Below are 144,179 nucleotides of genomic sequence, written 5' to 3'. Positions count from 1 at the left end.
AAAGAAATCACGAAAAGGGGCCACAGAATCCGAGTTTGTAACTGAGTCGGAATCCTCGGAATTCTGTAGCAATTCTGGTGAAGAGATTATTCAGGAAGAGGAAATGCCCAAAACCAAAAAAACAAAGTCCCGAAGGACGCCAGGCGTACGGTTAGCCTTTCAAAGTCAAAACAGTATAAGACCGGGTCACTAAGAACAAGCTCGGTGGACGGGAACCAACGAATTACTCGAGTCAAGCATGCCCAACAGTTGGTCCACGAACCAGCTAATCTGGAAAAGTTTGATAGATGGTCTAAAGAATTACCTCATCCAAAAATGAGAGGGATAGGGACATGGAAAGGGGTTGAGCGATTATGACATATTTACCATCGCCACCCGTAGGATGGAGTCCAAGTTTTGTCAGTAATGATTCCTAGGCGGGACAGCGGACAGCTTTCTGGAGATGTTAAAGAAGGGGATGAAGAACAACAGCTAGAAGAGGGGTGGACTGTAGTGGAGCAATGGCTGTTAAAATATAACCCATTAAAAACTGACTGGACAAAAATTGTTACCGTTTGTATTCAGAAGATAGAGGAAGTATAAGAACATGAAGAAAGGTTTAGGAAATTATGAACGGAGCACTTAGGAATGGAATTGTAGGAGGGGCAGGAGTCTTGTGAGGTTGAAAGTTACCTTTATTGCTGGTTTGAGAACGGATTTGTCAGATGCATTAAAATTATTGTTTCCTGAGTGGGACCGAATATCAACAACAAACGTGAATGTCAATGGATTCTCCGTTGGCATCAGCACTTCGACTCAGAAACGGAGATTCCGGCCCCTGATGTGTATTGTAAATATAATTGCTTCAAAATAAACAAAGTTTTCTTTCATTACTCGATTCGGACTCGTCTGTGGCCTACTAAAGAAGGAAAGAGGGGAGGGAAGAGCAATGGCAAGGTCCATAATTGGTCAAACAACAGAAGTGATTCAATGACAAAATGATGGTGTCACAAGACAAAATGTAAAGTAACAAATGTCCTCCAGTAGCTGGGGAAATTCATAGATTTGGTAAAAGGGTGTTAGATATCGCACCCCTGCATTAGAGTAAACTCACATGCTAGTCAAATGCATATCCCAGTGAACTTTACACACCCTCACGGGCCCAGCAAGATTATTTACTGGTTAGATGAACAGACAGCCTCCAGCTAGGAGGTAACAGTTGTTTTTGGGTGAAGATTTAATAATTAATCGATGCAGATAAGTTTGGAATTTTAAAACAATGTTCTGAATACGAAGTAACTGTGCAAGCTGGGTTGAGAGAGCTGTCTTTGAATGCTCTCCCTTTGTGAGCTGTATTAAAGCTGAAAGCTGATTCAGTGGAAAGTGCTGCTTCAGAGCTATTTCTGAGGTAGTGCTCTCTATGCTTCACTCATGAATAATCAATTATCACCTGCCCCTGGGTGTCCTGTGGTTAGTTGGAAGAAGGCCACAATAAATCTAATTGTATTTTTGAATGAAATAACAAAGAAGGTTGATAAGGACAATGAAATAGTTGAACCTTTTTTGAAGTTCTAATTAGGTTACAACTGGAGAATTGCATCAATGATGGCAGAATGGCACAGTGGTTAGCAAGGACCCAGGTTCAATTCCAGCCTTGGGTCAATGTCTTTGTGGAGTTTGTACATTTTCCCCGTGTATGCATGGGTTTCCTCTGGGTGCTCCAGTTTCCTCCCACAGTTAAAAGGTGTGCAGGTTGGGTGGGTTGGACATGCTAAAATTCCGCCTTAGCGTCCCAAGGTTAAATGGGATTACATGGATAGGGCAGGGGAGTTGGCCTAGGTAGGCTGATCTTTCAGACGGTCGGTGTGGACTCGATGGGCCGAAAGGCCTCCTTCTGCACTGTGGGGAATCTATGGACTTTTTCTATGGATCAAAGAGTGATGTGGGAAAAAGGGGTTTTGAGTAATGGGGTGCCAATGCCAAGGTTGGAGAAGTGGACTGTTCCATTCGGGGGAGGGGGGGGGGGGGGGTTGATTTGAAGTGGGTTGGGTGAATTGTGTAATGAAGTCTGTGGATAGAGCTTTAAACTGAAAGAGCTGGGGAACAGGCTTAAGAGAAGCTTAGTGGACAGGAAGTTGCAGAAAGTTTGATGTTGATTGTGCAACAGAGATAGTGGCCGGGATTCTCTCCTACCCGGCAGGGCGGGGGGTCCCAGCGTGATGGAGTGGCGTGAACCACTCCGGCGTCAGGCCGCCCCAAAGGTGCCGGCTTGCAAGGATCGCCTTTGACGCCACGCCAGTCGGGGCCGAAGGGACTTCGCCGGCCGGCGTAAGTCCGCGCATGCGTCAGCGGCTGCTGACGTCATCCCCGCACGTGCGCAGGGGAGGGGGTCACTTCCACCTCTGCCATGGCGAAGGCGGAAGGAAAAGAGGGCCCAATCGCAGGCCAGGCCACCGTGGGGGCACCCCCCGGGGCCAGATCGCCCCACGTCCCTCCAGGACCCCGGAGCCCACCCACGCCGCCTGCTCCCGCCGGTAAGGTAGGTGGTTTGATCCATGCCGGCGGGAGAGGGTTGACAGCGGCGGGACTTCGACCCATCGCGGGCCAGAGAATCGCCGGGGGGAGGCCCGCCAACCGGCGCGGCGTGATTCCTGCCTCCGCCGAATCTCCGGTGGCGGAGAATTCGGGACACGGCGGCGGCGGGATTGACGCCGGCCCCCAACAATCCTCCGACCCAGCGGGGGGTTGGAGAATCCCGTCCAAGGTTCACGCAAAACATGAAGGCTCTTTATCTGATTGTGAAGCATCAGCAATAAGCTAGATAAACTAATGGCAAAAATAGAGATTTAGATCTAATTGCTATTACAGAGAAATTGTTACAATGTGTCCAGGTTTGAGAAATAAATATTCCAGGGTACACAAATTTCAAAAAGGCAAATAGAGTGTAAATGAAGGAGGAATAGCCCTCATAATAAAGAATGAATAAGAACAGGGCTGAGAAAGGATCTTGGTTAAGAAGATCAAGAAGTAGAACCAAATGAATGAAGATTAGGAATATAAAGATCAGAAAATGCTCAAAGGAGTAATTTACAGGCTCCCTAACAGTAATGATACCATTGTACAAAACATTAAGCAAGAAATAATTGAAGCTTATAATAAAGGGGATGTGATAATTGTGGGAGACTTTAATCTTCATATACACAGAGTAAATCAAATTGGCAAAGGTAGTCTGGCAGATGAATTTGTAGAATGCTTTCACGGCAGTTTCTTGGAACGATATGTTGTGGAATCAACTTTGGGACAAAGTTATTTTACATCTAATACTGTAAATTGGATCGGTTTAGTTAGTAATTTCATAGGAAAAGGTCCTGTGGGGGGGGGGGGGGGGGAATGATTATAATACAAGTGAATCCCAGGTTAAATCTGAAAGGGATTTGATGCAGCTGCATCTGGAGTAATGGGTGCAGTTTAGGTCTCCACATTTAAGAAAGGATATACTTGCATTGGTGGCAGTATGCAAGGAATCACTAAAATTGGCCCCTGGGATGAGGGGGTTGTCCTATGATGAGAGGCTGAATAAATTAGTCCTAAATTCTCTGGGGTTTAGAAGAATGAAACCCATAAAATTGTGAAAGGTGGAAGCTGAGATATTGGGCACGATTTACCAGAAATGTTTCTAAGTGTCATTTGTGGGGGGTTTTGCTGGGAGTTTCCTGCCTGCTCAGCCAGCGAGGCCCCCACCACTATCTAACAACACTTGGTCACTTTTTTGGGCCCTGGAGAGTTCCTCACCGGTTTAGTCTACACTAAGAATTATTTTCATCACTGGGGAGCTGAACTCAGAGATCGGGCTGCCATTTGGAAAGGTTGCCTGATCACTAAGTGAGCTTGTGGGTCCCCCCCACCCATGGGAAATGTCACTCCCCACACACATGCCATTACCTCACACCCCCCCCCCCCCATCCTGCTCCGCCAAGTGAGGATATCCCACGATGGGGTCTCTGGGGCCACCCTCTTCAGGCCCCCCCCACACCATTTTACAGGCCATCCCCTTCAAGGACCCCCCACCTGACAACCCCCAACCTCCCATACTTTTATGAGCTGCAACCTTCAACCCTTCATGCCCCCCTCCACCCTCCTTTCATGGGCATGGCCTCCTCAGGATCTGCCCATTGGCAGTGACACCCTGGCACTCCAGCACCCTTGCACAGTCACCCTGGAACGCTGGTAGTGGCAGGGTGGCAATGCCAAGGTACCAGCTGGGCAGTGCCAAGGTACCCACGTTCCAGCGGGAGGGTCAGGGGGGCACCCTTCACTATCTCTGGCCACCCAGGAGCCTCCGATGGCCTGGGAGACCCCCTGAGTGCTGTTCCACCTGGTCCACGTTTGTGTGGACCAGTACTGAATGTCCCCCGGCTGCGGCCTCCCTCGGGCGACTGGTAGATCCCAGGAGGCCGTTAGATACCCTGAGTAAAGTTGTTTAAAACCTACATAGGTGACCAGCTAATCTGGGTTTAAGACCTACTGAGGTGCAAGCCCTTTGGTCACGCCTATCTTAGGTGGGGTTCTTATTCTGACGCCTCATGAGATCTGGGTAGATCTCTCAGATCATCGGAGACTCCTGGGTGGCCGGTGATAGTGAAGGGTGACCCCCCTGGCCCTCCCGCTGGAATGTGGGCACCTTGGCACTGTCACCCTGCCACCGATGAGGCGGCACTGCCAATGGGCAAGACCAGAGGGGGGGGCAGGATACGAGATCTGGGTGGATCTCGTAAGCTGTAAAGGCTGCTGGTGAGCTTGTGGGAGGCCTCTCCCGGAATCTACTGGCCATGCTGCGCTCAAGCGCAATACGGCCAGTAGATCACACCCATTGGGTGGGTTTTCCCAGCTCCATCATGGCAGGATAACCAGGGGGTGATGGGACGGCCCAGCCGAAAGTCCATTCACTTTCAGCGAGACTGGATGATCCTGGCGATGGGATGAAATTCCCACCCATTGTTTCTCCTGGTTGAGGAATCCAGAACGCAGGGGCACAGTGTCAGAATAAGGTGATGATCATATAGGACTGCGATGAAGAGAAATTTCTTCACTCAAAGGGTTGTGAATCTTTGGAATTCTCTACCCCCAAGGGTTGTGAATGCCCCATTGTTGAATACATTTAAGACTGGGATAGCCAGATTTTTGATATCTCAGGGAACTAAGGGATGGGGTGCGGGTGGGAAAATGAAGTTGAATCCAGGATCGTATTGAATAATGGAACAAGCTTGATGGGCCATCTGGTCTATTCTTGCGTATATTTCTTAAGTTGTTAAAGTGACAGACTGAGACTTCCGGTGGCGCTTGAGAGCAGGACGGCCGCATCGGGAAGAGCTCCCGCCGGTGGCCACGAGTTGCGGCACTTTTCGGGGGTTTCCCCAAATTTTCGATCCCCCCCCAACTATTGACGGCCTTTGGGACCGTCACGGGCAGCCAGCGGGGCCGGTTTGAAAACCAGCGAAGAACCCCGCGCGGGTGTCGGGCGGCAGGTGCTGAGGCGTCGGGCCCAGCATGCGCTCGAAGGGCAGAGCAGCGGGGGCGGAGCCACCCGGGGGCCGAGGCGGCTGGCCCAAAGCCAGGGCAGGATGTAGAAGAGATGTCCCATGTCGGATGGCTCCCACCTAGAGCGTGCTAAGAAGGTTGAAGTCCAGTCCCAGGGAAAGTCTGGAGGGATGCAAAAAATAAGAGAACAAAGAAGTTTTAAAAAAGTTTGGTGAAAGTTTTGTTCCCCCCCCCCCATCCCCCCCCCCCCCCCCCCCCCCCCCGCCACTTTGAAGAATTGACTGTTTGTTTTTCAAAGAAAAAAACGGATTGAAGAAGGACAGGAGGGTGAAGGGGGAAAGGGGAAAGAAAAAGAAAAGAAAGGAAAAACAAAACGCCGTTAAATGGTGCAAAAAGTAGCGTTGAAGAAGGGAGGAAACGTGGGCTCGCCGCTGAATGAGAAGACGAGCAAAAGTGCTGACAAGATGGCGGATGCCAAACCGCATGGTGGAGCCGCACTACTTAAGGTGGAGAAGGTGACCAAGGTGATGGCGGTAGAGCTGGAAAAACAGTTTGCGAGGCACCTGGAGGCCTTGAGGAAGGAGACGGCGGCCGCATTGAAGTCATTGGTGGAGGAGGCAATCGCCCCAGTGAGGGTAGCTGTGGCAAAGACTTTGGCCGAGGTGAGAGAGCAGGGTGAGAAGATAAAGGAAGTGGAGGAGGCCGTGACACAGCACAGCGACCAGCTCACCTCGATGAGGGACGAGCTGCGGAGGGTAATGGAGGTCAACAGAGGATTCCGAGCCAAACCTGAGGACTTGGAGAACCGCTCGAGACGGCACAATTTAAGAATTGTGGGCTTGCCCGAAGGGACAGAGGGCCCAAGGCCAACAGAATACTTCGCTAAGAAGTTGGAGGAGCTGATGGGGGAGGGTGAGAACACCTCCCAGTACGAGCTAGACCGAGCTCATCGGTCATTGAGGCCGAAGCTCAAAGTGGACGAGCCACCAAGAGCAGTAATTATCTGCTTCCATAATACTGCATGAAGGAGAAGGTGTTAAGCTGGGAAAAGCAGAAGCGCAAGGTGCAGTGGGATGGTGCTGGAGTTCGGATCTACCAGGGCTTGACGGGGTTCTACAATTCATGGACATTATTCATTATGCACATTCAAGGACTGGATAACATCGAACATTAGTTGGGGGAGGTGGGTGGGAGGGTTGGGGGGAGGGGGACGGTGTGTATTAAAGGTGACGATGGGTGATTCTTGATTCTTCTTTGTCATTTGTTTATGTGAACATGCGGGCTAATGTTTGGGGGTTGGTGAGAGGATGGGATTGTTGTTATGAATATGGGGATTGACATACTTGTTAATGATTATTGTTTATCGTTGGTGCGTGTAAATTTGGGAGAAAATGTGAAAAAAGAGGAGAATAAAAAATATTTTTTTTTTAAAAGTGACATACTTCAACTCTTGCCATTCACAAAGCCAGTTACATAGGTATGAGGGAAGAGTTGGCTAGGGTTGATGAGTTAAATGGGCAAAACGATGTGGTGGTAAATAAACAGTGGGAGACATTTAAATAAACAATTCAAAATGATCAACAAAAATACATTCCATAGAAAAATATCTCAACAAGAACGATCCATCAGTTGCTTTCTAGATAAAATAAAAATATTATCAGATTAAAAGAGGAGATAATAATGTTGGGAGAAATAGTGGTAAGCCTGAGGAATGGAAGTGTTTCAGAAACCACCAAAGTCTGACCAAACAGTTGATGAAACAAAGAGAAGGGGAATAGAATATGAAAGTAAACTAACCAGTAATATAAAAACTGAGCTAAGTAGTGATCCCTTAGGTGTAGAGAGACAAGAAATTATCATGGGATAAAGAAATGATAGAGGCACTGAAGAAATATTTTGGGCGGGATTCTCTGTTTCTGCCACCTGCCAATGGCATTTCCCATTGTGACCACCCCACACCGCCGGTAAACCAGTGGGCATGGGAGCACTGCCGGTGTAACGGAGAATTCCGCCAGCGGAAAATCCCACAGTTCATGCCTGTATTCACGGTGGAGGACACACATTACCTATCAGAAATAGATAGTAACTGAGGTGCTAATACAGTAACTTCACTGCAGTAAGCCTACTTGTGACACTAATAAAGATTATTATTACTATAGCAGATAAAATGTATTGAAGAAACTAAAGGGGCTTAAAGCCAACAAATCCCCAGAACCTGATAGTCTGCACCCTAGGTTTTAAAAGAAATAGCTAGAGATAATAGTTGCATTGGTAATGGTTTTTCAAACTTCCCCTAACTTCGAGCACTGTGTACCATCTACAAGATGCTCATCAACAACTCTCCAAGGCTCTTTCAACAGTACCTTCAAAGCCCATGACGCCCATGGCGTGAATCCCGCCCCCGCCGGCTGCTGAATTCTCTGGCGCCGGGGTTTTGGCGGGGTCGGGAATTGCGCCGCACTGGTCGGCGGCCGCTCACAGCGGCCCCCCGACGATTCTCCAGCCTGCGTTGGTCCGAGTGGCCGCCCGTGTATATTACACCAGGTATTTGCCGGCAGGACCTGGCTGCGCGGGCCTCCTCTGGGGTCCTCAGGGGGCGCTGGGGGATATGGCCCCGGGAGGTGCCCCCACAGTGGCCTGGCCCACGATCGGGGCCCACCGATCCGTGGGCCGGCCCGTGCCGTGAGGGCACTCTATTCCTCCGCGTTGGTGCTGTGGTCCTCCGCGATGGCCAACGCGGATTTGAACCCACCCTGCGCATGCGCTGGGATGACGCCAGCACACGCTGGCGCTCCCGCGCATGTGCCAACACATGCCGGCCGGCGGAGGCCCTTCGCAGCCAGTTGGTGTAGCGTCAAGCCCCTTCCCCGCCGGCCGGCGCGACGCAAACCACTCCGGCGCCGGCCTGGTCCCTGAAGGTGCGGAGGATTCTGCACCTTCGGGGCGGCCCGACGCCGGAGTGGTTCACGCCACTCCTTCGCGCCAGAGTTGCCCGCCCCGCCGATTCCCACAGAATCCCGCCCAAGGGCAGTAGATGTGTGGGAATGCCACAACCTGCAAGTTCCCGCCCATACCACACAGCATCCTAGTTTACAACTATATCTCCATTCCATCACTGTCACTGGGTCAAAAACATGGAACTCACTTTCCAAATAGCACAGTGGGTGTTCTTACACCAGATGGACTGCAGTGGTTCAAGAACGTAGTTTAACACCATCTTCTCAAGGGTAATTAACAAGTGTCAACAAACTCTGGCCTTGTCAGCACCACCCACATAACAGGATCAAAAGAAAATCATTTACTTGTCCCATTACCATGTCCTTTGGCCTTGCAATATGAGCCTTTTGTCATTTAACCTGTCCTGCCCTGCACCCTATCATATACCTTCACTTTTGTTCTTCTCCCCATCCACCCCTTATTCACTTACTCAAAACCTTTTAAATTTCTAGGTTTTGCCAGTTCTGATGAAATTTCATTGGCGTGACATATGCGGCGCCAAACCCCCCCCGCTGGCAGCGGGACTCTCCGCTCCGGAAGCCGGACAATGGGGTTTGCCATGGTGGGCACCTCCACGCCATTGTGAAATCCGTGGGCGTGAGTGCGTTGCCGCCAAAAAGGAGGATCCCGCCGATGGAGAATCCAGCCCGTGAACTCTGTCTTTCCACAGATGCTGCCTGACCTGCTGAGTATTTCCAGTATTTTTTGCTTTTAGTTCAGATTTCCAGCATCCACACTACTTTGCTTTTGTAAAAATCAAGGGGGTGCATTTTCAGGTCCTGCTGGGAATAGTGGACGGATATTCTGGCATCTTCCATTTCCCATCACCATTTCTGGCATTGGCGACTTTCACCAGAGAGGAGTTGGGGCAACCCCAAGAACCTGTCCGATCCAAGAATAATGTGAACTGAGGTATCTAAAGATCTCGTTCAGACCTCATTCAGAGTTATGTTCAGGTTTGGTGGAGACACTGAGGTTGAATGTGATGTTGACACAGACTGGGCAGGGGGCCACTCAGGACCACCCCAACAAATTAGTTGGGCCCCATGACTGGGAGAATGGCACCACAGAGAACTCGGCCCCAATGTGCACAGGTGTCCTTGAGTTTACGGAGAGCAGAGTTCATTGGGAGAGTGGTCAATAAGCACATGGACAGCACAGGGATTGCCACCCTCCTGGTGTCACGGGGTCATAAGGGGAAAACGAAACACATCCAGACATAATTTGGAGATCGGCTGATCATAAGGAATCCAGCAGCGAGAATGGGAGCACGACTCTGAGATTTTGGATCCAGTGATAAGGAGAAGCAACATCCTCCACAGGAAAGTCAGAGCCCTATCCATGAGGAAGGTAGCAGAGTGGGATGAATGGCTGGAAGGCAGCAGAGGCCATACTCTCAACATCGGATCTACCACTGAAGATGGAGCTACCTTGAGATGTCAGGGAACCTGGGCCAGAGGAGTCTATGACTCTCCAGGCAAATGGTTGGAGATTTATTGCCTTGTTTCTCACACAGTGTAGCACTGGTGCCATGCCCTGCTGGTAGCCATAAAAATCATCTAACATTGAACATCTTACTCTCTGGCTCCTTCCAAGGACCAGCTGTAGACTTTGGTGACAACTCGCAAGTAGCTGCTTACAACTGCACCTCACATTTTACTAAGGCCCTCTTTGCAAAAGCTGGGCAGTACATACAATTCCTGACAGATGGCACCTTGCTGGCACAGAAGACAGTGGGTTTCACCTCCAACACTGAATTTACACAATTGTCCTTACTGATTATACCCATTTGGCCATCAGGGCACTGACTGACTGACCACTGAACGCCTGCAACAGGAAAGGCTTCCACTCACTCAACATTCAACTGCCTGTGGCCACTTTGAGAATGCGACCATTGAAGATTAAGCCTAGAACAGTTCAACTCTTACTGCCAATAAAGGATGCAAATTTGTTCAGAGGTTTTACTTTCACCAATCATGGACCTATGCTCTCTTTCATCACTTACCCTTCTTTTCCTGCACTACCATTAATAAAGGGAGACTCGGGCAGCACGGTGGCCTAGTGGTTAGCACAACCGCCTCACGGCGCTGAGGTCCCAGGTTCGATCCCGGCTCTGGGTCACTGTCCGTGTGGAGTTTGCACATTCTCCCCGTGTCTGCGTGGGTTTCGCCCCCACAACCCAAAAATGTGCAGAGTAGGTGGATTGGCCATGCTAAAATTGCCCCTTAATTAGAAAAAATAATTGGCTAATCTAAATTTATAAAAAAAAAAGGAAGACTCGCATGTCTGGCTTCATTTGTCAATATTCCGACAAGGACATCAAAAGACATTAAGTGCACAGTCCCAAATGATAGATACTTCAGTGACCCACTCAGATTCCTGTCCTTCGCTCTCAGTCACTTCCACACGGTGTTTCCCTTGTGATATCTGATGAGCTGGAGACAAACTTCGCACTTGCTCAGCTTGTGACCAGATTATATGTGGCAGTGGTCCTCATTATGGAGGTGCCATATGGAGCACCTCCCAGAAGCTGCAGAATCAGCATCAATGTAGGGGCAGCCTCTGTCACTGGGCTCTGTGAGAGGTAGCACTGTCATGTTCTTTACTGACTGCCTCAGGCCGTGGCTGGTGCTCCATATGGCTGCAAGAGTCCACCAGCTCGGACACAGCTGGCATTCCCTCCAGACAGCCCTGCATCACTAGCGCTACTAAAAGATCAAGGCTACATAGGGAGGGATGTATCCTGTGGACCTCAATGCAACGTTCTGGCATGCACGCCAAGTGCCTCCACATATGACTGTCAATGATGCTCGTTACTCTCTTAATGAAGGAGATAACACTCAAACCCCTGAGCCACTGTGGTACCTTTAAATAAAATGGATTCTTCTATTCTTAGCTCATGGCACTATAATGCCTAAGGGAACTCTGACATGTGGGAACACATTTGTTGCTGCTGCCCATGTCTAGCACCCTTCAAGAGATCCGGCGGGGGCGGGAATCGCGCCGCGCCGGTCGGCGCCCCCCCCCCCCCCCCCCCCCCGGCGATTCTCCAGCCTACGATGGGCCGAAGTCCCGCCACTGTCACGCCAGTCCTGCCGGCGTGGATCAAACCACCTACCTTACCGGTGGGACCAGGCAGTGCGGGCGGGGTCCGAGAGGGGGTTCCGGGGCGATCCCATGGTGGCCTGGCGCACGATCGGGACCTACTGATCGGCGGGCGGGCGTGTGTCGTGGGGGCACTCTTTTCCTTCCGCCTTCGCCATAGTGTTCACCATGGCGGAGGCGGACGTGACCCCCTCCCCTGCGCGTGCACGAGGATGGCATCCCTTCGGCCCCGGCTAGCGTGGCGCCAAAGGCCGTTCCCGCCAGCCGGCGGGGCGCCAGCCGGCGGGGCGCCAACCACTCCGGCGCGGGCCTAGCCCCTCAATGTTAGGGCTTGGCCCCTAAAGGTGCGGAGACTTCTGTACCTTTGGGGCGGCCCAACGCCGGAGTGGTTCACGCCACTCCATCCCGCCCCCGCCTCACCGGGTAGGGGAGAATCCCGCCCAAGGTACTGCTGGCCTCTACTGCAAGTACCAGTTGCTCATATTCATGAACGGTTGCAAGTCTTAATGCTGGCAGATCCACAGCGGGTCTGTGGCTCTAGCTCTTGCTGAGGGATCAACAGGTATCATGGGCGCACACTCCTCCCATGTCCATTAGACCACTTGTTTTGGAAATTTCCAACATCACTTTATTTCTCCAGAGACCTATCAACAACCTTCCTGAAATGCATAATTTCCTCCACTTCCATGTTATCAGCACATAGAATCACGGCCTGAATATTTCATCAATCGGCATGATTCGGCGGGCCCAGGTGCAGATGCGAAACGCACTTCTGGCTCTGATCGGTCCTGGGGCACGATTTCATGTTAACTGGCCAATTAATGGTCAGCCAGCGTGAAATACGCACTCTGAAAATCTGAAGCCTGCCGGGGAGGGCGGTGCCAAGAGAAGGCATGCAGGTATTTTCAATAGGCTGCCTAAAGGCTGACAGCTGTCTCAGGGAGCTGCAGTATTGTTCCAATGACATCTTCACCAACAAAATGCTGCAAACTCTCTTTATCGTGTGGAATCAAATAACTGCCAGTATAACACAAAACATTTCATCTCAAACATATTCTGGTCTCTTCTTTCACCTCATAAATTTTAGAATGGCCTGGATCGAGCGGGAATGCTGAAAAAACATGAAAGCTGCCTGGCTGATTGGTTCATGCACCATGCCTAAAAGTGCACGCGGTACATACATTAAGACTCATTTCACAGTGAAGGGGCTTAATTGCCATTTCAATTGTTGGGGGGCATGCTTCTGACTCTCTTGTGTGCTCGCCAATGAAAATATTGCGGGAGGGCATCATGATATCGAGACATGATGGCACAATGTTCAGCTTCAATTCCGACCTTGGGTGACTGTCTATGTGGAGTTTGCACATTCTCCCTGTGCCTGCAGGGATTTCCTCCAGGTGCTCCGATTTCCTCCCACAGTCCAAAGATGTTCTGGTTTGGTGGGGTAATGGGGCTGTGGTGAGAAACTGGGCCCGGGGGGGTGCTCTTTTGGAGGGTCAGTGCAGACTCGATGGGCCGAATGGCCTCCTTCTGTACTGTAGTGATTCTGTGACACACGCCAAACATCTTCTTGAGCAATTTCAAGCTTGGATCAGACGCAGGCCCACTCAAGCTCCCTAAAATTCTGGCCATAGAATCATCCCAGTGCAGAGAAAAACCATTCTGTCCATCTTATCTGTGCCAGCCCTGCCAAGGAGCAATTCATGTATTGTAACTACTCACGCTCTCCCCACATCCCTGCACATTCATTCCTTTGTGCTATTTAGAAAATGTAGAAAAATTTAGAGCACAAAAGGAGGCCATTCTGCCTTTCTTGTCTATGCTTACCACAAAATAAGCCCCCTAACCTAGTCTCATTTTCCAGCTCTTGGTCTGTAGCCCTGGAGATTACTGACCAAGCCGCATCGACTATTTCACATGTTCACCATTATCTTTGTGAAACAATTACATATGTAGCCACCTTTTCATGTCTAAATTTGACTCCGTAGTGAGATGAGAGTGATTGAAATTGAAATCAAGTTACAATTTAATCATGTGTGGCACCAAGAAGCTCTAGTAAAGCAGATGCCAGTGAGGATCAGAGAGTAAACACTGAAATGACTGGACTTGTACCTTGGAAGATGGCTGTGTGGTTAACCATTCAGCTCAAGGATATCTACCCACGAGTTCCTCAGTAACAATTGTGTGGGCCTATCTATCTTTAGCTACTCCCTGGAATCTTTAGCTACTTCACCAATTACTCCATCTTAAGATCAACAGTGGACCGAGGCATTGTTAACTCCACAACATTAATCTCCAATCACAATTCCCCAGTAAGGTAACTCTAACCAGCTTTGTAATAAGTGTAATAATAATCATCATTATTATTGTTACAAGTAGGCTTACATTAACACTGCAATGAAGTTACTGTGAAAATTCTAAGAGACTTTCTGTTGCTCTACATGTCTCCACTATGTTTGATGTTTGAAATAGGTCTCCTGTCTGTGTGCAAACTGGTAATATGATATTCATCAGGTGGACAAGACCTTTATGGAATGCAAAAATTGACGCCAACTGCACTGATTCTGTACAGGATTGGCTCCATAGCTGTAGATTACTGTACATTTGAACATACCAACCAAACCTCATTCAAATCCACAGCTACTAATGCCTGAAATTGTATAAATGCTCAAATTCCTCCGTCTCATCCAATCCAGATCAATATTTTAGTTACACTTTGGACAGGAGTATATCTTACCAGCCCACCTCTGCATGGTTGTGCCCTTCACATTCGTAGTGTTCTTCACTAGATGTAATTGTACCAATGTCTGACTGCACCATGTGACATGCAAGACTTCTGTTTGACATTTCCTTTGTCAAAACTGTGCCAGATTCCCTGCATCCAGAATTCCTGTACCTCATGGTAGCTCGGGGTCATCCTGTCTGCAATCTACGCCTCTTTCAGATCATCAGTATCCCATCTTATTACATTCAAAAACCTAATATTCCATGTATCTTCTTTCTGCGATCTGATTGTCGGGTTGCCAGTGTAAGTGCTTATCTTGCAACATGGTAAGTTGCTGTCTGCTCAGCATTTGTGAGAGTTGTGGACTCATTACGAAACCGAAAGAGGCAATTAGCCCATCAATCCAGCTCTGTATGGAGAAATTCAGTCAATTCCAATCACATCACCCTATCCCCATAGCCCCACAAGTTTATTTCTCATGCCCTTCCGATTTTCTTTTTGAAGTCATTAAACATCTCTGCTTTCCTCACTCTTCTAGGCAGTGAGTTCCAGGTCATTACCATTGGCTGCATAAATACATTCGTCCGCACATTCCCCTATGTCTTGCCCAAATCTTGGGTGCCCTATTCCTCGTAAGATCACTTAATGGGAAAAATTTTTCAATGAAGTTCATGAAACTCCACAATGACCGTCATTCTCAGCCATCACCCTTACAGAGTTTTACAATTGTTATTCAGCAATCACATTCCTGCAGTAGTCTCAAGCAGTTCTTTCTTTTAAGCACAGTTTCCATGTATTCTGCATTTTTGGAACTAATTCATTATTTACACTATTAGACACATCACTTGCCATGCTACGTTTATATCTATAATCTACTGGGGTGTGATTATAATCTTCAAAGGTTGCATATTTCATTGCAATCTAGTTTGTACATGTTTTAGCATTCATATGCAAGGACTGGTTTTCAGGCAGCTGAAGTTTAGTCTCAAAACCATACACATGGGCAGTGCTGTCAGGTCTGTGAAATGCACTATTAATGCAAAGTTCATCAGTCATGCCTCATTGCAGAGTTCCAGATTTGGTCCATGAAGAGGTATATTTCATGATATATAACAGAGAATGATCTGCATTTTCATAGTAATGCGGAAAAATGACTAGCCTGACACCATCTGTTCTGGTAAAACAAACTATTTTTATTAGATGTTCGAGCCTTTCAGCAGATTTTGAAACTGATTTCAGAATAATGCTAGGAGTTAATTATATTGTAAGAAACCGATTGCCATGGTACCCAGGTTACCAAACTTTCATAATTGATTGTTTCAGTTACGGACCTTTAATCGGCAACCTGAATGATTTATTTTCTGATAAGTAATTTGAGGATTTGTAGAATATAACTTTTTTTTGATTAACAGTGATGCATATTGATATGATTTAATTTGCCAAAACAAATGGTACGTGACATTATTAACGGGCAAATTGCCCAGCAATTTGTGACAAGGAAGAGATAACTCCTAAATTGGCATTTCACTATAAACCAACCCTAAGTTTCATAAAGTTCCTAACAGCTAACAGTGATCAATTCCCTGAAATGCAATATATACAATTGCAATCTCTGACAGAACCCTTCAATTGATCTCCCTCATGGTGCATTTGACCTTTTTAAGATGCAGAAACACCAGTAATTCACCTAGCCATGCTGCAGCACTAGATGGCATCACCAGCTTCCAACTCATCAGGATTCGCCTCTGAGCCACCAGCAAGGTGAAGGCCGAGACCCCTGCACCCATCTGCAGCTCCGGCAGGTCCGATATTCTAAATATAGCCACTGATGTGCAGGACTCCAGCTCAAGGGGCTGGTTTAGTACAGGGCTAATTAACTGGCTTTTAAAGCAGACCAAGGCAGGCCAGCAGCACAGTTCAATTCCCAGACCAGCCTCCCCGAACAGGTGCCGGAATGTGGTGACTAGGGGCTTTTCACAGTGACTTCATTTGAAGCCTACTTGTGATAATAAGCAATTTTCATTTCATTTCATTTCATTTCAATGTCCAGAATGGCCGATATGGTTCTGAAAAAAGAGGCCCAATAACCCACAAGCGTGGGACAGGACCAGAACATATGCGTGTGATTCACAGACCCTCTCAAACACCACTCGTACCTAGCCTCAAACCCTGCAAACAAGTGACTCATTCTGGTTTTAATGAGGTGCACTCTAGACAGTACCTTGAGCTGGATCAAGTTCAGCCTCGCACAGGATGACATGGCATTCACCTTGCGAAGGATCTCACTCCACACCTCCACCTCCAATATAGACTCCAGCTCCTCCTCCCATATGACCTTAACCCCTTCCACTGAGACCAGATCCTCCCCCAAAATCCACACATAAATGCCCGTCATACTACCTGCTTCTGACCCCGCACAGGATAAAATCCTCTCCAGTAAGTTTGATGGCAGCAACACCAGGAATGACAGGAATGTCCAACAAACAAAATTTTGCACCAGGAGGTACCTAAACACATCCAAGCCCAAGAGCCCGACTTGCTCTTTCAACTCCTCCAAGTTGGCAAGCCGCCCCTCCAGGGATAAAGCATTCAGTCACTCCCTCCAGCCCTCCAAATGTGCCATTCAACTTTGGCGGCTCAAACAAGTGGTTCATACAAATGGGGGGGGGGCAGCCTTGACACTGGCCCCAACTTAAAATGCTGACGGAGCTGCCTCGTAATAAAACATCAAATTTGACAGCGTAGATCCTCCCAACTGTCTATCCCTTTGCAGGAACCCCCCCCCCCCCCCTCCGAATCCGGGGGGGGTTTCCTGCCCATATTAAACTCAATGTAAGCCACTCAATCCCTCGAAAAAATGGTTTGGATAAAAATACCGCAAGACACTGAAATAAGAACAAGAATCTCGATAAGATGTTCATCTTTATGGATTGAACTCGGCCTGCCAAGGACAGTGGAAGACTGTCCAGACTTGGGTTGACAAATAGTAAGTTACATTTGCGCTGCACAAATGTCAGGCAATGACCACCTACTACAAGAGATTATCTAATCACTGTCCCTTAACATTGAATGGCATTACCATCGCTGAATCCCCCACAATCAACATCCTGGGGGTTACCACTGATCAGAAACTGAACTGGACTAGCCACATTAATCCTGTGGCTACCAGGGCAGGTCAAAGGCTAGGAATCCTATGGCGAGTAAGCCTGTCCACCATCTACAAGGCACAATTCAGGAGTGTAATGGAATAAATACTCTCCACTTGCCTGGATGAGTGCAATTCCAACAACACTCAAGAAGCTCGACACCATCCAGGACAAAGCAGTCCGCTTGATTTCTCCCCTTTCTACAAACATTCAAAGCCTCTACCACCGACGAACAATGGCAGCTGGGTGTACCATCTACAAGATGTACTGCAGTAACTCACCAAGGTTCCTTAGACAACACTTTCCAAATCCACGACCACCACCATCTAGAAGGACAACAGCAGCAGATACGTGGGAACCCCACCATCTGGAGGTTCCCCTCCAAGTCACTCACTACCACCCTGACTTGCAAATATATCGCCGTTCCTTCACTGTCGCTGAAGCAACATGTTGCAACCCCTCCCTAACAGCACTGTGGCTGTACCTGCACCTCAAGGACTGCAGTAGTTCAAGAAAGCAACTCACCACCACCCTCTGAAGGGCAAATAGAGATGGGCAATAAATGCTGGCCTAACAAGTGAAGCCCACATCCCGTAAATGAATTTTTTAAAAACTTCCAGCAACTACCAGAACAAGAAATTATAATGCCATAAAACTGCACAAACAGATCTAACCTGGAGTCTGCACATGCAACTTGGGCCATTATTACATTTACAAGTTTGCACTTGTGATTGTGTAAGGAAAGGATCAAAAAAGACAGGTTCGATAAGCCTAACTGAAGGCAACAAAGAAAAATTGTGGCTGGATTTGCAGAAATTCTGAACCAACGGTTCAATTTGAGTTATTTTTTAAACTATCTATTACATAAATGGCCTCCTTCCTTACATTTGCAGATGTTCTGAACATTTGAAAAAGGATTCCAGCACTGTATTGACCGTATTATGACAATTCAATGACTCTGTTTCCAATGCCTTCTGAGACAGAGGGCGTGATTCTCCGTTTTTGTGACTACGTGCTGGCTCGAACAGAATCTGCGGGAGGTTTATGTGAAAACAATCAGCGCAAATCCCTCACCGATTCCGGTACCGGTGAGGGGCTTGCACCGGTGCCAATTGAAACTCCCGCTTCCTGCACCGAAAACATCCAGAGAATGGCCTGGTCCCTGGCCACGTATGCGCACGGCTGACAACCTGCAGCGGTCGGGCCGTACAACATGGTGCCGGCCATGTGCGGACCCAACCCGCTATCTGCGACCCCGCAGCCCACCCCCTGGCCAGCCCCTGGCCACCCCCCATCATTCTCCCCACCCCTCGCAGAAGCCTCCCCCCCCCCCCCCCCCCCGTGCCAGCGGCACGGACACCGCCGAGTGTGGTGGCGCTGAACACTCCGGCCGCCACGCCGGGTTCACGATTTATGTGTCCCATGCCATTGGGTACTTGGCCCACTGGGAGCGGAGCATCGCGGGTGGGCCAGTCGATGAGGCACCAACGGCATTGCGATTCCACAGGGCGCGGGTCATGATGACACCATTTCGGAGGGGGGCGCAGAATCACAAACTGGCGACAAACCGGCACCAGCCCCGATTCCAGCGTCGGAATCGATTCTCCACCCGATCACCAATTACAATTTCGGCATCAGGTAATGGAGAGCCCCGCCCAGAGTTCCAAAGTCACACAACTCTCTGGCAAAAAAATCTTCTCATCTCTATCCTAAAAGGGCACTGTAACCTGCTTGAATTGACTGAAGTGGAATTTGAGTAGTAAGAGGAAATGTTTAAGTGACATTGTTTATTTTTGCTCCTGGATCCAGCTTCTTCCTTTCTCCTATTGATTAAACCGCAAACAATATGAACACAAAGGTTTAAGCTAATGAAGAGAGTGTGTCTGAATTGTTGATCGTTCTGGGTGAGTGTGCTTAACACTCAATTTGGCTCTGTTTCTTCACTTAGCTCTGGAGTCGCCAGGTGTCGTTAAGATACCGCCACAAGTTCAAGGTGAAGTTCAAAGCAATAAAACCATACACCAATTAGTAAGTTCAAACAACTGAATTTATTATAATATAATTATAATAACTACCCATGCACACGCTAAAAGGATTAAGCTATTCCTACCGCTAAATAAACTAATACTTATCTCGAAGGAACTGCCGGGTCAGGGAACAAGGCCTCTTGCTCTGCTCTGGTCTGCAGACTTCAGGTTGGTATAAGTTAAAAGGGGTCAGGAGTGTCTATCTCTGGTAGCGATAGTTGTGAGACACTTACTTGCTGGCGGCTGCTGTCCGAACCCTCTCCTCTCTCTCGTTCAAGGTCTTCTTGGCAAAAGCTGGTCGAGATGCTGGTCCACGGAGGAGTGCTGGTTAAGGAGAGAGGAGGGCTGGATGAGAAGACTGAACCATGTGTGGGACCTATCTTTTATAAGTCCCAGGGATCCGCGCCCCTTTGGGCGGACTCCCTTACCTGCTTGGAATCGATTGGGTCTCTTCCCAATCGATATGTTTGAATCCCCCCAATGCTGAGGCTGTTCCTTAGCTACTGGGCGGGCTCTCAGGCTCTTTGTTTTCGAACCCTGTTGGTGCCTGAGTGTCTGGTATCCTTTACAATATTGCAGTTGCTTCCCCATTTGTGTTCATTGTATCTGGAATCGTTCCATTAACATGCTAATTATCCCGGTGATTGTCTCATTAGTATGCAGAATGTTCGTTTCGGTGCTGTCTGTTCCTCCATTTTGTATTCAGGGAAATGGCCAACTTCGGTGGCTACACTCCCTCCTTGTGATCCTCATGAGAAATCATGAAGGATCACCTAACTATGGTTTCCTTGGGTCCCCTGACCTCAACGAGTTCCATGACTTTTATTCTTTCCTCAACTATGGCAAAACAAATTTTAACTAACAGTTTCTGATTGGCGCTATGTCAAAGGGGACATGCATTACCAATTCGAATCGGGAACCTCTAACTATCTCAATAAACTATTCTCATCTCACATTTAAAACATCCTATAACATTCTAAACCAGGGCAGCACGGTGGCCTAGTGGTTAGCACAACCGCCTCACGGCGCTGAGGTCCCAGGTTCGATCCCGGCTCTGGGTCACTGTCCGTGTGGAGTTTGCACATTCTCCCCGTGTCTGCGTGGGTTTCTCCCCCACAACCCAAAAATGTGCAGAGTAGGTGGATTGGCCACGCTAAATTGCCCCTTAATAGAAAAAATAATTGGGTAATCTAAATTTAAAAAAAAAAACAAAAAAAACATTCTAAACCGTTACTCATTCACACAACAGCATCTTTACATTTCGGTTTCTGACTCGGCAGTCGAGCGCAGAACATTATAATACATCCGCAATAATCTTTATTTACAGATCGTATCAAAATTAAATCTTTTATTATACATCAAGGGGTTGGGGGGATTGGTGGAATCTGAAAATGGGGGATTGTACTCTGTACACTGTTGAGGCCCGCGAGCGGTGGGCTCTCCTTCTCCATTTCCTCATCCTGAGGGTCTAGACTATGATACATAAGACTGCAATCACCAAAAGTGATTCCATTACATATGACAAGTTGTGCCATGTCATAAATTTGGGACACCAGGTCGGGGTACTGTTACCATTGACTGGGCTGGGGGTGGTCTGGGTTTGGGAGAAGTTAGCAAACGTTGTATTGTGGGAAAGGGGGTCCGCATCCACGCGCAACCACACAGATGCCACAATAGCTAAAACCATAGCAATTCGAGTGCTCTTCATCTTCTCTTCTCTTCTTTTCTCTTCTCTTCTCTTCTCGGATCTTGCTGTGTTGTTGCCTCGGTTCCTTTCCTGAACGTCCGAAAGCTAAGGGAATCAAGCATATTATCTGTTAGTGTTCAGCTTAATATCTTGACTTTAAGTATATCTGTCCTCTTGTTCCAATTTTCCCTTTTTGATGGTCACCTCCATGTGACTCCCTCATTTTATTTTTTCAAAAAACGGATTTAGGACCAGACATATACTTATCTGTGAAACCAGTGCGAGCCGTCTCGCAGAGTGTCGCAATTTACCATCCCAAATGTTCTTGGGTGTAAATAGCATATGGAGTGGCGGCCGAAGGGCTACCTTAAAAAAAAGTGAAACCAAGTTTCAGAAAAAAAGGTTGAATGAGTTGCGTATGGGCCGCGACGGGTAAGAGTTGTATGGGATCCCCGGGTAGGGCGTGCTGTGCTGTACCCGAGCTTAGCTGACCAAAGGCGGGTCCTCAGACAGGGTTGCCTGAGCAACCTGAAATGAACGGGCAAGAATGTAGTCGTAGTGGAATTGCAGCCTCTATTCCCAGAATAGAGGGGCACCTTAAAAAAAAGGGGAGGAGCCTATATGCTCCAACATCTGTAAACAGAAGACAAGTTGTGAACATTGTCGTTTCTGCAGAGGACATTTCAATTGAGTGAAGTGCTCAGAAATATCGGCGGACAAACTAACGTGCATGTGAGGTGGTCACAAGCTTTTCAGCTGAAAAGTAAGTGGCCAATCTCCAAATCAAACATTTAACAGACAAACAAACATACGTGCAGGTTCCATCAGAAAGGACAGCGCTTCTCTCAAGCGGTTCCTCTTTTTACATCATCTGGACACCTCACTTCTCTTCATTCTCTGCGAACAGGGTCGCAAAGGGGTTGCCGTGTCGGGGGTCAGACATCAAGTCATCCTCTTCTCCTGGATCCCATACCCTTGTATGGATCAAGCATGCAATCTTTGCATTGTGTGACCGGGGGTCACTCTCATCGTTTCGGACAAGTCTCCATGAATTGTCCCTGTGCCAAAGCGTGGGGTCTAAAATTGAAGGGCGTTGTCGGGGTCGTCAGTGTTGGGTGGTGGGTTTGGGTGTGGGTCTGGATTTTTAATGTAGGTGATCTCCATGGGGTCACTGGAGTCGGGGTCGAAGTCGGTGAAGTGGGGGCTGTAGGGTGGAGTGCTGTGGCTGTCTTCAGTCTCACAGTCACTGTCACTGTCTCTGGCGTGGCAGCTTGTGGACATTCCGGGACGTGGTCTGGAGTCAGTGGGCGGAGTCGAGGTCGAGTCCGATGAGGAACTAGTCTGTGAGGGGGAGGGTGGAAATGTGTCTCTTGTGGGGGGAGCGAGGTGTTCTGCTGCATCCAGCAGGACATGGTGCGAGTGGTTTGACCGTGATCCATAAGCCTTTAGCTGGTTAATATGAAACCACGCAGTCTTACTTTATGGGTTTGGGTACTTTATCCTATAAACCGAGGGGCTGATTTTGTCCGAAATTGAGTATGGGCCGGAAAATTTTGGAGCCAAAAACGTGCTGGGGTTATATACAGATAACATAACCTGTTGCCTAACCTGAAATTCTGTGGGGTGGACATTTTTGTTGAAACAGGCCCTGCTCTGTTTCCATCTTTTACCCAATTTTACTGCGGCTGCTAACTGTGCAGACCTCACAGTCTCAACTAATTATTTGACTGCTTTCTCGTGTGTGAGGGCCGTCACTTCTGGGCTGGTCATGTCGAGTCCTAAAAGGAATTCTGATCCTTTCATAGGGCGTCCGGTCATGAGTGTGTGTGGGGTGAAACCTGTAGATGATGAAACCGTATTCCTTATGAACATTAGTGCGAATGGGAGCACTGAATCCCAAGTCGAATTGTTCTCCTGCACCATCTTCCTAAGGGTCGATTTTAGGGTCCGATTCATGCGTTCTACTATCCCGCTTGACTGGGGGTGATACGCAATGTGAAAATTCTGTTTTATTCCGAATATGGTCAGGACGTTCTTCATGACCCGTCCTGTAAAGTGAGAGCCCTGATCTGACTCTATACTTCTGGGGAGACCCCATCTCGTAACGATGTGGTGGGTCAGGATCTTTGCAGCTGTCTTTGCTGTGTTGGTGCGTGAAGGGAATGCCTCTACCCATTTGGTAAAGGTATCTATGACCACCAGAACATGTTTATAGCCATTCCTGCAAGGGGGCAATGGTCCTATAAAATCGATCTGGAGGTTTGTCCAGGGGCCATTAACGGGGCGAGTGTAGCTGAGTTGTGCCTTCTTTGAATACCTCTCCGGGTTATTCTGTGCACAAATCAAACAATTCTCTATGTAGTGGGTGACATCTTGTCTTAAGTTGGGCCACCAACAGAGTTGTCTAAGGTGTGTTGTGGTAGAGTTGATCCCTTGGTGTCCATGACTATCATGGAATAAGGCAATCATTTGATTCCTGTCCTGTTCAGGAACCACATTGTATGATCACACCCTCATGTGTGGTCAAAGCGTGTTTGAATCTATCGTACTGGGCCACAAAGTTTCCTTTAAAAATCTCCCAGAGATTTTCGTCCTGCTTCTGTGCCTGTACTAAATCTTTGATTTCTGTCTGCGAGATCTGAACTGCACTCACAGGGGCGCTAGCTGGTGCGCTAGCTGGGGGTGTCCAAAAGTGACCTCGCCTGGAACCTGCTTTGGCCAGTGCGTCAGCTTTTACATTTCCGGGCGATGACCTATGGTGGCTTCTAACTTTGATGATGCCATACATCCTATCCTTTGCCTTCTCTAGGATATGGCGGAGTAATGGGTCTGATGGAAGGGGCTTCCCATCTGCGGAGACAAAACCTCTTGTCCTCCACAGGGGTAGAAAATCTGTCAGGCTGTTACAGACATATAAACTGTCCAAATATATGTCTGCTGGGCTGGGGAACGAATCTGGGTGGTCCACTATATATGCAATGGCCGCGAGCTCTGCTGCCTGCGCGCCTAAGTGACCTGGTAATTTTAATGCAATCTATTCTAGTGCGCAACCCTGCGCATCCTCAACATCGATCCCGCATCCAGTGATGCGTTCTCCATCTAAAACTGTGGATGAACCGTCCACATATATTTTCAATGGGGCACACGTGTCTGTGTGCTTGGGGGCTCTGGCTTGAATTCCCTATCTTCCTGGGGGGCGTCTTTGCAATGAATGGTCCTGTGTTGTGTAGGGGAGCTACTATTTCACATTCATGGGGTTGTCCTGGATATTGTAGATTGTCCGCTAAAAATGTGTGTGTTTTGGTCCGTTTAACTGTTATGTCCCGTCCTTGTAACAGTAGTGTCCACCTAGCTGCTCTTATCTGGCTCACTGAACCGTCCTTCAGTCGACCATCTAAAAGTAACTGTGTGGGGGTGTGCTCAGTCAAAATGGTGATGGGATTGAGTCTGGTAATGTACGAGAAGTACTGAACTGCCCAAAATACTGCTAGTAGGTGCCTCTCACAGGCTGCAAATCCCTGTTCTACGGGGTCTAAAAGTCGTGAGGCATAAGCCACTGGTCGTAGCTGCTCGTGCCGTTCCTGAAGGAGCACGGCTGAGAGGGTCAGATCGGTGCTAGCTACCTCTATTGCATAGGGGGAGAGTTGGTCTGGAACTTGTAGCGCGGGTGCTGCGCTAAGGGCCTTCTTTAACTCTTCCACAGCCTCTGTATGCTGCGGAAGCCATTCCCAAGGGGCTCCTTTCTTAAGGAGGTCTGAAAGTGGGGCTGCCTTGGTCGCAAAACCATCGATATGGTTCCGACAGTACCCAACCAGTCCTAAAAACGACCGGAGGGCTGAAACATTCTGGGGAAGGGGCAATTTGACAATCGATTCAATTCTTTTGAACTCGATCTCGCGTTTGCCGTGCGCGATGACTGTCCCCAAATACATCACTTGATTCTCTAATATTTGGGCCTTTCTGGGGTTAACTTTACATCCAATGTCTTGTAAAATTTCCAGGAGCTCAGCCAGAAGCATGATGTGCTCTGCCTTGGTGTCTGTCTGCAGTAATAGGTCGTCCACATACTGTACCAGACATTCGGGTTGGGAAAATTTGGCTAATCCATTTGCCAGCTGTCGGTGAAAAATGGAGGGGGAATTGTGGAATCCTTGTGGGAGGCATGTCCACGTATACTGCTGTCCTTTAAATGTGAAGGCAAATTTGTACTGACACGCTTTTGCCAATGGGATTGACCAGAAGCCATTGCTAATGTCCAATACCGTGAAATATTTGGAGTGGAGTCCCTGCTTGAGCATGGTCTCAGGACTTGTTGCTACCGTGGGGGCTACTGCTGGGGTTACTTTGTTGAGTTCCCAATAATCAATGGTCAGACGCCATAATCCGTCGGGCTTCCTCACTGGCCAAATAGGTGCATTATTAGTTGAGGCTACTGTCCTAAGTACACCCTGCTCTAATAAGCCCTCTATAACTTTTCCAATTTCTCCCTCTGCTTCTAGGGGAAATCGGTACTGTCTCTGTGGTCTGGGGTCAGGTCCAGTAACTTGAACTTGTCCAGTCATTCTGCCGCAGTCGTGCCGGTGACTGGCAAATGCTGTCCTGTGTCGGTTCAAAACTGCCCTAACCTGTTTGTCCGTGCTAAGCGTGGTCGGGTCAAAACAATAGTTGCCTACTGCGCTAATCCTGTTTGCATACTCTCCTACTGTGAGAGTTGCGGGTGCTCTGTCAGATTTTGCCATTCTCCAGACACACTGATTGACTGGATCGAACGACAGGCTGTGGGCATTCATAAAATCAATACCCAGTATGTGTTCTGCTGTGCGGGGCAGATTAACTAATGCCACGGGGTGTCTAGTGGAGATGTTCCCTAGCTGAATTGATACAGGGGCTGTAGTGTGTCCCTGCTGTGAGTGACCTGTAAATCCGCTGAGTGTAATTGTGGATGTGGTGGGCCACGTGTCTGCCTGTGCTGTGGTGGTGGAATTAATGGTTGTGCGGGACCCTCCTGTGTCCCAAAGTAATTCTATGGGCTTCCCTCTAATCTTTGCTGTGACCACCGGCCTTCCGGATCGGTCCCAGAGGGTGTCACAGATCCAGGTGGGGGAGCCCGAACACCGTCAGTCCGTTCTGTCCACATTGGTCTGTCCTGACTGCGTCTCTATACTGTGGATAGGCTTAGCTTTGTTCCTGTTCAGAGTGCCTGTCTGCTGGCCTCTCTAAGATCTCTGTGGGCCGTTGCATTCCCTTGCAAAATGCCCTAACTGTCCGCAGTTGTAACATTCCTGCGACTTCTGTGGGGGGCTGTTCTTTCCTTCATTTACCCATGTGGGGTTTTGGTGCGCTCTTACTGCCTGTATATCTGCTGCAGCCTGAGCTTCTTCTGGTGTCTTTACTTTAACCTTGCCTTGGACGGATTGTTCCCAAGCGCGGGACAATCTTTTCAAAACCCATTTTTCATTATGGGCCTCTTCTGAGGGGTCATAACTACTGCAGACATTCTGTCCTGCACCTGTGGCATGGGAGATTATGGTGCGGGTCCATTTAACCATATTGTCGCGGGTCAAATGTGCGTGGTCTAAATCGCCAAAAATGGCAGTGAAATGAATCCACAGCCTTCCTGCGAATGCTGTGGGATGCTCTGTCCTCTTCTGCCTACACTTATTTAGGCCTTCGACTGGGTCTCCTCTATTGTACCCTATCGCGTCTAAAACAGATGTATGCATTTCCTCTAATGTGCCTCCTCCAACGTTCTGTGGGTCGGGGAGGGCTGCAACTACTGATGAGTCTAAACTCAACACTGTGAGCTTTACTTGCTCTCGCTCATCCAGGCCGTACATGGTAGCCTGCTGTTTCACTTTTGCGAAAAATTGGTGGGGGTCTGCAGTGGGGAGGAACGGGGTGATTTACTCACACGCGTCCCTTAGTTGTGTTACAGTTAAGGGGGTGGTATAGGTGATGTCGGGTGCGCCTTCTGTGGTTGTCTTTCTTTGGGTGGTGACTGGGTTCATAGGTGCGGATGCTATCTGATCTGTGGGGGGTTGGGGTGCTTTCCTTTTCTGTTGCGCTGCTGGCGCACATGTTCCCTGAACATAGCGCTGCGCGGTTTCACTCAATTCCTGCCAATCTGGGGCATTTTCCTCATCTAACTGTGTTCCAAATGTCTCCTGGAACCCATTCTGCACAGAAAGCAGAGATTGCAGCTGCGCAATCTGCTTCCTACACTTCGCGTGATCCACTGTGCTTTGCCTTTGCTCAGTGGTGGCAGCATGGCGTGCTCTTAAAACTGCCTTTAGGTCAGAGCATTGCCTTTGCAATGCCTCTACCTGCTTCTCTGAATTTTCCCTGATCAGAACTGCTCGCTGCACATCCTGATAGGCTTTCTCATACTGGGTTTGGGAACTGCTCAGATGGGCTAGACAAGACTGATGTGCCCTCTTGGCATCATCCACGTCTCTATCCTTCTCTGCCAGCTTCCTTCTTAACTCTAGGTTTTCCTTTTCGATGTCCCTGACATCCACTTTGCTCATCCTATTCCTTTCCTCTGATTCTTTGCGGAGTGTCCGAACGACCTCCTCTGTGCCTCACAATTGTGCCAAGCAGGACACAATTGCTATCGGCTTGCGTGCTTTTCCTAAACTCTTCTTGTGAATTTGAGAAAGGTTCTCCCACCAAGTATGTAGTATACTTCCGGGACCTGTCTCCTCATTCACACAAAACTCACTCCAAAGGGGCCATCCTTCCCCTTTGAGGTATTTCCTGAGTTCCAGCTCCCATACGGGACACTGGCCTACTCTGCTACTGCTGGTCGCTGCGACCACGAACTGCTCTGGGTTCATGAGGCGTTCCATTGCCTGCATGGCCATTTTCTCTTTCTCTCTTTAATTTGGAACAAGGATGATAAGGTAATGCTTTTAAATACGGGTACGGCTTTTGCTATGTTCCGATTATAAAACTCCCGACAGTTTGACGCAACAACAATCTCTCGGTTTAACCTTACAACCCTGTTAGTTACGCATGCAAAAACACACTTCCGAATTATGATTATTGATTTGAACTCCTTGAATACTTGTGGTTTTTCCTTTTCCCAATTGGATTTCCAATTCAAATTTCTGGGTTCTCTCGGAGTGGGGTGGCCACTTCTAATCGAGTCCCGGCAGAGTCTGCCACTAAATGTTGGTCGTTCTGGGTGAGTGTGCTTAACACTCAATTTGGCTATATTTCTTCACTTAGCTCTGGAGTCGCCAGGTATCATTAAGATACCGCCACAAGTTCAAAGTGAAGTTCAAAGCAATAAAACCATACACCAATTAGTAAGTTCAAACAACTGAGTTTATTATAATACAATTATAATAACTACCCATGCACACGCTAAAAGGATTAAGCTATTCCTACCGCTAAATAAACTAATACTTATCTCGAAGGAACTGTCGGGTCAGGGAACAAGGCCTCTTGCTCTGCTCTGGTCTGCAGACTTCAGGTTGGTATAAGTTAAAAGGGGTCAGGAGTGTCTATCTCTGGTAGCGATAGTTGTGAGACACTTACTTGCTGGCGGCTGCTGTCCGAACCCTCTCCTCTCTCTCGTTCAAGGTCTTCTTGGCAAAAGCTGGTCGAGGTGCTGGTCCAATGAGGAGTGCTGGTCAAGGAGAGAGGAGGGCTGGACAAGAAGACTGAACCATGTGTGGGACCTGTCTTTTATAGGTCCCAGGGATCCGCGCCCCTTTGGGCGGACTCCCTTACCTGCTTGGAATCGATTGGGTCTCTTCCCAATCGATATGTTTGAATCCCCCCAATACTGAGGCTGTTCCTTAGCTACTGGGCGGGCTCTCAGGCTCTTTGTTTTCGAACCCTGTTGGTGCCTGAGTGTCTGGTATCCTTTACAATGTTGCAATTGCTTCCCCATTTGTGTCCATTGTATCTGGAATCGTTCCATTAACATGCTAATTATCCCGGTGATTGCCTCATTAGTATGCGGCATGTTCGTTTCGGTGCAGTCTGCTTTCTTAGCAGGCAGAATCCACACCTGCTAGGTGCAGCCTGCTGGTGCTGCAAACATGGTCCATTTTATCCTGTATGCTTTGCGTTCCTCCATTTTGTATTCAGGGAAATGGCCAACTTCGGTGGCTACAGAATGTTCCAGTGTGGATCTGTTGAAAGAATGTAAATAAGGTGTTGCGTACTCACAAAAGTCAGATATCTTATTCTACCATCTTTCGCAGTCTCTAGAAGGAGGTTATGGGGTTGATGAGACAATGGCAAAGCAGCCAAACAACTGCTAAGTACAAATAGCCTGTTTCTGTGATGCAGAATTCTATGATTGGACTGTTATTTCAAACTATTCCTCTTGGCCCCACTTGATCACACATCCTCCTCTAATGGCTCCACATATCATCTAACTGGATAATACTGCACTTGCCTGGTTCCTTTCTTATCTATCTAATCATAGCCAGAGTATCATTTGCAATGGCTTCCCTTCCAATGGCTCATCGTCACCTTTGGCTTTTCCTCAAGTGTCTATCAATGGCCCTCTCCTATTTCTCATCTACAAGGCACCCCTAATCTCCATCATTCAAAAGCATGTGTTAGTTTTCATATTTTAGCTGAAGGCAACCAGCTTTGCCACACCACCAATGTTCTCAACTCATTCACTGTTGCTCAGTTATCAGACTACTGGATGAGCATAAATTTGCTCCAATTTAATATTGGGGAGGCACAAGCCATTGACTTCAGTCCCTGTTTCAAATTCCATTCTCTACTGACTCCATCTCTCTCGCTGGAAACTATCTGAGGCTAAAACAGACTGTTCATAACCGTGATGTATTTAACCCCAAGATGAACTTCCAACCGTATATACATACCATCACCTCCATAGCGTCAGTTGACTTCATCCCTGCCTCAGCTCATTTGATGCGATAATCCTTATTCATAGGTCCTGGCGATTAGAATTGAGGACTGCATACCGGAGGTGATTGGGGATGACCAAACTGGGTTCGTGAAAGGCAGGCAGCTGTCGGCCAACTTGAGAAGATTACTCAATGTGATAATGATGCCCCCGATGGGCAAGGAGGTGGAGGTAGTGGTGGCGATGGATGCCGAGAAGGCCTTCGACCGGGTGGAATGGGGCTATCTATGGGAGGTGCTCGGATGGTTTGGGTTCGGGGAGGGACTGGTGAATTGGATCAAGCTATTGTATCAGGCCCCAAAGGCCAGCGTCAGGCCAAACAGAGAAGTGTCAGAGTATTTTAGACTATACCGGGGGACCAGACAGGGCTGTCCGCTCTCCCCGTTGCTGTTTGCGCTGGCCATAGAGCCGCTAGTGATTGCGCTGAGAGCCGCAAAGGGATGGAAGGGGATGGTTAGGGGCGGGGTGGAACATGGGGTCTCTCTCTATGCAGACGACCTGCTCCTGTACGTGTCGGACCCATTGGCCGGGATGGAAAGTATACTGGAAACATTGAGGAAGTTCGGTCAGTTCTCAGGGTACAAATTAAATATGGCCAAGAGTGAAATGTTTATAGTACAGGCAAGGGGCTAGGAGAACATATTGAGAGGGCTACCGTTTAGGCTGGTTGAGGAAAATTTCCGGTACTTGGGGATTCAGGTGGCGCGAGACTGGTGCAGGTTGCACAAGTTAAATTTGGCCAGGGTGGTGGAAGAAATGAAGGGAGAGCTTCGGAGATGGGATGCGCTCCTGCTGTCGCTGGCAGGGAGGGTGCAGACTGTAAAGATGACAATCCTCCCTAGATTCCTGTTCATTTTTCAGTGCCTCCCGATCTTTATCCCACAGTCCGTCTTCAAAAGGGTTAACAAGATGATCATGAGCTTTGTCTGGGCAGGAAAATCCCCGCGGGTGAAGAAGGCGATGCTTGAGAGGAGCCGCAGTGAGGGAGGGCTGGTGTTGCCGAGTCTGATTAACTATTACTGGGCGGCTAACATCACCATGATAAGGAAGTGGATGGTGGGTACAGGGTCTATCTGGGAGCGGGTGGAGGCGGCTTCGTGCAGGGGAACCAGCTTGGCAGCCTTGGTCACGGCTCCTCTACCGCTGCCGCCAGCCTGGTACTCCACCAATCTGGTAGTGGTGGTGACCCTGCGGATATGGGGCCTGTGGAGGAGGCATGTAGGGGAGGTGGGGGCGTCTGTCTGGGCGCCAATCTGCGACAACCATCGATTTGCCCCCGGGAGTATGGATTGAGGGTTTCGAGCATGGCGGCGGGCGGGGGTGGGGAGGGTGGGCGATATGTTCCTGGAAGGAAGGGAGCTTTGCGAGTCTGAGGAGCTTGGAGGAGAAATTTGGTCTGGTAAGGGGAAATGATTTCAGGTACCTACATTTGCGGGACTTTGACCGTAGACAGGTCCCATCCTTCCCACGCCTTCTGCCAACGGGGATCCAAGACATAATAGTCTCTAGGGGGGGGGAAGGAGGGGAGGGTAGAGTATCTGAATTTATAAGGTGCTCATGAAGGGGGAAGGGTCCCAGATGGAGGAATTGAAACTCAAATGGGAGGAGGAGCTAGGCGGGGAAATGGAGGACGGGCTGTGGGCAGAAGCCCTGAGTAGGGTAAATTCGACTGTAACATGTGCCAGGCTTGGCCTGATTCAATTTAAGGTCGTTCACCAGGCCCACATGACGGTGGCTCGGATGAGCAAATTCTTTGGGGTAGAGGACAAATGCGCTAGGTGCGCAGTAGGACCAGCGAACCACGTACACATGTTTTGGACATGTCCGATGCTTAGGGGGTACTGGGAGGGATTTGCGGGGATCATGTCCCGGGTGCTAAAAACAAGGGTGGCGATGGGTCCAGGGGTGGGAATTTTTGGGGTTTCGGAGGACCCGGGAGTCCAGGGTGAGAAAGAGGCCGATGTTTTGGCCTTTGCTTCCCTGATAGCCCGGCGACAAATATTATTGGCATGGAGGGACTCAAAGCCCCCGAAGACTGAGTTGTGGCTTTCGGACATGTCGAGTTTTCTGGGTATGGAAAAAATTAAGATCGCCTTGAGGGGATCTGTACAGGGGTTCACCCACAGGTGGCAACCATTCATTGACTTCTTTGCGGGAGAGTGAGCATCAGCTGGGGGCGGGGTGGGGGTTTGGTGGGGAGGTTAAAGTAGAGTAGAGAAGGAGGGATAAATTGGCGGGTAGTGCCGATGGGAGAGGAGCGGGCTTGTGCAGTATGGTTCGATTGAAGTATTGAATGTACGTGGATGTTTGCAAAGTTTTGCCTTTTTTGCTTTCTTTTTGTTGATGTCTGTAACTGTTTTCTTTTTTCCAGAACAATCCTGAAAGTCTACCTCATTGAGCAAACCTGTGTGCTTATTTGGCATTATTTTGCTAGTATCTAAATTAGCCTTGTCATGTTCTATCATGTTAACGCAGTGGGCGGAAACCTATAAAGATTATTATTATGATGATGATCTGGGGGCCACATGAAACCCACTTGGGTTCTGAGTGCTGTCCATGAGACACTTTGTTGACAGTTGCCCATAATCAGCATAATCAAAGACCCCTCCCAGATGGCTTATTCACTCTTCCAACTTCTTCCATCGCGTAGTAGATACAAAAGTCTGAGAACACGCACTTACAGGTTCAAAAACAGCTTCTTCTCCACTGTTACCAGCACCTAAACCACCCTCGTATGGACTGATCAAATGTCTTTCCACGTCTTCTCGACTGAGTATAATACTGCATTCCTGTATGTGTCACCCGATGCCTGTGTCTCTGTATTTACGAACTGTATGCAGAACAATACTTTTCACTCGGTATCTCGGTACACCTGACAATAAACAAATTCAATCCAATCCAATTCCACTGATTACTGTCCATGTAGTTATGTATGTTTTTTCCCACCGGTTTTACTTAAGTGATACACACATAAAGCAAGACCAAAAATATTGAATCCTAGAGCCCTGCGTACAAAGCGTACAAAGTGTAAATATTCATTTTGTTTTTACCACTTGAAGTTGATGATAATTCTGTTACTATAAGTGATCAATTATTATCTATAACGCATTATGAAATATGCGCTGTGTATTAAGTGTATTTAATCTTATTCATGGGCCATGATCAGTGAAGAAGACAGATTTCAATATTGCGTCTTGTTCACGAGCCGATTGCCCATCGCTGTGTTAAAGGCTCCGAACAAATACAAATGTTCTTCTATCCTTTTAAAAAATATTCATTGTTTACATGCACTGCAGCAGTTTAGAATAAGGGGCAAATTAACCTGCCATCCACAAGTTGCTGATTTTTCTGCAACAAGATTTACATTAGCTGAATTCTGTAATTGCTTAAAATCGAAGGGGTGTGGTTTTGTCAACAAACTCCTAACCCGACCAGTCATTCTGCCTTGTGTTCCTTGACGATTGCTTAGTGGATCCCATTGTTCCTAGAGTCCTGCCTTTCGGTTCACGTGACAATTACTTTCAAGCTTCCACACTGCGGGGATTTCCAGGTGCAGAAGGACAGTCAGTGCCTGCTGGACAGTCAGAATGTGGGAAGTAACAACGGATTTTAAAGGGATTAACCAAACGGCAGCATGTGAAGTCAACAAGGCGTTTAAGCGTTCGTTCCTCCCGCTGGTGTACATGTTTGCGTTTGTGGTGGGCTTCTCCTCGAATTGCTCGGTGTTGCTCTCTCTGTGTTTGAAACGCAGGAAATGGGCCAGCTTGGACATGTTCTTCTTTAACCTGGCCTTGGCTGACCTCCTGTATGTCAGCACTTTGCCCTTCCTGGTGGTGTACTACGGCAGTCAGCGCCAGTGGGTTTTTGGCAAAGTGTTTTGCAGAATAACCAGGCTGGTCTTCCACCTCAACCTATCCGGCAGCATCGGATTCCTCACTTGCATCAGCGTGCAGCGGTACCTGGGCATCGTGCACCCCATGAGGATGATGGGCAAATGGAATCGCCGCGACTCGGTGCTGGTCAGTGCCCTGGTCTGGGGGCTGGTTCTAACCCAAACCTCACTGGAGTTGCATTTCACCAAGACGAACGCCAATGCCACAACGTGCCACGACACTGCAGTGGACGAGGAATTAGAAGATTACCTGCTGTACACCCAGGTTACTTCCGTGACTGCCTTTCTAATCCCTCTGCTCGCCATTTTGACATGTTACTGTCAAATCGCTGTCGTCCTCACCAGAAATAAAAACCTGGACATTAGTCTGAAGGAACGATCCAGGAACCTTGCAATCGTTGTGATGGTTTTGTTTTCCGTTTGCTTCACGCCTTACCATGTTTTGCGATATCTTAACATAAAAGCGAGATATTTGCTCATCTCGAAAGGGATCTGTACACGAAGCAATACCCTTTACCTGTCCTACCAGGTTTCGAGGGGGCTGGCTACTTTCAACAGCTGCATTGACCCACTTGTTTATCTTGTAGCCAGGGATAACATGATAACTAAAATTAAAGCACTCAAAGAAAAGCTCCATCTATGTGTCACTCTGACCCAAGCCAGTCATCCTAAAATTCCTCAAAGGATTTTGATCACAGACACAATGACAAATCACAACGAGACAACTGTGTAAAACTTCAAAAAAGTAGGTTCAGAAATGGACAATAAATTGAATTTTAAATATGCTGTGCTAATAATACAAAGTCATTTATCTTTATGTTTGGAACTAAGCAAGGGGCCAGATTTTTTATGGAGCTGTGAACATGGCCACCAACTTTATTTGAGATTCTGCAGTCACTTCCCAGCTCCTAGTGTAGGATTTAGGAGGTTACCCCAAAGATGCTTTGTGGTGTCCCACAAATGTTCCCAGGTGAGGGTTTTCCCAGCATTTGTTCAGAAGCACTAGTTACCCCTGGACAATTGTGCTGGGCTACGAACCATCAGCCAAGTCGCTGTGAATCGCCAACGTCGGATGGCTCTGCCAATTTTACCCTGACAGTTATTCTGAAATAGTTAGAAGAGATAAAACCACTTCTAACTTCAGCGCACCTAGTTTAAATCCCCAGACCAATCCCGGACAGGAACTCTGGACACCCCATCCCTCCTGGATAATCACTATCCAAGGGTATTGCCCCAGACCCAACCTGACATGACCTGACCCCACCACCCAATGGCCCAACCCATACCCTCAACCCAACCACACCTTGACCTGACCATCCACCTCCCTGCCCACCACCACCAGTCAGATTCCAGCCACTTATGGGCCTCACGGTAGCATGGTGGTTAGCATCAATGCTTCACAGCTCCAGTGTCCCAGGTTCGATTCCCGGCTGGGTCACTGTCTGTGTGGAGTCTGCACGTCCTCCCCGTGTGTGCGTGGGTTTCCTCCGGGTGCTCCGGTTTCCTCCCACAGTCCAAAGATGTGCGGGTTAGGTGGATTGGCCATGCTAAATTGCCCGTAGTGTAAGGTTAATGGGGGGGATTGTTGGGTTACGGGTATACGGGTTACGTGGGTTTAAGTGGGGTGATCATTGCTCGGCACAACATCGAGGGCCGAAGGGCCTGTTCTGTGCTGTACTGTTCTATGTTCTATGTTATCTGGACATTTCCCTGGTTGCTGGCCTGTCAATTTCACCGGGCCCTATAAACTGACCTGCTTTCTGGCAACCAGTGCAGTAGAAATAGGGGCATGCCCCCCCCCCCCCCCCCCCCCCCCAGCTCACTGGAGTTGCACTGTGCTGTGGCCTGTGGGGATTCTTTTGCTGCAGGTCCCAAGCTGCTCCAGCTGGTGGAGGTTTCAATGAAGGCTTTCAGCACAGGTCAGCACACTTCAAACACCAGCACTTCCACTTGAATGAATAAGCCTTAACATTTTCTGATGAGTTTCAAGAACATATATTGGGCTCTTTATATTGTACAACGTATTTAAATGCTGAGACTCTCAGCCAGATGTTGTCACAGGACAACTTCTGGAGGAGAAGGGACCATTGGATGTAAACTGTTGAATTTCCATTAACAGCACAGATGCAGCCTCAGAAGTTGCTGTTTAATTTTCATGTTAATAACAGTTGGCGCTGTTAGGCTCACTGTTATTTCTACAGCAAACTCCATCCTCGTGTTTCTTATTTTGGCAACTGTTCTCATGTCTACATATGATAATTAGTGAAAACCAAACTCAAAGTACAGTTCAGATTATTGATTCAATGTTCAATTTGCAGTTCTTACACTTACAGAGCTATTCCCACAGGGCCTGTGAACAAGCTAAGTGCATTGGGTCTGATTGGAAGTAAATTTGTGCTATGATTTTATATTGAGGAAGGTCCAGATTGAGGTTGCTTGGCCTTGGTACAGGGAAGAATGAGTCATCAGAGATAAAAAAAGCATTACATCATATTTCTGGTAACTGTGTTCCACTTAAAGTCTCCAACTACCATTAATCAGCCCCCACTCCACTGGGTCCCTTTGCTCCTACAAATTAATTTCAAGATCCTTTTATTTAATTCTTCCATGGTTCACACATTTGTCTTCAGCTCTGTATCCCTCTTGAAACCTGTGGCTCTTCAGGCATTGAGTACACAGAGTACATTTCCCTCCCCCGCCCCTCTGCCCTCTGTGGTCATTCTTTCAGCCACCATAACACTGTCTTTGAAAGTCCCCCCTAAAGATTCTTCTCCTCATCTCTTTCCTGTTTTGAAATGCCAACCAAAGGCATTTGTGCTCAGCTGTTCTTTCAGACCTTCCCCCAACTCAACTCAACGTGCTTTCTCTTCCACTTAACATCTCCTTTATTCTCAGATCTGTAAGACAATGTGGAAATCTATGACCTTAGGAGCATTATATAGATGCAGGTTGTTGTGGTACAGTGGTACATCAAATTCTTACTTCTCTAAGGTACTGTACAAAGCTCTCTACTGACACACCATTGATATACATTTACACTGGGGGTGCAATGCTGTATTGAAAATTCTATATTCTTGGAGCACTCAGGTCAGATAAAATGAGTTTTCGAATATCTCAGCACTGTGTAGTTTATCCTCACTTACTATCTATCAGGCCTGGAGTTGAACACACAGATCTATCCACTTTGATTGAAACTTTGAAACCAATGTTTTGATCAATGCCTGCCAAAATTAGCAGCTTGCATTAATATACTGACAGATGAGAATTCCAGATCATAAGATTTGGAAGGTAAATCCACTCACATGTTCTTTACAGGTATAGAAAAAAACAAATTCTAGACAGGATTTCTTTGTGACCGATCTTGCTCTGCTGCCAAACATGTTAAAATTAACTATTCTCTCTGTTTCCTTATCGCCCATTGTTTCTGTACCAAGTGAGCAGGCACACAACATATTTTTCTTCCGTGGTATGATTACCAAACAGAAAATTCAGGAGAATGGCACAAGTTGATACAGTACACCTTTCCTTTCAATGGAAGTGCCTGGCTGTCTTTTTGGATAGGTCAACTGAAGATACAAACTGCCATTATTTACCTCAGTATTTAAGTACTACTCTAACATGTTTCTTTATGTATTTCTTCATCAATATTTCACATATTTGTAATACCACAAAACAGAATTAATACTCAACCACATGGTCATAACATGTGTGTGCATTAAGAATAAGTAGTTCCAATACATGATAAAGGTTGCATTTAGGATACACTTTTAAGTGTAACCTCAGAAACTCAAAACTTATAATTATTTTTGTCACAAAATTATACACTGAACCATTAAGGAAAATTTAATGGTTAATAATGATCATAATCTTATAATTATTTGATAAACCGTAAAAAAAATGAATGGCTTAGGTTTAATGGTGGGTAGGTTTCACAATGTGTTTATCATTGTTATTATGGAGTAGACTGGACAGAAACTTCTACAAAAGTTTGATTACACCTGTATCCTGTTGAGAGATTTAACATTAAGGTACATGAAAGCATGAAGCTGGGGTATGCATCCATTGGAAATACAGTAAACATACAAAAAACATTAGACCTTGCCCATTTAAGTGTAACTGATAATGATGTGATCATTCATAATTACCAAACTACTTCTCTGCCACTGGAAATTAACTTTTACAAATATGGAGTCACATTCCTTTAGATTTTAATTAGTGTTTGAGTTTTTAATTTTCTTTTAACTTTTTCTTTCTGCTTCTTCTACGCCCCTCCCTAACTTCCATCTATCTTTCCCTCACTTCTGCTTCCTGAGCATGATTTTACTGTAAATCAATTATTTTAACTTCCAGTTTCCAGTTTTACCTCAGCATGCCACAGTTAGGCTTCTTCAATCTGATTGGTTGAAGAGTAACACCATTGCTTGCCGATACACAGAGATCTCAAATCTTCTATAGAGGGTTCTGAAGAAGTCACGTTGGACTCGAAACATTAACTCTGCTTCTCTCTCCACAGATGCTGCCAGACCTGCTGAGGTTTTACAGCACCCTCTGGTTTTATTACTCCTATGGAGGTGCTGTCCTGTCTCTAACCCCCAGTGACCCAAGAAGCCACAAAAGATTCCTGTGTGACTGTAAGTGCCGTGAACAGTGAGCCATTCTTCGCCGCTGGCTGCAAATTCAAGGTCAATTTTGCAGCAAAGACTTTTGGGTTGCTTCCCAGAATGCCCCTTAATCATGATGCATTGTTTATTTAAAGGAAACTTATTATAATGCTATTGTATCTTGTAAATAACTTTATCATTTTGCATGTACCCAAACAAGCGCCGGAGTGTGGCGACTAGGGATTTTCACAGTAACTTTATTGCAGTGTTAATGTAAGCCTACTTGTGACAATAATAAAGATTATTATTATATACTTCTCAGTTTTGCCATGTCCTTGTCATCATTTACTGGAAACGCTCTTCAGTCTACTGCCCGATGTTCTTCCATTTATATTTTTCTGCATTCATGTTATTTTTATTGTTATCCTATAAATGTTGAAACAATGAATAAAAGTACAAAAATTATAAATCAATCGCTTCTTGGCCTTTTGGCTAAGATGAGCGTGAGGTCAGGTGTAATGCCTGGATCTGGTATGTCTCTCTTGTGGGGACCATGAATTGGATTCAATTTGAATTCTGTTTTGGAGCAGGCAAAGAGCTGGATTAGGGGTTTGCCGCTGTCCACACTCTGAGCTCTGGCTTTGTAACTCTGACAAAGTAATTTTTTTTTTAATTATACATTTGTGGGCAGCACAGTAGCACAAGTGGATAGCACTGTGGCTTTGCAGCGTCAGGGTCCCAGGTTCAACTCCCCGCTGGGACACTGTGTGGAGTCTGCACGTTTTGCCCGTGTCTGCGTGGGTTTCCTCCGGGTGCTCTGGTTTCCTCCCACAGTCCAAAGACGTGCATGGTAGGTGGATTGGCCATGATAAATCGCCCTTAGTGACCAAAGAATAAGGTTAGGAGGGGTTATTGGGTTACGGGGGATAGGGTGGAAGTGAGGGCTTAAGTGGGTTAGTGCAGACTTGATGGGCCAAATGGCCTCCTTCTGCACTGTATGTTCTATGTTCATGTTCTGTGTTCTAAATCTAACAATCCATTGGCAGGTACTTTTGATGCTTGAATCTACAGTCAAACAATTTTATTCCTTAATTTCTTTGCTTTGTGGAACAGTGTTAAAATGCAGCTTTAATATCTGCACAGCAGACGAATTAGGGACCTTGGCTGGCAATTTTTAACAATGAAATGTCTGAACATTGTTAACAGACTACAGGATTGAAACTCTTCCAAAAATAGATTGATGGATCTCAACAACAATGATGGGAAAAACGACCTTGAAGACTGATCTTTGGGAGCTCATGTACAAATAAGTGGCTCTTTGAAAAGCACCATGCCACACCTGAAATTACTTGATTTTTTTCATGAGATGTAAGCGTCGCTGGCTGGGTCAATTGTGTTTTGGAGCAGGCAAAGAGCTGGATTAGGGGTTTGCCCCTGTCCACACTCCGAGCTCTGGCTTTGTAACTCTGACAAAGTTTGTTTCCCATTCCGTTTTTAAAAATGTTTTTAAATAAATTTAGAGTACCCAATTATATATATTTTTTCAATTAAGGGGCAATTTAGCATGGCCAATCCACCTAACCTGCACATCTTTTGGATTGTGGGGGTGAAACCCACGTAGACATTTGGAGAATGTACAAACCCCCCATGGACAATGACCCAGGGCCGGGATTTGAACCCGGGTCCTCAGTGCCGCAGTCCCAGTGCTATCCACTGAGCCACATGCCGCTCCTTGTTTCCCATCCCTAACTGCCCTTGAGAAGGTGGTGGCAAGCTGTCTCCTTGAGCCACTGCAGTTCATCTGCTAGAAGTACATCCACAGTGCTGTTAGGGAAGGATTTTAACCCCAGGGCAGTCAACAAATGGCAATGTAGTTCCAAGTCAGGCTTGGAGGGGAACTTGAGGGTTGTGGTCTTCCCATGGATCTGCTGCCCTGTCCTTCTCAATGGTGGAGGTCGTTGGTTTGTCAAGTGTTGTCATAGGAGAGTTGCTGTGGTGCAAGTTGATGCATTGCTGCCGCTATGCAACAGTGGTGGAGGGAGTGAATGTTTGAGTTGCCGTTTGGGGTGCCAATCATACAGGCTCCTTTGACCTGAATTGTGTCAAGTTTCTTGAGGGTTGTTGGACCTGCATTACTCCAGGCAAGTGGAGAGTTTTTCATCAAATTCCTGGCTTGTGCCTTGTGCATGGTGGACAAGATTGGAGACTGAAGAAATTGAGTTATCTACCACAGGATTCCCAGCTTCTGTTCTCTTGTAGCCATTGTATTTACATGGTTGGTCCAATTCTGTTTCAGCTCAATAATGACATCCTGGATGTTGATTATGTGGGATTCAGTGATGGTAATGCCACCAAGCATCAGGGCCGGGTTCTCTCTTGTTAGAGATATTCATTTACTGGCATTTGAGTAATGTGAATGTTACTTCCTGCTTAACAGCCGAGCCTGAATTATGTTTGTGTCTTGCAATATGCAAGCGTGAGTTGCTTCAGTATCTGAGGGGTGCAGATGGGTATTATCAAACATCCTCACTTCCGTCCTTATGATATAGCAGCTGAGAATGGTTAGGCACAGGTCACCAACCTGATGAACAACTGCTGCGATATCTGGGACTGAGATGATTGGCCTTCAGCAATCACAACAATGTTCATGTACCATCAATCAATCCAAATTAACTTCAATTTTGTTAGGGCTCCTTGATGCCATACTGATTGATGTCAAAGATCTCTCCTCACCTCACAGCCAATGGCAATGACTTGGAAATTGCTGCCGACAGGGTGATGGAAGTGCAAACAATAAATGATTTCAAAAGGAAATTGGATGAGCACCTGAGGGAAATAAAGTTTCAGGTCTACAGGGATAGAGCAAGGGAATTGGACTGACAGGGTTCCTCTACAGAGGCTATCGTGGACCTGATGGGCCAAATGGCTTGCTTCTATGCCATAATGATTCCATGACCTTGGAAATTCTGTTTTTTGCTCCATGTTTGGCATCATGAATGAGGAGAGCCAGCTGGACACTTTGATTTAGGAGGAAGTCAGTCCCCTTAGATTAGGAATTGTGCAGGACTAGCTAATAACCATGGGACAATAACATATGGCTGCGGGTCAGATAATGAGACCTGAGGTGCAGTGCTAGGTGGTATGAAATCCTATGTGGATGAGGGCAAAATCTGCAGGGTGGATGAGCGAACTGACTCTGGAACAGTGATACAGTAGCTCATTTAAGTGGGGTAAGTGAAAAGGAGTAGGGTAGTGGTAGGAGACATTATAGTCAGGGGACTAGATATTGTTCTTTGCAGGCAAAACCATGATTTTCAGAGAATGTGTTGCCTGTCAATGCCAGGGTTAAGAACATCTCTGACTGGCTAGAGAAGAATTTGGAAATGGAGGTGGAGAATCCAGTTATCGTGGTCCACATGGGAATTAAGGAGTTAAGTAGAACTGGGGATGAGGTTCTGCTGAGAGAATCTGAAGAGCTACCATCAAAACGAATTGCGGAATCTCGGAGTTAATAATCTCTGGATTTTTTTTCCCATGCCACGTCCGAACCAGCAGAGAGCTATACAGATTAGGAGGTGACAGAAGGAATGCTGTGGGACTCAGAGGTTTCACTTCATGGGGTGCTGGCACCTGTACTGAGGAAAAACCATTCTATTGAGAAAGACTCTACTTAAACCAGGGACTAATGTCCTGGCGAAGGGAGTAATGGGCAGAAGGTAGTGTTTTGAGCTCATGAGAGAGGGATGGGAAAATTCAGCAAAGGGTGGTAAAATTCAGCAAAAGGTAAGTTCAGAAGCAGGAAGAGAAATCTCAAAGCAACAGGACAGTCAAAAGATGAGCAGGTTAGGTGGATTGGCCATGCTAACTTGCCTTTAGTGTCCAAAACGGTTTGGTTGGGTTGGGTGGGATTACTGCGTTACAGGTCTGGGTGGGGGTGTGGGCTTGGGTAGGGTGCTCTTTCCAAGAGCTCGATGGGCCGAATAGCCTCCTTCTGCACTGTAAATTCTATGATTCTATGACAGAGATTTGGGTGAATATGAACACAGTGGGAATAGTGAATATAGGCTTAGTTTATGCAAATCATATAAAGTTAACATGCAAGTACAAAAATAAATTAGGAAAACAAATTATATGTTAGCCTTAATCACATAGGAGCTGGAATATAAGTGTGAAGAAGTCTTGCTGCAACTCTATAGGGTTTTGGTGAGACCACAGCTGTAGTACTGTGTACAGCTATGATCTCTTTACCGAAAGAAGGATATACTTATATTGGAGGGTTCACTTTTTAAAAAATATTTTTCATTAAAGTTTGCATTTTTACACTGTACACACAAAGGAAAGAAGAACCTGCTCATCCAGGTACTTGTCAGGTGTGCTCCGTGCACCACTTTAAGCTGCATGAGGCTTAGCCTTGCACAGGAGGAGGTGGAGTTGGCCCTGTTCGGTGCTTCGCATCAGAGTCCCCACCCTGCTTCCGTCCCTAACTCTTCGTCCCATTTCTTTCTTGTTCTGTTCAGTAGGGACCGTGTCCTTTCTAAATGTCGGCCGTATATGTACCTGAAGTTCCCCTTTTCCAGACTACACAGGTCCAGTAATTCCTCCAACATTGTGTCTCTCGGGGCCCTACTGTACCTCATTGTCTCCTTGCGGAGAAAGTTTTTGATTTGCAAATGTTGGGGTTCTTGTCCATTTGCTAGTTCCAGTCCTTCCGTCAGCTCTTCTAAGGTCGCGAGTCTATCCCCTGTGCAAAAGTCCCTAACTGTCAGTATACTCCCATCCTGTCTCCACCTCTTAAAAGTGGCATCTAGCATGGCTGGTGCAAACCTGTGGTTGCCGTAGATAGGGGCCATGGTGGTCACTTCAGTTAAACCGAAGTGCTGTCTCATCTGGTTCCAGGTTCTTAGTGTTGCTACAACCAATGGGCTGGTTGTGTGTTTTGCAGGCAGGGATGGAAGCGCTGTGGTGGTGAGGGCTCGGAGGGTCGTTCCCGTGCTGGAGGAGTCCTCCAACCTCACCCATTCCGTGTATGGTTCCTTCACCCATCCCTTCACTCTCTCGGCCGTGGCTGCCCAGTGGTAGTATTGTAAGTTCAGGAGGGCCAGGCCTCCCATGCTTCTTCTATTGGAGGGTTCACTGAGCTGACATCTGAGTGTAGATCCTATGAGGATTGATTGAATAGACTAGGTCCATATTTCCTAGAGTTTAGAATAACGAGTGATGATTTCGCTGAAACATACAAAATTCTTCAGGGATTTGACAAGATAAATGCCGGGAGATGATTTTTCTGGCACGGGATTAGGATGTTTATTTTTTTTATTTTATGGGATATGGGGTATTGGAAGCAAAGCCAACATTTTTTGCCATCTTTAATTGCCCATGAACTGGGTGTTGCTAGGCCATTTACACTGCTGTGGGTCTGGGGTCACACATGGGCCAAACCAGGTAACGATCACAGATTTTCTTCCCAAAAGAACTTCCTTCCCCAAAATACATTAGTGAACCAGATGGCCTTTTACAACAATCAACGGTAGTTGGCATGGTCACTGTTATTCAGACTTGCTTTATATTCCAGATTTATTAATTGAATTTAAATTCCACGAGCTGCTGTGGTGGGGTTGTAACACAACTTGGGTCTCTGGATCACTAGTCCAATGACATTACCCTGGTATCACCAAATCTCCCTATACTGTCAGGATAAGAGGACCACCATTTGGGACTGAGATGAGCAGAAACGTCTTCATTCAAAAGGTTGCAAATCTTTGGAGTTGTCTTGCCCCAGAAAGCTGTGAATGCTTCCTCATTGAGTATATATTGATAGCGAACAAGGCCAGAAGTGTGGGTTCAATTCTCGTACCGGCTGAGCTCATTCATGAAGGCCCCACCATCTCAACCTTGCGTCTTGTCCGAGGGGTGGTGACCCTCAGGTTAAATCACCACGAGTCAGCTCTCCCCCTCAAAAGGGAAAGCAACCTTTGGTCATCTGACGCTATGGCAACTTTACCTTTACCTTTTATTGATAGCAGAGATTGATAGATTTTTGTGTACTGAGAGAATCAAGAGATACAGGAATTGTGCAAATTGGAGGGATTGAGGAAGAAGGTCAGCCATGATCTGATTGAAGATTGGAGCAGACTAGAAGGGCCAAATGGCCTACTCCAACTCCTATTTCTTACGTTCTTAAAAGGGTTGGAAAGCCAGATCACTGTATCTCTACTCCATTTTTTTCTTAATGTTGGCATATCTAGGGGGAAAGGTTAGGAAAATCAACCCTTTTTTTAATAATAGGAAGATGTTTATGTTACAATCAGGTCTTTGATGTTACAACCAACCGTATGAGATTTGGAGAGGTGGCACGGTGGTGAAGTGGTTAGCATTGCTACTGCACAATGCTGAGGACAAGGGTTCAATACCGGCCTCGGGTCATTGTCCATGTGGAGTTTGCATATTTTCCCCGTGTCTACCTGGATCTCACCCCCACAACCCAAAGACGTGCAGGCTAGGTGGATCGGTCATGCTAAATTGCCCCTTAATTGGAAAAAAATGAATTGGGTATTTTAATTTTTATTTTATAAAGAATATGTGAGATTTGGCAATCTTGTTTATATATTACTGTTTTCTTGACACGTTTTACTGCTTCAGTAGTCAGAAAATTCCAATCAATTTGTGCCACAGTCTATCAGGCCTTGTAGATAATATGCCACATAAACTGTCCCAGCGCCCAGATAACTTGGTTTAGCACCAGCTTTAGCATTGGGAACAAGTAGAATTATGAACATTTTAAACCACAATTCAAGTGATGGAAATAACATATTGAGTTAATCGAGTCAATCCTGTGGGTCTTTTCTTTCATTTTTGCTAATTATCTTAAACTGTTTCTCTTTAAAAACATTTTGAAGCCATGTTTTCTAGTCGGAAACTATTCAAATGATCTTCTTGTGTCAGTCTAATGCAGGTTAGAAATATAGTTAAAATTACAACTGCTGTGATTAAACCTGTGAGGAAAAGGTTGTCTTCCGACTTGGCCATGTATAAACAAGTACATACCCCACTGATAGATGAAGCATTGAGTTATTTTCAGTTACAGAAAGAAGATTCCAGACATTAAATAGACTGGAAAATATTAAGCCAACAAACCATGTGAGTTACACTTCCTGGGCGGAATTTTCAGTTTCTGACTCCGAATCTGGATCGATTCAGAAACTGTGGAACACAATCGATGCCAATGAAAAATAGTGTGGGATTCGGCAGGTCCGTGATTGACACTTGGGAGGCTGACAAGTTGCAGCTCTATATATACATTACAATCCCCAGACACACCATCCCAGCCAACAAGACGGTACTGGTTGTGCTGGAGCATGCCCATACAGCTGACCGGTCAGCTGGGGCCAGAGAGCACCAGGGGGTTTGCCTGGGGGTGGGACCTAAACGACCCATGGCCCTACGTTCACAGTGGGCTGTTAGCGGTGCATGGTGTATGCATGGCTGCCTTGCTAGCTATGGCAATTATTTTTTTTTTAAATGTAGAGTGCCCAATTCATTTTTTCCAATTAAGGGGCAATTTTAGCGTGGCCAATCTACCTAACCTGCACATCTTTGGGTTTGGGGGTGAAACCACACAAACACGAGGAGAATGTGCAAAATCCACACGGACAGTGACACAGAGTCGGGATCGAACCTGGGACCTCGGCGCCGCGAGGCAGCAGTGCTACTCACTGCGCCACCATGCTGCCTGATTACGGCAATGATGATCTGTTCCCGTCCACACGACTCCACAACCCACTTCCTGACCACCCCGCACTACGAGCCCCATACCCCGCAGAAGCCCCCCGGCCAGCGGCACACTGTCACCAAACTATGACGATGCTGGACACTTTCCGTACTTCCATTCTCCCCTTTACAAGCCACGGCGTCGGTTTCACAATTTTTAAAAGCACAAGTGAACCGCGCAATTGATAACTCGCCAATCAGAAGCGGAGCATCACGGAGGTCCAGGGGAATACTGGGCCAGGCCCGCTAATGATATGCAATGTGTCTATTGTACGAGCATTCTGGACCGCACTGACGCTGCCGTCGAGGTGATGGAGATTTGCGATTTGGTGTCAAATCGAGGCCCACCATGATTTTAGCGTTGTTTCGCGATTTCAGCATCAGGCAATGGAGAATTCCACCCTCTTTCGTGTGTGATAAAATTGTAAACCAATATTTATAATATGGACTTATTTCACAACATTTCAGCCTAACCAAGATGTCCTCCATGACCCCCATCTGAGACAATCACAAATTCCCACTGGCCATGCTCACCGCCACCTTTAAAAAGTGGAGACAGGACGGGGTTAGGGACCTCTACATAGTGGGCAAACGCGCGACTTTAGACAACTGACAGAGGACCTGGACCTACCCACGGGACAGAAGCTCAGGATTCTCAAAATTAAACATTTTCTCTGAAAGAAGACGGCAAGGTACCAAGGACCCTGAGAGGCACTCTCCTAGAGGAGCTAATCAACACAGACAATAAGGAGGGTGGTGGGTGGGAACATCTATAGATGGTCACTAGACAGAGCAAGACTATCACTGGACTAGACCAGATGGAAATGGGAGGACAAATTGGGGACAGAAGTGGGATGGGGACTCTGGAGCGAAGCACTGAGCATCTATGGGCGGTCACTAGACAGAGCAAGACTACCACTAGACGAGACCAGATGAAAATGGGAGGATGAACTGGGGGCAGAAATGGGGTGGGGACTCAGGAGCGAAGCACTGAGCAGGGTCAACTCCAGCTCCTCCTGTGCAAGGCTTAGCCTCATGCAGCTCAAAGTGGCGCACAGAGCACACCTGACAAGAACCCGAATGAGCAGGTTCTTCCTGGAGGTGGAGGACAAATGCGAACGGTACCAGAGGGATCCGGCCAACTACACCCACATGGTCTGGGCTTGTCCCAAACTTGCTGAGTTGTGGACAGCCTTCTCTGGGGCAATGTCCAAGGTTGTGGGGGTGAGGGTGAAGCCATGCCCAATTGTGGCACTCTTTGGGGTATCGGAGCAGCCAGTGCTACATATGTGGAAGTGGGCCGACGCCCTAGCTTTCACTTCCCTAATCACATGGGTTGGAGTGTGCAGGGGGGCGGGAGGGAATCACAGGCCGAGCCAAAGGACGACAGAATGTAAATAGAGTAAATTAAGTGAAGGACAAGAACAGCCTTTCTGTAAAATACAGTAAATATACACAGCCAACAATGTACTTAACTGTTTATAAATTTTGAAAATGCCAATAAAAAGATTTAAAGTAAAGGTATCACCCTGGTCTTCTCTGTTCTGAGGGGAATGCTCACCTTCTCTTAAGTGCCAACATTACAGCAGTGACTACATATCAAAAGTAATTTATTTGCTGTAAAGCATTTTGGTCCTTTGGAGATCCTGAAAGGTACTATGTAAATGCAAGCCCCTTCCTTTCCTTCCCCTTTAAAAAAAAAATTCCCCTTCTACCAGCCTTCTAGAATATTCCCAATGGTTGTTGTTGTTTCAATAATGGTGTGCCCAAGATTGCAACCTGGTTCAATCACCATTTGTCCACAACTTCCTAATTACCTATGTACTCTTGGATTCTAGATCCCATTTTAGAAAACTTATTGAGTGCGAGCGAGAGCGAGTGAAAGACAGCGATGGAGAGAGTGCAAGTGAGAGAGTGCGAATGAGTGTGAGGGAGAGTGAAAGTGAGAGAGAGTGAGAGTGTGAGTAAAAGTGAGAGAATGTGAGTGAAAGTGAGAGAATGCAAGTAAAAGTGAGAGTGTGAAAGTGAGAGTGTGAAAGTGAGAGAGAGCCAGTGAGGGAGCGTGATTGAGGGTGCTATGTCTTTTCGTCCGACGTCATTTCGTCCAACAACACTTCATCCACGTCTTTTGGTCCAACGTCTTTTTGTCCGCACGTCTTTTGGTCCTACGTCTTTTTGTCCTCGTTAAAGGATAGATATTATCGTTCTCTTTCTTAATTCGCCCATCCCGAAATGGCAAAGTTCATTGTGTCAACGAAGAGCAAAAGGAAGGTAGCTGATGAAAGTAACTACATCTACGATTTTCATTCAAGCAGTCCAAACCTAAGAAAAGAATACTGGAGATGTGAGAAAAGAAGGCTGTGTTCATTCCGGATTCACACGGTAACGGAAAACAATGAGCCGAAAATTCTTTATTTTTCTAATGAGCACCTTCATCCAGCTGATGTTGATTCGTTAAATGCTAGAAAAGCAGTTGCAGAAATAAAGCATGAAGCAGTGGAAAACATAGCAGCAAGTTCGTGTAGCATTCTAGCGGCCAAGTTTACGCAGCTATCAGAAAATACCTGTTCTCAACTACCTAGGTTGCCCATCGTCTCAAGGACTATTCAAAGGTGCCGACAAAAAAATTCTGGATTTCCCGCTAATCCAGCGGCTAGACACGGTTTCGAAATACCTGACAAATATTGTAAACTTGACAATGGCGAACAGTTTCTGAGATACGATTCGGGCGCCGAGGATTAACAGCGCTTACTAGTATTCGCATCAGAAAGTGCTCTTCAGGATTTAGCATCATATCGTCATTGGGCATGTGATGGAACATTCAAGATTGTGCCACAACAGTGGTTTCAACTGTTCTGCATTCATGTACAAGTTTTCCACGGGTCTTTGCATTACTGCTGAATAAAAGAAAGCAGACATACGAATTATTTTTTGACCAATTGAAAATTATGCAACCTAATGCAGATCCGATTGATATCATGGCAGATTTCGAAGTTGCAGTTCACAAGGCAATTAATTCATCATTCCTTAATTCATCTGTCGTAGCATGTTTGTTTCATTTGAGCCAATCTGTATTTCGAAAAATTACAGATTTAGGCCTCAAAGAAAAATACAATACAGACTCTGAATTCTGTCTTAAAATTCGATGTTTTTCAGCATTAGCTTTCTTCCCCGTTGAAGACGTCGAAGAGGCTTATGAAGATTTGATAGACGATGAAGAAATACCTGCTGAATTCATCGTTTACTTCAACTTGACTTACATAGGCATTGTGAGAGGACATGGTGCCAGACGAAGGAGAGAAACACCTACATTCCCGACAGCTGTATGGAATGTTAATCAGCGTGTTCTACAAGATCTACTGAGAACAAATAATGCTGCTGAGGGGTTTCATTCTGCGATAAAGCGTTCGGCGGGTGGAGCTCATTTGAATATCTGGAGGTTAATCAAAACTCTGAAGGAAGAGGAAGGTTTCATAATAGGCAAAAAGGCTCAAATTCTTCGGGGAGATCAGTCGACTTCATGTACGCGATATAAGAAAATAACTGAACGCCTCAAAAGATTGGTCGTTGAATATGATTCTACAACAGAAATTGATTTCTTGAGGAATGTTGCATACAATTTACATCAATTTTAAGTAACTTTAAGAATTTTTAAATACGTTTTCCAACTGTATTCTCTAAGTGATGTGATATCTTTCGGGAATTTTAAGTAATTAGTAAACTTTTAGATTTTTTAACTGCATTTTTCAACTTTTGCTGTATTTTACTTGCATTTTATCAATTACTTGCATTTTATCAATTAAATTCTCATAGTAAACTTTTAGATTTACTTGCTGTATTGTACTTGCATTTTATCAATTAAATGGTTTTATACGGAGTTTATTTGTAATTGGATAATTGGACAAAAAGACGTTGGACCAAAAGACGTGCGGACAAAAAGACGTTGGACCAAAAGACGTGCGGACAAAAAGACGTGGACGAAGTGTCGTTGGACAAAGTGACGTCGGACGAAAAGACGCAACACCGTGATTGAGATATAGTGAATGAGAGGGAGAGAGAGTGCAAGTGAAAGTAAGAGTGAGTGAGACTGCGAGTGAAAGTGAGAGAGTGAATGAGTGTGAGTGAGTGTAATTGCAAGAGAGCTAATGAGAGAGAGAGTGCGAGCGATACTGAGTAAAAGTGAGAGTGAGTGACTGTGAGTGAGAGAGAGCAAGTGGAAGAGAATGAGAGAGTGCAAGTGGGAGGGTGAATGAGAGTGAGTGAAAGTGAGAGAGAGAGTGAGTAAAAGTGTGATTGCAGGAGAGCGAATGAGAGGGAGTGCGAGTGAGAGTGTGAGCAAAAGTGAGAGTGAGTGACTGTGAGTGAGAGCAAGTGGAAGCAAATGAGAATGGGTGCAAGTGAGAGGGTGAATGAGAGTGAGTGCAAGTGAAAGTGAGAGAGAGAGTAAAAGTGAGAGTGAATGAAAGTGAGAGTGTGAGAGAGAGTGAGTGAGAGTGTGATTGCAGGAGAGCGAATGAGAGTGTGAGCAAAGGTGAGAGTGAGTGACTGTGAGTGAGTGAGAGCAAGTGGAAGCAAATGAGAGAGAGTGCAAGTGAGAGGGTGAATGAGAGTGAGTGCAAGTGAAAGTGAGAGATTGTGAGTAAAAGTGAGAGTGAATGTAAGTGAGTGTGAGTGACAGAGAGTGAGTGAGAGCGTGATTACAGGAGAGCAAATGAGAGGGAGTACGAGTGAAAGTGAGAGTGTGAGCAAAAGTGAGAGTGAGTAACTGAGAGAGAGAGCAAATGGAAGCAAATGCGAGAAAGTGCAAGTGAGAGGGTGAATGAGAGTGAGTGCAAGTGAAAATGAGAGAGTGAGAGTGTGAGTAAAAGTGAATGAGTGAAAGGGAGAGTGTGTGAGTGAGAGAGCCAATGAGTGACTGTGATTGAGAGAGAGCGAATGAGAGGGAGAGAATGTGAGTGAACGAGAGTGTGAAAGTGAGAATGAGTGATTGAGTGAAAGAGAGTGAGTGAAAGTGTGATTGAGAAAGAGAGTGAATGAGAAGAAAGAATACAAGTGAAAGTAAGAATGAGTGAGAGAGTGAGTGCAAATGAAAGTGAGGGAGAGAAAATGAGTGTGTGAGTGAAAGTGAGAGAGAATGAGAGAGGGTGAGATTGAGAGATAGTGGGAGAGTGAGTGAGTGAAATTGAGAGTGAGTGAGAGGGTGAGCGTGCAATGGAGAGAGTGAGAATGTGAGTGAAAGTGAGAATGAGGGTGAAATTGAGAGGTAGTGGGAGAGTGAGTGATGAAACTGAGAGTGAGTGAAAGGGCGAATGAGAGTGAGCGTGCAATGGAGAGTGTGAGAGTGAGTGAAAGTGAGTGGGTGAGACTGCGATAGAGTAAAAGAGTGAGTGTGAAAGTGAGAGAGTGAGAGTGCAAGTGAGAACAAAGAAGAAAGAAAAGTACAGCACAGGAACAGGCCCTTCGGCCCTCTAGGCCTGCGCCGACCATGCTGCCTGTCTAAACTAAAATCTTCTACACGTCCGGGGTCCGTATCCCTCTATTCCCATCCTATTCATGTATATGTCACGATGCCCCTTAAATGTCACTATCGTCCCTGCTTACACCACCTCCTCCGGCAGCGAGTTCCAGGCACCCATTACCCTCTGTGTAAAAAAGCTTACCTTGTACATCTCCCCTAAACATTGCTCCTCCCACTTTAAACCTATGCCCCCTTGTAATTGACCCCTCTACCCTGGGAAATAGTCTCTGACTATCCACTCTGTCCATGTCGCTCATGATTTTGCAGACCTAGAGTGAGTGAAAGTGAGAGTATGAGTGTGTGCGACTCAGAGTGTGAGTGTAAGTGTGTGAGAGCGCGATTGAGAGAGAGAATGAATGAGAAGAAAGAATACAAGTGAAAGTAAGAATGAGTGAGAGAGAGAGTGCAAATGAAAGTGAGGGAGAGAAAATGAGTGTGTGAGTGAATGTGAGAGAGAATGAGAGAGGGTGAGATTGAGAGATAGTGGGAGAGTGAGTGAGAGGGTGATGATGGAACTATCAATTCACCAGACACGTGTTTCCGATATGAATCTAGGCTTTAATCGACTTACTTCAGAGCCAGCCTGTTAACCGTTGATGAACTCTTAGTGAACTCAGGCTGACTCTGGACAAGGGTATTTATACAGCTGTACTAGGGGAAGGAGTCATGGGCGGAGCCAAGGGTGGAGCCCAGTACAGTACTCCCAGAGCTACTGCCCCTAGTGGTAGGATAGCGCTACTGCGCTTACAAAGACAGTTATATATATATATATATTACATTCACCACAGGTGAGCGTGCAATGGAGAGAGTGAGAGTGTGAGTGAAAGTGAGAGAGAATGAGAGAGGGTGTGATTGAGAGATAGTGGGAGAGTGAGTGAGTTAGACAACCCTGAGTCTCTATCTGCTGAGGTCCTGTGAAGAAGGCCCTGTGAAGTCTGCAGACAAGTTATGAAGAGCTGTTGTGTCTGGAGGTACAGAAGATGACAGCATCAACTTCCTGAGGAAGGCCTTAAATCACGCGGGGGTGGTTTCAGGTTGCGGTTTAGCTCATGATTTTGCAGACCTAGAGTGAGTGAAAGTGAGAGTATGAGTGTGTGCGACTCAGAGTGTGAGTGTAAGTGTGTGAGAGCGCGATTGAGAGAGAGAATGAATGAGAAGAAAGAATACAAGTGAAAGTAAGAATGAGTGAGAGAGAGAGTGCAAATGAAAGTGAGGGAGAGAAAATGAGTGTGATTTAAGGCAGCCCTCAGGAAGTTGATGCTGTCATCTTCTGTACCTCCAGACACAACAGCTCTTCATAACTTGTCTGCAGACTTCACAGGGCCTTCTTCACAGGACCTCAGCAGATAGAGACTCAGGGTTGTCTAACTCACTCACTCTCCCACTATCTCTCAATCTCACCCTCTCTCATTCTCTCTCACTCTCACCCGGCCACAAAATCGGGACCACGTGTTGATTTTATCACTGGATCCTAATGTTATCTCATCTTAACGCCAAAGCAGTCTTTTTTTTTAACTTTGGAGATAGGTGACCACGGCGGGGGCGTGGTGTCACTTCCTCGGGGAGGCTGAACTGCGATCTGCCTGGAGTTAACACACCATCAAATCCACTCCCGCCAGCAGCAAAGTGACAGGTTTCCCCCGGAGCCTGGAACTTGTGAAGTGATCTAGCCATGGGGGAGAATTCTTCTGTGTCACTCACCGCCGCGCCAGCCAACTGGACTTACTGTAAAGTCAACAAGAACTTCACATCTCAGTTCCTGCCTGCCGTGTACAGCACCGTGTTCATCGTGGGCTTCCTGGGCAATTGCTGCGTTTTGGTTTCCATGTGGTTGAGCCGGAGGAAATGGAGCAGCCTGACCGTACTCCTGTTTAACCTGGGCTTGGCTGACCTCCTGTATGTCAGCACTTTGCCCTTCCTGGTGGTGTACTATGTCAATCGGCGCCAGTGGGTTTTTGGCAAAGTGTTCTGCAGAATAACCAGGCTGGTCTTCCACCTCAACCTGTCCGGCAGCATCGGATTCCTCACTTGCATCAGCGTGCAGCGGTACCTGGGCATCGTGCACCCCATGAGGATGATTGGCAAATGGAATCGCCGCGACTCGGTACTGGTCAGTGCCCTGGTCTGGGGGCTGGTTCTAATCCAAACCTCGGTGGATTTACATTTCACCAAGACGAACGCCGATGCCACAAAATGCTTCGACAGTGCGATGAACGAGGAGCTGCCGGGCTACATAAACTACAACCTGGCTCTGTCTGTGGCCGCTTTTGTCATCCCCTTTCTAATTATCCTGGGCTGTTACAGCCACGTTGTTCTCGTCCTCATCAGAAATAACAGCGTGGACCGAGGCTTGAGGAGTCGCTGCCTCAGGTTTGTGCTGATCGTCACCGTCTTGTTTTCTTTCTGTTTCACACCCTACCACTTTCTGAGAAACGCCAATTTGATCGCGAGGCATTTCCAAATCCAGGGCCAGTGCATTCAAAGCTTCAAGGACATTTACCTGGCGTATCAGGTGTCTCGGGCGCTGGCCAGTCTGAACAGCGCCATCAATCCGCTCGTCTACTTTCTGGCCGGGGATGATGTGAAGACACGGGTAGAAAAGTTTGGGAAAAAGATGAGCCGGTCTTTGTCCTCAGTGCCTAACATCCAGACGCAGCACTTGAGTCAAGGCCAGAAAAGGACGTTACTTTCTAGTCTATAAATGCTACACATTTCCACAGTAGCACCTCTTCATTTATTGGACTGTGTCATTGGGAATGATTCGGATTATTTCCCAAAGTAATTTCTTTATCTCGCTTAGCACTGCAGTATTGATTTTTAAAAAAATTGTTGAGTAAACTAACGTCTTTTATACACATGCCTATAGTGATGGATCATCTTTGGTATTGGGTGAGTTGCTCGTTTTGCCCAGACTGTAGCCTGTGTTGTGTTATGTACTCTGTGATAACACAGGCTTCAACTCAATGCAGCTTTGTTTACTTAGTCGTAGTGTATTTACGTTAACCCCTTATGTATTTACAGTGATGCATATCACCACAGCCGGTTCTCTGTAAGAGTAAACGAGTTGGTAAATAGATTGCATGGTGGACATTTCAACTTCCGTTTCGATTAAACCATGTACAGCAAGTTTCACCATTCGAGCTTCTCAATGCGCAATGTTGATCGTGTTTTACATTTGAGATCTCTCAAACAAAGACTTGACCCCGATAACCCTCCCCCGCACTCAAACAGAATCGTTTCTTTTTTATTATGTCAATTGATATTGTGTGGCCTGCCTGCTGCTCTTAATGCTTCCCTAACCAGTCACAAATGAAGAGATAATAATCCAGCACAAGTTTGGTGCGGCCTCTTATCAGTATATTATTTCAAAATATGAAGTTTGTCGTCAGGTATTGTTGCTATCTGCAAAGAATGGTCATAATGTTCGGCTCTTCGGAGGATTTTTTAAAAAGTACAACGCAATATAAAATCGAACTGTTCAATCTGCGGGGCGGATGTTGTGAAGGTAAAATATTTGTATTTACTTACTGTCTTACTTACACGGTATAGACGTGGATAAACATAGCTACTGAAGGTTTCTGTTGAGCCAGCTACATTAACAGTGAATGGATTGGATCCCTTTAAAATGTGTGTTTTTTAGTGAATTAAGTAATTTTGGAAATTATTTTTCATTATGATAAAAATAAATATTTTATATCATTGTGTTGCTTGTTTGATTATGTGAAGTTTAAGTGTGTTAAGAAGTACTGGGTGATTTTCATTCCAAAATACCATTTTATAAGGACATCCACTTGAATTTATATGATGTGGAGATGCCGGCGTTGGACTGGGGTGAGCACAGTAAGAAGTCTTACAACACCAGGTTAAAGTCCAACAGGTTTGTTTCAAACACGAGCTTTCGGAGCACGGCTCCTTCTTCAGGTGAATGGAAAGGCTTGTTCCAGAAATGTTTATATAGACACAGTCAGAGATGCCCCGGAATGCGAGCACCTGCAGGCAATCAAATCATCAAAGATGCAGAGAGAGAGGTAACTCCAGGTTAAAGAGGTGTGAATTGTCCCAAGCCAGTTCAGTCGGTAGGCCTCTGCAAGTCCAGGCTTGTTGGTGGGGGCCGAATGTAATGCGACATGAATCCCAGATCCCGGTTGAGTCCGCATTCATGCGTGCGGAACTTAGCTATAAGTTTTTGCTCAGCAATTTTGCGTTGTCGCGTCTCCTGAAGGCCTCCTTGTAGAATGCTGACCCGGAGATCAGAGGCTGAATGTCCTTGACTGCTGAAGTGTTCCCCAACTGGAAGGGAACAGTCCTGCCTGTTGATAGTCGCACGATGCCCGTTTATTCGTTGTCGCAGTGTCTGCATGGTCTCGCCAATGTACCACGCTTCGGGACATCCTTTCCTGCAGCGTATGAGGTAGACTACATTGGTCGAGTCGCACGAGTATGCGCCGCGTACCTGGTGGGTGGTGTTTCCACGTGTAATGGTGGTGTCCATGTCGATGATCTGGCATGTCTTGCAGAGATTACCCTGGCAGGGTTTTGTGGTGTTGTGGTTGCTGTTCTGAAGGCTGGGTAATTTGCTGCAAACAATGGTTTGTTTGAGGTTGCGCGGTTGTTTGAAGGCCAGTAGTGGGGGTGTGGGGATGACCTTGGCAAGATGTCCATCCTCGCTGATGATGTGTTGGAGGCTGCGAAGAAGATGTCGTAGTTTCTCCGCCCCAGGAAAGTACTGGACGACGAAGGGTACTCTGTCAGTGGTGTCCCGTGTTTGTCTTCTGAGGAGGTCGGTGCGGTTTTTTGCTGTGGCGCGGTGGAACTGTCGATCAATGAGTCGAGCGCCATATCCCGTTCGTACGAGGGCATCTTTCAGCATCTGTAGGTGTCTGTTGCGCTCCTCCTTGTCGCGACAACGCAAAATTGCTGAGCAAAAACTTATAGCTAAGTTCCGCACGCATGAATGCGGACTCAACCGGGATCTGGGATTCATGTCGCATTACATTCGGCCCCCACCAACAAGCCTGGACTTGCAGAGGCCTACCGACTGAACTGGCTTGGGACAATTCACACCTCTTTAACCTGGAGTTACCTCTCTCTCTGCCTCTTTGATGATTTGATTGCCTGCAGGTGCTCGCATTCCGGGGCATCTCTGACTGTGTCTATATAAACATTTCTGGAACAAGCCTTTCCATTCACCTGAAGAAGGAGCCGTGCTCCGAAAGCTCGTGTTTGAAACAAACCTGTTGGACTTTAACCTGGTGTTGTAAGACTTCTTATTGAATTTATATGGCACCTTTAACGTAGTAAATGTCCCGGTATGTTTCACACCAGCATTTTACAGACAAAACTATAACGTTTGGCTTTATTGTAGAATATTTATTTCCATTTTTACAGGATGAGAGTAGCTGGTTAGTCCTGCATTTATTGTCCATTCCTTGTTGCCCTGCAAAAGACAAGGTGAGTTTCCTTGAACCCCTGTAGTCCATGAAGTGTTGTGCTGTTAGAGACTGAGTTCCAGGGTTCCCCTCCAGCAACAGTTAAGGAACGGCGATATATTTCTAATTCAGGATGGTGAGGGGCTTGGAGGGGAACCATATATCTGCTGCCCTTGACCTTCCTGGATGGTAGTGGCTGTGGGTTTGGAATGTGCTGCCTAAGGGACCTTGGTTGAGTTCCTGTAGTGTGTAAATGGTACACACTGCTGCTACTGTGTTGGTGGTGGAGAGATTGAATGTTTGTGGAAGGGGTAGCAATCAAGCGGGTTGCTTTACCTGGACGGTGTCAGGCTTCTTCAGTGTTGTTGGAGCTGTACTCACCCAATCAAGTGCAGATTATTCCATCACACTCCTGATGTGTGCCTTGTAGATGCTGGACAGGCTAGAAGGGGTCATGTGAGTAACTCACCGCAGGATTCCTAGCCTTTGACCTTCTCTGGTAGCCACATATTTATATGGCTAGTCCATCTCAGTTTGTGGTCAATGGTAACTCCCAGGATGTTGATAGTGGGGGATTAAACAATGGTAAGGGGAAATGGTTAGATCCTCTCTTGTTGGAGATGGTCATTGACTGGCATTTATGTGGCGTGAATGTTACTTGCCACTTGTCAGCCTAAGCCTGGTTACTGTCCAGGTCTTGCTGCATTTGCACATGGACTGCTTCATTATCTGAAGAATTGCAAATGGTGCTGAACATGCAATCATCTAGGCTTATGATGGAGGGAAGGTCATTGATGAAGCAGCTGAAATAGTTGGGCCAAGGACACTTCACTGAGGAACTCCTGCAGTGATGTCCTGGAGCTGCGATGATTGACCTCCAATCACAAGAATCTTCCTTTGTGCCAGGTTTTCCCCTGATTCCCATTTACTCCAGTTTTGCTAGGGCTCCTTGATGCCATACCCGGTCAAATAATTGTCAATCAAGGTGCATAAGTCAAGCCAGCATATAAGGAAGCCCCTTTTTGGCAGCCCTCAAAAACATGTTTTTGCCTAGACTCAGTGTACAAGTTGACCCCCCACTTGCCCCAGCTTTTCAGCCACAACATGGTACACTGGTATGAGTTGTGAACTGCAAAAGTTCCTTAGGCCCAACCATCTTCAGCTCCTTCATCAATGACTTAGCCCCATCACAAGGTCAGAGGTGGGGATATTCACTGATAATTACACAGTGTTCCGTGCCATATACTGAAGCAATTCATGCAGCAAGATTTGGACAGCTTGCTTGGGTGGATAAGTGGCAACATTTGTGCTACACAAGAACTCAACAATGACCAGATCCAATGAGGGAGAGTCTAACCATCTCCCAAAGAGGGAGTGAAACAGAAGATCGTCAGTCTGATCCCTGGGTGGCAGGATGGTGCTGTGAGGAGAGTTTGAGGAGACTGGGTCTATACTCTCTGGTTTTACAAGGTTGGGAGTGATCCCATTGAAGTGTACAAAATTCTTACAGGGTTTGACAAGATAGATGCAGGAAGATTATTTCCCCTAGCTGGGAGTAGGAGCCGGGTGGGGATGGGGGTGTAGATCTGGGGGACACGGTCTCATATTAAGAGGTAGGTAATTTAGCATTGAAATGAGGAATTACTTCAGAGTGTGATAAATGTTTTGAATTCTCCTCCTCAGACGGTTGTGGAGGCTCAGCAATGGAGTATATTTACAATGGAGATTGAGAGATTTCCAGATATATTTTTTTTAAATTTAGATTACCCAATTATTTTTTCCAATTAAGGAGCAATTTAGCGTGGCCAATCCACCTACTCTCCACATTTTTGGGTTGTGGGGGTGAAACCCACGCAGACACGGGGAGAATGTGCAAACTTCACACGAACAGTGACCCAGAGCCGGGATCGAACCTGGGACCTCAGCGCCGTGAGGCAGCTGTGCTAATCACTAGGCCACCGTGCTGCCCTGAGATTTCCAGATATTAATAACATCAAACAATATAGAGGGGATGAGATGGAAAGATGATGTTGAGGTACATGAGGGGCAGCACGGTAGCATGGTGGTTAGCATAAATGCTTCACAACTCCAGGGTCCCAGGTTCGATTCCCGGCTGGGTCACTGTCTGTGCGGAGTCTGCACGTCCTCCCAGTGTGTGCGTGGGTTTCCTCCGGGTGCTCCGGTTTCCTCCCACAGTCCAAAGATTGGCCAATTTAGCATGGCCAATAGGTGGATTGGCCATGCTAAATTGCCCGTAGTGTCCTAAAAAGTAAGGGGGGGGGGGGTTGTTGGGTTACGGGTATAGGGTGGATACGTGGGTTTGAGTACGGTGATCATGGCTCGGCACAGCATCGAGGGCCGAAGGGCCTGTTCTGTGCTGTACTGTTCTATGTTCTATAAGCTGTGATCTGGTTGAATGGCGGAGCAGATTCAAGGGGCCGAATGGCCTACTCAAGTTCTGATTTGCTCTGTTGCTATGTTCTTTTGATTCTCAAAGCATTATTTTCACTTAATCATTATCAAAGCTTTGGGATTCCCAGTCTATGACATGCCCTTTTGCTATAATATTTATATGGCTGATAATTTCGAAGCATGCCCACCCGCAAGGCACATCAGGAATGTGTTGGAATACTCTGCACTTGCTTGGATGAGTGCAGCTCCAACAACACACAAGAAGCTTGACATAATCCAGGGCAATCCTGGAACGTCCTTCGCTGTGGGCATACCTACATCAGATGAATTGCAACCGTACAGGGAGGCAACACCCCACTGTATTATGATGGCCATTAGGCAATAACTGTTGGACTTGCTAGGAACATTCAGATCCCACGATCACATTTTTAAAAAGCGTGACTCCCACAACAGGAGTTGCACAACAGTTACCGGATGGAAGGTAAATCCATTGGGGTGTCAGATGTGGTTACTAAGGCAGCACGGTGGCATAGTGAGTAGCACTGTTGCCTCACGGCACTAAGGTCCCAGGTTCGATCCCGGCTCTGGGTCACTGTCTGTGTGGAGTTTGCACATTCTTCCCATGTTTGCCTGGGTTTCGCCCCCACAACCCAAAGATGTGCAAGGTAGGTGGGTTGACCATGCTAAATTGGAAAAAAATAATTAGGTACTCTAAATTTATATTTTAACAAATGTGGTTCTTAAAATTCACACAATCCTTCGTAGCAATCTCTGGATGCTTTTAAACTTATTTCACTTTATTTCATTCCCTGTTTGCGTCTCTTCACCGAGTTCTTGGTCTCCATGGATCCTCTCCCCTCACAGGCAATGTGAAGAAAGTTCTGGCCAGCAGGAACTTTAGCTGCAGCTTCCAGTCTCAGACTGATTGTTGCAATGTGACTTTGTTTGCCCTCATAATTTCAAAGGAAAACCTTTTTAAAATGGTACGAGAAAGAAATCCTGGTTCAATAGAACAGCTAACTGAATTGTAAAATTGACTGCATGAGTTTACATTATGGTAGCTAATGATAAATGGGCAAAATCCTTCAAGAGGTTCTGTTGTGTCTAAAGCAATGATTCTGCTTATTTGTACAGTTAACTTGGAGAATACACCCACTTCAGAGATGGAACTATAATTGCAGCTGAATTTTTGCTAAATGAGTGCTTCAGAACTTTTGACAGCTTTTCTTATTTTTAAAATAAATTTAGAGTAGCCAATTATTTTTATTTTCCATTGGGTGCACTGGGTGCAGAGTGCACCCACTACTTTTTTGGTTACTTTGCCACATGTATCAGAAGATTTGTTGCAATCAACTGGAATGGTGAGGTGCAGTCGACTTTTAGTTCAAGGGTGGTATGTCAGCATGCTCTCCTGTGAAATACTAAACGTATTATACACACTGGCTGGTACCGTGTTGTGGCCTCTCCCTCTATGGAGGTAACAGTGTGCAACCATCAGCTGAGAAACTCATTTAATTAAAATATCTATAATGTTTTCTTTCTCTGATGTGGCTACACCAACATATTTTTTCACTGGCAAGATATGAATTTAACATATTTACATGGTAGATCCAGTACTTGTGCAGTTGGTTAGATAACTCAAAATATATAAAACTGTGTGAAAATTCCAATATTCACAGATCTGTTCAATATTTAAGTATAGCATATGAAGCATACGAATCAGTATATCATTAAACCTCACCACTAACCCACGCATTGGAGAGAAGTCCCAGCTTGGGGATGCTCGTTTAGAGGATGGGTGCACTCGATGAGCCGAATGGCTTCCTTCTGCACTGTAGGGATTCTATGATTCTTTCATAACTGTATGCTGATTTCCTTTGACCAGATCATACATGTCTAAATTCTCTCACTCATTCCCACCGGACTGGATTATAAGGAAGCTGCTTTGGAGGAGGATGGTATGCTGACCATGTGAACTGCTGCATAAACTGAAGGAGGGTTAATGCACCATGATTGATGGAGTAATTTATGATTTTGATTAGAGTAATTCCAGTACTTTGTCAGGAGAAAATTGATTGGAAAGATTAATAGATATGGATTCATAAGGCGATAAAGTATCTGAATTGGTCCAGGTTGGAGCAGTAGCTTGCAGAGAGGTACAAGGACGATCTGATTTTGAGATGATGAAGCAGCTGATGTCAACGCACTAGCTATGAACTGCATCCAGCAAAAAAGAGATACACCATCGCAGCAATGACTCAACAACAAAGGTGTTGGCCTCCCTCGAAGATAATGGATAATACTCAACCAAATCTATAAAGGGCATGGACTATGCAACCTGCTCCATAAATGAAAGGGAAGGGATGGCCAGAAGTGTGGTTGACACTGAGTACAAGACCACAGAATGCATGACATCAACCTGTCCACTAAAATTGGTTGTGGGACATTTCTCTACTCCGCAGCCCAGGAAGCCAGCAAATGGCAAGTTAAACTGGAGATCCCATTATAAGCTTTTCTTCTCATATTCAAGACATAGTATTAGTACAGGATAATAGGGAACCATTTACTCTCTCATCTGGCATGGTGTCCAGGAAGTGACGAGGAATGGGCAGCAGTTTCATGCAAATGGGGTCAAGGGAACAGAAGGGGGATTTTATGGGCAAGATTAAATTGGGGTGAATATGAGGGGAGACATGACAGAACCTAAAGAAAAGCAAGAAAAACATTTACCTTACATTAAAAAAAAATATTCCCCTTTCCACTACTGCCTTACGACACCCGGCTTTCATAGGCTTCTATTGTAACCACCCCCAAAGGAAGGAGTCCACATCGGGTTGCAGGACAAACAAAAGGTTTACTGAATATTTCTTACAGAGCTTTTAGTCAAAGCTACTCCTCCGAATGAGTGCCGACCAGTTCTGAGGCGGCCGGCTTTATATCGGAAGTCCTCAGAAACTCTGACCCATTCAACGGGGGAGCACGTATACTCCGAGGGCTTCTGAGGAAATCAGATCCCCAACTCTGTAGGCTTCAGTCAGGCCCAGGGTATGGCAGTTTCTTGCAATAACATCTTTGTTTCGATTTCAGATAAAGCTCCATTTTGGTTTTGTACAATTGGGAAGATCTCTCACAAAGGCCATATTTATTGTTGCTACAATTTTTAGTTTATAATTTGTAAAAGCGTGGGAGTTCTTCGAGGTGTGTTTAAACACTAGTAGAACCAAATTGATCTAGCTGAAATCAGCTCTTAATCACACTGATAGCAGGCATGGCGCTGTCACTGGTCAAGACCAACCTGCATTCAAAGTAAAATAAATAATGTAACATTTGGGGAAGTAGCAGAGTTTCAAACACAGGAAATGAAAAACGTGAACCTTGTATATATTTAGAATTTTATTTTTAACATTTAGAGTACCCAATTAATTTTTTCCAATTAAGGGGCAATTTAGCTGGCCAATCCACCTACCCCACAATCTTTGGATTGTGTGGGCGAAACTCATGCAAACACAGGGAGAATGTGCAAACTCCACACAGTGACCCAGAGCCGAGATCGAACCTGGAACCTTGGCACCATGAGGCAGCAATGCTAACCACTGTGCCGCACTGTATATATTTAGACTTATGAATTCATACTTCTGGTGAAGTTTTGCACGTCGATAGTGTTTATTTGGGATTTGGGCATGGTGATAAAGTTGTTTCTGCTGGATTTTCTGTGAATTAAATGTGGAAATTTGTAAAAAGCTGCTGTACTGAGTCTGTCCAAGCACAGACAAATCAATTTCATATCAGCTGTTTGACTTCAAAACCGTTCTAGACTCCTGGACTTTTAAAGTACATATGGTTATAGGATAGATGTCATATAAATATTACAAAATGTTGCAAACACATCCTAATTTTAACAAATCAAATGTTCTGCCAGAAACAAGAAAAATCTGCATCAGATGTACTCGCAGTAAATATTGCTGCGGCACATGCTTCAGTCTTCTTTTTGCACACAGATCAATATCACGTCAGTTTTAAAAAAAAAAGTTTTTAATATATTATGATTTTACAGCACAGAAATACATTGTAAATTGGCATGTGACCATTATTGTTGTTGTCACTAATTTTAACTGTAGAGATAACATGGTTGTGTAAATGGATTAACATTTCCTTCTCTGCAAATTTGTTTGATTCCAGCTTAAAATAATGCTCACAGCTTATTCTGGTGGTCACCAAATGGATTGGAGATGAAACCAACCCAGTCCCTTACTGGAAGTGAGTCAACAAAGCTGGCAGCTGTTCCATACTAATTCGGTCTTGAAGCCACAAGGCCCAATACTGGGAGAAAATAAAATGTCACACTAGTCTAGTGCATTACGGGTGGGGTTAAAACAGATCATTGGGTAATTGCAAAACAAAGGTCAATTTAGCCATCCTCAGAGTGTATCTGATCTCGGACTGGTTCAAGTTGACAATGAATGAATAACCTGGAAAATTGTTCTATTGCCCCACACTGCTGCCTTGAACAAAAAAAGATTAATTGATGTGCTAGACTATAAAAAGGCCTGCATGCTTGTGGCAATGGCATTGCACTCAAATTATAGCTGCCTGTTCCCAGTTGTTTGCGCATTGATCAAACCTTAACAGAAGAAAAATAATGTTTCTAACAGGTATAATAAAAATGCAGGCACTGCTATATTAACCGTGGAGCTATAAACTGTACATTCGTGAAGCTATACATAATTATGAGGATCAATAAAAACAACAAAAACCAGAGCATCAGATGAAATGCTGAGGGTTAAAAAGTGCTCATTGTGCCAGTCATTTTCCAGATAGAAAACAGACAAGAATGTCCTTATCTGCCTTATGTACTTTGCTAGAAGTATAAATATTGTAACAGGAGTCATAAAAATCCAGCCATTACTATAAAATTAATGGAGCTATGTTACGGGTCAATAGAAGTAGCAAAGTGTCTGCAAGCACTTCCAAAAACATTCAGGATAAAATTGGTAGTGTTTTTCGTGGATAATGAATAGCAAAGATGCAAAAATGACTGATTTCACAGGTTTAGTCCCAGAGTTTTAATGCTGCTAGTTGTGTCCAGAGAGACAGACTAATCGAGAGGGCAATGTATATTTTAGTAGGCCGATGGGAAATGCCATTAATCATGCTTTACTCAGATTTTTGGGGTGTGGATACAGTGAACAAGCTGCTACAGACACTAAAAGTGCAAATTGGAACTGTTTTAAAAAAAATTAATATGGAGCCAGGAGCAAGAGTTGCAGCCCCACAGTAGTTAGAATTGGCCACATCGGGGCAGCACAGCGGCTTGCACTGCTGCCTCATGACACCAAGGTCCTAGGCTCGATCCCAGCCCCGGGACACTGTCCATGCAGAGTTTGCACATTCTCCCCATGTCTGCTTGGGTCTCTCCCAGACAAGCCAAAAAGTTGTGCACCCAAAAGGTGAATTGGCCACACTAAATTGTCCCTTAATTGGAAAAAATAATTGGGTACTCTTAAATTTATTTTAAAAAAGAATCGGCCCCATCTGACATCGCCCCCCCACCACCACAATCCCACCCCCACACCATCTGTCCAGAGGCCGTTCTCAGTGAGTTCAGTGTCCAAAATTAACCTGTGGAAATGTAACAGGTGCAGCAGCCCAAAGCCACTGATGTGTGGCTTTCAGCCCAAGTGTTGGTTCACCTCAGCCCTCCCAATTTGAGAAAGTACCGTATATACCGTCATTCTATACCCAGAATTGAGCCCAGAAGTTCAAGTAGGTGTTGGTTCTCTCACCATCTGTCACAGGCCCAGTTTGGCAGCTATGCAATCGGGACTTGGCCAGTAGTGATGTTACTGAGCCGGTTAATGCTGGTAATTGAAGGCCCAAGCCAAGGCAATTTCCATGCCCTTGCTAACATCAGTGCATCTTCACGGTTGTTGGACAGGGAGACCTACTAATTTGTGAGCTTGGAGAGGGTGATGGATAGTAATAAACATATTTCCTTCCCCATATTTGACCCTATTCCATGATGCTTCATAGGGTCCAAAGTCAAAATTGAGAATTTGTTGAGTTACTCCTCCCCCACTGTATATCACAGTTGGTGAAATAAATTGTTCTGAAGGTATGACAATATTAGGCATAAGCCCCAGATTGTAGTGAGGGGGGCATTGCAAAGTTGGGTGTGGCTTAATTGCATCCCGTTTCAAGATCAATTTGTGGGGGTCTGGCCAGCTGCCATGTTTCCTACATTACAGCAGTGACTACACTTCGAAAGTGCGTCATCAGTTGTAAAGTGCTTTGAGGCATTAGGAGGTTGTGAAATGCACTAATAAACTCACATTGAAAGGACTTTCAACAAAATTATTGACCTAGACAATGGTTGGTAATGTACTTGATTTATGGGCCGAGAAAGAGTGATTAGGCTCTTCGCATTTTGAAATACAGAGATGAATGCTGGTTTAATGCTCCTTTTGCAAAATTGGTCAGATGCAGCTGGTGCCCAGGCCAGGTGTGTTCAGGAAATAGAAGTGGTTCACATGCAGTTTAACCCACAACGTTCTGAAAGAAATGCTGGAGCCTGCCACCAAAAAGCCAAGCTTGTTAAAAAATACTTGCCGGAATGTGGAGTTAATGGTAGTCCTACGGCTCCACTGCAGTACTGAAGACCTCTGGCGGTTCCCATATCCTTTTGATCATGACAGCCCTGGGAAATCAGGTGAATTTTTACATAAATTAATAAGTAAAAAAGATTTTCTGCAATGTTGCATGACAGCAAATTATGGTCAGCATCTCAAGGTTCAGTGGTTAAGTAAAATTCTTTCACAACTCAGACTATACCGATGCTTCCTCACCAGTTCCCCATTCTTTCCTGACCCAACCTCTGGCCCCCAGCTTCTCTCATCTACACAGAACATTACAGCACAGAACAGCCCTCGATGTTGTGCCAAGCATTGTCTGAAACCAAGATCAAGCTATCCCACTCCCTGTCATTTTGGTGTGCTCCATGTGCTTATCCAATAACCAGTGCAAGCAACTCCACTATCACAGCAGGCAGTCCATTCCACACCCTAACCACTCTCCGAGTAAAGAACCTACCTCGGACATCCCTCCTATATCTCCCACCCTGAACTTCATAGTTATGCCCCCTTGTAACAGCTGCACCCACCCGAGGAAATAGTCTCTGAACGTCCACTCTATCCCCCTCATCATCTTATAAACCTCTAATAAGTCGCCTCTCATCCAAAGAGAAAAGCCCTAGATCCCTCAACCTTTCCTCGTAAGACCTATCCTGCAAACCAGGCAGCATCCTGGTAAATCTCCTTTACACCCTTTCCAATGCTTCCACATCCTTCCTCTAGTGAGGTGACCAGAACTGCACACAATAATCCAAATGTGGTCTCACCAGGGACATGCATAGTTGCAACATAACCCCTCAGCTCTTAAACTCAAGCCCTCTGTTAATAAACGCTAACACACTATAGGCCTTCTTCACGGCCACTTATCAAGGTTAAACTCCATCTGCCATTTTTCGGCCCAGCTCTGCATCCTATCAATAATTTGTAACAATTTATAAAAACGTACACCTCCACTATTTTATTGCCCAGAGAAGTGAGGGTTGCAGGAAAGAGACAGATAATGCAACTCTTTCAAGGAGTTCTCTACCATTAGGGCAGTCACATATCCAGGTAAATTTGGATTCTTCAAGCATGAACTGCTTAAAATCATAGAATCCCCACAGTGCAAGAGGTCATTTGGCCCATTGAGTCTGCACCATCCACCTGAAAGAACCCCACCTTCTCCCCGTAACCCAACCTAACCTTTTAATAATAATAATAATCTTTATTGTCACAAGTAGGCTTACATTAATGCTGCAAAAGCCCATGGTCACCGTACTCCGGCGTCTCTTTGGGTACACAGAGAGAATTCAGAATGTCCAAATTACCTAACAGCACGTCTTTCGGGTCTTATGGGAGGAAACCCATGCAAACACGGTGAGAACGTGCAGACTCTGCACAGAGAATGACCCAAGCCAGGAATCAAACCTGGGTCCCTAGCGCTGTGAAGCAACAGAGCTAACCACTGGATACTAATGGGAAATTTAGCATGGCCAATCCACCTAACCTGCACATCTTTGGACTTTGGGAGGAAACCCAGACAAGGGGAGAAAGTGCAAATTCCACTCAAGACAGTCACCCGAGGACAAATTGAACCAAGTCTCTGGTGCTGTGAGGCAGCGGTGCTAACCACTGTGCTGCCATACCGTGCCGTGGCTTCTTCAGTCAAGTAAGCATTGCAAAGCTGCCACAGTAAAGTCAGTCTGTAATAGTTTCAAAAGAGATTAGATAGGTTACTGTTTTGAATCAAACAATGGTTAACAATTCCACTTGTAGTACTCTATTAACAACAGATGCTGATAGAGTTGCGCACTTCAAGGACTTTATGCTTTTAATTAACATTTGTAATTTTTCTTTTTGTTCACTGATACTGTGCTGAACATTATAACTGCCATGTAACAGACATGTTAACAAAATGTACATAGGATTAAAGGGGCAATGGCAGCATGAATATGGGATTGGCTGGTTGAGATAGAAAGCAAGAATAGTGGAAAACAGCTGTTTGTATGTATATATATTTAATGACTTGAACTTGGCACAGGAGTTACGACTTTAAAGTTTAAGAGGACATAAGATTTGAAACCGCAGTAACCAATTAGAAGAATATATGCAGATTTCAGGGGAACCAAAAACACTGTTTTCTCTCGTTTTTCTTCCTAAGTGTCTTTCCTTAATTTTTTTTTAGAACAGTACAGCACAGAACAGGCCCTTCGGCCCTCGATGTTGTGCCGAACAATCCCCTTAAAAATTGTTTAACTGTTTATTTAGTTGACAGTAGCTATTGTTGTCTCAATGTCATAAGGTTCTTGAGTTCGTTCTCCACCCATTCCTTGAAGTTGGCCAAAAAAAGCACAAAATCATGTTCAGCAGAAGACAACGAAAGAGCTCATGCAACATCACCCAGTTCCATTCATACATCACACCCAGTGACACTGAAGAGCTAATTCAGACCATTATTGCTCAAATGGTCTCAACAACCTCCTTATGGAAACACCACTGCCCACGCATGTCCCAATTACCTATTGTCCGTACTTGCCTACCTGTACCTTGTCCATCAACGACGTCATTTTCAAAATCCTCCTTAACAAACTACTCCATGATTTTCTCTCACCTCTACTGGGGGCAGTTTAGCTCAGCTAGACAGCTGGTTCGTGAGGTCAGCAGCGCGGGTTCAACTCCCGTACCGGCTTGAGGTTATTCATGAAGGCCTGCCTTCTCAACATTGCCCCTCGCCTGAGATGTGGTGATCCTTAGGTTAAATCACCAGCAGTCAGCTCTCCCCTCAAAAGGGGAAAGCAGGCTATGGTCATCTGGAACTATGGCGACTTTACTTTTTACCATACCTCTACAATATCCTGCAGCTCACGTCGTAATATTTTTAAACTTTGGTTCCCTTCCTATTTCACCAATTTGTGGATAATCCTTCCCTGCTCTCATTAAGCAATCTCAAGTTTAAACAAGATCGAATTTGAGAGACAAAACCTGTATACAATTCCAGAGGAATATATTCCATTACTAAATGGGAATGAGATAGAGTCTAGTACCTCATCTGATAGTGTTGGGTTTGAAACCCAATGCCAACTGTTATTTGATTGAGGTAATATCTGGCAGGTCAGTGCAAGCGAGCTCTCAGGCAGGTGAACATATGATGGCAGAAATGTTGCCATCACAAAAATGCACATTTTGCAATGCACTCTTTTATACACTTTCAAAGCGGGCTTAAAAGAACCACTCTGTTCAACTTACGTACGAAAGAAAAAGGCATTGGAGGAAGCAATTTTATATAGTCAACGGACACAACTTACAACACTGACATAAACAATGTTTTCAGTTTTTAGAAAGTTACTAAAACAATTATGATCAGATCTGCATATGGTGCATCAACCTCATCTAATAACAGAAATGATTTTCATTATTAGCTCAATGCAAAACATTCAAAAAGACATACCAAATAACACAAACTCCAAGAACCATATTATGTTAACTCCATTGGATAAATCTTACAGAAAAATGCTGCACACATTGTCCTTTTTAAAAAAATATACAGAAGAAGAATGATTGATTTTAAATCAAAATTTGGTCATCTTCTTGTGTGTGTCTGCTTTCTTTTGTTCTTGTTGGGCCCCGGATTCCTGAGTCTTTAGATAGGATAACTGCTTCTTTGCATTAGATAACTTCTCTTCCAGATGGGAGGTTACTGTTTTGTCTCTGCAATAAAACAGTAAAGAAAACTGAAACATAAATTACCAAATGATGTTGTGGAGGCACGCCTATTGAAATTCCTTAATGATGTATTTGCACTGAATATTCCTTTGCTATACAATTCCACCCAGGGACAATTTAGGTGTCAACAGTGAATAAATCAAACCTCAACACTTCTTTCAACTGCAACAATCTTAAAAGTATTTGTGGAGACCATTTACCAATCCAAACTAAACGATTCTGCTTTATACGTGCACTAAGCAATTACCCATAAAAAAGAATGCAACTTGCATTTATGGGTTTCCTTTAGTCACAAATTGGAGTTTCATTGAGGGCATCAGGAATTGTGCACCAACAAAGAGTCGGGATGGAGTGGGGAAAAGTAGCAAACACAGTTCATACATGTGACTCAGTGCCAGGTAAAAGAAGCGGTTCTTGAGGAGATGTAGGAGTTTGGAAAGAGACGTGCATGTGGCAAGAGGATAGCAACTCTGCTCTCAATGGGCAAGTTGTGTGCGAGAACAGCAGGAAATCCAAATTTAGGGGAGCAGGGGCACAAGACAAGAGTAGGTCGCAGAAGCAGGGTTGTGAAGGACAGGAAGATTTGAGAATCCACATACTGGGGAATGGGAAGCCTTTGTAGATGGGAATGATAGGTTGGCAGAGTGAACGGTGGAATTGGGAGGGTGTTAGAAAAGTTGAGCTTAGGACTCAAGTGAATATGTGGCTGCAGATTTTAGTGGTCATCTGAGTGGGGTATAGATGGAGATAGGCAAGCAACAGGAGGTTGGAGCAGGAAGTCTCCATCCCAATGTAGGACCTGAAATCAGCTAAGAATAAAACAGGATGAGAGGGGTAATTTTCACCTTCATCTTTTAGGCACTAGTGTGCCTGTTCAATGGAAGAAAATCAGGTAGGTTCCGAACAATGGGTGAACCATTCTTGCCAGTTAGTAAGGGTGAAACTTACTTCCCAGGCAGCGTGCGCACCCACATCACCCCCCCCCCCCCCCCCCCCCCCCGCAAACCATCACCTCAGGTTGCACACTGAACACTGATAAAGGGATGGTGAGCACTGATAAAGGGATGGAACGTGGGCTGGGGGGTGTTGTAAGTGTAAACCAAACAGGCTGCTTTTAATTCTTCCAAATTTGAGCTACATTGCCATTTTCAATTAGGTTTTGACAACCATCTGCTGATGTGTTAACCACAATAGAATCAGACCCACCAAACTGAAATAAGCTCCAATTGTAAACAATTCAATAGATATGGTACCTTCCAACATTTCTTGCAAGTGCCTCCCTAATTTTTGCAATGTCCTTTTCGGTATGCTCAATTTTTTCTGTTATTTGAAAAAGCTGGATATTTAGAGCTTTCTTCAGGCTTTTGTTGCCCCTGTAACGTTCTTTGCTATTTTTTTCTCCCATGGGGAATCCAGTGTGACCTGATGAACTGCTAGTCTGTCCAGTACTTCCAAGTTTGTCATTCAAAAAGTCAAACACAGTCTGGCGAGGTTTTCTTTCTTTAACAGCACGCAAGCCTCCTTCGCCTTTCCTCTTGTGCTTCTTTTTGTGGAGATGGCTACGTTTTCCTTCACGCTTATTTTGCAATATTTCAGCACATTGATCGAGAGATTTTCCTGCTGGCAAAACCACTGCTTGTACAGGTTCCACTCGCCCATCAGCATTTTTCCCCAAACCTAAAATGAATCAAACCACACCCTCCAAATCAATTATAAGTCATTCTCTTTCAAATGTCACCAATTAATAAGGCAAATTTGAAACAATAACTCAGGATTTTCCTGGTGACAAAACCATGGCTTGTACAGATTCCACCCGGCCATCAGAATTTTTCCCCAAACCTAAAATAAACCACCTCCTCCAAATCAGTCACAAGTTATTCTCTTTCAAATGTCGCCAACTAAAGGTAAATTTGAAAGAATAAATCCAAATAATATCTGCTTAAAAAAAAAAGCATCTTATTTATTAGCGTATTGCTTGTTCTCAAGACTACACGCATACGGAAAGTCCAGGATACAGAAAATAGTAAGTAGGTCAATCTGGGTGCATTCTGACAAATTGGAAACTGCTTAAGCAGGAGGCACTAAAATTAATTTTCGATCTCAGCAGAGCATTAAACACATGGAGGAAAATTGTCCCGTCTTGCCCCCGCAGGAATCGTGGCAGGTGGGATGGAAAATGTTACGGATCATTTAAAGATCCGATGACCTCGGACAGGAATTTCCAAATAAATATTTTTATTCTCCTTTTTCACATTTTGATCAAAATTTACAACAGATAATCAACAATAACAAATACAATGGCAATCCCCTAGCCAACAATCCCCTTATCCCACCCACCCTCAAACAGCTCCCAACATTTTGAATACAAAACAATGAAAAAGAATCATCAATAACTTACACATTCCAACCCCTCCCACCCGAGCTGACATTTGGACAGTAATACAGCAAGGTTAGTTCGCGTAGTCTTACCTTTTCCAAACTCGTAGCCCAGCTTAATCATTAATTTTGATCCTATTCCTCGAGTGTGAGCTTCCCAACCAGCAAAAGAACTGCAAGTAGGGGTCCAATTTGCCATTTCCACAGAGTTTTCATCTAAGACTGTGAAATAAGATCATGGAAGGCAAACAGTTACAACACTGTAGAACACCATTTTGATATATTTTTTTTAAAATGTTGAAGACTTCAAGATGTTTGATCAAAATAGTAAATTACTCAAGGTGTTTTAACAGGAGGAAGTGTGGGTATCAAAAATGAAGCAGAAGTAAAATTAGGGGAAGTGAAGCAGGACCAAAGTAGTAGGTTTAGAATATGGCTGCTTTTATAACCAATACCACCACATATGCGTTGTTGTGGTGTTTTACTTTGTTACGAGCAACAGAGTAGGCAGCGGCCAATACCACGGATGGTGCTGCTCATGCCAACACGATTGTGTCTTAGGCGGCATGCTTTAATTCCCAATTGAAGCAGATTGGCCTGTCAATCAAGAGAGGGAGTTGGGTTTTCCGGGTCATAGCCATAGCTAGAGATGGGCCTCGGAAAGTAAGTTTGATCCAACGAGCGGGGTGCTAACATAAGAAGAAGAATTGAGTTGAGCTGGGGTGAGGTTTTGGGGGGGGGCAGACAGGGTTGAGTTGTAGGAGAGGGGGGGGGAGAGAGGCCTGAGGAGGAGGGTGGTGCAGGGGGAGGAGCTGAGGGGGGGGCGCGGGGAAAGGTCTGAGGAAGAAGAGTGGAAGGGGCTGAGGAGGAGAATGGTCTTGACATGGTTGAATGCTTCCTCCTGTGGGTGTGTCCAGAAGTAGGGACACCATTTTAAAATTAGTGGTCACCTTATGAACATAAGAACTAGGAGCAGGAGTAGGCCATCTGGCCCCTCGAGCCTGCTCCGCCATTCAATTAGATCATGGCTGATCTTTTGTGGACTCAGCTCCACTTTCCGGCCCGAACACCATAACCCTTAATCCCTTTATTCTTCAAAAAACTATCTATCTTTACCTTAAAAACATGTAATGAAGGAGCCTCAACTGCTTCACTGGGCAAGGAATTCAATAGATTCACAACCCTTTGGGTGAAGAAGTTCCTCCTAAACTCAGTCCTAAATCTACTTCCCCTTATTTTGAGGCTATGTCCCCTAGTTCTGCTGTCACTCGCCAGTGGAAACAACCTGCCCGCATCTATCCTATCTATTCCCTTCATAATTTTAAATGTTTCTATAAGATCCCCCCTCATCCTTCTAAATTCCAACGAGTACAGTCCCAGTCTACTCAACCTCTCCTCATAATCCAACCCCTTCAGCTCTGGGATTAACCTAGTGAATCTCCTCTGCACACCCTCCAGCGCCAGTACGTCCTTTCTCAAGTTAAGGGTCAGAGATGAGGATAATTTTTTTCTCTGAGGGATGTGTAATGTTGGAGCTTCTACCTCAGATGGCATTGGAAGCGGAATCATTAAATATTTTATGGCAGGGATAGATTGCTTGCCGAACAAGGTTATTGGGGTAAATGGGGTATGTGGAACTTGAAACGCAAACACATCAGCCATGATCTTATTGAATGGTGGATCAGGCTCGAGGGGCCAAACGGCCTACTTCTGTTCTTATTTCATATGTCCATTTTCAGATGTCCATTTTCAGTATGGAAAGATAATCTGCTCTGCTATATTACCACTCAAACAGCAAATACAAAAGTCTACCCTAGTATCTCTTCATAACCACAGGCCCTTCTCATTTAGAGAATACAAATTGGATTATGATCTCAGACCAGGCCCCATCAGTGGCTAGATTATTACTAACACAGTATTAAAATATCTTTAACATCACTCCAGAAAATAGCTTACAATTACCCCCAATCCTACTCAATACAGTGAATACAAAACCCTTAACTGGCATTTTAATTTCCACTCAAACGAGGAAAAAAAGTCATCTCAGCTATCAATCTACCATTAACAACCATTGGCATTCAGGAATACTTACTTTACAGAGATGTTATTTGAGAAAGAAATATCTTTTGACACTGCTTAAAGATAAGACCTGAATTCTATCAGACCCATACAGAAACTCAGGCTGTATTTCTTCAGAAGATGCTTCTCCGCTTGTTCCTCCTTGTTCTCAGAGAGGTCTGAACTACTTTAAAGACTGCTAATCTCTTTTAACTGAACTGCAATGAGAGCAAACTGTTTGACTTCTGGTCACAGCTTCATTCAGCTCACAACTGAACTGTTCTGCAAAATGCATGATGCTTTAGCTCCACGCAACAATGACATAATTTTACTAAGCTGAAATTGAATTAACTCCACAGGGAATCCCCTTAATCAAAACAACATTCCATCAGCCCAAGCTTTTGACGATGCTTTAATTGCATCCCTGGCTCCCAAAAGCTTTGTTGTCTTTCAAACTAGGATTTCTTTTAAAACATGATTGAAGCAGTCACACACACAGTAACCCAGGCTTTTAACACTTACTGCACCAAATACCTATAATACATCTTAAATTCTTACATTCATCACAATTAGTTTCCCAACTAATTTATTCATAATTATTTTAGCGCACAATTACAGCAAGTTGCATATCTCGCTATATGTGTACTGACATCACACACACTAGCTGGTTCCATTTTTTCAAATAAAAGTTATTTCCAGTCAACAATTTCAATCACGAACACGATCTTCTAACAATCCTGAACACAAATTGAAAATGTGCCTTTAGCACACCCTTGTCATTTCATCCCAATTACTGCAACAGTGGCTCTAGAGGATCCAGTCCAGAGTGACTTCCTGGAAGTAGGTGCCTAACATCGTAACTCATTAGCAAATGTAGTTTTTTGATAATAGATAAATGTGGCTTTTGATAAATGTAGAAGGTTGGTTTGGTCAGAGAGGTGTTTGTTAAACTAAAATGTATTGATACAGCAGTCTGTTGACATAGTGTATTCGTCTATACAAAGCAGAGTTTACATCCCTGATAACATATTAAAATATATTGGAGTACCCAGTGGCTAACTTAAAGGAATATCATGACAAGATTTTAGGTTTCAAGACTTTTGCTGCAAAAACAAATGGATATGGATAGATTAGGCGAGGGGCCAAAATTTGGCAGATGAAGTTTAATGTGGATAAGTGTGAGATTATCCATTTTAGTCGGAGAAATAGGAAGGCAACTTATTATCTAAATGGAGAGAAACTTTAGGGTGCTTTGGTGCAGAGGGATCTGGGTGTCCACGGGCAGGGATCACAAAAAAACAGAATGCAGGTAGACACAGCAGGTAATAAGAAAGGCAAATGGAAATTTGGCATTTATGGCTAAAGGAATGGAGTGTAAACGCAGGGAAGTGTTGCTGCAACTGTACAAGGCATTGGTGAAACCGCAAATGGAGTACCCTGTACAGTTTTGGTCCCCTTACTTGAGGAGGGATGTATTTGCATTGGAGGCAGTTCAGAGATTCATCAGATTGATTCCAAAGGTGAGGGGTTTGTCTTATAAAAAAAGACAATATTCTCTCGGGTTTAGAAGAAAGAGTGGAGATCTAATTGAGGCATACATGATGATAAAAGGTATTGACAAAGTAGACATAGACTGGATGCTTCCACTTGAGGGGCTATCTAGAATGAGAAGTCATAGTTTAAGCTAAGGGGTACCAGATTTAAAGCAGAGATGAGGAGAAACTACTTCTTTCAAAGGATTGTGAATCTGTGGAATTCACTTCCCTAGAGTGCAGTGGAAATTAGTAAATTTGAGGAGATTTTTAATTAGTAATGGGTTGAAGGTTTACGGAGAACGGGCAGGAAAATAGAGTTGAGATCAGTCATGATCGTATTCAATGACAGAGCAGGGGCGAAGGGCTGAATTGCCTAATCCTGCACCTAGTTCTTATGTTCTAAAGTGCCAGTGACTAAATACGACCATAGCAGGCACTATAGAAAAGATATTCCCCGTTAACTTTTAATACGACCAAAAACTCTATGCTGCATTTGTACTTCACAACAGGATGAAGAAGAACTCTGGTGCCCATCATTTGCAAAAACTCTTAAGTACATCAATAAGATTACATGCTCCCTCTCCATGTACACCCAGCCAGGGGAGAGAGACAGGCAATAAGACTGAACCGTCCCCTCAATCAGCCGCTGCATTGACCTGTTGATGACCACCTTGGCCTGGTCCACCAGTTGTCCGCAAACTGCCCACACTCCTCTGCATTGGAAGGCTAAAGATCTGGAACATCGGACTGAAGTGCAGGCAGAAATTGGGAGGTAGTTCTTTCAAAAAGCGGAAGTGGGGCTGCAACCGCTCACACTCAACATGAACTTGAAATATTGATTCCTCTTGGCCGCAGAAATGATAAGCAGCTTGGGAGTCCGTGAATCGGCTTAACAATCTGCTGCACAGACTGTCCTGTGAAATAGCCTGCATGCTAAATACCCGATGGACTATATTTTCTGAAGAAATCAACTGAAATCTACTTTATAGTGCTTACCTCTTGCATAACCAAGCTGTCCCTCATCCTCAGAGCATGAAGATGAGGAAGACTCATCAGCCCGAGGTACTGGCATAATCCCATCTCCCTCTATTACAATTTCCTTTTGAAACAAGGAATCAAATTTTATCGTAAAATAACCATCGTCAATGTCTGAAAGGCAAAGTATTTCCACATATTAGACAGGTTCCACAAATATAAACTTCTCCAAAAATCAAAAATAGAGCTACTCTCTATCTGATCTTTGTGACCTTGATCTAACTCTTATCTCCACATTTTTGTCTCTTACCTAACCTTTCACAGGCCACATTTTTAAGATTTCCTGGACACAAAGTTGAAGATTTAATACAAAAGTAGTCAGAGTAGCAATCTAAATTTTATTTTTTTAACAGCTGGAAGTGTTGACACAAAGATTCAAGAGAACTAAGCTGGAAATGGAGACACTATTTCAGGTGAAGGAGCTGGGGGATCGGAAGGGGAAGTGAGGTGGGGTAACCAGCTATTTTATCCCCCATTGTGTGTGTGTGTGTGTGTGTGTGTGTGTGTGTGTGTGTGGGGGGGGGGGGGGGGGGGGGGGAATAAAATTAACAAAACGCACAGGAACGGGCCTCCAAAAAAAAAAGCAGCTACCAAGAAAAATAAAGTTCAGATGCAAGCAGAAATGGTGATTTAAATATTGTTCATTTAAAAACGGTATTTATGCATAAAAAGTTTACTGATGTCTGTTCGTTAAAGGGAAATAATTAAAAGTTTATTTCTTTTTAAATAGAAGGTGCTTTTTTTTTTTTAAATACTTCACACAAAAAATATCTAATTGCAGTCCAGGAATACTGTAACTTTCCTTCTGATTTTTTGTGGAGGAAATGCAGTAGTTCAATTTGTCCAAAAAAAATCGTGGCTATTTATACATATTTAAGTTCATTTTCTCACCAAGGCTATGTACCAACACAGACATAGATTAGCACTTTTCAAGATGTCAAATTGTACAAGCTGAAATATGCTGATCAAGTCAGGAAATGTGGACGCAAGTGTACTTACTTACCTAGGATTTTAGCTGGGTACCAAATCTCATCTTCGTACTTAGCCAAACAGGATGACCCCACCTCAAGTGAACTTAGGTCCAGTTCTTCAAACTCACGCAATTCAGACACAGCCACAACCTCTCCATGTGAGTATCTAGTCAGACACAATTATTTTCAACATTGTAACTTTCTTCTAAAATTGCATATTTTTCAGTATTTCACCATAGAGTTTAGTCTAATTTTCTCTCTATTTTTTCTTATTCATACATACCAGGCATCGCTAGTATCTCAAATAGCTATTTTTCACATGCAATCCAAGGCAGTGAACAATCAACCATATGGGACATTAAAATCAGCATTCAAGGGGCAGCTCGGTGGCGCAGTGGTTAGTATTGCTGCCTCACTGTGCCGAGGTCCCAGGTTCGTTCCCAGTTCTGGGTCACTGTGCAAACTTCACACTGTCATTCTCCCCATGTTTGCGTGGGTTTCGCCCCCACAACCCAAAGATGTGCAGGGTAGGTGGCTTGGCCACGCTAAATTGCCCCTTAATTGGAAAAAATGAATTGGGTCCTCTAAATTTTTTTTTTAAATCAGCGTTCAAATGCGCATGCATTTTTCATCGAATAGAAAAAAAAAGCACCAGATAATCTTAAGTTATCTATAGAACGTCTGACAGTGACTCACAAGCTACATGCCTAACACGGACTGGGAATCCATACAGAGACCTTCCAGGTCTACATGGTTTGGTTTAATCTACAATGCATTTTTAATATTTTAAAGGACAGGGAGTTTCTACTGGAAGGTTAACCATACTTTAGCTTTAAAAACAAATCTTGGAAGTCGACCCTTTTCCTTAGATACTGGCAGAACAATCAGGGCTAAACAGTTGTGTGTCCGGTAGCCAGAATATCCCTAATTTACACAAGTTAGAGATTCCAGTGTTCATGTGAAGGAACAATGGCTGCATTTTTTAGGACTCACTTCCTCCACTTATGAGAGAGCTTACTTTGGGTATCTTGTGACTGAAAGCTGGTACTGCAGTAACTCAGAACAGAGTGAAACTGCAATGTGCCTTAGGACATAATCAAGTGCTGGCTGAATACGCACAAACGTAGTCACACCTGCTTTCAATACCTGACAAGGGTTTCCCCTCAAAGCCTTGGCAATGAATGATTAAAGATAACAAATGTCCGAAGTGAAATGGTACATACGTGAATTTTATATGCAATAACAGCCAGGTTGGTATTAAATTGTGCTTGCCTTCATCAGACGGGGCATTGAGTATAAAAATTGGCAAGTCATGCTGCAGCTGTATAGAACCTTAGTTAGGCCACACTTGGAATTATAGTGTTCAATTCTGGTCGCCACATTACCAGAAGGATGTGGAGGCTTTACCAGAAGAGGTTTTACCAGGATGTTGCCTGGTATGAAAGTCATTAGCTACGTGGAGAGGTTGGATAAATTAGGTTTATTCTCACTGGAACGATGGAGGTTGAGGGAAGACCAGATAGAAGTCAACAAAATTATGAGTGGCATGGACAGAGTGGATAGTCAGAAGCTTTTTCCCAGGGTGGAAGAGTCAATTACTAGTGGACATTGGTTTAAGGTGTGAGGGACAAAGTTTAAAGGAAATGTGTGAGGGAAGTTTTTTTTTCTTTTTTTACACAGAGGGTAGTGGGTGCCTGGAACGCGCTGCCGGCAGCAAGTACGATAGTGACGTTTAAGGGGTGACTTGACAAATACATGAATAGGATGGGAATAGAGGCTTGTGGACCTCGGAAATGTAAAAGGTGTTAGGTTAGATGGGCAGCACGGTCAGCGCAGGCTTGGGGGGCTGTAGGGCCTGTTTCTGTGCTGAACCTTTCTTTGTTCTAATTCAGTTTCTTAAGCCCCAGAGGAGAAATCAATGGCAAGAGGAGGGATGACCAAATATTCCCAAGTCAAGACTTCCAGAGAGCCTTTAAGGGTAAAGACATAAGTAAAAAGGGGTGGTGTTTAGGGACAGTGGAACTGAGGCAATGACAAGCTGCATTTATCTAGCATATTTAATTTAGTAAAGCATTCTAGGCTGCTTCACAGAAACATAATCAAGACTAAAATTGACACCAAGCTGAAAGAGATGATTTTAGGATAAGTGACCAAAAACACAATTATAGAGTTTTGGGGGCTTTTTAAAGGAGAACAAATTAGATTGACAGGTTGACGGAGGGATTGGAAAACATACGGCTAAAATGCTTGAAAGCACTGCTACCAATGATTGGGGATTGGGGAGGGGGTGCGGAGAACGCACAAGAGGCCACAGTTGAAAGAATGCAAAATTTATGATGAGCTGCAGAATTGGAGTAAGTTACAAAGATAGAGAGGGGCAAATTCCTGGCAGGGACCGAGATATTTGCTGCCAGTGTGTGTAAAAGGGAGGTGGGAACAACGCACAAAAAACCTGGTATCGGAGGACCAGAGTGGTGAACAAGAGGGATTTTTAAACAAATTAAATGAAAAGTTGGAACTTGTAGTGTGCAAGCTTGCAGACCATTAATTGTAGGAGCTGCTATAGCTAAGTTAATCAAAATAAAGGAAAATGTAATTCTTGATTTTGTATCTCAAAGATGTAAAACACAAAGCAATGATATAATGTAGAAAATATAAAAGAACTTAGTTAGTACACCAGCTGCAGCCTATCTGCAGTTTTGGATATGCAGTTATAGGAAGTACATAAAAGCATTAGAAAAAATGCAGCATTGGTTCAGCAACATGTTATCAGGGCAATCGAATTTCAATTATGAAGCGAGGTTTGAGAAGTTCACTTCCTTTCCACTGTGGTCAATATGTGACCTGAAATTTCGTCAAGTTTATGAAGGTTTTGTTGAAGCAAGTAGTCTGCAAATAAGCACAAATTTATCGTTAAAAGAATTAAAAGGAGCTTACAAAAGATCAGCCATGATCTCATTGAATGGCGGAGCAGGCTCGAGGGGCCAGATGGCCTACGCCTGCTCCTAGTTCTTATGACCTTATGTTGTTATTATATGGTATTATTATTTTAAAGCAACTGAATGTCACCAAGCACAAACATTACAGAAGGAACCAAAATAAAAACTGAAAGATGTTTCAGCACTGAAAGGATAAGCCAATGTTAGGGGTGCCCTAGCTACAATGGGGCAAGTGGAATCATGTATGGGCAATCCAAAGGTGGAGCTCATGGAAGTAGTGGTTGGGAGTTGTTGACCATATCAAATAACATGAGACAGTTAAGGGGCAAGGACACGTCAAAGTTGCAATTGGAAAGGAACAACCAGGGGAATCTCAGTACTCTGGTGGTTGGGGGTGGGTCTTGTTGACAGGGCTAAGAGAGAGTTGTGGAAGATATGAACAATAACATATTCAAATAACTTTAAAAATAGAGGCGAGAAGGAAGTTTTGACTGGACATTGGGATTTGTAACATACTTTGACGAAGGGGGGATGACCAGAGTTTTGACGGCAAGTGAAATAATTCCTTTCTAAAGGAACCTTAGACAAGTAGTTAGCAAAGTTGCTGAATGGTGAAAGGAACGAGCAATCAGCTACAACAGCAAATGCGGCTAATGGCTGGGGTGACAGGGAGAAGCTACAGAGACCATAAGAAATGGAACAGGAGTAGGCCATACAGCCCTTCGAACCTGCACTACCATTTAATAAGATAATGGCTGATCGAACACTCACTAAATCCACTTTCCTGCTTTCTCTCTATAACCCTCAATTCCCCTAATGATTAAAAATCTATCGATCTCAGCTGTGAAAATATCCCGAGGACTCAGCCTCCACGCCTTCCTGTGGTAAAGAATCCCAAAGATTAACCACCCTTTGAGTGAAGAAATTCTTCCTCAAATCCATCTTAATTGAGCACACCCTTGTTCTGTGACTATGCCCTCTGGTCCTACACTCTCCCACGAGTGGAAATATCCTCCCAACATTTACCCTGTATAAAGCCCTAAAAATCTTACATGTGTCAATCATTTCACCTCTCAGTCTTCTGAAATTCAAGTATAGACCCAACCTGTTTAATCTTTCCTTGTATGGCAGTCCCTCCATACCCAGGATCATTCTCGTAAACCTCCTCTGAACTACCTCCAACGATAATATATCTTTCCTTAAATAAGGAGACCTAAGCTGTACATGGTATTCTAAAATGTGGCCTCACGAGCATCATAGAGTTGCAGCAAAATCTCTTTACTTTTATACTCCAGCCCTCTTGAAATAAAAGCCAGCACTCCATTTACCCTCCCCATTACCTTCTGCACCTGTACGCTAGACTTCTGGGTTTCATGAACAAGGACCCCAAAGTCCCTTTGTGCTAGTTTTTTTGCACTCTCTCTCCATTTAAATAATAATCTGCTTTCTTCCAAAATGAGCAATGCCACATTTTCCTACAATGACTTCAATTTGCCAATTTTCTGCCCACTCACTTAACCCGTCTGTAACTATTTATGTCCTCCTTACATCCTGCCTTCATCCCTTCACCTTTCGGTCAGAAGGGAATTAGGCAAAAGTGAAGCAGTAACTAAGCGATGCTTAGGGCAAGATAGGAAGCATCAGCTGAGAAAGGAATGCAGGGCTCAGTCTCCCCGTATCTGCGCGTGTTTCACCCCCACAACGCAAAGATGTGCAGGTTAGGTGGATTGGTCACGCTAAATTGTCTCTTAATTGGAAAAAAAATAATTGGATACTCTTAAATTTCTAAAATGATATATATTTTATTTTAAAAGTCATTTGGGGAGCAGCAATCTAAGAGCTAACTCAAATGTGTTAAATATATGGATTGTTATTGTTCTGTCTTGTATCTTGAAAGGATATCTAGAGAATTGTGGTGTATTAGAACATAGAACAGTACAGCACAGAACAGGCCCTTCGGCCCTCGATGTTGTGCCGAGCAATGATCACCCTACTCAAACCCACGTATCCACCCTATACCCGTAACCCAACAACCCCCCCCCACCTTACTTTTAAGGACACTACGGGCAATTTAGCATGGCCAATCCACCTAACCCGCACATCTTTGGACTGTGGGAGGAAACCGGAGCACCCGGGGGAAACCCACGCACACACGGGGAGGACGTGCAGACTCCGCACAGACAGTGACCCAGCCGGGAATCGAACCTGGGACCCTGGAGCTGTGAAGCATTTATGCTAACCACCATGCTACCGTGCTGCCCTTTATTTCCTGTATTATTTCCTGTACCAGACAGAAAGATCAACTGGAATATATAATTTTCTTTGTATTAGACAGATCAATTTGATATGGATTAAATTAAGATTTTACCAATTCCCACTGATAAAATCCAGGAGTTATTTACATGTTAATTTGTTCATTTTAAAAAATCTTCTTTAATTTAGGGCAAAACACAACTTGCATTCGTTTCATACCGAAAAACAGATCGGGAGGTGCATACACTTCATCCAAGATATCAGTGTAAATGTTACCTGCTGCATTAGCCATGCTGAAATGATGCATGTGCATCTTTGGACTTTATTTTCCTTCCAAAAATTATGAGATTGGGATTATTTTATTTTTTTTAAAAAGGAGGGACCTGGATGATATTTCGGTAATATGAGGGTTAGATACTTCAAACTGCAACAAACGTTAATATTTCATTCGTAGCCACGTTTGGAGCAAAATCCAATTTACGACCTACAATAATATAAAAGCAAAATTCTGCAGACGGTAGAGATCTGAAATAAAAGCAGAAAGCGCTGGAAAAACCCAGCAGGTCTAGCAGCATCTGTAGAAAAAAAAACGTTTTGAGTCATTATCAATGTTGTTGCGTGTTCAGCAGGTTGAAGGTGCTCACAAAGTCAACAGAAACTGCGATAGCTGTTCTTATTTCTTGCTTCAGAGTGGAATGCAAACTGCAAGTGTTTTTCATGGCTTTACATTACAACATTGTCCACCAACTAGAAATGTCACTACATTAAGTCCAAGCCTACTGCATATCGAGTAACACAATCACAAAATAACTTTTCAAAAATCTCAACAAACAGTGGTAATGTCACTGAATGAGAAATCCAGAGGCCCAGGCTCTGGTACCAAATGCTCTGGGGCCATGGGTTCAAATCTCACAGCAACTGGTGGAATTTAAATTGAATTAATAAATCTGGAACATAAAGCTGGTCTCAGAAGCCATCTAGTGTCGTGAAAATCCATCTAGTTCACTAATGTTCTTTTGGGAACAAAATGTACCATCCTTACCTGATCTGGTCTGCATGAGACTCCAGACTCACTGTAATATGGCTGAATCTTAAAAGCCATCTGAAATAGCCTAGCAAGCCACCCAGTTCAAGGTTATTTAGGGATAGCCATCAAATGCTGTACTTGTCTGTGACATCCACATCCTTAGGAATAATATATTTTTTTAAATGGCATCCTGCATCACTCTTTATAGATGTGAACTTGTTTAGTTCCAGCAATTGTGTTTTATTTTTGGATTTGGTTGGATGACCAATCTTAGAAGAAATTAAACAGTTTCATCTTTAAATAAGTTTACAACTGTACACTCTTCATTTTCTTTGTGTTCATGGTTCTGTTGTTCTTACCTACTTTGCCCTTTATTACACAGAAATCACAGCTCAAAATACAGGATATATGGCCACAATTTATGCTCCACAAGAGCCTCCCTCCCATCATTCTTCATCTCATCTTACCAACATGCTCTTCTACTCCTTCTCCATGACATAATTCTCTAAATTCAAGTAATCCATACTCCTGTCTCAACTCCTCCTCGTGGTAGCTAGATGCACATTGTACTAACTCTCCAGGTAAAGAAGTAGCTCCTGAATTCTCTGCTAGATTTATTAGCGTTCAACTGTCAACAAGATATAAAATGCCTCAAAGTTGCCGAATGGAACCTTGAACTCACTTGATTGCTTACATGTTGTAAAGCCAAAGCCGACACAAAATGGCCAATGCAAGAATGAGCATCCATTGCCTGTTTTTACAATAACCATCTCTGCACAACCTGCTCACCAACACCTTCTCAAGGAGGGATGGGCAATAAATGCTGGCTTTGCCAATAATGCTCATCTCCCATGAACCAGCTTTTTTTAAAAGAATTGCCGAGCAACTGTCCATTCAGTGAAAACTGAAACAGGTTAGGATGAGAGTTTGGGTTCTTCCGAGCCAGGATCTGTGCGACTGCATTAACTGCATAAGAATGTATTCTTTGAGGCTACAGCCACAAAAGAAAACTATACTCGCATTCTTCCCAAAAAACATGCAAAATATTGAGAGTCCACAATTTGCCTGCCATTTCCCAGCTTCCAGAAGTTGGGGCGGCACAGCGGTTAGTGCTGCTGTCTCACAGCACCAAGGCCCCGGGTACAATTTCGGTCTTGGGTGACGGAGTAGAGTCTGCACTTTCTCCCTGTGGCTGGGGGGCTTCCTCTGGGTGCTTTGGGTTCCTCCCAGAGTCCAAAGATGTGTAGGTGAGGTTATGGGGTTAGGGCAGGGGAGTGGGCCTGGGTAGGGTGCACTTTCAGGGGGTGATGCAGATTCCATGGCCCGAATGGCCATGAAAGCAGAGAACATAGAACATACAGTGCAGAAGGAGGCCATTTGGCCCATCGCGTCTGCACCAACCCACTCAAGCCCTCACTTCCACCCTATCCCCGTAACTCAATTACCCCTCCTAACCTTTTTTGGACACTAAGGGCAATTTAATGTGGCCAATCCACCTAACCTGCACGTCTTTGGACTGTGGGAGGAAAGCGGAGCACCCGGAGGAAACCCGCGCAGACACGTGGAGAAGGGGCAGACTCCGCACAGTCAGTGACCCAGCGGGGAATCGAACCTGGGACCCTAGCGCTGTGAAGCCACAGTGCTAACCACTTGTGCTACCGTGCTGCCCCAAAGGCAGCATAGGAATTATATGGTTCTATAGAAAGACACACAGAAATGAATTTGGAATTCTCTGTGAACCTGGTTTGTTTAAACCTCAACACTGAGAAGTACCAAAAAAAACATTGGGCAGGATTCTGCCGTAATCAGCGGGGCGGGCAACTCCGGCGGGACGGAGTGGCATGAACCACTCCGGCATCGGGCCGCCCCAAAGGTGCAGAATCCTCCGCACCTTCAGGAGTAGGCCCGCCCCGGAGTGGTTTGCGCCCCGCCAGCCAGCAGGAAAGGGGCTTGGCGCCACGCCAATCAGCGCCGAAGGGCCTCCGCCGGCCGGCGCGAGTTGGCGCACGCGCGGCAGCACCAGAGGGCTTCGTTTCCACACTGAAAACGAGCAGAGGGCTTCGTTTCCACACTGGCAAGGGCGGACTGCTACAGCCGCTGGTGTGGAACAATAGAGTGCCCCCACGGCACAGGCCCGCCGACGGATCGGTGGGCCCCGATTGCGGGCCAGACCACCGTAGGGGCACATCCCGGGGCCAGACCCCCCTACGCACCCCCCCCCCCCCCCCCCCAAGGCCGCCCGTGCCGCCAGGTCCCGCCGGTAAGGGACCTACTCCAATTTACATCGGCGGGACTGGCAAAAAACGGGCGGGACCTCAGCCCATCTCGGGCCGGAGAATTCGGGCAGCCCCGGGGCCCATTGAGTCACGCCAGTCCCCGCCATTCTCCGAGGCGGGCGGTGTGATTCATGCCGGGCCAATTTTTTTGGGGGGCGGAGAATTTGGAGGATGGCGGGGGCGGGATTCACACCGACCCCCAGCGATTCTCCGACTTGGGGGGGTGGTGGTCGGAGAATCCCACCCATTATTTCTAATTATTTTAGAACCTCTTGTTCCAATTAGTTTCATGGACAAGTTCCTAACCCACTATACTACGAAGAGATCTCTGTGCGCTATATGGTTGAGCACTGATGGACTCCCTGGCCCCCAGGTGACAAATCTCTGGGTAGCTGTGATTTCTGTGACCATAAAAATCCAGGCTGACACTTCAAGGCAGTGCTGAGGGAGCACTGTGGCAGGCAGTCTTTTGACAGGGAGCTGGGGAGTTATCCCTGGTGTCCTAACCAATATACATCCCCTAATCAACATCACGGAGACAGATTATTTGTCCATGGTGAAACAGTGGTTAGCACTGCTGCCTCAGAGTTTGGGACCCAGGTTCGATTTCAAGCTTGGGTGACAGTGTGGAGTTTGTACGTTCTCCCAGTGTCTGCGTGGGTTTCCTCCAGCTGCTCCGGTTTCCTCCCACAGTCCAAAGTGTGCAGGTTTGGTGGATTGGCCACACTAAAACTCCCCCTTAATGTCCAACGGTTATGTGGGGTTACAGGAATAGGGTGGGGGAGTGGGCTGGTGCAGGCCCTATAAATCATCGTTCAAAAATCACGAGCAAAGAAAATATCAGAACCAAAGCCATAAACATGCACCAATAAATTCAAAAACAGCTTTTCCCCCGCTGTTAGCGGACTCCTAAATGACCCTCTTAGGATCCGAACTGATCTTATGGACTGAACTGATCTTTCTAAGCATCTTCTCCAGTTGTAGCACTATATTGTATACTTCACCCGCTGTTTATGTTTTTGTATTTTCATTATACACCCTCATGTATTTATGGTATGTTCTATGTTTTCATGCCTGGAGTGATCACACGGAACAATACTTTTCACTGTACCTCAGTACAGTGACAATAAATCTAACTCTCACAGTTTTATGTTTGCATAACTTTTGCTGTCCAGGACTTGTTCTGTTATGTTGTTTTTATTTATTTCCAAACTTTTGGTGTCACGCACCCCCCAAATTTTCTTAATCTTATGTCCAACTTGTGTTTCAACCCCTGGCTCTGTCTCCCAGCTCCTTGTATTTTTCGTGGGATGATCCTTGACATTAAAGTAAAAAGGCTTCTTTGTCAGGGCTTCTCCCCACACACACACACCCCCAGAAACATTTTCTCTCCAGGTCGCCCTGATGGTTACCTGCAGGAATCCAGGAAGCGGCAGCTGCCACTCAGGTAGAAGGGACAGGGTTTCATTGCTCTCTGGGTCGGGTGGATCCACAGGACACGGACCCTGGGCTCGGGTGTCTGCTCGCTCTCCACCCCCACCACCATGGCGTTGTGATACTGCAGCGGGCCCCAGGCAGGGCGGTAGGGAGCGCGCACCTTGGTGCCGCCGATCTCCCCGGCTTCGGCCTCCTCCTCCTCCTCCTCCCCGGGCTCCCGCCGCCCTTCCTCGGCGGCCTCCCCTCCGTCGCCGCCCAAGGCGGCCTGGAAGGCGGCGTACTCGGCGTCCAGCAGCCGCCGGGCTGCAGGGCCGGCCTCGGGCCTGGGCGGTGAGTTGGAGGGGGAGGAGGCCTCCTGCTGCAGCCGCTCCAGGAGCTGGCTCTTGCGCACCGACAGCAGGCTGGACTCGGTCAGGGCGATCAGCTGCCGCAGGTCGTCCCGGAGCTGCAGCAGGTCGGCCTCGGCGCCGGCCCCCAGCGCCACCTCCACCTGCTGCAGCTGGGCCTTGTAGACCTCGATCGCCGCCTCCAGACTCGCCTCGTCCATGGCCGGCGCTCCAAGGGGCAGACTGAGAGCGGTCAGGCAGCCTGGCTCGCCACCGCCATCCCTTTAACAACACAGCACTCCGGAAGGAAAAGGCAGTGAGCAGCCTGTGACCCTGCAGCAGACTGTCCCCAGGCTGGCCAGACACTACTCCAAACCCTGCACATCCACACAGCCGCCAATCTTATATGTGCAAAACGTTGCGCCATAACCAATGCTGTCCGGGTCTTATTTTGTTTCTTTTTGTATTTCACATTTCTGTCCAAACTTTTCCCCCCAAATGCACCTGTTTTATCTCTGCCCAACCCTGTGTCACAATCCCATTATTTTCCTCCCCAGTTCTATCACCCGGTCCCTTGGATGACCTTTTTGCGTTACATTAAAAGAAAACGGTAAGAAGTCTTACAACACCAGGTTAAAGTCCAACAGGTTTGTTTCGATTCACTAGCTTTCAGAGCACTGCTCCTTCCTCAGGTGAATGTGATTTACCTGAGGAAGGAGCAGTGCTCCGAAAGCTAGTGAATCGAAACAAACCTGTTGGACTTTAACCTGGTGTTGTAAGACTTCTTACTGTGCTCACCCCAGTCCAACGCCGGCATCTCCACGTCATGGCTAAAAGAAAACGCTAAGTGTGTTTGAATTGCATCTTTCATATTCCCGGGACACCGTGAAGTTCAGTCAGCCAACTGCCACTTTCTCTGAAGTATAGTTTCGAAGGCAACTGGTTTGCCATTTCAAACAAGTCTCACCTGATGAAGTAGCTACGCTCCGAAAGCTAGTGATTCCAAATAAACCTGTTGGACTTTAACCTGGTATTGTAAGACTTCTTACTGTGCTCACCCCAGTCCAACGCTGGCATCCCCACATCATGGATCCCAAACAAGAATAGAGAACATTTGAAAACACTCTGCAGGTCAACCAGCATCGACACAGAGAAGAGACAAGTTGACTTTTTGGAAGTAGACCCTTCATCAAAACTGATTCTGTTTATGTGGGACTAAATTTCATAATGCAGTTTCTTGAAATCATATAAAACAAAGATGTTATATAAATGTAAGCTATGTCTTGAGTTGAGGGATAAATGTTTGGTTAGGACCGAACAGCGTCTTTAAATAATGCCATAGATAAGTATGGCATTCTTTTTATTATTGCCAGGTTTTTATTTCCATAACTTTGAAACTCAATCCAAATTCCCAAATTGCCATTGTAGAATTTTTTACCTAGATTTTCTGGATTATGAGTCCAATAGCATTACTGTGCTCTTGTAGTTCCTCCATAATTACTGAAAACTTGTATCAGCCAATAGGCAGCACAGTGGTTAACACTGCTGCCTCAAAGTGCCAGGGTTTGATTCTGACCTTGGGTGACTGTGGAGTTTGCACATCCTCCGAGTGTCTGCGCGGGTTTCCTCTGGGTCCTCCAGTTTTCTCCCACAGTCCAAAGATATGCAGGTTAGGTGGATTGCCTCTGCTAAATTATCCCTTAAGTGTCCAAAAGGTTAGGTGGGATTATGAGGATAGGATGGGGGCGTGGACCTAGGTAGGGTGCTCTTTCGGATGATTGGTACAGATTTGATGGCCCAAATGGCCTCCTGCATTGTAGGAATTCTATGAACAGCATTTTTTTAATGACAAGATTTTAAACCATACTTGTCTCTACAGGGAGTATTAAAGATCCCTGGACATAGTCTCTGTTGCTCTGACAATCTGGAGCAACACCATTAAAATTATCTGGCCATTCATTTGCTGTTATAGGATCTCAGTGTGCAAATTGTCTCCTTTGTTTGCCTTCCAAACAACACTCCTTACTTCATAAGTAAATCATTAGTTATGAAGCACTTTAGAATGTTCTGAGGACATGAAAGGGTGCCTTTTAAATTCAATTTTTACTTGTATGTGTGTGAATTGTAAAATATTTATAAAATTCCACTTTAAAATGTGCAGAAATATTCAATAGGTTTAAATCATTTATTTTGCTTGGTTTGTTATTGCATAAAACTTTAAAGGTTGCTCTCATAGCAACTAATTTCAAGTAGACAACAATTTGTGAAAAAAGCAGAGGTCTGGAAATCAAATTTCATTAGTGAAGAAACCCTGTAATTTAGTAGTTGAACTTTGGAACGCATTGCCTGATAGTGTGATGGAGACAGGGTCAATTGAGGCTTCACAGAATACAGTGCAGGAAATGCCCTTCGGCCCATCGAATCTGCATGTGTTCTGCCAATCCTAATCCCATTTGCCAGCACTTGGCCCATAGCCTCGAATGTTAAAATGTGCCAAGTGCTCATCCAGGTACTTTTTAAAGGATGTGAGGGAACCAGCCTCTCCCACCCTCCCAGGTACTGCATTCCAGACCGTCACCACCCTCTGGGTAAAAAGGTTTTTCCTCAAAACCCCCCTGAACCTCCCACCCTCACCTTTTGTCCCCGGTAATCGACCCTTCAACTAAAGGGAACAGCTGTTCCCTATCCACCCTGTCCATGCCACTCATATTCTTGTACACCTCGGTCAGGTCACCCCTGTCTTCTCTGCTCCAGCGGAAACAACCCAAGCCTATCCAAACTCTCTTCATAATTTAAATGTTCCATCCCAGGCAACATCCTGGCGAAACGTTTCTGCGCCTATTCTAGTGTAATCATGTCCTTTTTATGTGGCATACAGTACTTCAGCTGTGGCCTCCCAATGTTCTATATAATTCCAACATGACTTCCTTGCTTTTGTAATCTGTGCCACAATTGATAAAGGCAAGTGTACCGTATGCCTTTTTCACCACCCTATTTTTTGAAAAATACATTTAAAGTACCCAATTATTTTTTCCAATTAAGGGGCAATTTAGCGTGGTCAGTCCAGCTATCCTGCTGATCTTTGGGTTGTGGGGGTGAGACTCACACAGTCACGGGAGAATGTGCAAACTCCACACTGAGTGACCCAGGGCCGGGATCGAACCTGTGTCCTCAGCGCCGTAGGCAGCTGTGTTAACTACTATGCCACCGTGCTGTCGTTTTCACCTCCGTATTAACCTGCCCCCCTGCCTTCAGAGATCTATTTACAAACATGCCAATGTTTCTTTGTTCTTCAGGACTTTCCAGTGTGATTCCATTCATTGAATATTTGTCAAATTGCTCCTTCCAATGTGTAACACCTCACTTTTCAGGATTAAATTCCATTTGCCACTTTTCTGCCCATTTTATAATAATCTGTATTATTGTCACAAGTAGGGTTACATTAAAACTGCAATGAAGTTTCTGTGATAATCCCCAAGTCACCACACCCCAGCGCCAGGTACAGAGGGAGAATTCAGAATGTCCAATTCACCTAACAAGCATGTCTTTCAGGACTTGTGGGAGGATACCCACAGACACAGGGAGAACGTACAGATTACACACGGAGTGACCCAGGCAAGAATTGATCCATGGACCCTGGCGCTGTTAAGCAACAGTGCTAACCACTATGCTACCATACCATCCCGTCTATATCTTTCTGTAACCCAAACTCTCAGCCTCACTATTAACCACCCTGTTTATCTTTGTGTCATCTGCAAATTTACTGATCCCATCCCCCAGTTATCTAAGCCATTCATATAAATGACAAGGCTTCTAAAAGGGAACGTGATCATTATCTGGGGGTAACATTACACAGCTGCAATGAAAAATACTGAAGTTGCAATAGCTGAGATACTCCTTTCAAGAGCCAGCACAGGCACGATAGGGCGAATGGCCTCCTGTGCTGTAACCATCTTATGTTTCTTATTTTAGATCACCAAAAGGGCTTTGACTGCGTGCCGCATACAAAACTGACCGATGAATAGCATTAAAACCAAAAATGCGGGAACCCCTCAGCAGGTCAGGCAGGTTAAAGTTTAAGTACTGTCACCTTGCACAATCTGAAAATGGCTGCCGGCTGGTTCTACGCATGTGCATCCTCTCCCCCCCTCGGGGCCCGCGCCAGTGCCTATGGATATTGTAGTTTTAATGCCCGTTTTCCTTTCACATGGCAGCGCCGGAAATACTACAACTCCCAGAAGGCACCGGGGTCGCCGTGGATCCGGTCCGAGTAGAGGATGCTTCCGGATTGTGTGGAACTCGGGGGTTGCTGCACAATTTAGAGTGCGACCACAGATCAGAGGGGTTTAAATGGATATAAAGGTGTGAAGGTAAGAAAAGCCTTTCCTGGCTAATGTTACTGGCAGCGAAAGGGTGACTCTTAAATCGGAAAACGTCGGAGCATAGGGATGTTGAAAGTTTTATGGCCCGTTGCTGCCATTAAATCCAGAGAGGATTGACATATGGCAGCTTTATTATGGGTTAGGGGCTGCCTCACATTTATAAATACTAAGAATTAAACATTTATAAACTGTGCCCCATTCTTTTGCTTGTGAACTTCGATTTATGTAAAGACAGATGGTACATTATTTAGAACTGGAATGTAAGTGTATGTCTCGTTAGACTCTTACTGATGTTGTCAAGATTAAATGGAGTCCTTAGCTAAAACGAGCACACAATCTGGGGAATAATTAGATCTGAGGAGTGATATTAGCTAAACAATGCACCTTAACTTGGAACATATTTGGTTCAAGGTGTGTTGAATCAGGTGTGATTACATCATGTTGCTATATTATGTCTTGAGGCAGCCTGACCTCAAGCAGGATGCGACAATGAAAATAATATCTGTCCTGGGGACAATGCCAATTGACTGTGACTGCACTTTAGTAGTATTTAATTGCTCTCAAATGCTTTGAGATATCCGGTGGCACGAAAGGTGCAACATAAATGTGTCCTTCTTTTGGTCGAGTAACTCCGGGCTGCAGACTTCCCCACTGTACGATTTCTTATCACCATTGCTGTTGTGACTGTCACATCTTAGCAGCTATGTTCCCCTTTGATTCCTGGAATTTAAATTAACTTTATTGCATTTGCCTGAACAGATATGGAACTTGCTTTGTTTTCCTTTTTTCAAAAATGTATTTTATTACAAACACGGGGAGCACGGTAGCATGGTGGTTAGCATAAATGCTTCACAGCTCCAGGGTCCCAGGTTCGATTCCCGGCTGGGTCACTGTCTGTGTGGAGTCTGCACGTCCTCCCCGTGTGTGCGTGGGTTTCCTCCGGGTGCTCCGGTTTCCTCCCACAGTCCAAAGATGTGCGGGTTAGGTGGATTGGCCATGCTAAATTGCCTGTAGTGTCCTAAAAAGTAAGGTTAAGGGGGGGTTGTTGGGTTACGGGTATAGAGTGGATACGTGGGTTTGAGTAGGGTGATCATTGCTCGGCACAACATCGAGGGCCGAAGGGCCTGTTCTGTGCTGTACTGTTCTAAAAAATGTATCAAAACAGGGTACAACACATAAACACCCTGGGAAACAGACTTCCCAGAAATCAACTACACATCTGTACAAATTCTCTCCCGTGCGATCGACAACTCCTCACACATGGTCATGAACATCATCCACCTATTCTCAAACCCTCTGCAGAGCCCCATAACTCCTATTTTATCTTCTCCAAACGCAGGAAGTCATACAGGTCACCCAACCAAGCCGCTACCCCCGGTGGCGATGCCGACCGCCACTCCAGTAAAATTCGGCGCTGTGCAATCAGAGAGGCAAAGCCCACAATCTTGGCCTTCCTCCTCTCCATGATGGGGCAACAGGGTAGCATGGTGGTTAGCATAAATGCTTCACAGCTCCAGGGTCCCAGGTTCGATTCCCGGCTGGGTCACTGTCTGTGTGGAGTCTGCACGTCCTCCCCCTGTATGCGGGGTTTCCTCCGGGTGCTCCGGTTTCCTCCCACAGTCCAAATATGTGCGGGTTAGGTGGATTGGCCATGCTAAATTGCCCGTAGTGTCCTAATAAAAGTAAGGTTAAGGGGGGGGGGGGGGAGTTGTTGGGTTACGGGTATAGGGTGGATACGTGGGTTTGAGTAGGGTGATCATGGCTCGGCACAACATTGAGGGCCGAAGGGCCTGTTCTGTGCTGTACTGTTCTATGTTCTATGAGCTCTGGCTTCTCTGAAACCACAGATATTGCCACCAAAGGGTCCAGGTCCACCACCTCCTCCACTATCCTGGCTAAGACTGTGAACGCTCCCGCCCAGAATTTTCCAAATGTTTTGCAACCAGAAAACACGTGCACATGATTCGCTGGTCTCCGTCCATACCTCTCACACTCATCTGCTACCCCCTTGAAGAACCCACTCATTCTTGCCTGAGTCATTTGCACCCTGTGTACCACCTTAAACTGTATCAGGCTGATACTCGCACAGGAGGAGGTCCCGTTTGCCCTGTACAGTGCCTCACTCCATACTCCCCAATTGATCCGCCCTCCGAACTCCCCTTCCCATTTCTCCTTGATCTTCACCACCCGCTCGCCTCCCTGCCCTCCAGCTGTGTGTATATATCCCAATTCTTCCCTCCCCTTCCACATCTGGAAGCACCAGTAGCTCCAGCAGAATGTATCCCAGGAACCTAGGGAACCCCTTCCAGACCTTTCGTGCAAATACAGATACCTGAACTCACTCCCCCTCGGCAGCTCTACCCTCTCCCTTAGCTCCTCCAGACTGGTGAATCCTTCCTCCAAATCCAGATCCCTCACCTTGGACAGTCCCACTTCCCTCAACTTGCATACACTATCCATTCCCCCTGGCACAAATCCATGATTCTCGGACAGCGGCGTTAAGAATGACATCCCTTCCACCCTAAAATACCTCCTCAACTGATTCCATATTTCACCATGGACTGCACCACTGGGCACCCTGAATATGTACTCAGAGCCATTGGCAATCCTGCCGTCACCATAGCGCTCAAATTGGACCCCTTACTAGATTCCTCCTCCATCCTAACCCACTCTACCCCTTCTCCTCCCCACCATCGCCGCACCGTATCTACATTCACCACCCAATAATAATGAAGAAGGTTTGGCAACGCCAACCCCCCCTGCTGCCTCTGCTTCTGTAGCAAGGTGGTCAAGACCCGTGGCACCTTCCCCACCCTTACAAAGTCTGAAATGATCGTGTCCAATTTCCCAAAAAAATGCATTTGGTCTAAAGGTTGGGCAAGCCTGAAAAATAAACAAGAATATTCATTTTCACCACTTGGACTCTCGCCGCCAATGTCAACTGCAGTGTATCCCACCTCTTAAGGTACTCCCTGGCTTCCTCCACAGCTTTGTTAAGTTCCACTTATGGAAGGTCCATTCCCTCGCTACGTGAATCCCCAAAATTAAACCAATCCCTCGCTACCGTAAATGGCAGCCCCTTAAATTAGCCCGTCTTCCCAGCTCATTCACCGGGAAAACCTTGCTTTTCCCTACATTCAGTTTATACCCCGAGAACCTTCCAAACCTCTCCAGCAGGCCCATAATCCTTCCCCTACTCTCCAGCGGATCCGAATCATACAGCAACAGGTCATCGGCATAGAGCGACACCCGATGCTCCCTCTGTCCCCTTATAATCCCCTGCCACTCTGCCGACTCCCTGAAAGCCATTGCCAGTGGCTCTCTGGCCAGCGCAAACAGTAATGGCGACAGCGGACACCCCTGCCTCGCACCCCTGTGTAAGTCAAAGCTCGGCAAACTCATATTATTCGGCCTCACACTCACTCGCCTTTGGTGCCACACACAGCAACCGCACCCTTGCCATAAACCCAAACCTTCCCAAAACCTTGAACAAGTACCGCCACTCCACCTGATTAAATGTCTTCTCCGCGTCCATGGACACTACCACCTCCGATACCAGAGCCCCCAACGGATTCATCACTACATTCAACAGCCGTCTTATATGACTCGCGAGCTGCCTGTCTTTCACAAAGGTTGTTTTTGATCTTCTGCAACCATCCCCGGGACACAATCCTCCATCCTCCCCACCAACAACTTAGCCAATACTTTCACATCCGTGTTTAATAGTGATATGGGCCTATGTGACCCACATTCCACCGGGTCCTTCCCATTTTTTGGGATGAGCATGATTACTGTCGGTGTCATTGTCTCCGGAGCTCCCCCTTCTCCAGCGCTTCGTTAAACACCCCCAACAGATGTGGTGAAGGTCCGTTGCAAATTCTTTATAAAATTCCGCCGGGTAACCAACCAGCCCTGGTGTCTTCTCCAGCTTCATACCCCTGATACTATCCAGCACCTTCCGCAGATCCTGGGACTCCTCCAACGCCTGCCTTTTTGCTTCTTCCACTTGGGGAAATTCCAGCTTGTCCAGAAACCGCCCCATGTCCCCTTCCTCGTCCCCCAGATCTGCCTTGTACAGTCCTTGGTAGTACTCACTAAATGCCTCGTTTATCTTCCCTGGCTCTGACACCACATTTCCAGCCCCAGTTCGTATCTGCAATATTTCCCTGGACGCAGTCTGCCTCCGCAGCTGGAGCACCAGCATGCGGCTCGCCTTCTCCCCATACTCATTGCACCCCTCTTGCCCTACGCAGTTGCCCTACTGCCCTCCCCATTGTCCACCTGTCAAACTGCTCCTGCAACTTTTCCTCCATGCCAATCCATCTGTGGTGGGCACTCTCGAATTCTCCCTGTCCACCTCCACTGTCTTGCTCACTGGACGGTCATGTTCCTCCCTCCTTTCCCTATCCACACGAGCCTTAACAAAATAATTCCCCCCCCCCCCCCCCCCCCGGGCCACTAACTTCAGTGCTTCCCAAACAATGGCCACCGACCCCTCCCCATTTTGATTCAACTCCACATACTCCTTAATCGCCGCCCGCACCTTATCACAAAAACCTCCATCCGCCAACAACCCTGAATCAAACCTTCACCCCGGCCTCTGCTCTCGTCCCGATCTAAACCGATTCTCCAGCCAGTGGGGCGCATGGTCCAAGATAACTATCCTCGCACACTCTTCCCTCTTCACCCCAACCAAAATCTCCCGACTCACTACAAAGTAATCAATCCTTGAAAACACCTTATAGACGTATGAAAAGAAGGAATACTCCCTTCTCCTGGGTTCTGAAAGCGCTATGGATCCACGATACCCATCCTCTCCATAAACCCCCCCCAGCTCCCTCACCATTCGTACCCTACCCATTGACCTGGGGCTCGACCTATCCGCCCTTGGCTCTAGGACACAGTTAAAATCACTTCCCATGATCAACTGGTGCGTAGCCAAATCCAGGATCGTTGCCAGCAACCCCCTCATAAAACCCACATCATCCCAATTTGGGGCATACACATTTACCAACACCACCGGCTCCCCTTCCAATACCCCATTCTCAGTCACATATCTCCCACCCGGACCCCTCATCTCCTTCGCACCCATTTTGTTGCTCATTAAAATCGCCACTCCACTCGATTTCAAATCAAGCCCCGAGTGATAAACCAGCCCGACCCACCCATTTCTTAATCTAACCTGGTCCTTCACAGGGAGGTGTGTCTCCTGCAGAAAGGCCACCCCCGCTTTCAAGCTCTTGAGGTTCGCGAACACCCACAACCATTTAACCGGCCCATTCAGTCCCCAGACATTCCACGTTATCAGTCTTACCAGAGGCTTAAGTCTCCAATCCTCTCTACCGTCCGTCATCTTCTCCACCCTATACCTAGCCCATCCCAAATGGCCCCCTTCTCCGCCCCTGACCATGCCATCTCTCATTCCATGCCACGTCACAACAAACCCCACCCTCTCCGGCCACCCCTCTCGGCCTTGTCCCCCACCATATCACTTCCGTTCACCAGCATCACCTGCTAGCGTGACAGCCTCTGCCCAAAGGCACCTCCCAATGGCCTCCCCTTCCCCCACTCCTCAGCTCACGGAAGAAGGCTCCCTGCTGACCTTGCCCTCCCCCACCCAAACAAAGTGTTCTCCTGAATCCCTGGCTGCCTCCCCCAAAAGCAAACAAACAGATGCTAAACACAAACAGTCCCATAAAACAGGAGGGCAGGGTGGGAGCATCCATCCCCACATAAACTTTTCATCCCCTGCAATCCCAACAGTAAACAACAAACCCAAAAAAGGACCCTTCCAAACCGGAGGGGACGAAGAACCCCCCAGTCCCTCCCCCCCACTCTACTTCGAACATGTTCCCAACCATTACGAAGTGCCAGCACCCCGGTTCCCAAGCATTGTCCACTCGGTTCTCCCCCAGTTTATGCTTTTTAATGAAGTCTTCAGCCGCTTTTGGTCTCAAAATAATACTCCTGGCCTCTGAATGTCACCCATAATTTTGCAGGGTAGAGCACCCCAAACCTGATCAGCCGCCGGTACAGCACCGCCGTGGCCTTGTTGAACCCTACCCACCGCTTCGCCAACTCGGCTCCGATGTCCTGATATATTCGGATCTTGCTCCCTTCCCATCGCAGGTACGTTTCTCCCTGACCCAACGCAAAATCTCTTTCTCCACAAATTTGTGCAGTCTCACGATCACTGCCCGCGGGGGGGCTCCCCAGCTCTACGCTTCTGTCTCAGGAACCTATACGCTCGGTCTACTTCAGGGGCCTTATCTAGCACCCCTTCTGCCACCAGCCCCACCAGTATCTCTTAGACATACCTCGTGGCACTCACACCTTTCACTCCTTCAGGCAGGCCCACTATTCGCAGGTTCTCATTTCTCGAGGTAATCTCCTGCTCCTCCACCTTTGCCCTGCACCTTTTACACAGGTCCCCTAGGAGCCCTACCTCCGCCTCCAGAGCCACCATACGATCACTGTGGTCCGAGATCACTCCTTCAATCTCCCGAATCTGCGATCCCTGCACCTCCAAATACTTCTCCACCCGCACTTCAGGGGTGCCACAGCTCCTTCGATGGCCTTCGAGCGATCCTCCCGCGTTTCCTTCCTCTGCTGGCGGAATTCCTCCTTAATAAAAGCCATCAACTGCTCCAGCTGGGGCCTTGCACCTTGCAGCAGTCCTTCCCCCGTAGCCATTCTTACACTGGCTGCTGCAGCACAGGTTTCCTCTAACTCTTTGGCCAGGTCTCTCACCGTCTTCTGCCAGGTTCGGTAACCAGCAGACATAGACTCCCAGTGGAAACTACTCTACCAACCTTCACCTACACCTTTTAATCAAAATTCCACCCAGTATCGGGTAAAAAGAACTCTTTCCTGTGCCTTCAAACAGGAGCTGCCCTGTGTGCGACTACACTCACCATGCCCGCCATCGGATGTCCCCGCAGATGTGGAACCTGTGCTGAAGCAACATTTTAGTTCTCGTGCCAACACCTTATCACCTAACACATTCTAATTTGGCCTTGGAGGCTTGTTCTCATGGCTACACCATGCTTAGTAAACAAATAACCCTTTACAGTCCAATCCATTAAATTCACCCAAAACTATTATTCTAATAGTGTCAGACTGATGCAGAAACTTCAAAGTTGCAGGGCAATCTAAAACCATGTGGAGAGAAGAGAAAGGCAAAGGGAAGTGAAGTGGTAGAGCTGGATTGAGAGGTCGGTGAGGATTCACCCTGATGTTAGAGGTGACACACAAATTATTTTTCAATGTTGTATATTATCCTTTTAAATGTATACTTACAAAAGGTAGGAGAATGGCCATTGGCATTAGTGGAGGTGGTCTTATCGGGAGCAGGCTCTATGATCATGGCTGTAGCTAGGATCAGCTTTGAAGTGGGGTGGGAGTGAGAGGATGATGAGCAATTGTGAACCAGGGTCGCAGTTAACTATGTAGTCATAGGAACAAATAGAGTTTTACAGCGCAGAAAGGATTCAGCCCATCGTTCCATGCTGGCCATCCTGCACTTATCTATTCTAATCCCATTTTCCAGCATATCCGTAACCTTGTATGCAATGGCATTTTAAGTGACCATATAAATGTTTTTTAAATGTTGTGAGGGATCCTGCTTCTACCATTCTTTTAGGCAGTGAGTTCCAGATGCCCACCACCCTCTGGTTGAAAATGTTTTTCCTCAAATCCCCTCTAAATCTCCTGCCCTTACCTTAAATCTATGCCTCCCGGTTATTGACCTCTCTACTAAGGCGAAAAATTCCTTCCAATCTACCCTCTTGGCGCCCCTCATAATTTTGTATGCCTTCACCAGGTTCCCCCTTGGCCTTCTCTGCTCCAAGGAAATCAACCCCAGCCTAACTAGCCTCTCTTCATGGCTGAGGAAACAGCTACTGAGAGAGGATGAAAGGCATACATTGGATGATGGTGGGGTGGAGGTGGGAGTGAGTCAGGAACTAGAACTAGGCCAACTAAGCCAACAAAGGGAGAGAAAAACATTTGCTGCAAGTAGTGGGTATGAATGAGTGGCTCGGGTACCTGTAGTGGAAGACGTTTTTAAATATAGGATTGTGGGCGTAAGAATGGAAAGAATATTTACACTTCTTAAATGTGGTGCATTGTAAAAGAGAAACAAAATTCAGATCATTTAAAAAAAAATTTTGAGTACCCAATTATTTTTTTCCAATTAAGGGGTAATTTAGCATGGCCGATCCACCTACCCTACACATCTTTTGGTTATGGGGGTGAGACCCACACAGACAAAGGGAGAATGTGCAAACTCTACATGGACAGTAACCCAGAGAAAATTCAGATTAGTTGTTGGAAGCTTTCATTTAAATTGATTGGCTTGCTGAATAGGCTGTGATTCTGACTTCTGTAGTACAATACCAAATGTACAGTACTCTCCACAGGCAGCACATTTAGACTTGTAGCTACAGAGTATTTGCAGCCTTGGTTGCAGCATTCCTGGATTTATTACAATTCCCTTATTCTTGTCAAAGCTATTGTTTAGTATTAGCAATGCCAGCAAGCATTCCTGCCACTTATAATAGCACTGCTGCCAGATTAAAGTTTGACTGTGAAATTGCTGTAGTACTGGGAGTATAACTTTGATGTATTTATTTGTGATGGAAATATTTGTAAGGCATACTTATTTTGTTTTGTAGGATGTACACACTACTGTCTGGCCTGTGGAAGTACATGTTCCAGAAGGATGAGTATTGCATTCTGATCTTGGGATTGGACAATGCAGGCAAAACTGTGAGATTATATTTGTGGCACTTGGCTTACCTTCATAATGTGATTAGTTAATATACAATAATTAGTTAATAAAAATGTCTATTTTTAAAAATTTATTTTCTTTATCTCTCTTATTCGTTCTTTCATATTGCGTACATTCATACTTTTACCCATGCATATGCTTCTGTACCCAATGCCTCCCATCATCACTCCTCTTCTGTGACAGCATCACTGCATTGCTTAAAATGGTACATTTCTGTCTGTAGTGGAATGTGGTTTTCATCGCCTTTCTTTGCTTTGATACTCCAAGAGCTCTTGACTTATGAGTTTTGTAACATTGGCTTGCAAATGTTGGTTAAATTTTAATGAAAAAAGCTTCATGTCGGTATATAACTGTTTGCACAGAGCTCTAAATTAATGTGCAAGTTGGCAGTGTAAATTGGCAGAAATCAGATGCCATCTTTATTCCCTTGTGTTTTGCTCTAAAAAATGATGTAGCATTTCAAATCAATCAATGTAAATGCAGCAGAAAGTCATGGCTTAAAATCAAAGTAGATAATTCAAATTATTAAATGGCCTTGAATTAAGAGGAGTAAACTACGTTGTTTAAGGATATCGAGAAAAGCTAAAGAATGATCTCCAATGTCTGTTCATAACGAGCAAAGTTTGGGAATGACATCATCTTTAATGTGACTTGTGTGACTCTTTACATTTGTCATATATGTAATAACAAAATTAGAACTAATTGAATAAAATATTGTTGCATGAATATTGGCTTGGTTTGAGAATTGACTAGCAGACAGGAAGGAGAGAACAGGAATAAATGGGTATTTTTCAAGTGGCACACAGTGACTAGTGGTGCCCTGAAGGGGTCTGTGCTTGGGCCCCAGCTGTTCACAATATACATCAATGATTTGGATGAGGGAACTATAAGTAATGTCTCAAAATTTGCGGTTGACATGAAACTTGGTGGGAAGGTGAAACAGAATGGCAGAGTATTATTTGAATGGTGGAAGATTAGGAAATGTTGATGTACAAAGGGACCTACTACACGAGTCACTGAAAGCAAGCATGCAGGTACAGCAAGCCGTTAGGAAGACAAATGGTATGTTGGCCTTCATTGAAAGAGGACTCGAGTACAGGAGGAAGGATTCTTACTGCAATTGTACAGGGCCTTGGTGAGGCCACACCTGGAGTACTGTGTGCAGTTTTGGTCTGATCTAAGAAAGGATATACTTTCCATAGAGGGAGTGCAGCAAAGGTTCAGACTGATCCCGGGGATGACAGGATTGTCGTATAAGGACAGGTTAACTTCATTGCAGTGTAAATGTGAGCCTACTTGTGACACTAATGAAAGATTGGACCTGTATTCAATGGAATTTAGAAGAATGTAGGGGGATCTAATTGAAAAGTATAAAATTCTGACAAGTTTGGACAGACTGGATGCAGGGATGTTGCTTCCTCTGACTGAAGGGTCGAGAGCAACAGGGTCACAGTCTCATGATATGGAGTAGACCGTTTAGGATTGAGGTGAGGAGCAACTTCATCACTCAGAGAGTGGTGAACCTGTGGAATCCTCTACCACAGAAAGCTGTGGAGGCCAAATCACTGAATATATTTAAGAAGGAAATAGATAGGTAATAATAATAATTGCTTATTGTCACAAGTAGGCTTCAATGAAGTTACTGTGAAAAGCCCCTAGTCGCCATATTCCGGCGCCTGTTTGGGGAGGCCGGTACGGGAATTGAATCCGCGCTGTTGGCCTTGATCTGCATTACCAAGTCAGCTGTTTCACCCACTGTGCTAAACTAGCCCCACTAGACTCTAAAAGTGTCAAGAGATATGTGCCGGAGTATGGTGTGGAGATGAGGTTCAACCATGATCATGTTGAATGGCAGAACAGGATCAAAGGTCTGAATGGCCTTCTGTTCCTATTTTCTGTGTTTCTGTGTAATAAAAATATTCTGTACATCACTGCAGTTGTAGAGCTGTCAAAGGCATCAACCGTATATACAGCTTAGTTACAATGAAAAAAAATTTGGAAAATAAAGTTTTTTGTGTTGTCTTCGCGTTTATTATGATGTAGTTTTGTTTTAACTCTGTTGTTTGATCAACATGTGCAGACCTTCTTGGAGCAGACAAAAACCAAGTTTAATCGAAACTACAAAGGAATGACTTTATCAAAGATTACTACTACAGTAGGCTTAAACAGTAAGTTTGGAGGTTAATTATGTGTCTGCATAGCCTTTTTCCAGAGAATATTTATTGTTGGCATTGTTGCATTGCGATTGTATAGTAGAGCATAAAGCTGTAGTGTAGAAATTTGGCTGGCTTAATTTTTCCCCCAAAGTCAAATCATGTATTGTAGGAGTGAAGCAGTAAGAATATTCCATAAAGCTAATCATAAGATAATGAAAAACCCAGATTGTAAAACAGTTTAGTCTTTAACAATTAGCAGTGATCAGTTTAGGTATATATATAAAACCAAGATATCTCTAGGATCAGTCTGTTGATTAATAAATACTGAGAGCACAGCATGTATAAGGTAAGCTATAGGAAACTGAAGGAAAAAGTGGAGAACTTGAGTATTGTTGAAAAAAAAGACATGTTATTTTAATTACCAACAGTAACGGGGCCCAACAGTTTACACTGCATGAGAAGAGAGTGCTGATTGATTGGTGAATGGACTCCGATTGGTGAAGGTGTTGCAATGGAGAATGCAGCATGGAACAGTTTACTGCCCAGCTTTGTTCAAATTCAAATCGGACAGGTCAACTGATTGATCAAGGCATTGCCGAAGGAATTAACCAGGGAATAACTGTTTCCTAAGCTTTCGTTTAGTTTTTTTTTTAAATAATTTTTATTAAGGTTTTCACAAAATATAAACAACAAAATAATATTAACAAAACAACCATGGTAAAAACCCAAGAACAACAACCACCCAACTACATAAGTAACTACTAAAACAAGAAAATCAAACAACAAAAAGGAAAGAGAGTGGAGGAGAATGCTGAGACCCAGGCTATTAGAATAGATGGCATTGAGGTGCGTAGGGAAGAAGTGTTGGCAATTCTGGACAAGGTGAAAATAGATAAGTCCCCGGGGCCTGATGGGATTTATCCTAGGATTCTCTGGGAAGCCAGGGAAGAGATTGCTGAGCCTTTGGCTTTGATTTTTATGTCATCATTGGCTACAGGAATAGTGCCAGAGGACTGGAGGGTAGCAAATGTGGTCCCTTTGTTCAAGAAGGGGAGTAGAGATAACCCCGGTAACTATAGGTCTGTTGTGGGTAAAGTCTTGGAGAGGATTATAAGAGATACGATTTATAATCATCTAGATAGGAATAATATGATTAGGGATAGTCAGCATGGTTTTGTGAAGGGTAGGTCATGCCTCACAAACCTTATCGAGTTCTTTGAGAAGGTGACTGAACAGGTAGACGAGGGTAGAGCAGTTGATGTGGTGTATATGGATTTCAGTAAAGTGTTTGATAAGGTTCCCCACGGTCGTCTATTGCAGAAAATACGGAGGCTGGGGATTGAGGGTGATTTAGAGATGTGGATCAGAAATTGGCTAGTTGAAAGAAGACAGAGGGTGGTGGTTGATGGCAAATGTTCAGAATGGAGTTCAGTTACGAGTGGCGTACCACAAGGATCTGTTCTGGGGCCGTTGCTGTTTGTCATTTTTATAAATGACCTAGAGGAGGGCACAGAAGGTTGGGTGAGTAAATTTGCAGACAACACTAAAGTCGGTGGAGTTGTAGACAGTGTGGAAGGATGTTGCAGGTTACAGAGGGACATAGATAAGCTGCAGAGCTGGGCTGAGAGGTGGCAAATGGAGTTTAATGTAGAGAAGTGTGAGGTGATTCACTTTGGAAAGAATAACAGGAATGCGGAATATTTGGCTAATGGTAAAATTCTTAGCAGTGTGGATGAGCAGAGGGATCTCGGTGTCCATGTACATAGATCCCTGAAAGTTGCCACCCAGGTTGATAGGGTTGTGAAGAAGGCCTATGGTGTGTTGGCCTTTATTGGTAGAGGGATTGAGTTCCGGAGCCATGAGGTCATGTTGCAGCTGTACAAAACTCTGGTACGGCCGCATTTGGAGTATTTCGTACAGTTCTGGTCGCCTCATTATAGGAAGGACGTGGAAGCTTTTTACCGGGTGCAGAGGAGATTTACCAGGATGTTGCCTGGTATGGAGGGAAAATCTTATGAGGAAAGGCTGATGGACTTGAGGTTGTTTTCGTTAGAGAGAAGAAGGTTAAGAGGTGACTTAATACAGTGGAGGCATACAAAATGATCAGAGGGTTAGATAGGGTGGACAGTGAGAACCTTCTCCCGCGGATGGAGGTGGCTAGCACGAGGGGACATAGCCTTAAATTGAGGGGTAATAGATATAGGACAGAGGTCAGAGGTAGGTTTTTTACGCAAAGAGTGGTGTGGCCGTGGAATGCCCTACCTGCAACAGTAGTGAACTCGCCAACATTGAGGGCATTTAAAAGTTTATTGGATAAGCATATGGATGATAATGGCATAGTGTAGGTTAGATGGCCTTTAGCTTTCGACTTCCCATGTCGGTGCAACATCGTGGACCGAAGGGCCTGTACTGCGCTGTATTAAAAAAAAACATCCGCCACATCCAACAAACCCATGTACACAATTCTCCCTCCCACCGAACCAAACCCCCCCCCCCCCCCCCTGCTGCTGCTGCTGCCGCCGGCCTATTTCCCTACCGTTACGCCAGGAAGTCCAGGAAAGGCTGCCACCACCTAAAGAACCCCTGTACTGATCCCCTCATGGCAAATTTCACCTTCTCCAATTTGATAAACCCCGCCATATCATTGATCCAGGCCTCCACGCTTGGGGGCCTCGCATCCTTCCATTGAAGCAAGATCCGCTGCCGGGCTACTAGGGACGCAAAGGCCAGAACACCGGCCTCTTTCGCCTCCTGCACTCCCGGCTCCACTGCAACCCCAAAAATTGTGAGTCCCCAGCCTGGCTTGACCCTGGATCCCACCACCCTCGACACCGTCCTTGCTACCCCCTTCCAAAACTCCCCCAGCGCTGGGCATGCCCAAAACATATGGGCGTGGTTCGCTGGGCTCCCCGAGCACCTAGCACACCTGTCTTCGCCCCCGAAAAACCTACTCATCCTCGTTCCAGTCATGTGGGCCCTATGCAGCACCTTGAACTGTATGAGGCTAAGCCTCGCACAGGAAGAGGAGGAATTCACGCTTTCCAGGGCATCCCCCACGTCCCCTCCTCAATCTCCTCACCCAGCTCCTCTTCCCATTTACCCTTCAGTTTCTCCACCGAGGCCTCGTCTACCTCCTGCATTACGCGGTATACGTCCGAAATCCTCCCTCCTCCAACCCACACCCCCGAGAGCACCCTGTCCCGTACCCCACGTGGGGGCAACAGAGGGAACCCCTCCACCTGCCGCCTGGCAAACGCCCTAACCTGCATGCACCTAACGTGTTCCCCGGGGGGAGCTCAAACTTCCCCTCTAACTCCCCCAGGCTCACGAACCTCCCATCCACAAACAGGTCCCTCAACCTCCTAATACCTACCCTGTGCCAGCCCAGAAATCCGCCATCGATGCTCCCTGGAACAAACCGGTGGTTCCCCCGTATCTGGGACTCCATCAAGTCCCCCACCTCCCCCCCTATGCCGTCTCCATTGCCCCCACATTTTGAGGGTAGCTGACACCACCAGGCTCGTGGTATACCTCGTTGGAGGGAGCGGCAACGGCGCCGTTACCAGCGCCTCCAGGCTCGTGTCCACACAGGACGCCATCTCCATGCTGCCTCTTCCCCGTACATTACCCACTTACGCACCATCGCTGCGTTGGCAGCCCAATAGTACCCACAGAGGGTGGGCAGCGCCAGCCCCCCCCCTATCCCTGCCCCGCTCAAAGAACACCCTTCTCACCCTCGGAGTCCCATGCGCCCATACAAATCCCGTAATACTCCTGTTACCTCTCCTAAAAAAGGCCTTCGGGCTAAGGATGGGAAGGCACTGGAACAGGAACAAAAACCTCGGGAGCACCGTCATCTTGACGGACTGCACCCTACCCGCCAGCGACAGCGGTAATATATCCCACCTTTTAAACTCCTCCTCCATTTTCTCCATCAACCTTGTGAGGTTGAGCTTATGCAGGGCCCCCCCAGCTCCTAGCCACCTGGACTCCCAGGTACCTAAAGCTCCTCCCTGCCTGCTTCAGTGGGAGCCTACCAATCCCCTCCTCCTGATCTCCCGGGTGCACCACGAACAGCTCGCTCTTACCCAGGTTGAGCTTATACCCAGAAAAGCCCCCAAATTCGCTGTGAATCCTCATCACCTCCGGCATTCCCCCCACCGGGTCCGCCACATACAGCAACAGGTCGTCCGCATAAAGCGACACTCGATGCTGCTCCCCACCCCACACCAGGCCCCTCCAGTTCCAGCTTTCGTTTAGTTGAAGATGGTGCAATGTGTGGACATGTTCCTTCTGTCTGCAAAGGGCAGGGCCCTGGGCTTCTAGCATGAATAAGTGAGCCACACTGCGTACGTGGATAGTATCAGACAGCATGTCCCATTGGCCATTCGCGACAGGCAAAGCACTGAACGTATGCAACCAGCCCATGCTTGCAAAACACAAAGCATGGTGTCCAATATTAGACGTGATTACTAGACTGGACAACACCTACTAAACACTCCTGATTGTGCTAAGAATTACACTGAAAGCCAATTTAAGATTATTAGTTGGGCTCAGTGTGGCTCACTTGCCCATGCTAAAAGTCACATATATTCACACACATGGACTGTCCTTTGCAGAAGAGGGAACGTGTCTGCGCCTTTTTCCAAAAAACGAAAGCTTAGGGATCAGTCATTCTCTGGTTCCTTCCCCAAGTCAATGTTTTGACCAATCCGAGTCGATATGTTTGGTCTAAATTTGAACAAAGCTGGGCAGTTAACTGTTCCATGCTGCATGCTCCATGAGAACACCACCACCAATCGGAGTCCACTTGCCAACCAATCAACACTCTTCTTATTCAGTATAAATTGTTGCTCCTCCATTAACTGTTGGTAATTTACATAGAAAATAGGAGCAGGAGTAGTCGATTCGCTCTTTCAAGCCTACTCCACCAATCAACAGGAGTACAGCTGATCCTCTATCTCAACACTTTCCACCCGCATGCTCCCCATACCCTGTGACACCTTTAGAGTCCAGAAAACTCTATTTACTTGTTAAATATATCTAGTGACTTGGCCTCCTCAGCCTTCTGTGGCAGAGAACGCCACAGGTGCACCACCATCTGAGAGAAGAAGCCCCTCCCCATTCCAGTTTCAGACGGTCCACCCCTTAACATGAGACCATGAACCCTTCCCCAGACATTTGAGCCGGAGGAAACAGCACAGCTGCATTCAGTCCATCCAGCCCTGTCAGAATTTTATACTTTTCAATTAGACCCCCATCTCATTCTTCTATATTCCAGCGAATACAGGCCCAGTCGATTCAATCGCCCCTCCTACGAGAATCCTGCCATCCCAGGAATCAGTCCGGTGAACCCCACTGCACCCTTCCAGGGCAAACGCACTCTTTCCTCGACAAGGAGACCACAATTGCGAATACTACCCCAGCCTCGGTCTCACCAAGGCCCTCCACAGCTGCAGGAAGACATTGTTGCTCCTGTACTTGTTCTCTTGCAATGAAAGCCAACATATCATCTGCCTTCCTAACTGCTTGCTGTATCTGCATGCTTATTTTCAGTGACTGGTACAAGGAGACCTTGGTCTCCTTGTACATCAACATTTCCCAATTTGCCGCTATTTAAATAATATTCTGCCATTCTGGTTCTCTGCCCAAAGTCGATAACTTCACATGTATCCATGTTATACTGCATCTGCCATGTATTTGCCCACTCAGTGAACTTGTCTTAATCATCTTGAAGTCTTGTAACATCCTCTTTACCACTCGCATTCCTGCCATGTTTCTTGCGAGTTATCCTGAAAAGTGCAAGAGGAAATGCTTGGACCGCGCATCTCTCTTTTTCAGCAATAAGGTGGAGGCTTTGTCATAGAGAAGGCAGCGTGGAACATAGAATGTAGAGTGCAGAAGAAGGCTATTCTGCTCGAGTCGGCACCGACCCACTTAAGCCCTCAATTCTACCCTATCCCCATAACCCAATAACCCCTCCTAACCTTTTTGGTCACTAAGGGCAATTTAGCATGGCTAATCCAGCTAACCCGCACATCTTTGGACTGTGGGAGGAAACCGGAGCACCCGGAAGAAACCCACGCAGACACGGGGAGAACGTGCAGACTCCGCACAGACAGTAACCCAGTGGAGAATCGAACCTGTGACCTTGGCACTGTGAAGCCACAGTGCTATCCACTTGTGCTACCATGCTGCCCAACTGCCCAGGAGACAGCTGATATCAAAACCCTTGTGCTACTGCAGGAGGGAAGGGTAGCACAAAACCACATAGCAAATGAAGAAATATGAGGGATGGGAAGTTTGTGGAAGGTAGTGAAAACAAAGGTTGGTAGGGTGGGAGGAGCGGGGATTTTTCCATCGTTAACCAGGATATAACCAAAGGGAATCAAACATTGAACCAGGATTATAGACCCCTCCCTCCATCCACTCTGAGACATTATAATGAAAATAAACCATGTCCTAAAGTTGAAGTGGGGAATTATATGATTCTAGCATAGACTATCTTCCATAATTTTGCAAACCAGGTAGAATGTTAAAATATACTAATCTGACTTGCTGAAATGTAGCCTCACACATGCAATTAAATAGAAATTCTGAGAATTGCTGGTATGTGTCTCCATTTCTCATCTGAAATGTTGTCAGAGTTATTAATGCAAAATTACTCCACTAGAGTTATAATAGGAACATGCAATAAGGCTTAAATAAAAACAGGGAAAATGCTGGCAATGCTCAGCCAGTCAGGCCGCAACTGTGGAGAGGAACAGTTTTAATATTTCTGGTTGTGACCTTTCACCAGACTTGGGAAAAGATAGAAACATAATAAGTTTTACGTGGATGAAATAGGGGAGGGCGGAAAAGGGACAGAAAGGAAGGTCTGATTGGGTGGAAGATGGGAGACACTAAATGATAAAAGAGTTCATGGTGTAGAGCCAAAGTGAGTGGTAATGGGGCAAGTAAAGAAACAAAAGATGGGTCCAGAGGAGGTGCGAAGGGCAGAATAATGAACAGCTACTGCCCAAAAGGAAAACTGAGAAAAGCAAGGTTCAGCCTGACATGTGCAATGAAAATAAAACAAATGGAGAAACAAAATTATTCCATAAATAGGGAAGCTGATGGGATAGAAGATGAGGACAGGGGTCTCCCGCTTATTGTTCTGGATGGGAAGGAAAGCGGTGGTAGCAGAAGTGTTGGTCATGGGTCAGGCATGATGAAGGACCTATGCATATTTCTGTTTCTTTTGAAGTTGGTAAGTGACCAATGAAGTCCAAAAACGGATAAAAGATGTTGTGATGTGATACTTTGGTAGTGTGATGATGCCTGGTGGTTGGCAATGTGTTGAGTCATTTATAAAGTGTTGTGCCCCCTCCTAATAATTACTTAAGTTTGCAAGTGTGCAGTAGTCACCACAGTGTTCAGTTTCTTTAATATTCACTGATTCATAAACAGTCAAAATTAAACAATGAAAATCAAATTTTGTTCATTTTTGAAGTTGGGACCATTGGCGTTGGATCAGCACGTCTAATGTTCTGGGATCTTGGAGGACAGGAAGAACTCCAATCATTATGGGACAAGGTATTGTTGGTTAAAACTTTGTCACTCAATGTTCTGCTTGAATCAGAAAATCGATAAACTGATTAGAAAGAGGCCAGTATTCAACTGCAGCATCTCAGTATGTCTTATAAGGGAAATGGAACCAATACCGAAGGAGAGTCATATTTGACTTGAAATGTTAACTGTTTCTCCACAGATGCTGTCAGACCCACTAAGGTCATTTCAAACTTGACACTGTTCTTGTCCAACACCCACACATACAAGTTCCAGCAGGGGTTTCTGGAATACTCAGGAACAGGAATTATATTTGAATTATTTGCATTCGCTAACTGGGAATCAATTATGCTGTTACAGTTCCCCTCACTGAGATGTGCTAATTCAGTACTGAATGTTGTATACGGTTCAGTGTTTCACCAGAGGAGGCCTTTAGTCTCTGAACCATTGAGGAGAGCAGCATCTGTGAAAAAGAAACTAGAATTGTGATTCTACCATCAAATGAACATATGGGCTAGAGATGGGAATAGGCCACTCGGCCCTTCAAGGCTGTTCCGTCTATCAATAAGATTAGAGCTGAACTGATTTTAATCTCAACTTCACATTCCTGCCCACTGCTGATAACTTTTCAGCCCCTTATTTACTCTGCCTTAAAGATATTCAAGGACTCGGCTTCAACCATCTTGAAAGAGAATTTTAAAGTCTCTCAACCATCATGAGAAAAGGTTTTTCCTCAAGTCTGTTCTAAATGGGTGACTCCTCATTTTGAAACAGTGACCAAGAGTTCTAGATTCTCCCATCAGAGGAAACGTCCTCTCCAAATCCATTCTGTCAAGTCTCCTCGGGACCTTACATGTTTCAATCAAGTAACCTCTTACTCTTCTAAACTCGAGCCTAGTCTATCCAGCCTTTCTTCAGAAGACAACCCACCCACTCCAGGTATTAATCAGTAAACCTTCTCTGAACTGCATTTACATCTTTCCTTAAATAAGGAAACCAATAACTGTACACAGTTCTCCAGAGCACCAATCTCGGTTATAACTGAAGCGTAACCTCCCGACTCTTGTATTCAATTTCCCTTGCAATAAAAGATAATGTTCTATAAGCTTTGCTGATTATGTTTTGTACCTACATACTCCTTTGTACCTACATACTCCTTTGCGATTCATATACGAGAACGCTTAGATCCTTCTGCCTTTTAGAGCTTCTGCAATCTCTCACCGTTTATATAATATGCTTTTTTATTCGTTGTGCCAAATGGACAATCTCATATTGTCCTACATACTCCATTTTCCGGACCTGTGCCCACTCGCCTAACCTATCTATATCCTTTTGTATCCTCCTTATTCCCTCTTCACAACTTACTTTCCTACCTGTCTTTGTGTCATCAGCAGACTTAGCAACCATACCATTGGTCCCTTCATCCAAATCATTTATATAAATTATGAAGAGTTGGTCCCAGCAATGATCGCTGCAGCACATTACTCATCACACCTTGCCAACCAGAAAATGAGCGATTCTTGGCTTGAGGAGAAGTGTGAGCTTGGGGAGGGTACTCTTTCCAGGGGCCGGTGCAGACTCAATGGGCCGAGTGGCCTCCTACAATTATGTCTTTGTCTCTTGCCTTGTCTCTACCCTTCGATATACCACATTTGATTCCTTGCCCCCACTATTTCGTTTAAAACCTTTTCTACTTCCCGAGTTATGCGATTTGCAAGAATGTTTGTCCCAGAATGGTTCAGTAGACTGTCCCAAGTGGAGGTACAGCCCCCACTTAGCCAGTGACCCATGAACCAGAACCTACTTCACTCACACCTGTCTTTGAGCCATGCATTCATATCTCTAATCTTATTTATCGTACGCCAATTTGTACATTGCTCAAGTAATGATCCAGAGATTAGTATAGAGTATAGAGAAATACAGCACAGAACAGGCCCTTCGGCCCACGATGTTGTGCCGAACTTTTGTCCTAGGTTAATCATAGAATTTTGGACACTAAGGGCAATTTATCATGGACAATCCACCCAAGCTGCACATCTCTGGACTGTGGGAGGAAACCGGAGATTATTAGCTTTGAGGTTCTACATCTTAATTTGGTATCGGGCTCCTCATACTGAATATGCAGAACCTCTTTCCTTGTCTTGCCTGTCCCATTGTTACTGACATGGACCATGACAACTGGATCCTCCCCCCCCTCTCCAGTCCTGAGCTGATGACTTGATCCTTGGCAGATAGCCTTCTGAACTCTCACGCTTTGCTACAGGGATCAGTGTCAATCCTCCTCACTGTACTGTCCCTTACTACCATTGCATTCCTGTTTGCTTCCCCCACTTGAATAACATCCTGTACCATGGTGTCATGGCCAGCCTGCTCATCCACCTTGCAGGCCTCATTTTCATTCACACAGGTCATGAGCACCTCAAATCTATTTGACAGTTTCAAAGTCTGAGGCTCCTCCACTCCTGGCCACTTGGTCCCTTCACCTGACTCAATCACAGTCACATCCTCCTGTCCCTCACTGCTGACCAAAACAGATTATCCTATTGCAAAAGGTGTCACCATCTTCTGGAACAACATATCCTGGTATTTCTCCTCCTATGTTGCTCCGTGTCTATAGTTCAGCTTCCAGCTCAGTAATCCTGACCTGGAATTCCCCCAGCTGTTTACATTTCAGCAGACGTGTTTGGCCTGGATCATCTTGACATCCAAAATGTCCCACATTCTACAGTTGCAACATCGCACCTGTCCTGTCATTGTTATTTAGTTAACTTAATTTAGTTACTTTCTTAATTAATTTAGAGTAGTTCTTGCGTACACCACACCTCTCCCCTCCGTGCACCGCATTCCACAAGAACCTAATTCACGACTCACTCAGTTTCCGTCTCACTCAAATCTGCTATCTCTTTGTGCACCCCTTACTGATAATAAATAATATGTCCATTTAAATAGAATTGTTACATACTTTCTTCCATGCCTGGAATCACCATTGTGAACGTTAATGGCTGTCATTTCTTGAAAATCTACTTTTTTTTTTAAAAAAAAGTCAAACACTGCCGTTGATTTTCAGACGGATAGAATTTTAAAAAGCCAAATGTTATGTCCAACTTATATCAAACTTTGGTATGAACACATTTGAAGTACTTTGCACAGATCTGATCTCCATATTATAAATAGTATATAAAGGCACTGGTGAAGGTTCAGAAAATATGTAAGAATGATATCAGAACTACAAGGATATACATATGAGAAAGATTGAGCAGGCATAGGTTCTTTACTCCAAAAAAGAAGGCTAAGGGCTGCCCTGATAAGAGATCTTTAAGGACAGGATATGATTTTACTAATAGAAATATCTAGAACTAGATGCCATAGATATAAATTAATTAGTAAATACAAACAGGAATTCAGGAGGAACCTTGTTATTGATATAAAAACAAAATATTGCAGATGCTGGAGGCAAGGTGAAAGGGACAAAAGAGATCCGAAGAAGAGTCATATTCGACTCGAAACGTTTACTCTATTTCACACTCCATGGATGCTGCCAGATGTGCTGAGATTTTCCAGCACTTTCTGTTTTTACCTCTTCACTGAGATCGGTTGGAATGTGGAACTTGAAACAACATGAAGTAGTGGAGGTAAATGCCATATATGCATTTAAGGAGGGGGGGGGGGGTTAGGTAAGCACATGAGGGAAAAAGGAAATGATGGATATGCTGATAAGATTAGATTAGGAGGAAGTTTGTGTGGAGCATTGATGCTGGAACAGATCAATTGGGTCAAGTGGCCTGTAGACCTGCTGCTGTAATTTACTGTAAAACGATTTGTTGTTCGACAAGACAGGTTAGGCTTCATTGGGAACAATATGTTCATTTGTCCCTAGAAATGCTACAAAGCATAATACTACTCTTATAAAACCTCCCACTCACTGTCATTAACGTCACAGTCATTGCATCTGCTTGGCAAATGCGATTACCACAAATTGACCTATTTCAAATTGTCATCCTGATGATTGTAGTTCTCTGTTTCAAATATTCAAAGGCTCTGTGACCTGCTGTTGGAATCGCTTTGCCCCATTTTGTTCCAAAACAGCTAAATGCATCAGGAACATTGAAAAAAGAAAAAACTTCTGCGTAACAACTGACGCAGTCAGTTTGCAGCAAAAGGGACTGCATCCAATAGCCCAGCAGCAGAGTGAGAAAAACTGGTCAGGGGCCTACAAAGAACAAAGAAAAGTACAAAAGAGGCAACAGATCACTAATCCACCAATTAATGTCCCTTGTACAAATAATTGTTTTAAGAAAAACTCCTTGGGAGTCAGGAGGACAAATGGTGCTCAGAGGACACATGATAGTGATAATCAAACACAGCAATGACAGGCCAAAAGAAATGTGAGAAAAGTGATAGTATCCAATTTACCTTTGTGGCTCTTATATTAAAAATGGTTTGGTGATTATTGCACCCACTTCAAAAATAAATTGGTGAAATGGGCCCAAGACACCAAAGGTATTGTAGAGGTAGGTGACACAGTAAATGGAGCAATTGGAAACAGTAGGCTGCTTTTGTGAGGGCCACGAAGAATCCAGCACAAGTTTCCAGGATGCAAAGAAATAACATTTATTTACAATAACATATATATATATACACACAACAGCAGCAACTTCCCTTGTTGCTCACTCCTCTCTCACTGGTTCCAAACTGGCCAGCTCTATTTATGCAGGGAGTCAGCTAATGATTTATCCGCCCCCCCTCATTGGGGAAGCTCATACTCCCTTTGGATTGTGGGATTGTCATTAGTCCCCAACCAATGATAAGCAGGCAGGTTATAACATCACCCACCCCAAAGTCCAAGGAATCCACCGAAGACCCTGGCAAAGGAGGGCGTCGGACTCGTTTTGCCACAGGCCGGACACCATTTGCACAAGGCGCTGAATCGGGCTACGTGTAACGAGTTGGAGACCGGCGCTTCCATGATGAACGGCGCAACGGTTGTACATCCACGGCCCGTGGGCTCAAGGATTCCCCTCTGAGGTGTCTTGTGTCTCCATCTCGGTGTCAGAGTCTGCTGCCTCCGTCATCTTGCCGGCCGTCTTTATCTCCACGCGGTTCTGTCATGACCGGCGCAGGCTTTGAGTGAGGCACCAGAGGAAGATTGTGAAGAATACTTTCCATTGTGTCTGGTCTCTGTGGCTGTAGAAATGAGCTCCTGGGGCAGGGAATCTTTGGAAGGGATAGTCTTCTGGACCGAACATGGTCTACATGTTTGCGCTGGCGACGACCCTGGGCTTGCACCTGGTAAGAGGTAGGGCCCGTTTGGCGAAAGATTACGCCAGGGACCCACTGGGTACCACCAGCAAAATTCCGAACGAACACTGGGTCACAGGGTGTAAACTGCCGAATCGGCCGATGCCGAGAAAAACCATGTCCCTGCCATTGTTGTGTGCGGTGTACTTTTGCGCCAATGTCCGGGAAAACCATGCTAAGGTGGGTGTGAAGTCTCCGGCCCATTAGGAGTTCTGCGGGAGCTACCCCAGTCATCGCATGGGGGGTGGTCCTATATGAAAACAAAACCCGAGCCAGTCTCGCGTCCATCGACCCAGAAGACTACTTCTTTAGACCTCGTTTGAATGTCTGCACTGCGCGCTCCGCCAACCCATTTGAAGCCAGGTGGTAAGGGGCAGTGCGGATATGGCGTATGCCGTTGATCTTCATGAACCTCGCAAACTCCTCACTTGTGAACGGAGTGCTTTTGTCCGTGACCATCACCTCGGGGAGGCCATGCGTACTGAAAGACAAACGCATCTTCTCGATTGTAGCACAGGATGTTGTGCCTCCCATCTTATGCACCTCTAGCCATTTAGACTGCCCGTCGATTAATAGCAGGAACATGGATCCTTGAAAAGGGCCGGCGAAATCCGCATGCAAGAGCGCCCAAGGCCGCCCTGGCCATTCCCAGTGATGTAGGGGTGCGGCCGGCAGAAGCTTCTGATGCTCCTGGCAAATGGCAAATACCAGACATAACTCCGGGCCAACATTTTCATTTTGGTCACACCTGGATGCCCATTGTGCAAGTCTCTCAGTATCGGTTCCTGTCCTTTTTCCGGGACAATCGCACGCGTCCTCCACAAAAGGAATTTGGACAGCTTGGAGGAAAATGCCCGCAACTCGCCTGGGAGCTGTCTATGCTGCCCACCATACAGGACTATGTGCCAAACCTTTGACAGGACTGGCTCCGTCTGGGTCCACTCACAGATCTGTGATGCCGTGACAGGCAAGGTGTCCATAAAATTTAGGGTTGCAACCACCTCAACAGTCGTGGGGGTCGACATGGGGCCGGTTGATAAAGGCAATCGGCTCAATGCGTCGGCATTCCCTATCTGGGTTCCTGGTTTGTGCTCCAGAGAATAGTCGTATGCAGGGAGCAACAAAGCCCAGCGCTGGATCCGTGCGGAAGCAATGGGCGGTATTGTCTTATCCTCTCTGAAAAGTCCCAGCAGAGACTTATGATCAGTCACGATAGTGAAGTGGCGGCCATAAACGTACTGGTGGAAACGTTTCACCGCAAAGACCACTGCCAGGCCCCCCTCCTCGATCTGCGCGTACTTTTTTTTCGCTGCAGTCAATGTGCGGGAGGCGAAAGCTATCGGCTGCTCGGCCCCGTTCTCCATCTTGTGGGACAGGACGGCCCCAATACCATACGGGGATGCATCACATGTGACAAGCAAAGGCTTTCCAGGATCATAGTGGGTTAGTAACACAGACGACGACAATTGTTGTTTTACCCGCCAGAAAGCGGTTTCTTGCGGCTAACCCCAAACCCAGGTGTGATTCTTCTTTAGCAGAAGGTGCAACGGGGCCAGCGTAGTTGCCAGATTGGGGAGGAACTTTCCGTAGTAGTTTATGAGGCCGAGAAAGAAACGAAGATGCAAAGTGTCAGTCGGGGCGGGGGCCTGTTGAATCGCGCGCACCTTCTCTGCGACGGGGTGCAAACCTTCGCGGTCCACCCGATAACCCAGGTAGACTACTTCCTTCACCTGAAAAACGCACTTTGTGCGATGTAAATGGACTCCAGCCTCCAAAAAGCGTCTAAGGACAGCCTCCAAATTTTCCAAATGTTCCGGCTCCGATGTCCCTGTGATCAAAACGTCATCTAAGTAGACAGCAACACGCGGTAAACCTCTCAAAATGCCCTCCATAACGCGTTGAAAAATAGCGCAGGCAGAGGATACTCCAAAGGGCAAACGTGTATATTCATACAGCCCCTGGTGTTTATTAATCGTTACATATGGCCGGGAGGCAGGGTCCAGCTCCAACTGTAGGTAGGCGTGACTCGTATCTAATTTTGTGAATGAGGGTCCGCCTGCAAACTTCGCGTAGAGATCCTCTATGCGAGGCATTGGGTATCGCTCGAGTCGGGAAGCCGTGTTCACTGAAAGTTTATAGTCGCCGCACAAGCGAACAGTGGCATCTGGCTTCATTACAGGTACAATTGGTGCTGCCCAGTCAGCGAAACGGACGGGCCTGATGATACCCAAAGTCTCCAAACGAGTGAACTCCCCTTCTACCTTCTCGAGCAAGGCGTAAGGCACCGGGAGTGCCCGGAAATAGCACGGCGTTGCTCCTGGTCTGACTTGGATACGGGCTACAGCCCCTTTTATTTTCCCCAAACCGGGCTGGAATACATCTGGGTATCATCCTAGCACCTCAGTCAACCCTCCAGAAACTGTTTGGAGGATGTGCTGCCACTGCAACTGCAAATGGCGCAACCAGTCCCGACCCAACAGGCGGGGCCCATGGCCGCGCACCACGGTAAGTGGGAAACACCCTTCCTGGTGTCCATAAACAACAGGGGTCATTGTAGTTACTGCAATGTCCAATGGTTCCCCCGTGTAGGTGGCCAACCTGGCCTGTGTGTCGGTTAAGGTAAGGGTCTGTATACCCTGCTTGATGCAGTCGAATGTCCTCTGGGCGATCACGGAGACTGCTGCGCCAGTGTCCAACTCCATCTCAAACGAGTGACCATTAACCCGTACTGTCACTTTAATGGGGGCCACACGGGGAGCTGCCACACAATGCAGCTGCAGACAGTCATCCTCCGTCTCCACGTCCTCGGGATTAGTCGCCGCAGGTTCATCCAAATGAAAGGTACGGCCCCTGGGCTGGCCCCAGTTTCGGTCAGAACGACGGTGCATCCGGCGTCCACGACGGGGTCGGCACCTACAAGTCTGGCACGGACATGGCTCCTCATTCATTGGTTCTGGAGAAAGCTCCCTTCGGGGAGGAATGTCCGACGGCCACTGGCGTCGATCCGGACATTGCCTCGCCCAAGGTACCGCAGGGGTGCAGAGGGACGCTTTCGGACGGAAGGGGTTGCGCCCCAAGGCATGCACCCCTGTAGCTCCTGCACTCCTCATTCTGCGCTCTCGGGACAGTACTATTTGAATGGCCTGTTGAAAATCAATGTTGGCTCGGCTAACAACTTTCTCTGGGTGGCCGCATTGTTAATACCGCAAACCAAACGGCCGCGTAACATTTCTGACAAACTCTCACCATAGTCACAATACTCTGCAATCCTGCATAGCCTGGATAGAAAGTTGACAAGGGATTCTCCTGGGGTCTTCTCAGCGGTATTAAACCGGTAACGTTGGACTATCGTGGATGGGGTTGGGTTAAAATGTTGCCCCACTAAGTTCACAAGTTCATCAAACGTTTTGGTGTGCGGCGCAGCTGGGTACGGAAGGCTCCTAATCACCCCAAACATATGTGGGCCACAGGCGGTGAGCAATATGACCACCTGGCGCTCGTTTCCGGTGATGTTGTTTGCCCGGAAATAGTAACGCATCCGTTGTGCGTACTGGTTCCAGCTTTCCAGCGCATCATCAAAAACATCCAAAAGTCCATACAGAGGCATGGTGTAATAGAAAACAACTTCCAACCTGTATCCAACAGAAATCCAGGGAGGTGGCTTCAGCAGTGTAGACAGCTATTCACTTTAACCCTCGTCGCCAGTTTTGTGAGGGCCACGCCCCCCTCGCTCTCGCTCTCTCTCTCCCTCCCCCTCTCTCTGCTGGTTCCAAACTGGCCAGCTCTATGTATGCAGGGAGTCTGCTAATGATTTCTCCGCCCCCTTCATTGGGGAAGCTCATACTCCCACAGGATTGTGGGATTGTCATTAGCCCCCAGCCAGTGGTAAGCAGGCAGGTTATAACAGGTGCCACATAACAATTGTAGCATAGAAGAGTTAACAGAAATAAACTTGGTTGGGTTGTATACATTTGCAGGCTTTGAACACCAGGAGTCACTGTGGTTCTACTCTAGCACAGGAAATCAATGAACGATGTATTGAATTTCATGCATTTTGTTGGACCCGTTAACCGGTTAGCTCAGTTGGCTAGACAGCTGGTTTGTGATGCAGAACAAGGCAAGCAGTGCAGGTTCAATTCCTCGACCGGCTAAGGTTATTCTTGAAGGCCTGCCTTCTCAACCTTACCCCTCGTCTGAGGTGTGGTGATCCTCAGGTTAAATCTCCATCAGTCAACTCTCCCCCTCTAAAAGGGGAAAGCAGCCTATGGTCATCTGGGACTATGGTGACTTTACCTTTACCTGTTGGGCCCTTTCAATGTTAAAGGAATCACACAATAACTCCTATTTTATGGTGATAATATATCACATTGTATACAATTTGACCAAAATCTAAGTTGAAATTTGAAATAAATTCGGGCCTCCTCAAGAGAAATGGATGAGAGGGTAGGAGAAAAATAGCAACAAGTAGATCTCTGACCTCTCATCGCTTGTCCTTGGGAGGATGGGAGAGGGGGGAAATGTATGGAAGGCTAAGGGTGAGTCAGTGATAGTGGAGCATAGAGGAGAGAGTATGCTGATTCATGGGATAGTTAAAAAGGGAAGACGTGATGGTGGTGAAAGTGTGGCTGAAGGTAATGGAAAGGAGAAAATTAATGGATAGAGTACACAATGGGAGTAATGAGGTGGAGGGAAGCAGAGAGGTTGGGCAAAGGGATGAGAATGGAGCGATTGCAAATCACATTTTCACATTACCTTCAGCTTGAATGTCGCTTGCATCTGTTGCCGATTCCTTTCTCCGTTGCCGATTCCTTTCTCCACTGTGCCACTCACCACCTCAAATCGGATAGGACGAAAGAAAACTGGGAAAAGAGGAGAAATAGTAATGTGACAGCAGCGACATTTGACAGGCCACATTCTCAGATTCTGTGTGTGCAATTTCATGGGCGATTGACTAAAATTTGGTACATAGAGCATGTACTGAAAATATATTGTCCTACTGGGCAGCACGGTAGCACAAGTGATTAGCACTGTGGCTTCACAGCACCAGGGTCCCAGATTTGATTCCCCGCTGGGTCACTCTGTGTGGAGTTTGCATGTTCTCCCCTGTCTGCGTGGGTTTCCTCTGGGTGCTCCGGTTTCCTCCCACAGTCCAAAGACGTGCAGGTTACATGGATTGGCCATGATAAATTGCCATTAGTGACCAAAAAAGATTAGAAGGGGTTATTGGGTTACGGGGATAGGGTGGAAGTGAGGGCTTAAGTAGGTCGGTGCAGACTCGATGGGCCGAATGGCCTACTTCTGCACTGTATGTTCTATGTATTACTAGTTCCTCTCGTAAATTGGTAAAGTATAAGCATTTTCAGTGTTTAAAAGGTGCCACACTGATTCACAATAATTGCTACTTGATGGACCAAGTGAATTTCTTTGAGATTGCAGTATAACCAGGGAATTCTTACAAATCACTCAAAATATTTGTCGGTACCATTAGCCCATGATCCTCTCAGATATTCACGTACTCACCAATTACGGCCTCTTCAGCATTTTGATCACTGCACTGCTGGTGTAGTTGAGCTTGCAAGCCCTTAAGCTCTGAAATTTCTTCCCTAAATCTCTTTACTCCTGTGATGCATCTTAGGTCATTTCACCTTATGTCACAATCACAGAATAATGCAGTGCAGAAGAGGCCCTTCGGCCCACTGAGTCTGCACTGACGCATGAAAGACACCTGACCTGCCTACCTAACCCCATTTACCAGCACTTAGCCATAGCCTTCAATGTTATGATGTGCCAAGTGCTCATTCAAGTACTTTTTGAAGGATGTGAGGCAACCCACCTCTGCCACCCTCCCAGGCAATGCATTCTATGCTTAAGCCAAGCGAATAACATAGAAACTGACCATTCAACTTGACAGCTCCATGCTGATCTTTATGCACCAGGTGAGCTCTTTCAACACTACTTCATCTAACCCTACCAGCATACCCATCTATTCTATTGTCCCTAATGTTTGCCTAACATTCATCTAAACACATCTGTGCTAACTACTACTTGTAGCAGTGAGTTCCACGTTCTCATCACTCTCTGGCTGAAGATTGTTCTGCTGAATTCCCTGTTACATTTGTAAATTATTTTCTATGACCACTGGTTTTGGACTCGTACATGTGGAATTATCTTGTCTCCTCCAATAGAACATAGAACAGTACAACACAGAACAGGCCCTTCGGCCCTCGATGTTGTGCTGAGCCTTGTTCGAAACCAATCCCCTGGTTATACGTGTTTGCGTGGCTTTTGCCCCCCCACAACCCAAAGATGTGTAGGCTAGGTGGATTGGCCACACTAAATTGTCCCTTAATTGGAAAAAATGAATTGGGTACTCATGTTTTTTTAAAAAATAATGTCTCTTTAATTCAATCTCTCTAGAAGTGAACCCCAGTGATTATTTTTTAATGGCCTTTTCATTTGTATTGCTACTTTTTGTGATTTGTGGAACCATATCCTATTTACTCCCATTTAGACTCTAATTTTTCAAGGACTATGAAACTTCCTTTTTCTCCTTGTAAGGATTGATGAGTACCTAAACCTGTTTAATGACGCTGCTCAAGGTTAACAGATTTAATCAATTAATTTATCACAATTAATTTGAATAAATTTCCAAATTGCATATGCATCTTATCCATTAGTTCATGGCTTTGCCACAATATCTGGAATCAGATGGGGAGAATTTCAACCTACTATAATGTGTCGACTGCTCCTGATCTCATAAATGAGCAAGACTCGCAAGATGGTCATGTAAACCTACCTGTATTGGTTGGATTATTAAATCCTGTCCAAAGGATCTATTCTGTTCCAATCTTCCATTGAGAAATGTGTCACCTTGGAATAAACTCAACTGCAAGAAGACACATTTGTACAGCACCCTACAAATTATCACAAGACTGTACAGAAAGCAGAAAAAAATTGAACTGAGCAAGATGGAAGCGACTTGGGTGCAGAACGGAAAGGTTAATTTTAAAGGAAAAGTCTTTAAGATTTCAGAATAGTAAGGGAGGAGTAGGTAAAACTGAATTAGTTTCAAAAGGCAATGGCTGCATGGCTAAAGGAGGACCCAGGGAGTAAGGAGAGTAGAGAACAAAGAACAAACCAGTGTCAGAGGAACAAATGAATATGGACATAAGATTGAATGATATTGACTTAGGGTACACTGGAGACATTCACAAAAATGTGAAGATTGCAGGTTAATTCCTACATCTGTGAGGAATTAGGAGCCTGGTACAAACAAGGATAGGGGAAGTGTCGAATTTTCCTGGGAGTAGGGAAGGCAGAAGCAAGGAGTCCAGTTTGTTCACTGGATGTAACATAGGCATATCCACATTTATTGCTTATCTGTAGTTGGCCTGAGAAAGAGGTGGGTTATTCTTCAATCAACTACTATCCTTGTAGTAATGGGGGTTCTGGGATGTTGAGAAGTCAAGGCTCAAAATTATATTTTCTTTTATTCGTTCATGGAATGTGAGCGTCAATGGCCAGGCCAGCATATATTGCACATCATAATTGCCCCTAGGAAGGTGGTTGTGGTGAGCTGCCTTGTTAAACTGCTGCACTGCATCAGGTGTAAGTATACGCACTGCAGTTAGGAAGGGTGATCTATGACTGTGATCCAGTGACAGTGAACGAACGGTGAATGTACCTACATTCGGGTATGTATAGATTGAACTGTTAGTAGTAGTAGAGAAGGTGGGAATATTAAGGAGGTAAGCAATATGGTGAAGTTGGGAGAAAACAATCTTTATGACCAAATAGATATGGAAAAGGGTTCTTGGCTTGGGATCAATGGTGCACACTAAATCCATGCCTCTGAACCTGAGTGGCAGTTCAGGGTGGAGGTAGTCAGGAGCAAATAGAAGCCAAATTATGTCAGAACTGGCTGTCAGTTTTCTCTTGTTACAATTCAATTTAACTATACAGTTTGATCACTGCTGAAAGAATCTTCTGAAATTGCTATTCCTCAACTCTACAGACCATGAACTTCTCTCCTTTTCGTTTTAGTATTATGCAGAATCCCATGGTGTAATATATGTAATTGATTCAACTGACGAAGAGAGATTGTCTGAATCAAAGATAGCTTTTGGTATGTATTATGCAAATAGATAAGTATTTTATATTCCTGTCTTGCAAGCAAGTAAAAATAAAAGTTTTAAAACCTCTTGTATATTATTTCCATTCATGTATAGTGAATATTTTTAAGGGCATTGTGCAGATCTTGAGAATTAGTATAATGTGCAGTGTTGTTCGAAAATCACTCATTCAGGATTTTGGCTCCCATCGGCCTTGCTCTATTTGATTCTTGAGTCAGGATAGTTTTGAGTGCTGATCAAAATGAGACTGATCAATGGTGGACTGCGAAAAATGTTTTTCTTTTTTTTAAAGTTGTGTGTGTCAATATCAATGTGGCTTAGCAGAAGCATGGACTTAATCGAGGATAATGCATTTCTTATACTCTGCCCTAACTTCAGCATCTATTTGACTTGGCTTTCCTTGAAGGGCTCCTAATTAACATCAATGGTGCACAGTTTTGAGTCTGCGCAGAGTGGAATCTTTGCAACAGATCAAGGGAAAAGACTTTTTCATCCTGTCGTGACAGGCTGAGTTCAAGCCTAGGCCTCTGAAGTAATAGTTTTACCTGCTAACACCTTGTGCCACCGGGTTCACTGGTAGCTTTAAAAAAATGCTATGCTTGCATAGTAATGTCTTTGTGTGAGGATTTGTTATTTATTTTTATAGCTCAACTGATAATTTGAAGCACTTTGAAATGTCCTAAATACGTGCTGAGGCTTGATATAGATATTCATTCTTTTATTAGACACTGTCAATATGCCTGAGGTGTTTAATTACATAGTAAACCTTTATATCTCCTCAGAAAAAATGATCACTACTGAAGTACTTGAAGGGGTTCCATTGTTGGTATTGGCCAACAAACAGGACATTGAGGTATTTTTACCCCCATTTTCACTTATCTGATTTTCTAATGCTATGGAATTTACCGAGGTGACAAGGTTTGTCATGAGATAAATCAGCTGGCAAACCTGAAGATGCATCGCTTGGCCAAATTTTCCAGTGATGTTTGGGGAGCACAAGAACATAAATACGAACTGGAGTAGATCATATGACCCTTTGAGCCTGCTCTTCCACCTCAACTCCATCTTCCTTCCAGCTTCCCATACCCCTTGCTTCCAGGAGAGATCAACATTCCTGTAAGGACATAAGCCATGGATGTAACTTCAAATGGCCACAACGCATATCATTTGAAATTGCCACACTACATATCCCATGTCCCTAAAGTTATAGCTGGCAAACGGGAACCAAAAATTCAATTATCCCTTTATATAAATCAAGATTCCTCATGAAGGGAAGTTCTGGATAATTTAGCTCTCATTATTCATTTGTTTTCCAATTTTCTTCTTGCCTCATCAAATTTTGCTGTACAGTTCCAAGGGCATTGGCACCACAAATTTCTCAGGAGCCATTCTTCAACAGTGAGCTTGGACAAAATGTGTCAGTCAGTAGGCTGTTCAATCATTGGACATCAAAACCCGTTTTGTCTAATGTTTTCACATTACTGTCTGACAGAGATAATTGGCTAATTATCAGGAACACTGGCACAGTCTTATTTTTCTCCTCCCTAGCCAATGGCCACCAACATTCATTATGCCCCACCAACGTTGCCTTGGCTAAAATCAGCTGACTGATTAGACTAGAAATTAAATATTACTGGTCCTAGTTAATTATTGGGAAGACCGAAGCCATCATTTACATTTCCCGTTCCAAACTCCATTCCCTAGCTACAAACTCCATTCCATTTTAAAAAGAAATTCAGGGTACCTAATTATTTTCTTTTCCAATTAATGGGCAATTTAGCATGACCAATCAACCGACCATGCACCAAACTCCATTCCTGTCCCTGGCAACAGTTTGAGATTATGTCAGTCTGTTTGCATTTGACTCCAAGTTGAGCTTCCAATCTCGTATTTGTGCCATCACTAAGACCGCCTGTAATATTGCCTGACATCTCTCATCTCAGCTCAGCTATTTAAACTTATTCTTGCCTTCATTACCTGTTGTGGAATTGACTGTTCCAATGCACACCTGGCTTGGTCTCCCATATTCTATTCTCCCTAAACTTGAGACCATCCCTGTGTCTTAACTCGCGCCTGCACTCCTCCAGTTCTGGCCTTTTGTGCAACACCTCTTGTGGAACCCCGATTTTAATTGTTGATCTTGTTGTTAACCTTCAGTTAACCCAGGCCTTAAGCTCTGAAATACCCTCCCTGGACTTCCCCACCTCATTACCTCACTTTATTCCTTTTAAGAGGCTCTTTAGAAAATTACCTTTTCCTTTGGGCATAATGTTTCCTCATATGACTCAGTGATGTACTTTGTTTTATGATGTTCCTGTGAAGTATGTTGAATTGTTTCATTCCGGTTGTTGTTGCAAGCTCCCTAGTATCTGTAGCTGAGTGCTACCCACGACTCACAACAAAGGAGTTTTCATTCTTCACTGGAGGGGAATGGAAGTGTACTTTTCTTTATAAATTTAAAGTACCCAATGCCTTTTGTTTTCCAATTAAGACGCAATTTAGAGTGGGCAGTCCACCTACCCTACACATCTTTGGGTTGTGGGGGTGAGACCCACGCAGACATGGGAGAATGTTCGAACTCCACACGGACAGTGACCCGAGGCCGGGATCGAATCTGGGTCCTCAGCATCGTGAGGCAGCAGTGCTAACCACTGTGTCACCATGCCGACTGGAATGGAAGTGTATAAGTTGACAAGCCAATAAATCCTTTCAAACCCTGTCAGTTTGACTAAGCTGCATTCAATATTTGCATTTGAATCAAATTTCCCTCCTTTCCCTCCAACACTGATTTCTAGACAAACCAAATAAGTAGTCAAAAAATTATATCAAAATTGAGTTGCAGGATTCTTGAAGTGAGCAATTTTTTAAAAATTCTTTCATTGGATATGGGCATCACTGGCAAGGTGAGAATTTGTTACTCATCCCTAATTGTCATTGAACTGAGTAGTTTGCGAGGAATCTGGAGTCACATGTAGTCCAGACTAGGTAAGAAGTGCAGAGTGCCTTCCCTAAAGGACATCAGTGAACCAGGTGGGTTTGGACGACAACTGGTGATCGTTTCATGGCCACCATTGCTGAGACCAGCTTTCCATTCCAGATTTATTAATTAATTGAACTTAAATTCTGCTGTGGTGCGAATTGCATCCATGTAACCAGGACATTAGCCTGGGTCTCTGGATTATTAGTTCAGATGCAGTACCACCATATGCCACCCCGTCCCAATTTAAATAAACTTTTATAAACCCAGTCTTGCTAAAATATCAATTTTCCAAAATGAATATAATTATTCAGCTTGCATACAAACATTTTCCAAATAGTAACATTTATGCATTACAAACAAACCTGTTAATTTTGTCCGTGTGGAATTGACATTGATTATGGCATAGATTTCTTTTTGTGTAATTTGGGATGAAGATCCTCCATATTTTTCATTTGGTGGTGCCTTGAGCTCAAATAGCCTAACGTCAATGCTTCATTCTTTTCCTGTGACTGATAGACCTGCCTTTCTGTGGGAGACATAAAGACAGCTTTTAGCGATTGCGCTTCAAAAATAGGGAAGAGGGACTGTTTGGTGCAACCATGCTCCGCACTTACTGGGTAAGTAATGATTGTCTTAATTCACAGCAGATTTCTGGTTGGATAGATGAGTTGGGGGGAGAGAGGGAGAACACATTCAATATTATTGTTATAGCCGATATATTAGTAAATCTTGTGCAAAAGGAAGGAGCAGAAACAACCTTGCACTATTGAAACATGAGAAGATACTTCTAAGAGATGGTCATTTTGAGTCACTGAACATGCCTCACGGTAGCATGGTGGTTAGCATCAATGCTTCACAGCTCCAGGGTCCCAGGTTCGATTCCCTGCTGGGTCACTGTCTGTGTGGAGTCTGCACGTCCTCCCCGTGTGTGCGTGGGTTTCCTCCGGGTGCTCCGGTTTCCTCCCACAGTCTAAAGATGTGCGGGTTAGGTGGATTGGCCATGCTAAATTGCCCGTAGTGTAAGGTTAATGGGGGGGGATTGTTGGGTTACGGGTATACGGGTTACGTGGGTTTAAGTAGGGTGATCATTGCTCGGCACAACATTGAGGGCCGAAGGGCCTGTTCTGTGCTGTACTGTTCTATGTTCTATGTTCTATTGCAAATGTCAGGGACACAGTTTAATGTCTCACAGTTTTGGTGATGACGACAGAGATAGGGAACCGCAGACTTTTTGGTCTTTAATCTCGTGAAATACAGTGGAATTGATTATTGGGATTTAATTTGAGGGGTGTCTGTAAAATAACCTCGTAAACAGCAGTCAACATGCATACGTAAGGGAAAGATTCTGCTTAATTTCGCAAGTGGATTGTAGAAAGTCCCATATCCAATTTCTAGCTTCCAGTTAGAATCTGGAGGTTATATGTTAATAGTTACATTGGGATTTGCTTCACTCACTCCTGGGATGTGAGCTTCGTTGGCAAGGCCAGCATTATTTACCCAGCCGTCTGTGTCCTTGAGAAGATGATGGTAAGCCACCTTCTTGGACTACTACAGATATGGGGAGAAGGAACGGACGAGGGTGTCTCAGGGTGGATTTAGAAATTAATTTTAAATTGGCATCAGTGACCTGAATTTAGAAACTTTCTGTAAATGGGAGGTGGGACAGTGATTTCAGGAAAGTTCAAAAATGAATTGGGCTCAATTTGCTTGTACAGAGGAATTGCAAATTAAAAGTTAATGCAGGCAAACATAAAGTACTGCAAAGAGGCAACGAAAGCGCTCCATGAATGTTGTTGATTTACTAAAAGATGAAGATTAAATAGATCAAGAGATTACAGACTTATCACTAATTGGGTGGTGGTTTCTGCTAGATACTCACAAGCTGCCTGAAATCGGTGCAGAAGATCACAGAAATTTAAATTGAGTTGGTGTGATGTTCTGTGCTTTTCCAGCATTGTTATGCTAGAAGCCTTCCCCGTCCATAAAACAGACCACACCACAAGATTGAATTAAGATTTTCAAGTAAATGCGCCTGCTTGCAGGCCTTCAAGGAAGCTCTGAAAATTAGGCATCTCCGAGATGCAAGGGCATTAGTAGGGACCTTTTTAAAAGCTTTTAATTTATAAGAAGTTGGCTTTCTATGCCAATTTAAGAAGTAAATTGCTCTCTGCATCTTTTTTTTAAAAAGTAATTTTATTTATTTTAAATCCAGTTTGAAATATACCAAGAAACTTTTTATCCACGTTTTTTAAAGAGTTATGCTCCAAAGTGTTGCCCACTTACGATGATGTATGAAAGATATCGGGTACGTTTTAACAGGAAACGTTCTAAGTGTTGTATCAAGCGCGACTTCCCGGATGCTTCCCGACGGCTGAGCCGGCGAGACTGTGGCCTGTAATCAACGTCACTTGCTGGAAATTCTTCCCCACGAGCTACTCGGCGTAACTGGCTGTCCCGCCAGCTGTTTCGCCTGGACCATGCTTGGCACTTCCCGCTAACACGCTGCTCGTAAAACGCACCCTCCACACCAGCTTCCAGGCAGCACATGACCATGGCACCATGTAGACCTGCTCCATGCTTCAGGAGTGCTGAACTGGCCAGGCTGCTGGATGCCGTGGATGTGAGATGGCACACCCTGTTCACTGAGGGGGTCGGAGGACCAGTATCAGTATCTGGGAGGCAGTGGGCGCGGTTGTCAGTTCGGGCAGCGTGATCAGGAGGACCGCCGTCCAGTGCAGGAAGACGACCAGCCACCTTCAGCAGGCCACAAGGGTAAGTTAACACCAGTCCCCTGGCATCGGTCCCACCTACCATCCCCCTGGCATCGGTCCCACCTACTATCCCCCTGACAAGTCGGCGGCCCGCACCCATCCCTCTCTCCCCCTCCACAACATATTACCGTGACCGTACCCTAGTTCACTCTGGCACCCACCAGCACAATCCCACCATGCTAGGAGTGGTGCCCAAACATGCCACCTGCCATAGACTCCCCTCCCCCGTGCACCAAGCATGCGTCTCACACTGCTCTCTCTCTGTCCCCGCAGAAGGTAGCCCATAATAGTCGGTATAGGGCCAAACAGGCGGCAGGGTTCCGGACATCAGAGACCTCACCCCTGATGAGGAACGGGCCCTGGAGATCGCGGTGTTGGCCAAGGAGAGAGCAGTTACTAACAGCAAGGCTGGCCTACGCCGCCAGGGGTGAGGATCTACTGGTCTGTCACCCAGATGACATGTCTCAAGTGAGTTGTTCATGACAGGCAAAATGATCCTGCCCTCTCATTGACCACATGTCCATTCTCTCGCAGGATGTTCACCTGATTGGGTAGGGCCATTCAGGGTCACCTCCCCCACCACCCAAGAGAAACCATCAGAGGAGTGCTCGAAGGAGTCCACGATTGAGGCATCACAGCTGTCATCCCACCCTCCACCAGTGCAGGGAGACGCACCTCGGTGGACGACACTAGTGGACTGAGCGTCTGAAACACAATCTGGGAGCATCACACTGTCGCTGATGCAAATCAGGCGGAGGCAGGAACATTCAAGGGAGTCAGCAGTCGGAGATCTGATGGATCCCGGGACTCAGCTGAGTGCCAGTCAGATGGCGAGCCCCTGGGCAAGGTTATCCCAAAGCTGATGCAGATGTTAGGACACGGCCATGAGATTCAGGAGGGGATGTCCAGCACCCCGACCAGACCTGTTCGCCCCTGGCGACCAAAGCCCCCCCCCACCACGAGCACCAGGCAGCATCCCCGAAAATGCAAAAGGCCACTTACCTCCCCCGATTGCCTGAGCAGCCATTGTGCTAGGTTCCCATTTTTAAATAGGAATGCTAAGCAGGGTTCACATGACCGCTCGCTGGGGAGTCATTTAGTTCCCGGGACGCCATTAGATTGGGCTTCCATCTCATTAATGAGATGGAGATTGCCCTTATTTGGTCTCGATCAGTGTCTCGCTACGTCTAGGCGGGATCCAGAACCCGCCAATGAGAATGGACCAGTTAGATCACAAACTGATTCGTGCTAGGCGTGGATCCTGATTTCGGCCATTCCTGCGATTTAACTGGCGCACATGGATCTGCGCCGGGCTCAAGACGGCCGTTAAATCGCATCCATTATGCAAATAAATTTAAATGCAAAATTGAGGGGGCCAATCAAAACTAACTCAATTTGGGGTGCAATTGACGTACAATTACCAGTTCACCGAAAGTGGAAGCACATGGCAGCAGATTCAGCCAGTGTAAAGCAGCAATTACAATGAATAGCTATTGACAAAAGTCAAAATAGTTGCACTTTTCACCCTTGGAAATGGTACAGGATGCGTTGATCCAATAAATTACTTTCAACTGAATTGCAGAATTACAGCAAGATAACACTAGTTCACACCTGCAAAAAAAAAACAAGATTAAGGCCGATATTAGGAAGTTGTTTTCACAGAGTGCTCAATGCACGGAACAATGTTTCGGAAACACTTCTGCCAAAAGAAAAGGTTAAAAGAGTATGTTTAAATTAACTGTTAATGTTTTAAAATTATATAATTAATATATGCATGTCCATTTTTTCTTAATTTTAGATAGTTCTTGAGGTCTTATCCCCAACTTTTGTCTTTAATAGTTTACAGATTTCATTGCATTGAAACAATTTTTTGTCTCTCTCTAGACAAGGTGTAAATGATGGAATTGAATGGATGGTCAAATGTGTGATCAGGAACATTCACAGACCACCAAGGCAAAAGGACATCACATAAAGCGTTTCCTTCAAACCTCAGACTGAGCACTATATCCCCTGTTTTATCAGAGATACTGAATTGTAGTTCAGCTGGTTCAGTGGATCCTAACCGGTTGAATGGATCTCAGACTTTCTTGGACATACTCCAGCTGAAAATAGTCACCAGCTCTCATACCCGCTAATTGTGAAAGATTATAGTCACTGTCTCAATTGCATAAACCACTATAATGCAGTAATACTTCCCACTGCATTGTTATTTCCTTCTCATTTTGTGAATCTTTTCTATTTGCTTTTTGAGTGCATATATTCTGCCCATTGAGAACTTTGATGGAGCAACTAATTCTTATTACAGTTTTTTTTAAATAAAGTGTTTTCCCCCATCCGTCATTTTTTTTCAAAAAAAGCAAAAGAGGAAGCTTCCTGATAGCTCATTGAGATTATTTATGGAAAAGTGCAGTTCAGGAACAACGCAGGTTTGATGCTGCATTTAATCAGTCAGTTAATCATAGCTGGACAGGAGCACCAAATCTGACTATAGCACCCCTGGATCAGTGAAGCAAAATTGGCCTGAATTCTGATGATATCTGATTCCACACAGCAATCCTTTCTTTGAAGGTGCCTGCATCGATGCAAGGTGAGGATAAGATTGGACTTGATGTCCTCCACAAGTACCCTACTGAGACTCATTCGAAATCAGAGCCACTTAGTAAACACATCTGACACCATTCAAACAATATCCCGGTGAGCCAGCTGGTAGGGAAAAAAGATTGGGGAAAAAAAGGAGGATTTTTTTTTTTTGAATTGGTTATAGACTTAAGTTAGACCAGTACTTATTTTACTTAAGTTAGAATACAAGATAATGTAATTTGTTACAGCTAGCAGAGGTATTTGATCCTATTCACTGAAAGACTTCAAACGAGAACAATGTTGGCCTGAGATATTCTAAATGGTGACAAGATCTTTTTCCAGGAAATAATTTAGATAGTCTGCTGAGCAGCTGGAGGGGCAAAGTTACCAACTGCTCTCAGATGCTGTGGGATTTCCTGTGTGTTGTAAGGCACCAACTGAATGGTGGTGATGTGTACAATGAGAGATTGCGAAAACTGGAAATTTTACTATTCTCGGCACCACATCCCAATAGTTTGTGACCCACTGAACCAGACAGAAGTGGCCGGTCATGCAGTGTGCACTTTTAACTGGTGTGTCTCTTTGTTTTGCTGACTTTGTAAATGATAAATCTTGGAGATGATATATATTTTACATCTGTGACTGCTCAAGTAAGTTTGGTTGCAACTGAAATGTTTGCAACAGGTTCCTGCAAAAGGCACTTTTTTCAACAAGAATTGAGGCTTAGTATCTGAACAACCGTAATTTGTAAAATGTAGATTTTATTTTGCTGCGCTAGTATTCCTTCATTTTGGAAGTAATAACCCAAAAAAGGGAACATTTTGGCAGTCAAACATTCTATTTCCTTATTTCAAATAAAAATGTATTAAAAACATCTTCTGGGTTGAAAAAGCTGTGATTTATGATGTAATGCATTCCATTTGATACTTTAAAAATAAAAATGTTCCTTGTTGATAATATTTATGCATCAGTAATTTGAAAAGAGGGCTCTTTCTCTGTTGTTCTCAATGTAGTGAAGCCTCCATTTTTTTTTTGTTATTTACCCACTTGATTATCTGTGCCGGTTTTGTAGAATATGTGGTTTTCTTTTTCATAACCCAAAACTGAGTTTAAAATTTTGGGTGGGGTTCTCCATTTCTGAGACTAAACTAAGTGTTGATGCTAATGCAGAATCCATGGACTTTTACGACAGAAAAACCGACGCCGCACCTGGACTGTTTCAATTACTGTTGAGGGACTAGCACCGGTGCCCTGTGGAACACAATCGATTCCAATGCTAAACATTGCGGAAATCGCCGGGTCCGTGATTGAAACTTGGGAGACTGACGAGCTGAAGCCGCACATAAACATTACAATCCCCACACAAACTTATCCTAGCCACAAAGATGGCACCGGTAGCACTGGAGCATGCCCATACAGCGGATGGGTCGGCCAGGGCCAGAGGGCATCCACGGGGTTGCCCTGGGGGGGGCACTATACAACTGGTGGCACTAGGTTCAAAGTGGGCTATTAGTGGTGTGCGCAGCTGCATAGCTGCCTTGCCGGCTACGGCAATGGTGTTCTGTGTCCGTCCACCCCGGCCCCCACATCCCACCTCCTGGCTACCCCACACTACTCGCCCTGGCAGAAGCTCCCCGGCCAGCGGCACAACTGTCAGCAAACTGGCAATGTTCGACACCTTTCGTATCCCCTCTCCCTGAGAAGATGCCATGCCGGTTTCACAATTTAAAAAAATACAAGTGAAACACGTCGTCGGGAACATGGCCCATCGGAGGCGGAGAATCGCGGAGGCCCCAGAGAATACTGGGTCGGGCTCACTATTAATATGCAAATGGTGTCTATTGTATGTGCATTCCAGAACACATTGATGCTGCTGTCGAGGTGCTGGAGCATTGCGATTTGGCGTCAAATTGGCACCTGCCGCGATTTTGATGTCCAAACCAATTAGCCCAATCGCCTTTCCCGATTTTGGCATCAGCTAACGGAGAATACCGCCCTTTATCTTTTCACATTCCAGCAGGTGTTAGAATTTGCTATGTGTGACTTCCGATGACAAGGATGTGCTGAGTGGACGCACATAAGGTGGCTCTCCTGGAAACTCTAAATTAGGCACTTCTAACCCAAAATAGCCCGCTAAACCCAGGGGAAAAAAAAACATCACCCTCCTCCAACGCCACCATACGAAAGAAATATGCCAAGCAACAATAACTTGAGAAGCCGGAGAGACGGCAGAGGCAGTAAAAGCCGGGAGAGGAAGACTGAGGCGATGGTGAACACATGGCGCTATGAGGTCCTTGCCACACCTGAACAGAATAAACAGCTAGACCATAGGCCGGGCTACCTTCCGATGGACGAATGGAGTGAATTCCTAACGCAGAAATTCAAAAAGTTCAAGGACGCCATCAAACTTGAAATGATGACAACGGTGAAAGTGACAGATGGGGAGGCGCTGATCACCCAGCAAGCAGCGTAGGAAAAGATGGAACGGTGTTCTAGAGACAAGCGAGGCGATGATCAGAGAGCTGGAGAAGACCAAGACTGACCAGAGCAATCGGATCACCTCGCTGGAGACGGAAATAGCAATGTTGGGGGCCACACAAGGGGCACTACAGGGGAAGGTCGAGGACCGAGAAAATAGATCATACCACAAAAACCTCCACATTGTGGGCCTTCCGGAGTGCACTGAGAGCAGGAAACCGAGTACGTGGCCCAGATGCTGGGCAAACTGGTTGGATGGGAAAGCTTCCCCAAACCCCCAGAGGTGAACCGAGCCCACCGGTCACTCCGGCCAAAGCCCAAGGCCGGGGAGCGGCCGTGGGTCATCATCGCGAGTCTGCACCGGTACCAAGACCGGGAAAAGATCCTGAATTGGGCAAGATACACACTGTCCTGTAAATGGGAGGGACACTTGATCTGGATATACCAGGATATTGGAGCAGACCTGACCAAGCATTGGGCGAAGTTTAACAAAGACAAGGCGGCCCTTTATTTAAACGATGTGCGGTTCAGAATGCAGTACATCACCAAGCTTTGGGAGACTTTTGAGGGCAAGGAGTATTATTTCACCACACCATCAGGAGCAGATGAATTTCTGCACAAACATGGGCTGTGAAGGCAACAAAACTAGCAGTGAACCAGACATTTAATTGTATCGGTCAACAACAAAAAAATGTAGAGGTCAATTGCACGGGACTGAACCGCCTCATCTTCACGTCTGACTTTGAGTCACAGAAAGGACTGGGTGAGAACTGTAGGATGGAGAAGGGGATAATGAGGAAGGGGCACACCTTGGTCGGGGGAGGTATAGACCAACCCGGGGGGGGCACCATAATCAGCGGGTTAGCTAGTGCAAGGAGGTAAGAGCGAGGGGAGGGCTGCGGTACATCTCCCAACGGGTAGAGGGTGCCTGACTTGGGGATTAGGGGGGAGAATGGGGGGGGGGGGCACGGCACACAGGGGCCATACTGCTCACAAAGAGGACAGCATTTACAGCGGCGAGGGCGGTTACGGACCAAGATAGACGGTATGTCATAGTTAGCAGTGTCCTGGAAGGAGCACCTGTAGTCCTTGTAAACGTGTACGCTCTCAATTGGGACGATATTGAATTCATGAAGAGAACCATGGCAGAAATACCTGACATCGACACACTTCGACTTATTATGGAGGAGACTTTAACTGCGTACAGGACCCACGGACAGACAGATCAAACCCCAAGTCGGGGAAAAAGTCAAACATAGCGAAGGAACAGGGCATGTTCACAGAACAAAGGGGGGCAGTGGACCCATGGAGGTTTACACATCCAGGGGAGGAGTTTTCCTTCTCTCAGGTAAACAGGGTGTATCCTCGGATCGACTTCTTTGTAGTGGGGAAAACAGTGCTTCCAGGCGTAGTAGGAGCAGACTACTCTGCAACTATAATCTTTGACCACGCTCCACACTACGTGGATGTGAGGTTGGAAAGGGTCCGGCACAAAGCCCCCCATGGAGGCTGGACACAGCCCTCCTGTCCGATGAGGCATCCTGTGAACAGTTATCACAGGCCATAAATGGGAGCGTTGCCAACAACCAGAATTGGGAGGTCTCCCCCTCCACATACTGGGAGGTGCTGAAGGCAATGATAAGGGGGGAAATTATTTTGCATAGAAGGTGGGCAAAGATAGAAAGGAGAGGGCAGCTAGGCAAGAGCTAGTCGACTCCATGCTGGAGGTGGACTGGCGGTGGTACTCGGCCACGACCATAATGCTGTTGGCGGAGAGGAAGAAGCTGTAAATGGACTTTCACCTGCTCTGTACTGGGACTCAGCTCTGCCAGACACAGAGGACCTTCTATGAAGACGGAGACAAAGCCACCTGCCTGCTGGCACACCAGCTGAGAAAGCAGGCATCGATGAGGGAAATAGCTCAGGTCAAAGACAGAAGTGGCAGGCTAGTCACCACACTGGAAAGAGTCAACAAGACCGTTGCGACCTCCTACTGTACACCTCAAGAGCCCCCTGAGGGGGACTCGGGATGAAACAGTTCATCGACAGTTTGCACACGTCAGTTGTGGGGAAAGAAGAGACGGGGCCTGGAAGCATCATTAGAATTGGGAGAAGTCATGGAGAGTAATACCTCCATGCAGACTGGGAATGTGCTGGAGCCAGATGGATTCCCGCCGGACTTCTGCACAAAATTTGCCCGAGCATTGGCCCTACACCTGATGTTCACAGACTTGCTGGTTAGGGCACCCTGCCACTGACGCTAGCACAAGCCTCAATATCGCTGATACTCAAAAAGGACAGAAACCCGATGGAATGAGGGTCCGACAGGCCCATCTCACTGCTCAACACCGACGCAAAGATCCTGGCAAAGGCTCTGGCAAAGCGGCTGGAGAGCTGCATGCCACAGGTAGTCACGGAAGATCAGACGGACTTTATCAAGGGCAGGCAACAAACTTTAAAGTCAGGCGCCTGCTGAATATGATAATGACCCCATCCAGGGAGAGAACACGAGAAGTGATCATCTCTTTAGACATTAAAATTGCCTTCGACAGAGTCAAGTGGACATACCTCATAGAGGTACTGGAACGGTTTGGTTTTGGACCAGGAGTCAACTCCTGGGTGGAATTACTGTGCAACGCTCCCATGGCGAGCATAGGGACAAATGTTTCCAACTCGAAATACTTCTAGCTGCACAGAGGCACGAGGGTGGGATGATCGCTATCTCTACTGCTGTTTGCTCTGGCAATTGAGCCACTGGCAATCGCCCTCAGAACAGCGAAGGGGTGGGGAGGTATCCAAAGCAGGGACAGAGAGCATAGAGCTTCACGATACGTGAATGATCTACTCCTTTACATCTTGAGACTTCAGGCCAGCATGGAAGGGATAATGAAACTCCTAAAGGAGTTTTGAGCCTTCTCGGGTTGCAAACTTAACCTGAGCAAAAGCGAGATCTTCCCTGTGAACCGCAGGGAGAAGGGACAGAACAGGAGGAACTTCCGTTCAAATAAGCCCAGACCAAATTCCGCTACCTGGGGATTCAAATAGCCCATGACTGGACACGGGTCCACAAATGGAACCTGATGAGTCTGGTGGAGGAAGTCAAAAAGGACCTGCAGAGCTGTGGCCCACTCCCACTCTCCCTGGCAGGGAGAGTGCAGACGATTAACATGAACGTACTGCCCAGGTTCCTCTTCCTGTTCAGAACCCTCCCGATCTACATCCCAAGGCCTTTTGCAACACTGTAGGCAAACTAATCGTGACATTTCTGTGGCGGGAGGCCGGGCAGGGGTGATAGAACCCGAGGATTCAAAACAAAAGTCCTACAAAGGAAAAGAAACATGGGAGGCCTGGCCCTCCCAAAGCTACAGTTCTACCACTGGGCAGCCTCAGCAGAAAGAGTGAGGGGAGGGGATGGGTGAAGGAACCGGGAGCAGAATGGGTGAAGATAGAGGGGAGTTCCTGGGATGTGCTTCTGCGCCCTAGTCTCAACTGCTCTCGCAAACACTTGAGAAGCCCTGTCGTAGTAGCCACACTCTGTGGTACAAAAAGAGCAACACTTCGGTCTAACCGAAATGTCCACCATGGCCCCATCTGCAACAATCACAGGTTTACTCCTGCAATAATGAACGGCAGCTTCAAAAGGTGGAGACAGGGTCACTGACGCACATGTACATGGATGACAGAGCAGCAACCCTGGGGAAACTCACGGAGAGGTTCCAATTGCCAAAAGGAAATGAGCAAAGACACATGCAGGTCATAAACTTCCTCCATAAGGAAACAGTGAGGCACCCCCAGATACCAGGACATTTGTTCGTCGAAGAACTACTGGATGCAGGCGACCTAGGGAAGGGAAATTGTGGGGACCTGTACAGGTGACTGCTGGAGGAGGTACGCTTCCCCTCCCTGGACGAGACCAGGGAAAAATGGGAGGAGGAACTAGGCATCGAAATAGGGGGAGGACTCTGGATTGAAGCACTGCACAGGGTGAACCCCACCTTCAGAAGCGCAGGGTTGACGACCTTTTTTGAGGCACTGTCCAGGGTTGTGGTAGTGAGGTTGGATCCATGCCCAAAAGTGGTAGTCTTTTGGGCCTCAGACCAGCCAGAATTCGTCATGGGGAGGGGAGCCGACACCCTAGCCTTTACCTCCCTGATCGTCCAACGGAGAATCCTGCTCGGCTGGCGATCAGCACCACCTAAGGCTGCAGACTGGCTGGTCGACCTGGTGGAATTTCCCAAACCGGAGAAAATAAAATTTGCCATCCGAGGATTGGAAGATGGCGTCCACAGAATGTGGAAGTCATTCATAACTAGTTCTAAGATCTGTTCATAGACAACAACCAGTAGAGTAAGGGGAGGGAGACACAAGCGAGTTGTGGGATAAGGATAAACAGGAAACTGGGGGGGGGGAGAACACACAAAGAAATCGAGTGGGACAAGGGACTAAAATTGTAGATGGACATCTGTAAATACGCGCCCTGGCCAAACTGGGAACTGCAACAAATATGCACCATTCAAAGTGGGGTCACGGCCACGCGCACAGCAGGAGGGAAAGCAATTGCATGTAAATATCTGCTGACTTCTGCCTTTCTTGATTTCGTACTCGCTTTTTGTTTTTCTTTTCCTCTGGTCAGCACGGTTATGTAAAATGTAACATATAACATCTGAGTTGTGAAAACCCAATAAAAACACTTTTTAAAAAAAATTACTATGTGCATCTTTGATGTTAAAATTGAAGAGAAGCAGGGCATTTTAAAGACAAACAGGAGTTGTCAGCTTTCGCCACTACTCCGCACTTGATTTGCTTTTCAGATCCTAACCACTTACTGGGTGAAAGAGCTTTCCTCATGCTTCCTTGTTTTTATTTTGCCATTCACCTTAAATTGGTGTCCTGTTGTTCTTGACCTTTAGTTTTCAGTTCCTGGTATAAACTCTCTACCTTTGCCAGTAATTCCAAGCTCCATACAGGTCAGATGCTTTGCAACTTATTGTCAAACCTGAGTTGAGTTTCTGCCCTTGTATCCTTTCCAGCACTTCCTCAAGAGCACTCAACCAGCCCCACCTTGAACTGTAATCTTCAGCCATATCTTTATCACCTCCAGTCTCAATTATTTCAATGCTATCTTGGCCATTCACCCTTCCTGCGCAGTTTGCAAACTTCAACTGTTCAAAGTTTGTTGCCCAATCAAATCTCCCGCCCGGTCCTATTCCTCCATCGTCTATGCCCTTGCTGACCTACATTGACCTTCATTGATTTCTGGTCCCATAGTGCCTCAAATGTAATCTTTCTATCCCTGTGATTAAATGTCCTCAACCCCCCCCCCCCAAACCCTCCAGACCATCCTTTTCTCTTTCTGTAATCTCATTTATCTCTACAACGTCCACCCCATTTCTCTGACTGACTTCTTGAACCTCCCATTCCCTTTGACCCCCCCCCCCCCCCCCCCCCCCCCCGCCATTATCTGTTGTGCTTTCAGCTACCAAGGTTCAATGCTGTGGAATTCCCTTCCGAATTGTCACTACACCTCCCTTTCCTTTTTTTTTTAAAAGGCCTGCTTAAGTCTGACCTATTTGTGCAATGTTTTGATAATGCATCCTTTAGCTCGGTATCCATTTCTTTGACTAGGTCTCTGTGAATAACCTCTGAAATTATTTTTACCTGAAGGGTAAATTTTAAGTATTTAGCTTCGTATTATTTTTTTGTTGAAAGGGGCAGCAATATGCTGAGGTGGCCAGGCTGCGCCTGTGGGCGGCAGCTCCATTATTCTGCTCCTCTGCTTTCTTGGCAGCATAATGCTCGATACTGTTGTATCAGGTAAAATGGTAGGATGCAAATTTAGGATCCTTTTCCAGCAATTTACTCGCTTGCATCCTGCAGCAAAGGGTTGGCGTGAGACCCGTCGTTTTATCTCAAGTTCCAGTACAAGTGTTCTTTGGAAGCTAATCATTGCTTGAACTGTGCAGATTATTTTATATCTCTTATACTTTTACAGATCAGTAAATTTATTGAGTCATCAGAACTGATGATCGCAAGTTGCTTGCGATGATCTAATTTTTCCAGGACTTCTCAGCGACGACACACCAGAAGCAGAGAGGTATTGAATAAGTTGGAAAACAGCCGAAGGCAGCTGGAGTAAATTCTGCCCTACTTTATCCTGCGACCCTGAGGATGACATCCGACAAATGAGTCAAGTCTTTCAATAATCTGGCTAGTGCTGGGGCCTTCGTAAAGTCCATAAAAGGCAAGGATTTGGACTGACAGTCTGCAGCTCGTTGAACTATTTGGACTTTCTCCCTGTTATAATGCCTTTCATCTGATCGTATATGGTCATATTTCATGTTTTTTGGCAGGTGTTGACAATCGAGGACTATATTTATTATGTATTGTAAACCCGTGCAACGCTGAGTAGTGTGCGCAACATGCCCTAAAATCTCAGTGGTCCATGGAACAGCTGGTGGACTTCTTGAATGAGAAGTTTGCGCAGTAGAGGAAGGAGTATCAGGAAGACCTCCTTTAAGGTATGGATCATTTAAGGTAGGGATCGACTGAGTAGCGATGAGGTTGGAGTCTCAAAGTCAGGCGATCCAGAAGGTGGAGGAGATGGTGGGGAACCTGCGGAGCAGCTTTCTTTGTTGGTGGCCGAAATGGGGGTGATGTGAGATACCTAGACGCGGCTTCAGGAGAAGGTGGAAGAGACAGAACCTGAGGATCGTGGGGTTGCCAGAGAGCCTTGAGGGAGCGGACGCTGGCTCGTATGTGGCCAAGATGTTGGAGGAGTTGCTGGGAAGAGTGTCTTCGAAAGACCCATGAAGGCACACAGGGCGCTGATGAGGAAGCCGCAGGGCAACGAGCCGCCAAGGGCGATGGTGGTGCAGTTGCACGAGTTTCTGGACAAGGAGCAGATCCTGAGGTGGGCCAGGTAGACGAGGCACTGTACCTGGGAGGGCAGAGAACATCGAGTATACCAGGACCTGCGTGCATAGCTGACCAAAAGGAGAGTGTGCTTTAATAAAGTGAAGGCTGCTCTCTTTAAGAAGGGGATGAAGTTTGGGATGCTGTACTCGACTCACCTCTGGATGACTTACTGTGGTTGAGAATGCTATTTTGGGACACAGGAGGAAGTGATGGAGTTTGTGAGAGATAATAGACTGGCAGGAAAAGGAGGACACTGAACTTTGGAGGAGGTTTTGTTTCCCTCTCTGGGGCCATTGTCCTTTGTACTTATGTGGGATTGGGGGGTTGTTTTTGTCTCTTTCGGTCTTTGAATGTTGATGTTGTTTGCAGCGGAAGAGTGTTGGTGCAGGGGGGGGGGGGGGGGGGGGGGGGATCAGTGTGGGGTAGGATGCTAGGTGCCATGGGCGGGGGCTGCCAGGCTAGCTGGTTCATAGAAGTGCAGTGGTGGGTGAGCAGGTGGTTAGAGTGTTGATGGGGGTTGGGATTGTTGTTTTGTGGCAGAGGGAGGGGGGGACCGCTGACGGGGGAGGGCTTTTTAAAATGTGGTATGAGGTGGGCTGATGACGGTGGACCTCCATGGGCGGGCCTAAGGGTGTACGGGACCCGTGCTGGAGGAAGGACTAGGAGGGGCTACAGTTGATCTGTGGGGGAATTGGAGGTGTGGCTGGGTGTGCCCCGACCAGGCTGATCACATGGAACGTGAGAGGGTTGAATGGGCCGGTCAAGAGGTCCTGCATGTTCGGGCATTTGCGTAGTTTAAAGGCAGATGTGACATTTTTACAGGAAACGCACCTGAAGATCAGGGATCAGACTTGGCTGTTGAAAGGGTGGGTAGGGGGAGATGGGAAGAGTGAAGGATAGAGGGGGGGGAACACGGCCTTCAACCCAGCGGGGGTGAACGGGGTTTCCAAGGAACTTTACAGTCTGCCGTATGAGTCAGAGCCCCCAGTTGGGGTGGAGGGGATGAGGCACTTCTTGGAGGGTTTGGTGTTTCCGAAGGTGGGGGAAGGTTTGTGGAGAGGCTGAGAGCTCCAATCAGCAATGTGGAGGGATCAGAGGGATTGGAAGCCATGCAGTGGGTCAAGGCACCGGACCGGATGGATACCCAGTGGAATTTTATAAGACGTTTTCTGGGCTGCTGGGTCCGCTGCTGGTGAGGGCATTTAATGGGGTTAGGAAGCAGGGTGTTCTTCCCCCAACAATGTCCCAGGCTTCAATTTCATTGATTTTGAAGCAGGAGAAGGACCCAGAACAATGCAGGTCATATAGACTACTAAATGTAGACGGCAAATGTCGACATGCAGACGTGGGCAGCACGGAGGCACAAGTGGATAACACTGTGGCTTCACAGTACCAGGGTCCCAGGTTCGATTTGGGCAGGGTTTTGTACACTTGGTCCGGTTGCTGTACCAGATGCCGGTGGCGAGTATGCGGACAAAAACGAGTGAGTTTAGACTATTTTAGACTGAGCCGGGTGTTGAGGCAGGGATGTCCACTCTATAGCTTTGGCTATAAAGTCATCCATTGGTGATGGCGTGGAGAGCGTCAAAGGACTGGAAGGGGCTAGTCCAGGGGGGCTGGGGTGGAGCACTGGTTCTCATTGTATGCGGACGACCTAACCCTGTATATTTCTGACCCGTTAGGGGGGAATGGAAGAAGTTATGTGGATTTTAGGTGAATTTGGCCAGTTCTCGGGGTATGAATTTAATATGGGTAAGAGTGAGGTTTTTGTGATCCAGGCGAAGGGGCAGGAGAGGAGGCTGGGGGGGAGTTGCTGTTTAAAGTGGAGGGAGACAGTTTTCGATACTTGGGAATTCAGGTAGCAC

At 45.9% G+C, this 144,179-nt stretch overlaps 4 protein-coding genes across 4 annotated transcripts; 3 read left to right on the top strand and 1 right to left on the bottom strand.

Moving 5' to 3' along the window:
- The first annotated feature begins 33,560 nt into the window (after window positions 1-33,560).
- On the top strand, window positions 33,561-38,917 carry LOC119969509 (P2Y purinoceptor 1-like). The gene is made up of 2 exons (XM_038803207.1): window positions 33,561-34,740; window positions 38,509-38,917. The coding sequence occupies exon 1, from the start codon at window positions 33,691-33,693 to the stop codon at window positions 34,726-34,728; it is 1,038 nt and encodes a 345-aa protein (XP_038659135.1). The 5' UTR covers window positions 33,561-33,690; the 3' UTR covers window positions 34,729-34,740; window positions 38,509-38,917.
- A 14,563-nt stretch (window positions 38,918-53,480) lies between these two features.
- On the top strand, window positions 53,481-55,571 carry LOC119969508 (P2Y purinoceptor 1-like). The gene has a single exon (XM_038803206.1). The coding sequence runs from the start codon at window positions 53,554-53,556 to the stop codon at window positions 54,580-54,582; it is 1,029 nt and encodes a 342-aa protein (XP_038659134.1). The 5' UTR covers window positions 53,481-53,553; the 3' UTR covers window positions 54,583-55,571.
- Window positions 55,572-69,591: 14,020 nt separating this feature from the next.
- Window positions 69,592-88,696, bottom strand: zgpat (zinc finger, CCCH-type with G patch domain). Its single transcript, XM_038803205.1, has 6 exons — window positions 87,933-88,696; window positions 78,058-78,191; window positions 77,016-77,168; window positions 72,520-72,648; window positions 71,304-71,727; window positions 69,592-70,035 (listed from the first exon to the last, which is right to left on the bottom strand). The coding sequence occupies exons 1-6, from the start codon at window positions 88,502-88,504 to the stop codon at window positions 69,897-69,899; spliced, it is 1,551 nt and encodes a 516-aa protein (XP_038659133.1). The 5' UTR covers window positions 88,505-88,696; the 3' UTR covers window positions 69,592-69,896.
- A 3,782-nt stretch (window positions 88,697-92,478) lies between these two features.
- arfrp1 (ADP-ribosylation factor related protein 1) lies at window positions 92,479-133,880 on the top strand. The gene is made up of 8 exons (XM_038803204.1): window positions 92,479-92,653; window positions 101,341-101,434; window positions 103,537-103,624; window positions 111,105-111,187; window positions 124,502-124,583; window positions 125,373-125,443; window positions 128,087-128,187; window positions 132,226-133,880. Exons 2-8 carry the CDS (start codon window positions 101,342-101,344, stop codon window positions 132,311-132,313), a joined length of 606 nt encoding a protein of 201 aa, XP_038659132.1. The 5' UTR covers window positions 92,479-92,653; window position 101,341; the 3' UTR covers window positions 132,314-133,880.
- The last annotated feature ends 10,299 nt before the right edge of the window (window positions 133,881-144,179 follow it).

The sequence above is a fragment of the Scyliorhinus canicula genome, chromosome 7, assembly GCF_902713615.1.
Source record: "Scyliorhinus canicula chromosome 7, sScyCan1.1, whole genome shotgun sequence".
Taxonomy (NCBI): domain Eukaryota; kingdom Metazoa; phylum Chordata; class Chondrichthyes; order Carcharhiniformes; family Scyliorhinidae; genus Scyliorhinus; species Scyliorhinus canicula.
The sequence above is the reverse complement of the archived record's forward strand: the minus strand, read 5'-3'. Positions and strand labels throughout refer to the sequence as shown.

Bases quoted from the DNA above. Each gene is read 5' to 3' on its own strand.
- LOC119969509 (XM_038803207.1), top strand. From the start codon at position 33,691: ATGTGGGAAGTAACAACGGATTTTAAAGGGATTAACCAAACGGCAGCA.
- LOC119969508 (XM_038803206.1), top strand. From the start codon at position 53,554: ATGGGGGAGAATTCTTCTGTGTCACTCACCGCCGCGCCAGCCAACTGG.
- zgpat (XM_038803205.1), bottom strand. From the start codon at position 88,504: ATGGACGAGGCGAGTCTGGAGGCGGCGATCGAGGTCTACAAGGCCCAG. The intron at 72,649-77,015 runs GTAAGCACTATA...CTTATTTCACAG, and splicing joins ACAGCTTGGTTATGCAAGAG to TCTTAGATGAAAACTCTGTG. The intron at 71,728-72,519 runs GTAAGACTACGC...GATTCATTTTAG, and splicing joins GGGCTACGAGTTTGGAAAAG to GTTTGGGGAAAAATGCTGAT.
- arfrp1 (XM_038803204.1), top strand. From the start codon at position 101,342: ATGTACACACTACTGTCTGGCCTGTGGAAGTACATGTTCCAGAAGGAT. The intron at 101,435-103,536 runs GTGAGATTATAT...CAACATGTGCAG, and splicing joins TGGACAATGCAGGCAAAACT to ACCTTCTTGGAGCAGACAAA. The intron at 111,188-124,501 runs GTATTGTTGGTT...TTTTCGTTTTAG, and splicing joins TCCAATCATTATGGGACAAG to TATTATGCAGAATCCCATGG.